This window comes from Carassius auratus, chromosome 2 (assembly GCF_003368295.1).
Source record: "Carassius auratus strain Wakin chromosome 2, ASM336829v1, whole genome shotgun sequence".
NCBI lineage: Eukaryota > Metazoa > Chordata > Actinopteri > Cypriniformes > Cyprinidae > Carassius > Carassius auratus.
The window spans coordinates 11,730,666-11,874,844 of NC_039244.1; the positions used below are offsets into that span (position 1 = coordinate 11,730,666).

The following is a 144,179-nucleotide window of genomic DNA, read 5'->3' on the forward strand; positions in this document are numbered from 1 at the left end:
AGCTTTGTTGGTTCCACCCAGTGGTTCTCAACTCTGGCACTCGAGGTCCACTTTCCTTGGTTGGAGTTTAGCTCCAACCTTAATCAAACTCCCCTGCCAGTAACTCCTGAACATAGACAGTAAAAGAAATGGACACAGCGACCCCATTGGAACTCAATTGAGACAAGTGAAGCCCATTTTTAACGTTTTTTAGCACTTACGTTTCTGACGCGCAGACTCAGGCCCCATCCGCACGGAGATGGAGCTTACCCCAATCTGATCTTTTTTTTCCTCGTCTCAAGAAATATCCGCGTCCACACGAAACCGCATAATGATGTAGTATACATGCCAGACCAGTATGTGGCGCTGTAATTCTGCCACAGAGATACACTAAAAACAGAGAAGACTTGGACTATGCTCATAAACCTTGCGCGTGTTACACAAACGAACATGGAACAATACATTTATTAATCAGTGTTAATGTTAGTTAATAAAAAGACAATCGTTCAGTGTTTGTACATGTTTTTGTTGCTGTTACGTGAAGTAGAGGTGTCTGACTAGGGGGAGATGTGGGCTGATGACGTCATTGTTTCAGAAAATATACGGATTAGCCGTCCAGACGAAAACACAAAGACGGCGTTTTCAAATTTATCCACTCTGGGACCCGGTTTTAAAAAATAGCGGTTTCACCTTACGAAAACGCCGGATCCGTGTGGACGAAATGCCTATCCAATAAAAAATTTGTGCGTATTCACAGAAACATGTCTCCGTGTGGACGGGGCCTCAAACTAGGCTTGATGACGTCAGCAACCTGTCTGACAGATGTAAATCTTCTAGTAGCTGTGCGTGCAAACTGTCATCGTTAATCTTGCAGAGACGGTGAGCTTGAGCGAGGAGTTCTTTGGCGTGAGTGAGCAGGAGTAAGTATTCTGATTAATTATTTTATATAGTATTTTAAAATGTAACGCCAGTACGCCATATTAAGTTAATTGCCTGCGAGCTTCTCCTCCTGTCTGTACGGTCATTTCTCTACTGTGCGACAGAGAGTCGAGTGGTTATGACGCAATCATTAGCCTATTTTTACAAAAACTGTTTCTACGGGGCCATAATGTAACATAGAAGGTAATGGAGCCCTTTATAGATTGTCGTGTATCTTTAGCAATAAATAATGGACAAACGGAGTCTTTAAACACCTCAGATGTAAAGTTATTCGTTGTCAAAGTGACGCCAAAATGAATGGGAGTCAATGGGATGCTAACGCAAGTGAAGTTCTGCTACAAGATGGCGGGACGCGGCTGACTTTAACTTCTGGTCGACTTCCTTGCCGCCTGCTCCTGAAGAGCTTCAGGTGTGTTTAATTAGGGTTGGAACCAAACTCTGCAGGAAAGTGGACCTCGAGTGCCAGAGTTGAGAACCGCTAGTGTAACCTAATCTATTTCGATTGGTTCAGTGGTGTTAAATAGTATTTCTGACTTTAGATGTTAGCGCATGAATCACATTTTTTTTTTTTTTTTGAAGTTTGAAAAAGTACAGCTAATTTTTTCAGCATAACGTTTGTGATTTATATTTGGCCCTGCTGATTCAGGCTGGCTTGCTGGTGCCACTCTCTTCATTACATTAAGAGGCTTGTGGAAACTATTTTTATCCATCGCTTTTCTGACGGAACATTACCTTTACGCACCATCATGATGGTATGTGTATGTCTGTTTTTTTATTTCATACGAAATTGTCACAGTATTTACTGTCTTTGGCACATTAGCTAATGTGTCTGAAGTGCTTATGACATTGGCATTAGTTCAGTGGTGTCAGTGAAGCGTTGAGGAGCTTCGGGGCGAATATTTGGCTGCTTTCCATTAAGAGTCCTCTTGCTGGTTTAAATGATGCCCCTCTACAGTATCTTTCAACACACTCAGAATACATATGGTGTGACCATATGGAAGAGTCATTCAAAATATTCCCTGCTCATGCGAATGCTAATCATGCAAATGAGCGAGGTTAAATGAAGGTAAACATAACTGAAGTATACAGTTAAGGTTTGCATTTATAATAAATTTAAGGAATGATTCTTTGAGCAGTTACTGTGTGTTATATTAGACACGATCCTTACATGAATTTAAAACGTGATTCTGTAGCTCTGTCTCTATTACTGGGGATTTGCAGCATGGCAGGCATATTACATAAACCATCCACTCTACACCCCACCAAGTAAGTGCTCGTTATGTCACACATTACATTCGATCGTGAGCCTCATATTAACTTCTGGTTGTTTCTCTAGCTTATGGGAGACTTCAGATCTACGCTGCACTGGTAATGTTTCTGGTATGTGTGTCAAAATGTTTATTAATATCCAGTATTTATTATTGTGTTTTAAATATTCAAGCTACATCCATTATATAATATTTAATATTTAAGCTACATTAAAGTTACATTGATTTAAATATATGTATATATGTATGTATATATTATTGAGAGAGCTCCATCTTCCAAACCATGCCTTTACTCAAATTTAATTAACATATGATGATTTTAAAGAGGTCATATGATGTTGCTAAAAGAAACATCATGTTGTGTATTTTGTGTAATCTAATGTGTTTTTGTGGTTTAAGGTTAAAAACACACTGTTCATCATTGTTGCTCCTCTATTCTCTACCTTTCTTTTTTACGAAGCTCAATATTTTGTAAAGCGAGGTGTACGCTGATTGGCCAGCTATCCATTGCGTTGTGATTGGCTGAATGCCTCAAGCATGTGACGGAAATGTTATGCCCCTTAATATAGTGTGTTGCCATGTCCTGGCACGATGAGAAAAAAAAAAAAAACATTACAAGGAGGCATTTGTTGCATCCAGTGTGGACATAATTTTCTTTTTACACATTGCGTTGCGTATCGCACAACGTAAGCATAAAACCATGTCTGCATCTGTGATCAGAGAAACGACAGACAAGCGCCACTCTACACTGCTCAAAACTTTTATTTAAATCATTAGTGGCAAATTCTTTAAATATAAAAAAACAGACTGTGAGTCAGAAATGCTAGACTCTCCTTGCAAAGCTGAAACTGCCCCACTTTATAGAAACCGCTTTTGTGTGTAGAAGGCATGGTAGGCTACTTTTCCAGGTTTAGGAAACAGTCCTACATAAAATGTTCTGCACACATCTGAATATTGGTGTTGAACTGTTCTGGAACAGTGTTGCAAATACAAGTTAACCACGGATTTTCTAGTTGCTTTCACAATGAAACACTCAGCGTCTCCACAAAATGGCGGCAACAGCAACAACAATAATTAAGCGAGAACAAAAGTTACACCTTCTTTCTTTGCGTGAACATTTGAGCTGTGTTATGCAAATCTCCCCACATTGTGAGGTGGACATGTGGGGGTGTCTAAAGTACAAGTCTAAACTTTTATAAAGAATAGAATTCTTTGGGATTGAGATTTTAGTCTTTGCAACTTTAGTGATCTTATCACTGCACAAACAGCTTGTAACACTCCAAAGAGAAAGGAACATTTGAAATTGCATCATACGACCCCTTTAATGACGTAGGGAGAGATTTCACAGAAATATTTATGTGGCCATTTACTCTGACAAGATGTTGTATAGCCATAAGTAATGGTACATCGAACAATAAAGTTCTTCCACATTATTTTATCTGTTAACTACTAGAGGACCACGTTACACAGTGTAGCTTTATTTTTACCTCACTGTTTTTCTTCATCATCTCTTTGTTCGTTTTATTCAGGTCTGTGAGTTTGGAAATTTCTCGGTTCATCTGATTTTGAATCGAATCAGTTGTAATGGTGAGTCCTAAGAAAGATTCATCTCTCTAGTTGTTTGAGCATAAACTTGAACAGTCAAGCCAATGAAAACCTAGTGACTGTGATTAATAACCATTTCTTCGTTCCTTTCATAAAGGACTGTGTGGGTATGCGCAGAAAAAAATGATCTGTTACATTAATACCTTCTACAGAGACTATGCATTCTCCTAGCAGAATCCTTAACTCTTCAGTTTCTTAGCTATAGATATTTCCATTACTGCCTAACCTCATGCTTTTCTCACACATCGACAGGATCCAGGCCTAAAGAGATTCCTTATCCCACAAATAATCCATTCACTTGGCTCTTTTTCTTCGTGTCCTGCCCAAACTACACATACGAGGTTTGTCAAGTTCACAGAATAACCTGCTTCATGCCAAAAAAAAAGCAGTAAATGGGACATTTGGAATGTCTGGAGCAGCATGTGAAACCTACAGCAAACATGTGAAATGTTTCTGGATGATTCCGGAGATCTAGAGGAATATTGTCTGTGGTATGTGTAGTGAAATGAAATCGAAAAATGTGCATTTATTTCCAGGTGGGATCATGGATCAGCTTCACAGTAATGACACAATGTGTTCCAGGTATTTCATCACATACCATCAACACACTACAATAAAGAGTCCAAGGCTACATCTCTCTCAAAATGGCAAACATTTCTTTAAAGAACCTTAAACGTGAACACAAGATATAATATAAAACATAATAAATTATGTTTAAATTCCTTATTAATGCCAAAGATATGTACATTTATGGGTCTTGTTCACTCGGGCAGCCATGTTGCCGCTGTATGCTGAAATAATTCTCATCAAGTGTGGTCCTGAAAAATCTTCATTTAAAAGGCTATCTGGCTCTTCCCCCTACCCCTTCCTCTCCAACCAAAAGAGAATTGCGACATCGGAAGGTTAAGGGTAAAGGGAAGGAATTGGATTGGGCCTCAAACCACATTGAAAATCTCGGATAGAAAAACTAAACCTGGAAATTAAACATAAAAATTAACATTGATTCAAAATGAATTACCTATATTTAATATTCTGCATTAAGTTAGAAGAAAAGCTAAATATTTCCCACCTGTGCTCTCTGACTATAATATTTAATTGATTATATATTTTGTTGCACCTACCTAATAGAAACCATGAATCTTTTGTATCTTTGCAGTGGGAGTTTTCGCATTTTTGGGTCTTATTCAGATGACTATATGGGCTCGGGCAAAGCATAAAACCTACACTGAGCAATTCAAAGACTATCCTGACCTGAGAACAGCCATCATTCCACTCTTCTTCTAGATCGATTGGATGGAGGATGAACCTACATGCACTTTTCTCATTGGAAGCGTCACCAAACAAAATATTATAAGCAGCAAAATAAGTCTATTTTTTTCTCTGTCAGACATCTTGATTTATTCAGACACAGATAAGTGTGCAAATGGTAATTACTATTAAGAGAGGCTTACTGAAAATAGATTGACGTTGAACTGCAAAATTGAGGAAGATGTACTAACAGAAATGTCTTGCAAAAAAGTTTTTTTTTTTTTTTTTTTTTTTTTTGGCAAACTTATAACATTTGCTTGACATCAGAGAGTGTAAGTTGAGCCCTGATTTTGGAGGTCTTCAGACCACCAAACAGAAAACATGGTGTACAATGTGATTTTGTTGATGTTGATTGCTCGTTTTTGTATTCCATTAAAACATTTTGCAGAACAAATCTGAGTGTTTGTGTCATAAAGAAAATGTTGCTGAAGATTTTATTTCCCAGAAATAAGTGATCGTCAGTTTTCCAAATGTCAGTATGTTCAAGACATGGTAAAACAACAAACTTACAGAATAGCGTTTGTCATTGAAAGCTGTATTATTGCATATTAAAACTATTGGCTTAAAATATTCACTAACGAATACATTTGAACCACTTCATTCCCCCAAAAGAATCAGTTTTCATGGTCTACATCATGAGGTCAACTTTTGCCAGGTTCGCATGGTCAAGTTAGCTTCTTGCCAAAATGACATCATTGTGTAATCACTCTATGCAAAAATAACTGTGTGTATATATATATATAACACCTGCAAGCCAAGCATTGTACTAAAAAGTGAGCGCCAGCCAGCTGACCCAATAGTAGCAATAAAAAGAAACTTTGATGGAATAAAAAATTTTTTAGTGTGGAAACTGAATATTTATTATGAGTTTTATACTTTATATAAATACTTTAACTGAGCTGCATCAATTCACCAGAATTAAAGTGATAATTCATACAAAAATCTTTTACTCACCCTCACGTCTTTCCAAACATTCATTACTTTTTTTTCTGCTAAACACAAAATATATTTTGAAGAACGTTGATAACTAAACTGTTTTGGTTCCATTTGATTTCTATTTAATTTTTTTGTTCAAATAATGGAAGTCAATGGGAACTAAAACTGTTTGATTACTAAAATTTTTCCCACTATCTTGTCATAGGTTTGGAACGACACAAGGGTGAGTAAATCTTGAAAATTTGCTTTTTTTGGTGCATCATCCCTTTGATGTGTGGAGGTTTTTCTTTCAGTGGGTGAAGATTGACCTTAGACTGAAATGCTATAGACTGAGGTCAGATGTTAATCTTATATATATATATATATATTAATGAAACATATGTATGACATTTTTAAAACCTAAAATAGATGCAGCAGGTTTTTTTTGTATAAATATAGAAAAGGCTTTAGGAACTCTATAAAACAAAAGGTTTAATGAACTGTCAGCCATGAGTCCTTTTGAAGCGTATGAGTGTTTTAATTGTTTTTCGCCACATCTCTTTGTAGTGGTGAGATCTTTTTCTCTCGTCTCAGCGCTGATGCTCTGAGCTGAGTATCATCGTCTCCTGACTGCTGCTTGGCAAAACTCACAAACACCTGTAAGACAGCAAAACAGATGAGCTGTTAGTCTCATCAGTCACATCTGCTGAGCAAATAGAATTCAATCTCGGCATGGGAATTTCAACCAATAATTCATTTCTAATGGAAGGTCCCTAAACCGCAGCATGTCAATGAGATATGTTACTTGAAGCTTTATCACATCACACCTGCTAATGACGTGATGGTGAAGTTACCTGGTCTAACGTGGTCTGAGACACCGAGTAGTCCTCAATGTTCAGTCTCTCTTTGTTGGTCAACACCAGCTGGAAGACTCGTGCCAGTGAGGAGGCGACGATTTCATATTGTAAAGTGTTGTAGTGTTTCTCTCGTTGTATACATCCTGGGAAGCTGCTTTCCATGAAGGACTCGGCCGGGACCAGATCAGGAGGTATGCCTGCTTTTTCAGCTTTGATCTTCATGGTGACAACATAGCCACCTCCAAACCTGTCCGCAAGCACAATCAATGTGTGTCATACATGTCAAATCAAGCTTGTTTTTGGCCATTTAATGGATTAAAGTTGTTTCGCCTTTGGAAGTTGAGAATTTAAGGCAGGAAGGGTGGTAATATGGAAACGGCATCCTTGAAATTAATACTTCAATATCCAAAAATAAAAAGAATACATGTGCTTTCCAAACATACTCACTTATATTTTAGATGCTGGATTGTGCCCAGACACTTAAACGTCCCATTGACCATGATGGCCAAGCGAGTACAAAGAGCTTCACACTCTTCCATACTGTAAATGCAAAAAAAAAAAAAATAATAATAATAATAATAATAATTAATACATCACTTTAATTTTCATTTAAAAATAATGAGTAATAGATTCAAATAAAAAATATATATACATTTTTGGGGAAAAAAAGTATATAAATGATAATAATAATTATAAATAATAATAATTTACAATAAATAATTACTTAAGAAAATACTTGAGACATTTAAGTCACTAAAAAAACTATAATTGTCATTGCATTCACACAAGGGACTAACCTCAGACTTAGAAGTAAAATATTTTACTTGATTTAACAACACATTTGTATGATGTTCACAGTGCTCTAGTGTAGGTTTATGGTCACATGACTTGCATTTATACAAATAAAAAAATATTTTTTATTAAGTGTTTAATTTAGAATTTTAATTTCACAACTGCGATATGATGCGATTATTCAGTGATTGTGAATTTGAACTGTGATAAGACTTTTTTTACGTCTCATATTGCTACTGATTTAATTTATTTACTTTGAACTGAGCCTCTTTAAAAACACTGTATTAGAAGCATGTGCAAATACATTGAGTCGCTACACTCTAAAACACACCCCACATGACTATATGCTTCTTTAATTTTTAAATGACAACCTGTTATTTGAAAATTGTGATTTAATAAGATATATCACTATTCAGTTTCATTTTGATTAATTGTGCAGCCCCATTTGTGGATATTAATGTTACATTTGATTTAATTCATCATTAGCTTATAACTCACAAACTCCCAGCAGTTCCCCCACAAACACCCAGTTATTCATGAACCGTCTTTGGGAACCTCTGCATTAACTTTAAATCCTTGCCTGTGAGATGTCAAAACGACTGCCCTCCCATCACGGATGATACTCAGAATGGCGGTCCACAGGAAGCGACGGGAGTGTGGGTCCATTCCTGTGGTGGGCTCATCCTGCATCCATTTACAGGGTTAAATTATACCAATGTTTTTTGTTTCGCACAATGACACTTAAAACGCTTAGGAAATACATACCAGGAGCACTAGAGGAGGACAGCCAATCATAGCAATAGCAGTAGACAGTTTCCTCTTGTTGCCCCCGCTGTAGGTCCCAGCACAGTTTCCTGCATATTCAGACAGACCCAGCTTCTGAATGCCCCACTCCGCCACCTAGAGAAAACACACAATCATACATGATTGTAACAGAATGCACATCAGTTGACAAAATATCAGCAACCGAACCGAACATGCTGTAGTTGCTTGTGTAAAAAAAAAAAAAAAAAAATGTGTGGCTGTGTACAATCGTGTGTGTCGTGTGTGTGGTGGAAGTTTTTATTGGAGAGTGAAACGTTTTCTTTAAAAAGTGGTAATAGCTTTTTTAGGATTTTATGCTCTTAAAATAATATGCTATGCTAAAGTTGTAACCTAATATGTTGATATGTCTTGAGCATGCTTATGCTTCAAGGAAGGTCAAGGATCCTTTTATGCAACATGCCTCAGAAAGAACTGGAATGAGTTTGTGCAATGATTCCAGTGGCCACGCTAAGGCCATGAACCAACTGTGTGCTTATCACAGTGATTAAACAGGGAAAACTGTCAGCTGCAAGCGAGGCCAGTATGAGTGCAATCTGTAGAATACTGTAAAACATGTGCAAGTCTTATGCAACTTGGTTATTTTAAACATGATCATCAAGGTATGAAAGTGTAAGGATGTCAAAAAAAAGTTTTAAAATGTAAACTTTTAGGCTGGTCTGCCTCAGTGGTCCAACAGCGCTTGTCAATGTCAAAATGATCGAGATGGCCAATCAAATCAAAAGGGCGGGTCTTACTGTCACTGTCACAATGCAACGAGAGTTCATGGAAAGATGCAAGTAGTACTGTATTAGAAACCTGTTTTACGCTAGAAATGTTCAGCGTTTGGCAGTAACAGACTATCTAGTGATACTGTACAAACTGCTCAACTTTTTATGAAATTTTGCCGTTTTGCATATTGAAAATATGCAATCATGATTCATGTAAATCATAAATTAGTGTGACAAGAGATGTTTGCGTTTTTGTCTATTGGACATACGTATAAGCATCACAGTTAGTGGCAATGGTTAGTGCCGATAGCCTTGTGGTTAGTGCGCCGGCATACACAGTGCAACTGCGCTCACGTGACCCAAGTTTGATTCCCGTCTCGAGGTCCTATGTTAGTCCCGCTCCCCTCTTTCTACCCAGTACATTCCTGTCATCTCTCCACTGTCCTGTCTAAATGATCAAGAAATAAAAAGCTAAATAAAGTAACTTAAAATATATATATATATATATATATATATATATATATATATATATATATATATATATATATATATATATATATATATATATATATATATATAAAGAGTACAGATGAAAAGCCTCTAAATCCTATAAGAAATGTTCTTCTAAAATGAGCTTTTTTATCAGGCTCCTATGTGTAGTAATTTCAGTATCCGTAATTTCACTTTAATGGCAATGCATCATTTATTTTCTTTCCCATTATAGTAAAATATAAACATTGAAGCCTGAGAAAATAACCATTTTGGAAGAATATTTAAAAAGTCTATTAATGAGTCTTTTGCATCTGAACTCTTCATAAATAACTACAAACCTAGACATTAATTTAGCATTCTTATTTACTTATGAAATAGCTTTATTATTATTATTTTTATTTATTATTGTTATCCGGTAAATCTAACAATTTTATGAGCGTGTGAGTGACTGCGATTCGTGACCAAGCACGTCAACTTCGCACAGGGCGTCACCCTACTTTTCATTGAGTTTAGAGATGCAAGGATTATTTGTGGACTATTGTGATGTTTTTTTTTCAGCTGTTCGGACTCTCATTCTGATGGCACCTATTCATTGCAAAGGATCCATTGGTGAGCAAGTGATGTAATGCAAAATTTCTCTGCAAAAAAAAAAGTATGTTCCAATGAATAAATAAACTCATCTGCATCTTAGACAGCCTGAGGTGAGTAAATTTTTCAGCAAAATTTCATTTTAGAGCGAACTATTTCTTTAATTCAGACTGAGCACTTCTTGGCAAGGGTGAATGAGGGCTCCAGCTGTGAGACGTACTCTGCTAATCTCAGATTCAGGGATGCCACGGAGACGGGCGTACAGGTACAGGTGCTCCCTCCCAGTCAGAAGCTCATCTATGGCATCAAACTGAGGACAGTAGCCCATATTCTGGTGCACATCCAAGATATCGGTGAGAACACTAAAGAAAAGCACAGTTCATGTTTAGAATTTGCATTAATGTGAATGCTCTGTATAGTTAGTATATTACCTGTATCCAGCTACTGCCGCCTCCCCTGATGTCACATCTGTGTCACCGGTCAGCATTTTAAAGGTTGTGGTTTTACCTGCACCGTTTACACCAAGAAGCCCAAAGCACTGCAGAAAACATTGAAGTTGATTGCCACATTACTGTACAGTCATTCATTTCAATTGAAGGAGCAACAGTATGGCTTACAAATGATACACAAAGTTTTTATTTATTTTATTTTTTATACCTCGCCTGCTGGAACTCCTACGCAGATTCTGTCAACTGCCGGTTGTTTTCTGCGCCTGTATGTCTAAGATTAGACCGCACACTTAGGCATGATAATAACAATAATTCAATGTCAACGCTACAAATCAAACTCTGCCATAGTTTACAAAATATAAAATGGGTGTTATATATCTTAGTCACTTGGTCTGGTCACTTACTTTTGACAAGTCTCGGATTAGAAGGATGTCATTCTTGTTTCCTCCTTTGTAAATGCGCTCTCTCTCCTGAGCTACATCATCATCTTCATCTTTAACTGGACTCTTCTCATAGTCTGAGGCCCTGCACAAATAATAGACAAAAAGAATAGTTACCATCATATGTTGTTTTAAGCTGTAAAGTAAAAATCCGGATATAAATGACATGAATCTGAGCTGAATCTAAGAGCATATGAATAATGTATTTTTGTCCTCACCAGTGATCAAGAAAAAAGTTGTACTGGATGAGCAGATTAAAGATGAAATAGACAAAACCCTCGACAGCCATACAGAAAAGATTCTTTCCCACAAAGTTCCATCTGAATGGATCCATGGAAAACTCCTCCCCTGTGTCCAAACACAAGCTGTTTTAGGACAGTAGCATCATGCCATTGTATTTTTGAGGAGTTGCCACTGGCAGTTCTGCCTCATTTGTTACTATAGTTCTCCATATTAGCATTGCTAGCCATTTCTTTGTTTATTATTAATATAACTACTTTTTAAAAGTTTGGGGTCAATAAGATTTCTGGTGAAACTTTAGTTAAAGCCTTTATATATGTATTATAAAAGTAGTTTTAATTCATTAAATATGCCTCGTAATGCACTTTATAATGCATTGTATGATCTCATGAATAATTGTAACCACAGTTATAATAAATTACAATACTTATCTATTTGTTGTTACACCTTAGAAAGTACAGTATATAATGCAGTAAAACACTTCAAACACAAACAACAAATATTGTAATGCACCTTAACTTCGGTTACAATTATTTATGAAAATATATAATGCATTGCAACATAGATTATGAATACCTTTATAATATATTATAAATTAAGGCTGTAAGTAAAGTGTTACCAGATATATACATATATTACAGCAAGGACAAATATAATCAATCAAAAGTGACAATGGTATCAAAAGCCTTTACTGTTTCAAATAAATGCTACTCTTTTGAACTTTCAAGTCCTCAAATGATCCTAAAAAAAAATATTTCTGAAGAAACGTGACACTGAAGACTGGAGTAATGGCTGCTAAAAAAATGACAGAAATGAATGACATTTTTTAATATATTCAAACAGTTATCTCAAATTGTAACGATCCTTCACTATATTACTGTTTTTACTTTATTACTGATGATATAATATACATAAATATATGATATATATATATATAAATGCAGCCTTAGTGAGAATGATTTGAGATGATATACATTTTTAGGTAAGTAGACGCAATTGTATGTTTTCTGCCACAGAATTTTAGACATGCTTTTTTTTTTTTGCCTACATGCTTAATTTTTAATGATGCACTGGATTATTTTTTTTAGAAATTGCATTTCAAATCCACTTTCAAAAATCGGGGGGGGGGGGGGGGGGGGGTTGTACATAATGTCAGTTTGAATGGGCATGACAACAACTGATGTATCTTTATTATGTATTGCTAATAGATAAATTTACCAAATCTGGCATAGACGTCAGTCACAGCCTGGTTCATGGCCATATCAATGAGACCTCGGCCGAGACAGAAGTGAGGGAAGACCAGTAACACCTTCTTCAACACCTCATTAAACATTAGCAGAGACTGAAGCATTTGTGAAGAAAAACATAAGCAATTATTAGAAAATAATTAACCATAAAATTTTTATTTTAAATGTAAACATGGATTTTTACTTTGTAGTATTACTGAGACTAAAAAGTGCTAAATTAGATTGAAAACTGACAGATAAATAAATACCCTGTTGTTCTCAAAGAGCTCTAAGATGAAGGTGATGGCACTGCTGTTGATACCAATGAAAAGGTTGATGCAGGAGAGGGACACATACGCCGTGCTGGGGACATTGAAGATGTAGGACATGGGGTACATCATGGGTGTCACTGACCACCTTCATAGAGAAGCATTAAAGAAAAGTCATTGTTGTGCTTAGCTGATTTCCTTCAAATGAGTCTGAACCTACATAAGCCACTGACTGACCCATAGAGACAGAGCAAAGCGACCAGCGCCGGCAGATTGGTCGGTGATGTGTAGCATTTCTTATCAAAAGCCACGAAAATTCCCACAACCATTGCAGTGCTGGCAGAGTAGTTTATCTGGCAACAAATGAAAGGGATGTGAGCAATCAAGCCATAATCCAAAAACATATTACAATGACTAAACAACTGATATTTGACAGAACGGTCCATCTAAAGGGTTAGTTCACCAAAAAATAAAAATTGTGTCATTGATAACTCACCCTCATGTCGTTCCAAACCCGTAAGACCTCTGTTCATCTTCGGGACACAGTTTAAGATATTTTAGATTTAGTCCGAGAGCTCTCAGTCCCTCCATTGAAACTTCCATGTCTGTTGTGATATGTAGTGATATCTAGTTGGCGAACAAATCATTTGATGTAACCAGATCTTCTTGAACCAGTTCACCTAATCGAACTGAATCGTTTAAAATGGTTCATGTCTCCAATAAGCATTAATCCACAAATGACTTAAGCTGTTAACTATTTTAATGTGGCTGACACTCCCTCTGAGTTCAAACAAACCAATATCCCGGAGTAATTCATTTACTCTAACAGTACACTGACTGAACTGCTGTGAAGAGAGAACTGAAGATGGACACCGAGCCGAGCCAGATAACGAACAACACACACACTCATTCTCGAGTCAAGAACCATTTCTGTCAGAGGCGTCTGATTCGTGAACCGAGGAACTGATGATACTGCGCATGTGTGATTCAGCGTGAAGCAGACTGACACACAGAGCCTCTGAACTGAACTGATTCTTTTGCTGATTGATTTTGAACTGATTCTGTGCTAGTGTTATGAGCGCGGGTAAACCGAAGGCTTGAATCAAGGGCAGTCATCGCAAATGAAGTCATTAGGTCGAGCGCAAAAGAACCGGTGAACCATTTTCTTCAGCCGGTTTATTGAATTGAACTGTCCGAAAGAACTACTGGTGATCTGAAAACCGACAGAAACGGTTCTTGACTCGAGAACAAGTCAATATTTTGTTCATTATCTGGCTCTGCTCGGTGTTCATCTTCAGTTCCCTTTTCACAGCAGTTCAGTCAATGAACCGTTTTAAACGATTCAGTTCGATTTGGTGAACTGGTTCAAGAAGATCCAGTTACATCGAATGATTAGTTCGCGAACCGGATATCACTAGACTGTTGTGTTTTGAACTGTCTCACAACAGATACGGAAGAGAACACAATTCTGAATAAAGTCGTAGTTTTTGCTATTCTTCAAAAAATTCTAACTGACCCTCTGATGTCATATGGACTACTTTGATGATGTTTTTCTTACCTTTCTGGACATCGTCAGTATACCGTACACACAGCTTCAATTGAAGGACTGAGAGCTCTCGGACTAAATCTAAAATATCTTAAACTGTGTCCCGAAGATGAACGGAGGTCTTACAGGTTTGGAACGACATGAGGGTGAGTTATTAATGACATCATTTTAATTTTTCGGTGAACTAACCCTTTAACACACAACGCTGATGAATCTCACCATGTCCCAGAAAAAGTTAGCAACCCAGTAAACCAGAGGGCTGACTCCACTAACAAACTGCAGATGTTTGGCCTTGGTGACACGCTCCTGAATGAGGTAGAGGACGAAGCTGGCAGGGATGAAGGACATGGCAAAGATGACGCAGATGGCCACCACTGCATCCACTGATGTGGTGAGACTATCCAAAAGGAAATGCAGCATTTTACTACACAACAGAAGACTGTATACCTTTTAAAAATATACAAAATATAAAAAAAACATTGTAAATAGAGTTGTTCTGTATTGATATGTATGCATGAAAACACTTGAAAAGAGGTTTCCTGACTACAAAGGTTTGTGGTCAGTAAAATTGATTATATATATATATATATATATATATATATATATATATATATATATATATATATATATATATATATATATATATATATACACTTTTTTTCAGCAAGAATGCATTAAATTAATCAAAAATGACAATCAAGATATTTATAATGTTGCAAAAAAAAAAATTTCAATTAAATGCTGTTCCTATGAACATTCTATTCAAAGTGTGCTGAAAAAAGAAAATGATCAACATCACACATACAGTGCTGCTTAATATTTTGGTTTCCATATATTTGATTTTTTTCAGCAGGAAATCAGAACATTACAATGATTTCTGAAGGATCATGGGACACTGAAGACTGGAAAAATGGCTGCTGAAAATTCAGCTATTTTTTTTTTTTTTTTTTTAGAAAAAAAAAAACATTTTAAAATAACAAAACAGTACAATTATATACAGATATATATTGCAATACTATTTCATAAAATTACTATTTTGATTGTATTTTTGATTAAGTAAATACAGCTTTGTTGATCATAAGAGTCCCCTTAAATAAAAACATTGTACATGTACATTTTGAGTGTCCATCAACATTAACTGAACATCAGATCTTTCACATAATTTAACTTTATGTACTGTGACCGACTGACAATTAAGTAGGATTTCAAAACATGTTGGACATCCAAAACGGATCATGTAAACTGGGCCTATCAGTCAAAACCATTTCTATGTGACAACTGACACTCACACAGTGACCTCTGACAGCTGCTCTTTGGTGAGGTTGAGTGGGTGGTTGACGGCAGTAATACCATATTCTGCCGGATTGGCATGAGGCGGCAGGAAAGCACGGAGAATGGCATTGTTTGCAATGTTCATGAAGGAGACCATGGCGTGCCAGCCTTTGTTGTTATACCACACCTGTAATAAGGGAGCAAAATGTAATTCGAAAAAACCTTGAGAGAATGTTAAGAATTTGATAGTTTGTTATATAATGCAATGACATTTAGACATTTTGAAGACAGCTTGGCACATTGTATTGTTAAATAGGCGGTTAACATACCTTAACATTGTACTCACTCTCCATGTAATGCAAGAAAGTTCCTAATTCATTCATAGCTGACTTTGAATAGGGGCCCTAAGGATGAGATAATAAATCATTCACCAGTATATGTTATGTGAGCAGAGTAGAAAGTACTATCATTAAAATCTCATGATCGTTTATGTGTAGTATATAAAATATCATACCCCTGTAATATTCATCATCTGTCCAAGCTGGGTAAGAATGGCCCGAATCTCCTTAGGGTCAACATCAAGAATCGGCAGTTGTCCACCAACAGAGAGTCCACCATACCTGTAAAAATTCAGATAATTCAGGCATTATTTTAACCTAGAGTACTTTTGTTACAGGCTGTAAATAATTCAGATGTATACCATGTGTAACATGACATTTTAGGATACAAGTTAATGCGTTGTTTTTTTTTTTTTCTGTAGACAGAAACCTTACCTTTGTTCATTCACCCAATATTTGCTCTTCAAGCTACACATGAGGGAAAAAAACAGCAGTCATTATACAAAGTGAAATGAACAGTAATACTACTAACACATTGTGGCTTTTAAAACAGTTCACCTGGTCTTGATGAGTTTGGGGTAAGTCTTCACTAAGTAGTCAGAGATGTTTTTGTCTGTCATGTCGAGCAAAATGTCCCCTGTTAGCTCTTTTCTCTACATCAGAGCAATGAAAATATCACTAAACCCACTTCCCCAATCTCCATAATCGCTGTTAAAAAAATTTCGGTTCCATCTTAGATCCTGACCTGGCGTGGCGGCAGTCCTCCAGCTCCGTCCGGACAGACGGGCAGCATGGTGAGCTTTGTATCAGTGCTGCACTCGCAGGAAGGGGAGGGGTTTCTTATGTTCCACTCTGGACTCGACAAGATGTTTTCCACCTCGGGAGAAACTGGAGGAACTTCCCAATCTGAAGTGGTGTTTAGGCAGGTAAAGAGGCTCCTGTGCACACATATTCACATACACAAGTGTCCAACAGTGTCTGTCTACTATTATAAATCTGTCATAAAGAGTTCTTAGCTATGAACTAAACCAGCCTGCTCCAACATCACATTACAAATACCGTATTTTCCGGACTACAAGTCGCACTTTTTTTCATAGTTTGGCTGGTCCTTCGACGTATATAGTCAGGTGCGACTTATCAAAATTAATTTGACATGAACCAATAGAAAACACTACCGTCTCCAGCCGCCAGAGGGAGCTCTATACTGCTCTGTGCTCCTGTAGTCTACACTGAAAACATAGCGCCCTCTTGTGGCTGGAGACGGTAATGTTTTCTCTTGGTTCTTGGTTCTAAATAAATGGCACTTATAGTCCAGTGCGACTTATATATATTTTTTTCCTCATCTTGACGTATTTTTGGACTGATGCGACTTATACTCAGGTGCAACTTCTAGTCCGAAAAATACGGTACTGAGTTAAAGCCAAGAAGTACAGGTTAAAAAAAAACTCACTCCAAAGATTGATTTGCCATACAGCGAGTTCCCATGCCAGGCCCCTTCAGCAACGTCTGTATGAAGTGCCTCATCTTTGGGTGTGATGGCTGCTCATTACTGAGACACAGAAGAGCAGTAAACATTTCAATCACATCTCCCATGATAACATACAGACTACTACATGAAGTTTATGAGTCGGATTCTGAGAACAGCTCTTACCTGATGAAGGTAAACTGCTGTCCATACATCCACGGAGTGAGGGTCAGACTGGGATACTCTCCAAATGGTGGGACAATCATAGTGAAGACCAAAGCAATGAGGACAAAACTGGCTGGCAACACAATCTACATAAAAAAGCCAAATGTATGTAAGAAAACATCTGCTTACTGTTTACTGATCTTAAAGGGCGAAAAAAGTGGTCAGGATATTTTTTATTTATTTTAACTATCCCTTTAACATGGATGAACAGTGTTCACATGCAAACGTCACCTTACCTGTGCAAGAAAATCTTTATGGCTGCGCGTGGCATGGTGAAATCTCTTAACAATAAGAGCGTGGAACTGTTTGAGTACCAGATTAAAGCCTTTAACCAGCATAGAGGCTCTGCCAGCACTGTTGTCAGACTCCATTGGGCTCCCAACACCATTAGCATCTACAAACCAGACCAGATTTGCATGTAATCGTATTAGACCTGTTGCGTAGCTGGACAGCAGCATTATATTTTGGCTTCTGGTTTGTCCTCACCTGGCGCAAACTTAAAACCAGCAAGACTGCATTCTTTATTTTATTTATTTTAACAAGCTAGACCCTATTCGCTTTACTATCTTAACCAGGAACTGTTTTCAGCCAATCAACCGGCATGATTGGCTGGAGCACTAGCACTAATCAGCACGACCCAGCCTGGACCTAGTCTGCAAAATATCTGCAAAAGGCTACTAAATCTCAAGAAGCTTTAGCTCTACAAAAAGCATAGCACCTCAAAAATCAAATCCTTCATAGAGCCCTGATAGCTTCTTAGCATGAGTGCTAAGCAAAGCTAAGATCTGGGTTCTCGATTCACCTTCAACATTACTTGCAGCCTCATTTTCTCTCAAGAAACCATTGCCATTTTTCCTCTGTTGTAGCATCCATTGCTCTGAGGGGGTAGGCGACCACACAGTCAAACAGTGTTATAAACTACTGGTTTATTAAAATACAGGATAACAAAAAAAAAAAACTAATTGACTTATGAGATACATTGCATCTCTATAATTATTACTGTAATTATATGTTATATGAGGATATTCACCTGGTGTAACAGAGCTGTTAGCTGCCTCTCCATCTGCTGTAACCTTCAGGAAGATCTAGATATACACAACACAGTTTCTTAAAAACATGGATGAGCACACACTTATCTATACAACCAGTGTTGTTTTAGTATTATTAATATACTGTTATAGTATTTAATATGGTTTTGAATTAGCTTTATATTTTCTATTTAAATTTGTTTAAAAGTTAGTAATTTTGTTATGTGTACTTTTGTCCATTTTTAAATGTAGTTATATATTTTTTTTCCATTTCAGTTTTAAAATGTTAGTACTTCAACCTATTCAACAATTGAATTTCAGCTAGTAGTCAAAGGAACATTGTTTTTTTTTTCATCTCTGAATATTCATTTAATATTTATAATATGAATGTAGCTAATATCTATACAGCTTTATAAAAAAAACAACAACACACACATTTATAATAGTTAACAGTGTTAGTTTACAACAACACTGGTCAAAGACTTACTGCAACATTCAAACTAACATTAAAAACACATACATACTGCTAATATCCACAGACATTACAACTGTATAAATATAAAGTCTATTGACAGGTATAGTAATTTGTTTCTAGCATCATGCATGAAATGTTGTCCAACCTCCTCTAGTGACGTGTCAGATATGCCAAAGCTACTGAGGCCCATGTCACCCAACGTTTCCTCCAGTTCGCGGAACAGGCTGGCGTATGCGCGATATTTAAAACCTTTATTTGGCAGCAGATACGTCATCTCCTGACCGATCATTTCAATCAGTTTTGCCTCAGGTACATGGTGATGAATCAAAGCAGTGATGCTCTCAACGTTCCCTGTGTACGGAGATAGAAAAGAAAAAGATTTGTTTTGGAGCAAATGAGACTAAAGAGGCTGTCAAATCACCATATGTTTTGAGTTGTTCGTATACTGACCGTCTAGTACTCTCTCAGGCTGAAACGTCTGACTCTCCTCTTTATATCTGGTGCAGGTGGAGCAGGTGCAGGAACACTGAGACGCACAGTCACACTCATTCTGAGGAGCATAGCCAAAGAACTCTTATAGGACACTATCAAATTATTCTTAAGAAAAACATTCCAAGCTTTTTAATCATACTTTGCGAATTGAATTCTATGCATTTGCTCAGCTGTTTCAAGTGGCATTGAAGACACCATAAAATCTAAATTAACATCCTAACCCTTATTTTTATGGAGTAATACAGTATTTATTATACATTCATCATAGATTTATTATAGATCTATATGTGCACGTTTTTGCTTTTGTTTAAGAAATAATTTCACTTGGATGTACACGGTAAAAGTAATTTTTTTGGTCTTGTTTTATCATTCACTTAGTGAAAATAGATGTGGTGTAAAATCAAGTTTTAAGATAACAATCATGTCTACAGTATGAGATGTGTGTATATTTAAATTCTTTAAATTCAGTGTTGCAAGCTGGACTTAAACCTGTGTTGTCCACATAATCCCAACAATTCAGTGTGTCTGAGTGCTACAATAACAATGGTATCATGGTGAGCTTTCACAGAAGTCTCTCTCACCTCTTTTTTGCGCTGGTCCTTCATGCGACGCACCAGTGTGAGGTAGAAACCCACTCCAAAGCAGTTCTTCAGGAAGAGAGGAGAGCCACTGCAGTGTAGTTTCCCTTTAGAGATGATGGCCACTCTGTCACTCAACAGGTCTGCCTCGTCCATGTGATGAGTGGACAGTATTACCGTGCGTCCTGGATGAGCGCAAGCGAATGATACAGATATTTAACAACATGTGGATAAGTTTGGTATCTTATTGCATTAACAGCTATACAGTTTAAAGTCTCTGGCAGTGATTGGTTTTTTTTTGTTTGTTTTTTTATCCTGTAGTGGTTTCTTTGGCCAGGAGGTGGCAGTACCTGTGCGGTACTTGAGGAGCAGGTCCCAGATCGAGCGTCTGGAATATGGATCCACTCCTGACGTCGGCTCATCCAGTATCACCACCTTAGAACCACCCACAAAAGCCATAGCCACAGACAACTTCCTCTGCATACCCCCTATAGAGAGAGTCAAAACACAAGTAGTTTATTAAAACACTGCCTTTAATAGACCTTAGGCCCCGATGTTCACTTTCTCACAAACAAACAGTTACATACAGCAGGATAAAGCAGCATGATAATTTCATGTGGACAGAGTTATTATGCAAAACAGGCCCACCAGAGAGGTTCTGTGCTTCCTCATCTCGTTTGTGGGGCAGTCCCAGGTCTTCCAGCATGTTCTCAACCTCCTGCTCGGCCTCCTGGCGGTCACGTCCCTTCAGCAGAGAGTAGAAGAGAATATGCTCCTCTACTGTCAGGCTGAGTGAAATAAAATAATATGTGTGTGTATATATATATATATATATATATATATATATATATATATTTGTGGCAACCAGATTACATTCACATGCAAAGCAAGAGAACTCACTGGTTGAAGAGGATGTTGTACTGAGGGCACATGCCCAATGATTGTCGTATGGCATCCATTTCTGTACGAATGTCCTTCCCATATATGTAAGCCGTTCCAGAGGTGGGCGGAAACAACCCGGTCAATATAGACCTACAACAGTGCAAGTACACATGAGAGAAATCAGTCCAAATGAAACAAGAGAGAACGGATTTATGGTTCCATATCATTGACATCACAGGATAAAGAGAAGGTAAGGACGCACAAGGTGGTGGTCTTCCCTGCCCCATTGTGACCCAGGAAAGAAGTGATCTGGCTCTCATAGAAGTTCATGTTGAAACGGTCCACCGCAGGTTTTGAGGACTTAGAATAAACTTTCACCAAGTCCTGCACTGACACTCCCATTAGCAGACCCTCCGGCTCCGGTTCAAAGAACGGATTCCCTGCAGGAAAATACCCATACGTACAATAAACCAGAGAGACAACTGACAACATAACAGGCTCTTGTTCAAAGGTGTGTATAAATATATATAGCTGACATCCTTACCATCATGCACTGGCTGTATCTCCTCCTGCTGAATCTCTTCCTGCACTTTTAGCTGTTCCTCTCGCTCTCTCTCTTTCTCCATCCTCTCTCGTTTCTCCCTGTGCTTGCATTGTTTGCTGCTGCTGGAACCATTGCATTCCCTTTGGTCCGGTGAAAGGCCACCATACTCCACATCATCCTGCTTCTCCACGTTATTTACCACCGGCTTTTCAGGGCCTTCAGAGACATGGAGGGGTGTTCATAAAATTCATTTGATGTATGCCGTTTAGACTTATAGTTCAACTTCTGGTCAAATCATGCTAGATGGATGTAAACAATCAAGCATACCTGGAGCTGGATTCTGTGAGGGTTGAGGTGTCGGCTTCAGCCAGTATGAGGGCTGCAGAGGGAAATAAAAGGGCCGACCGATGCCATACTGGCCTGAAAAGCCAATGGTAAACGTAAGCACACATTCTTACATATTCAAAAGCATATTTTCTCTTAATTTAGCAACATTCAGTGCACTGCTTTGTTCGAAACTGACCTGGAAAGACGTTGTCAAGATACCACGCCAAAAAAGCATAGATAGCTGCATCCAGTAGCATCATGTGGATAGAAGTAAAGAAGGAGTACTCATCACCCTCTAGAGGACTTGTATTAATATTGTCCCACTGCAGCCCAAGGCCTTGCTCCTCATAGCGGGACAGGTACTCGGTCCCAAAACCAAAGGCCACTGGAGACAGAAAGCTCTGGAAAAGGAGGATCATTTCACAAAACATTAATTACAAGACAAGAGCTATTTTTGACCACTGAGATTATTGTCCCAATTTAAATAGTTCCTAAATGAAATAAGACTTCATGCTAATTACATTTATAACAGTGGTTCTGACCTATTTGACTTGAAGGTCCCCCAGCTGTCCAAAACAATATTTGAAGGCTCCCTAATATGGAATTTTTCAAATATTTCTGCCGTAATTTTGGCAAAACTGCATGTTTTCAAACCGGTAGTATTGGTATATTAAATTAATAACCACAATTGAATTGATTTTGTGACTTTAGTCATTTATGTTCTCCAGTTTCTATTTCTCTTCAACTTCTCAAAAAAAAAAAAAAAAAAAAAAAAAGTATTCAAAGGAAAATAAATATTTGTATTTTATTTATATATATATTTATATATTTTATTATTGTTTTATTTTATTTTATTTTATGATTTATTATTATATTATACATTTCCGATATAGTTTATGTGTTTTTAGCATTTCAGTTTAGATTAGAGTTCATTTTAGATAGAGTTAGATATGATATTAATATATATTATATTAATAATAATTTTATTCATTTAAAATAAATAACTTTTTGGTCATCTCGAGGCCCTCTTGGATGTTTGCTGAGCCCCCCTAGTGATCCCCTTGGTTTAGAATGACTGACTTATTGGGTTTTCAGTGACTTTGAATGCTGGTGTTTGGGAGTGGATCATTCAGAAGAGAAGTGTACCAGCATAGTGGACTCACCACAGCTAACTTCATTTCTTTGGTAATGCGGTCCTGCCAGGCGAAACAGAAGACATGAGGGAGGTAGAGGGTGAAGTAGATGATGCCACTACAAGCCGCAGCCAAGTTGGCCTTATTGAAGAACACACTCATCAAGAAACACTGCATTATAGTGGCCACGGTGAATGTGAGGAGAAACAGGAACAGGATGATTGGATCACTGTAATTCAGCACTTTGCCAACCTGAGGACAAAGACGCAAACAAAACAAAAAAACTGTCTATTCACTGTTTAAATGGTTTTATCGTCACACATCTCTCTTCCTTTGTATTGCTACTGATGAGGTAATGAGGAAAGAACAGACAGAAGCCAAAAAACAGGATATGGTCCAAGCAATACTTTCCAGAGAAAAAGAAGAAAGGGGAATGAGAGTTGGAGAGACAGAGACTCTTCATTTATGCACTAACAACATACATCCAGCAGAGGTCACAATGCAACAAATCTGAGAAAGGTGCAGAAGTACAAAGCTCAAATAAGATGGTGAATCAGTGTTCCTCACCATGATTATGACCGTCAGCAGAGCAGTGCTAGCAGCCATCATAAGGAAGCTGTCAATGAACCAGGTGTACCAGATGACTCTATTCGAGACGCCCATGGCCTTCAGCATGTCCTTCAGCCTCATCTCCTTCTCCAGCACGATGCTCTTCACCATCATGGACACGGAGTAGATCCAGGCCAGCACCATGAAGATGGGGAAACAACGGTTTAGGGTCAGCATGAACCTATCGGACAAAACAAACAAGATCCATTGGACACTGCCGTAATTTCAAGGTTTAATTATGAACCATATGCCATGTGATAATGTGAATAGAGTCATACGTGAAAGTTTTTTGACTTCATTATAATGGATCTAAGGATTGTCTGCCAAAAATGAAAATTCTGTCATTTACACACTTGTAATACTTTCTTTCTTCTGTGGATAACAAAAGATATTTTAAATAATATTGTCAATCAACAGTATCAGCTCCCATCAACTTCCACTGTATGGTCAAAAAAAAAAAAAAACTATAATGGAAGGCAATGGGAACCAAAATAGTTTGGTAACTAACATCCTTTAAAATATATTTTATGTTAGCTGTAGTAAGATGTTTGTAACTACAGGAGGGTAAGTGAAGGCAGAATTGTCATTTTAGAGTTTACTATCCCTTTAGGTACGTGTCCCTTATTTTATTCCTTCTCTTTCTAACTTGTACTTATTTGAACAACACCTAAAACTTGGTATTACAGGCACGTCCTCTATCTGCTTGCGATTCTTCCAGAGGAATCACTTTATGTATCCCGCAATTGTTAATCGCTTTGGATAAAAGCATCTGCAAAATGACTAAATGTGAATGTAAATATGTGATGATATAGAATAGAGTCAGTCAGACCCTAATTTCAGCCATCACTCACATGTCATCCACGTAGCAGGGGTAGGGCATCTGCTGAAGGTAAACACCTAGAGGCCAGTCATGACCTGTGTGTAACTTGAGGATTCCGTGTTCAATCATGTCCTGCAGGTAAGCAAAACCTCCCCAAATGTAGCGATGGTCCTCCAGAGGGTCTGCCCTCGGGCCAGGGTCCCAGTACCTAAGAGAAATGAAAAGTAGGAAACTTTTCTTAGGTGTTAAGAAAAAGAAAAAAATAGTTTCTTGAGCACTTAATTTAGCATATTATAATTATTTATTGAAGGATCATGTGACACTGAAGACTGGGAATTCAGCTTAGCCCTCACAGGAATAGTTACATTTTCAAATATATTCAAATAGAAATCATTTATTTTAAATTGTAAAAAAATATTTCACAGTATTACTTTTTTTACTGTAAATTCAGCCTTGGTAAGCATTTAAAAATAACACTTTATTTTGATGGTCCCTTTTGAATATTTTATTAGCAATAAGTAATGTTGCACTTATATGTCAACTAATTCTCGTAAGAGTATCAAACGCACCTGAACAGGCTAATCAAGGTCTTCTGCATTACTAGAAAGTGAGTTTGTTCAAGTTTGGCAAGGTAAACTCTGCAGGAATGCGGATCTCGGGTGCCAGAGTTGCTTTACCCCCACAAGTCTTTTCAATAAAACATATGCTATTCCAAATGATCAAAAACTTTAAAGAGTGTCATTGGACTGCTCTGCAACTGTATTCAGGGGGCCTTTTCAGGGGGTTAGCGAAATACAGGTATATGAATATTTCAGCACCATGAAACTTTAGAGAGAGTTAGTGGGCTAGTTTGAAATGACATGTATAGAAAATTGTATTATCCTTCTTTGCTGGGAAGGCCTAACAAGAAAATCACAGCCAAGAAGATTCTTGCATAATTCATTAAAATAAAGCTGACATTTGGCAATACTAAAATCCTGAAAATGTTTTCCCACAATTAATAAAACATGCTCAAAATGAGCCCAAACTATTTCAATAGGAGTGCCAAAATCACAATTTGTAATTCAATTCACATTGTTTGTGTGTAGTGGCTTCACTTTGCATTATGCCCACAGAATGAAAACACAATGAATCTGCAGGGCCCACATGGTGATTTGATCCTTGGCTGTTTGTCTTCTTCTGTGAGAATGATGGCTACAGTGAGATTTGACCAGAATAACACCTGCAGGCATGTTTTCAGTAATGAGTGGTGTCACTTTGCAGTGCACAGCACACTGGAGCTCCGTGTTTGTGTGATTGTGCCAGCTCTTTCTCTTTCTCTTGCTCTAACAATAGTGTGTTGAGCAGTAACGCCTTACATAAACAATTAAGAGAAGATCTTCTATTCTCTCTTTACACAATCAATTTTATATGAAACTTGAATCAAAACATGTACTCTGAAAAATTAAACATGAATTTATAATCTAATGTTCCTTCGGTGATCCCTCAAAATCCTGATCAATATTGAGTTAAAATTAGATCAATTTAAGCATTTGCTTACCATCCCTTAAAATATTATTCATTATTTAGTATTAATGTATGTCCACTAAATACCAAAAATTGTTTCTTTAAAATTGGTGAATAAGATTAATATTAAATAGATTCTGGTTTACCTTGCTTCAGCAATTTAATGGTCTCTTAATTTGTGTCCCAAGAACCACCCAGTCCTATACTATATAAGGAACAACCCGTATTTGATCAGATGAACAATGAGGTGGTTTCAACCTAAACAATTATGGATGACCTCTCACCGGTCTTTGATTTTGTTGGTACGTTCCACTGCATCAATGTCCATTCGGATCTTGAACTTGACATGGCGGGGCAATTCTGTGCTCCAGGGGTACATGTCCATGAAGACCAGACCTGCCCAGAACTTATTCTCCCCCAGCAGGTGCAGAGCTTGATGGGTCATCAGATTCTCATCCATGTGACCCACAAACTTATCCAGACTTATACACTGATAAGATATAATAAAAAAAAAATCACAAAAAGAGTTTAAATTTGAGGAACTGGAAAATAATGTGTTTGAATGTTGAATCCTGTATGTCGTGGCATCCATTTAAAGTACAATGGATCATATATAGATGAACAAACGATCCACTATTACTACAATTAGTAAAAAGTATTATTAGTGCAATTAATATTATTTATTTATTGCTTGAGAACAAATATCGATCAAGCAAGTGCTGTTGTTCCCACTGTTGTTCTGAATATTAACATACACCGCACAACTGCAAATGTGAAATAGTTTTTAGAAACCAGACTATTCAAAAACAATAATTTAATAATACATTTTTTGCTCTGCCAACTTAAATAATTCCAAGCGAAGTAGCAAGAGAATCGTTGCATGTCCCTGACATGCACACATTAGTCATGTTTCGTTCTTGAATGAATCAGCATTTTTGAACAAACCTGTTCAGAGAATCATTGATTGGTTTCTAAATAATAAGTGTTTTAAAACAAATCTGTCGAATCCATGATTGTTTTGCTCTTAAATGGTTAAGTGTTTCTTTAAACAAATATGTTGAGGGAATGATTGTTTAGCTCCTGAATGAATCAGTGTTTTTGAACAAACCTGTTCAGAGACTCATTGTTTGGTTTCTAAATAATAAGTGTTTTTAAACAAATCTGTCGAATCCATGATTGTTTTGCTCTTAAATGGATCAGTGATTCTTTAAACAAATATGTTGAGGGAATGATTGTTTAGCTCCTGAATGAATCAGTGTTTTTGAACAAACCTGTTCAGAGATTCATTGTTTCGTTTCTAAATAGTGAGTGTTTTTAAACAAATCTGTCGAATACATGATTGTTTTGTTCTTAAATGGTTAAGTGTTTCTTTAAACAAATATGTTGAGGGAATGATTGTTTAGCTCCTGAATGAATCAGTGTTTTTGAATGAATCTGTTGGGTAAATGTTTTGAGTTGACTGAAAATAAATTTGTAGTGTTTCCAAAACCTTAGTGGACATTATAAAGTGCACTCATTTGATGCCCGTAATGCACCTCAATAACAATGAGTATACAACTAATTTACAGCTAGCAGCTACAGTATACCCATGCACTGTTTGTTGCATCAAATGAATGACCACACCTCATCAAAAGATGGCATCCACAGCACTTCTGGCACACTTAAGGGCACTATATTAGTGAAGCAATATAGGGAATAGTAATACAAGGAGTGATTTTGCATAAAGCCCTTATTTTGTATCTGATTGAATCTTTATTTTTTAATGAATCTGACTGAATGATTATTTAGCTCCTCAATAAATCAGTGTTTTTAAAAGAGTCACTGTAAAATCCCTACTACTAATGCACAGAATGACAATCGTCCAAGAGCACACAAACACAGCGGCCAATCAAATTCAAGGACTGGAACTAATAATGTTGTATAATAATGTCTATGTGCAGATTGGTATGTAAGTGTGTCAAGCTTTCAAGAGCCGCAGTAGTTCTCCATATAGCAGGCCTCTCATTCTCAAAGAGCTCCAATGACATGGGAAAATCACAGAGTCTGTGTTGGCTCTTCACTGAAGGACTGCTGTACAATAGCTGAGTGAACGGCTCGCTCTCACATCACATGCCATCGCACTAGAGGCGAGAGGCCTCCTACTCCATGAGCACCATATCTAATGGAGTAATTCATAATAATGTACAATGCCACCAGAGGTCCTGAACAAACAACTGAATGGAAAGATTCAATGAGACCCCCTGCAGGACTCACATGTTCTCAACACATTTCAATTGAAAAACACAACACTCGCATTCAAAGGCACTCGGCTTGAGCTCATGGTCTGAAAAACCACAAATAAACCAAGTGTGAAAGAATATAATTATGCTTTTTCAGTGACCAACAATCCCGTAGCTCCTTAAGGTAACATTTAAGCAGGGCTGAACGGTGACAGCTAATAGCTAATAGGCTAAATGGGCAAGGTGTGTTTGTATAGCATGAAGGCTCACCGCTCGGATGGAGACAAAGGGAATCTGGGTCTATCTATGATAGACCTCTCCCACCATTGCTGTCCCACTATAATCAATTTGCGGGAAGAGGCCTCCAGCTTACGGGACAGGGCCGGTCATGGCTGAGGAGGTGAGGTAACAGAGTGAAGCTGAGTGATTTGCCCCTCTTGCTTCTCAATGAAGCACCCTGTCCACAAAAACAACACGGTGCTGGCAAAGGGTGGCTCTCCCACCCACTCCCCACTTAATCAAAGGCGCACAATAGAGGGGCCTGCATGCTGTTGACAGCTTACTTGTTCTTTTCCCTTTCACCCATCTGGCCACGGTGGGCTCTATATAGCCGTGCTAAGTGGTCTTTCTTGTGGTGATGTGCTGAGAGCAATCAGCACTCCACAGAATGAGACTGTGGTGCTCAGAGCTAAAGAGCCTCATTCTGTCAAGTGAGGAACAGCTAGGCTGGTTTTTAGGGAGATGCTCTACATGGAGGCATTGCTAGACCTCACTGAAAGGGCTGGAGCCCCAAATCTGGAAGAGCTGAATGTTTAAGGGCAAGGTTATAGGATGTAAATGAATTTTGACTCTATTTATGGATCAGTAATGATATTTGGCAAAATTATTATACTACAGTGCTAAATAATATTCATTTAATTCCTAAATTAATCTGTGACTGTTTTGTTTGAGAATGAATATATATATATATATATATATATATATATATATATATATATATATATATATATATATATATATATATATATTATGAATCTGTAGAGTGAATTATTGTTTTTCTCTTGAATATATGTGTATTTTAATCTAAATTGTTGATTTGTTTCAGAATGTATCAGTGTTTTTGAACAAATCTATTGAGTGCATTAATTATTTTGTCTTTGAATGAATCTGTTGAGCAAATGATTGTTCATTCGCTGTGATTCACAAAAATCATTACAAAAGTTTCATTACATGCTGTCCCCACTTTGGCAATAAAAAGGGATTCAAACTTGGAAATTATTTCATTAAGCTCCTATAAAAATTTCAGTTTAAGTAGCTAACTTCAGCAAACAAGCTAACTCAACTATAGATCTCTGCACTTGGCCAGTATGCAAGGTTGGATGAATTAAAGGGTTAGTTCACCCAAAAATAGAAAAATTCTGTCATTAATTACTGACCCTCATGTCGTTTCACACCCATAAGACGTTCATTCCTCTTTTGAACACAAATGAAGATACTTCAGATGAAATCAGAGAGCTTTCTTTCCCTCCACAGGCAGCAATACAACTAACACATTCAAAACCCAGTAAAAAAGACATTGTTAAAGTACTCCATGAATCCAGTGTTATAACCTCAATTTAATTAATTAATAAGAGTGCTTTTATTTTTTTTATTTTATAGCTTTATTTATGAAAATATTGATCTGCATCATGCATTCATGAGAGCATAAAAATTTGTGTTGTGATCACTTGATAGAAGGCTCGCCCGTCAACAATACACATGAGTGAGTGTTCACAAGTGTACTATGTGATTGGATAATATCTTTGCAAATGAAGTCGTAAATTATGTTTTGTTTTGTTATTTGCAAAGCAAAGCACTCATGTCACTTCATAAAGTTGAGGTTAAATTATTTGAGTCACATGGATTACTTGATGTCTGTCCTACCATTCTAGACCTTAAATGTGTGTAAATGTGTTATGTTGCATGGCTGAGGGGCAGAAAGCGTTCGGATTTCATCAAAAATATCTTCATTTGTGTTTCAGAGATTAAAGAAAGTCTCACAGGAGTGGAACGACATAAGGGTGAGTAATAAACACAGAATTTTTTGTTTTGGGGTGAACTAACCCTTTAAGACTCCACCTATGGATCCATCTGGATGTCATATGATTCATTTGCATCTATCCAAAAACTCTGATAGGCTATAGTTGGCAACTTGGCAACACTATTAACGCAATCAAAGATATATTGTATTATATGAACTTGATTAAGCATTTAAAGTATTAAAAAACAAATACTCTCTCTGTATTCTCTCTGTATTTAATTTTATTTATTTATTTATTTATTTATTTATTTATTTATTTATTTATTTATTTATTTATTTATTTATTTATTGTCCAGCAAAATACAAATGACAAAATACTCAAACATATTTAAATACATATTTTAAATTAATTTAATTAAAATACTGCCCATTTCTCATTCTGACTCATTCTGATTTTAAAGTAAATGGGGTTGGGTGGTTATAAGTATAATTTTTATAAATGCCATTTTTTTTTTTAATTCTAATTAACTGTATCCTAAAACTAAACTGAATTGACTACTGCTCTTACCTCACTGTAATGGTTGAACATCCGGATAACATCATCAGCCAGTCTGAAGACGTTTCTCCAGTCAAAGTTTGTCATATTTATATATCTGTTCTGCTCTGGGCCATTGTGCAGGAAATTAAGGATGTCTTTGGTGGAGAACTGTGTTTCTTTAAGACGCCTGTCCAAAAAGTCCATCACTGTGGGGTTTCTAAGTGTGTCCTGCAGTGGAGTGGAACAGAAGACAGAGTTGTCAAATGGTTGCACTGCTTAATTTTTTTTTTGATTATTTGAAATCTTTTGTAAAATTATACATGTCTGTTGTGCTCCTTTCTGCAAAAAAAAAAATAAATAAAATAAAATAAAGATCTCTAAGAAGAACTTGCACTTGTTAAAATTACAAATGACTTACATCTTTCACCAGACCAAGGCTGCATCTCATTGCTAGTTTTACTTGATCTTAGGGCCACATTTGACACCATTGACCATGACATACTCAACATATATATAGATCGATTACAAAACTATACAGGTATTCAAGGGCAGGCTTTAAGATCCTACCTGTCCAATTGCTACCACTTTGATCTTTTAAATGGGGAGTCGTCTCATTGATCACAAGTAAAATTTGGAGTGCCACAAGGATCTGTCCTAGGTCCTCAGCTATTTTCAATATACATGTTTCCCCTTGGTAATATTATTGGAAAATAAATATCCGTATAGTTATTGTACATAGTGTAGACCTTATATTCTGTATTTACTGCTTATTGCACTTCTGGTTAGATGCTAACTGCATTTCGTTGCCTTGTACATTACATGTGCAATGACAATAAAGTTGAATCTAATATAATCTAATCTAATCTACGTAAAATATGGGATTAGTTTCCACTGTTATGCTGATGATACTCAACTCCTAAATTATTTTAGCAAACAGTGTGTTTTAAAAATGTAAAAGATTGGATGACCAATATTTTTCTCCTATTAAATTCGGATAAGACAGAGATTTTACTTATTGGACCAAAAAACCGTACACACAATCTCTTATTACAATGTACAACTAGACAGATGTACTGTAACTTCCTCTAATAAACTTGAATTGAACTGAAATCAACTGTAACTTTTAAACAAAGTCTTTTGTACAAATACAAAAGACAATATTTAAGCATGGATTCCCTTATAGCTATCGTATCATGACAGATAATACAATACGACAACAAAAGAGATTACACAGAGTATAAAGTAGGACAGTGGATTGTATATAGAGGAGATTACTGGAATAATGTGGCAGGTGAAGGGATAAAGAGAGGTGTGTGTGTGCATGTGTGGATCAGATGAAAAGAAACAGATATGTTACCCGTATCATGTTCATTTGGACACTGTTCTGAAAGAACTCCCAAAGCTGTGGTCCCACCTCTTCCCAGACCTTCCCCATTTTCTGCAACCTCTCTAGCTCCTCAAACGTAGTGTTGGCCTGGAGAAATCACACATACAGACACACATGCACATAAATTCAAATGCATTGTCAGCATCATATTGTATGTGTACAGGGCACCTTAACCAGTCTACAAGGATGCACAATAACCCAACAACTTACTTAGCAATGTTCCAGCTCATTGAAGAAAAAAAACTATCCAGATGGAAAAATTGTATCCCGGACTGTTGCACAAAATATGCTCTTTGGGTCATCTCAAATAATACTGTTAGCACATGATATTCATGTTTTAGACAAATTTGTGGAGTTCATGAAACTTTAGTGTCATTAAAGTAAAAGAGGGTTCATTCAAATTCATGTTCATCTATCAACTTTTCACATAAATTGTTAAAATGATTTAGATAGCTTATTTTAAGCAGAATACAAGCATTTTCAGTGGTGCTCTCAGACTTTTTGTCCCCACTGCATACCATTCAATTGTGTGGGAACAGTTGCTTCTGTTACTGAATCAACTATCAGTTACTTTTATTCAGCAAGGTTGCATTAAACTGATCAAAAGTTACAGAAAATAAATTTGTATGGTTGTATTCATGTGTATTTCATATAAATGTTTATCAAAGAATCCTGAAAAAAAGACAATGGGTTCAGCTAACATTAAGCAGCACAACTGTTTTCACCAGTGATATTAATGAGAAAAGTTACTTGAGCACCAAATCAGCATATCTGAATGATTTCATGTGACAATTCAGTTTTGCCATGACAGGAATTGATTCTATTTTAAAATATATTAAAATATAAAACAGCTAAAATGTTAAATTAAGTTATTTTTAAATTTTAATAATATTTCACAATATTACAGATTTTAATGTGTTTTTGATCAAATAAATGCATCGCTAGTAAGACTTCTTCACAAAAAAAAAACAAAACAAAAAAAACAATACATTTTAAAAAGTCTTACTGATCCCAAACTTTATTGTATGATTTGAATGTCAGTGGCTACAAGACAGTGTATGTGTGAGACTGGGTGGATATTTGTATCTTACACTCTTTAATATTTTTCTGACAGCCGGAGAGTCTGGGGTGTACAGGATCTTCCCCATCACCAGAGGCTTCACTGAATTCCACATTATTTTTGTAATAGGGTTCGACTCCAGGTTTTGCATCAATGCATTACAGAACGGAGCTGTGGGCCACACACAGAGTAAAAAAGAAACAGAGCAAGAAAAATAAAGTGAAAAAGAGCAATTAAAATTAAAACCGAAAGTTAAAGTGTTAGAAAAGAGTCAAATAAACAAAGACAGATCAACAGCTCTCACTTGCTGTCTTGTCATAGGTGTAGCTGTCGTGTCCTCTGGAGTTGTTGATGCCTAGGAAAGCCTTGTAGTTGTTGTCCTCATACCAATTAAAGGAGAAGACCCGGGTGATCTCACCCTCAGCGTATCCACAGAACAGATCCGACACAGTGGACATCAGCTGACTGAAGGACGAGGGACCCCCGGGCTGGAAGATGGAGTAGATGACCCGCATCAAGTCCTGGGAGCTGGGCCTCTCCGCAAGCTATGAGAGGAATGCCATTTTAGTAAATGTAAACTTATACAGTCTGAATTTAAAACAGCTTATGAAGCACAGATTCATTTATGTAAGAGCCTTGAACACATTAGGGCAGGATAGCTGGAGGAAGGCATCTCCAGCACATCTTTTTAATTTTATGATGCTTTAATGACCTTTTTGAGCGTGATTCAGCCTCATCTGAACCACTCCATCCAGGTTTATATGTTTTATCTTACAGAAACTATTTTCAGTACGCATGGCAACCTAAAGACGCATCTACTTGAAGAGGATATCCCTAAATAAACCTTTGGTTGAATTTGGCATCTAGGGGGTAAAAATAAGGTGAGAACCAGGTTTGCAAATAATTCAATTTGAATTCAAGCAAGTGCATGATCAACTGGTAAATACTATATAGGAATAAAAAATATATATATTGTTTTGTCTATACAATGTCCAGTGTTGAGTTAAACCTCATTGACTTTCATCATATGGACAAAAACAAGACAACATTCTTCAAAACATCTTCTTAAAAACATGCAGGTTTGGAACAACACCCGGGTAATGATGTAGTGAGTAAATGTTGATAACCTTTTAATTTTTGAGTTAATTAAACACATTTTTATTTACAACGATATAAAAGGACATAATGACATCTCGTATCTCTGGAAATGAATCAGGGTGAATTGCTGCGAGGGGCAAATATCCTCACAGCTGTTAGACTCATATTCATCTCCAGACTAAACCACAAAGCTTAGCAAACACAGCCATGTCAAAATACGAGGCAAGCTGAATACGAGGCAAGCCGATTACGGGGCAAATGTGAGATCCAGCACTTTTCCATGGGTCATAAACCTTCAGAAATGCACACCATGAGAGCCAAAATAAGTCAAACCAGGGCAAGATAAGTGTAGGTGAAAACATGAAGATTTCTATATTGCTTTCAGCGTGAGGAATGAATCATTGCACGACCTCCACTAATCTACCACTTTACCTCTTACTTCCCATTCATATACATTCATACTAAGCGCAGATGGATTTAGTGATGGGTAATAGCATTAACTGGCCAGGCTTTCTGTCACCCAAGCAAAAGGGAAAGATATGTACTCCACCTACAGGATGTGACCTCAGTGGAATGTGCTTTTGACATATTTGTGGAACCGGAGTGATGAAAGGCCTACACATGCATGTACACTCAAAAAAGTAATCCACTACAAATGACTAATTCCTACTCTAAAACTCTAATATTATTACATTACTGATCACTGCATTTAAAAAGTAATCAGATGATTAATTACCCTACTTTCAAGTTTACTTTAGTTTTTAAGTTATCAAACCTAAAAATACACTACAAAGTGAAACTCGTAGGCTTTTCAGTATTTTAATATTAACTGAAACATTATATAAGTATCAAAACATTTTTTCCTGATAACAGTGAAAAGAACTTTAACTCTTCCCTCATTTTTAATTGTACATTTAAGATTAGTACATCATTTGAAATTGTAAAAGGTCTACTTTTATTTGTTTGCACCCGCAATATCATTAAAACATTGTGCTTTTGTAAAATAAAGAAATCAAACACACGTGAATTGGTCCTATAAACACTTTCTGTCCTCATAAAGTACACAAAATGAGGTTATGGTGATTTAATAAAGAAACTGAAGTTATGATGTGATAGACAAAAATGATCATTAACACACATACACTCCCACCATCTCTCTTGGAGCTTTCTGAAGAGCTGAGGGGAAGTGAGGAGCTTCCTGGATGCTAAAATAAGGGTCTTTAAAGGGGGAGAGGAACTGCGCTTTCTCAAGCAGCCATACCTCCTGAAGCTTGTCAGACAATGCAGAAAGCACTCGACCCCAGAACTGCAAGTCTATCCCGGTCGTGTAGTTATCCAGCACCATGGGCAACTGATCACAGAAAGAAAAAATAAACATTTGAGTTTATATTAACCTTGTGTGAAATGAACTATCAATCACAAAAGTGTACATTTAGAGAAGAACTAGATTCTACATTATAATTTAAATACTGTCTTGAATGTAAAAATAAAATACATTATATATACACAATACTGTTTGAAAAGTGTTTTTAATGTTTTTTTTTTAAAGTCGTATGCTTAACAATGCTTTACTTATTCATAACTAATTTATTTATTTGAACAAAATGACAGAAAAATAGATAATTGTACATTTAAAACAGTTTTCTATTTGAATTCTTATTAATATCATTTATTTTATTTCTTTTCTTTTTATTTATCTATATAAGTTGTGCCTTTGGATTTTTTTTTTTTTTTTTTTTTTTTTGTTATTCATTGATGAATAAAAGTTCATAAGAAATATTTTTGTGACATTCTAAATGTCTTTACTGTTGATCAACTTAATGTATCCTTGCTAAACACCATTTTTGAACAACACAGGTCCCTGAATATTTCAATGTCATGAAAAAAGGCAATTTTATGTAAAATGGTTAATTGGAAAATGTTACTTGGTATTGATATGTTCATCAAAATATAATAACTTGCTCTTCAAATGACTTTCTACTGATACCACTAGTATGGGTAATTTGATGTTAAGCAAAAGCCACAAGGCAATGTTCTTGATTTATTGTGGTACATAAAATCCAATCAAACACCCAAAGAATAAACTTCCACCTCAAACGTTTTCTCATTGATTATCCTGATTCATGCTGAACTATTAAAAAAAGTAAGAAAAAATAATAATCACTGTCTTTAATCATTGCAAAGTGATTTGGTGTCTAAGACACAAGTAAAGAGATGCAAAATGAGCGACGACTTTTTCCCGAAACTTAAACATCATCATGAAAGAGAGAAAAACTTGCTTCCACAGCCGTTCTCATCACGGAGGGTGTGTCTACCTTAATCCCATTAGTAAATGAGGCCAAGCAGTGTGTCACCATGCTAAAGCTACCATCTGCTTCAGTCTAACCCTAGGTAAACCTCACACACAGAGAGAGAGAGAGAGAGAGAGACTTAGAAAGAGAAAGCTGATAAGTAGTGTTGTTTCAGCAGAGGTATTCATAGGCCTTCTAAAATCTAACAACAGGAAAGTAGGTCTGGCTCATGATCCACATTCTTAGTTTAGTGTTCCACTGTGAACACTTATGATGCATTTAGAACAGCTTTTCCATAATTCTGAGCATGTGACACATCATGTGACATTCATACCGCTCCTGTGTACTGCATACTACAGAGGAGAACATTGGTGATAGTGAATTAATGTCCACTATCACCTCTTTTTTTATTATTATTATTATTATTATTATTATTATTATTATTATTATTATTATTATTTTTTTTTTTTTTTTTTTTTATGATTCTTTGATTAATAGAAAATTCAAAAGGACAGCATTATTTTGAAATAGAAATATGTATGTAGCATTGCAAATATACCATTATATTTAATCAATTTAAGAGGTTATTGCCGATAGTTATACGTTTTAAATAAATAAATTACTTACAGTCCTAACCCCCAGACTTTTAAATGGTAGTGTACACTATATATAAAAATAAATTCAGTCATCACTGCAAAGTTGTCTTTATTGCATTGACTTTAGACAACATTTTCAGTCCATTTCTTATTTTGGAAATTTGCCTTTTCAAGCAATACGCTTGGTCATATTTTGGAACTGGATAACATCTCAATCCTCTAATCACCTGTGTAACTGGGCAGAGCAGCGAAAAGAAAAAGCGTCATGACTGACCAGTCGTAAGAGCTTGAAGAAGTCTATGTTGGCATACAGCACGTCCTCAATCATCTGCAGTCTTTGCTGGGAAAGGGCACACATGGCATTGTGGACCCTGTACAGCCCTCCATGGCTGGGGAAGATGAGGAATCGCTCCAGAAGAGCCTGACTGCAGGCGATCTCCTTCAGAGTCAGATCCGGGACTCCATATGCAAACTGAAAACACAAGAGGTGATTGTTGACAAAGTTCATTCAGCATGTCCTGACAAATTTGTATTGAAGAAATGTTATAGAGCAAAATTCGCCATAACGTACTTGCTCCACCCGCACTTGTGCATTTGTAAGATCATACACCACCGCCTCTGAAAGCCCAGCGTCCCGCAGCAGGAATGACGTTAGACCCTCGTCATCCTTCAGAATGTGCTCTACTTTTAGTCCTTTACCTGATGGCACAGAGGAAAGGACACAGAGAGGGAAATATATGATATATAGAGATTTTAAACAACTCAAAATATACTTAGTATGAGTACATAAAAATACTGGAAAAAAAAAAAATTGCATCATACTGTCTGTCGGTAATAACTCAATATTTACATTGAAAATATAAGAAAATGTGAGTGCCAGGTTTTTATTGGTCAGATGTAAGTCTAAGTCACAGGGTTGTCAAGTTTATGCACAGACGATAGAAAAGATTCACTTTAAATAATAAAAAATGTTTTCTTAAACTAAATCCTTCTGATGCAAGTAAACAAATAGTGTATTCCTTTTTATGCGTCCTAGATACATGGCAACTAAGAATGCATTCCACTCCTCCTTAAATGAAGCACTCTTAACACTGCAGCAGTGTGCTGACCAGCGTGTATAATGACTTTGACATATATTCATTTAGAGGACAAACTGTGCTGACAAAGTGCTTGAAAGGATCACTTGATCGCTGAATTCTTCACGGAAAGCTTTGTCGCTCAACAGTGCTCTTGTGCTGAAAGGTGTCAACATGGGAGTTGTGTGGGGAGAAAGTGCCGAAAGATTCAACTTACCAAAGTGTTCAGTGATGAACTACAGGGCTGTCACTTTAACAACATTAGAAATATTTGTAAAAATGCTATCACGTGACATTTAAAAGATGTAAATGATGATGTAGGGCATGTCCCTAAATCAAAACCTAATGGTCCTATAGAACATTTGTCTCAATACTCCTGTCAAACGTTTGTGGTCAGTAAGAATTATTATTATTTATTTTTTTGGTTAGGTTTAGCCACATTAATTAATAAAAAATTGTATTTTATGTTGTTACACAAGATTTCAAATAAATGCTGTTCTTTTAAACTTTATATTTTATTTTGTTCTTTGTTATTTATTAAAGAATCCTGAAAAATGTTTCCACAAATTAAAGCACAAATGTTTAATTTATGTTGGTTTATGGTTGTGAAAAAAAAAAAATGGCTTTGCTATCAAAGGATTACATTACATAAAAAAAATATATCACAACAGAAAACAGTTTTTTTTTATATTTCACAATATTACTATTTTTATTGTGTTTTTGATAAAATACTTGCAGCATTGTTGAGTATATGAGACTTCCAAAAATACAAAAAAAAAAAAAAAAATCGTATTGACCCCAAACTTTTGAATGGTTCTGTGATTACATATTAAAAAAGAACAGCCAGGATATTTAACTAAATTTCACCTCATAACTGTAGAAAGAAATTAATTCAGCTTCGGTTTGTTGAGAAATCATTGCCACTCGCTGTATTTGACAGGACAAACAAAATATGTTTAGGTAACACTTTCGTATAAGGTCCAATTCACACTAATAACTAGTTGCTTATTAGAATGTTTATTATTAACATATTGGCTGTTTATTAGTGCTTATAAAGTACATATAATGCATGACATCCATACCCAATACCCTAAACTTAACAACTACCTCATAAACTATTAATAAGCAGCAAATAAGGAGTTAATTGAGGCAAAAGTCTTAGTTAATGGTTTGTTAGTAGTGAGAATTGGACCCTAAAATAAAGTGCGACCTATTTTCATTATCAGAACGTGTCCTATTTGGAAAAATCTCCATCACTGGACATTTTCCTAAAAATGCACTCCACATATTAAGAGCGATTTGGGTTCGCCCTCACGCTAAGGACTAGTCATCAGCCCATTAGAGAGAGCAGGAAAAGGAAACAAGTATGAGGGTAGTGGAAGTACAACAAGAGGAAATGCCCACTCTCTCCATCCATCATTCAGATCCCTTAAAGTGATCGAATCAGTTCCTCTGAGGGCCGACGCTCCCCCTGCCCAACATACCTGCCACCAGCGCGGGACTGGTGCGTAGCGTCTCCATGAAGTTGTTCATGATGGTGGCTTCATGCCACAGACGGCTGAGCTGATGGAACTCAGTGTCGTTGAACAGCAGCTCCTGTGAGTCCTGGTAAAACCGTGCCAGTCTAAGGAGGATAGAAAGAAATAAGGTTCAAATATAAACTGGAACTTGGATTGGAGCTTACTTAATCCATTAAAAACAAACATCTCCCAAAATTTTATGCTATAAATATGAATAGAAAATCTATCTGATCTATGGTTATCGAGCTGTTGTTACTCAGAGGACTATCTCTGAACACCTACAACATGGAATGTGCAAGACAGGAACATTTTCCAGATTTGAGATGTGAGCTGCGTAGGAGCGTCTGACTCACATGGAGTTGTGGTAGTTGGAGACGACCCCAGGGAACTCTCCTCGAGTTTGATGGCGAAAACATGGGTTATTAGCATTGCAGAAAATGCCTTGAAACCAAGGCAGGATTCCCGCTGAGGGCATAGCCTTGCTGGGAAAATGACCTGCATTTACAGATATGACGAGTAAGTCCTCAGGCACACACACAGATGCTAATGAACTTTCAAGCTGTGTTGTTTTCCTGAATACCTTTATCACTATTTGGCTGAGAGTGTGAAATTGCGCAACCAAAAGTAACTACTGTATTGTGTATTCTTACATTCATGTTGGCGATACAGGGGATTGGCTCTTCGCAGCCAAACAAGTCCAATGAATAAAAACACAGGCCACAGAATCTCAACCACGAAGCGAATCTGTGACAAGAGAACGGTATGTTCAGAAACATGTCAAATCTGATTGTAGCAAATTCATCTTGAAAACAACACTTTGCAACAAAGCTCAAGTTTGCGAACATTATCATGAAAGTAAACTGTAAAGTAAGCTGTAAACTTTTTTTATCCATACTATGAATTTCTATAAATGTTAACATAGATTTAACATTCCAAGTTGTTCAATGTACTACAACAATCAAAATCTAATCCTAAATAAAAAATGCCAGAAACAAATAAAATCAAGATGTAAACTGTACTCGTAATTCTTTTGTCCCCTTCTTAATAATTATTGTATTAATTTACGGTATATGATTTATTATTTTATCAACACTTTCAGTTTCTGTTAATTAAATGAATGTATTAAAATAAACCGCTTTTTAATCATTAAGACAGAAATGTCTCCGTTTATAAGGGCCTAGATTAGTAAATGCTGTAATAAATTGTTGTTCCTTGTTATATTATAATGAATTGATCTTAAAAGATTTAATAGGGATGCACAATAGCAAAACTAACATTTTGGACAATGTGGTATTTATTTGCACGTTATATAACCAAGAACTGATAAATAGACAACATTAAAAAACTGTTTTGTCTAAATAATTTGCAAACACTGAAAATGAAAGAACATTTGAATAAAAGCATCAACATTACAATGTACGGTATGGCAATTTGATAGCTATTAATTTTAACAATAAATTAACATCTACTGTTGTCATACTGTACTGTACATAATAATGTTGATCTCTCTACACACACACACACACACACACACACACACACATTTAATAACAATGCTATTAAACGAGTATTATGGTTTAAAAGATTAACTTTAGGGATAAAATGAATGTTAGATGATGGGCAGGTAGACTAACTGAAAAAAAGAAAAAAAAAAGAAATTTGAACTTAAATATCAGCATATAAATCACCAAAAAAATAAATAAATAAAAATAATGATTTCAATACATCATATATCAATGCATCATCCCTAGAATGAAACCCTGTTGTAATATGTTGTCCTAATGTTAAACAAGTAAAAGCAGTTAAAAAAATTCACACAAATGGTTTGAAAATACACTTTTTGAACACTCTCTCTTTTCAGCTTCAGGGTTGTATTGGTTTTGTGTGGTACAGTATGTCACGCCTCATTGCCTAAATCCTGCACTCTGAACCAAATTTCGGAGGTTTGTATCACATGATATAAACAGAGTGCTTTAAATATAAGCTGTTTTGAGAGTTTTGAAACGACAGCCCGTGATGATGATTGTTTGGTTTCCCACTGAATCGGTTAATTGTACCTTTTGTCTCTTGCGGAGTGTCCAGTTCTTCCAGAGCAGCAGACGGATCTGGCTGCTGGTGTTCATGGCTCCAACTTAACCCCGCGTAGGGGTCAACAAGCAGCCACAGACCTGCCAACACATCACATACCTCACTCACAATCAAAAACCGTCAGAAAGGTCGCAAACAGACATGTGGCGATGTAATCAGATCTCAGACAGCCAGTCTTCATTAATGAAAAGAGCTGTTTTAGAGAAATGTAGCTCTGAGACTTTGTTTGTTAGTCATTTGAAATTGTGTCACAAATCTTTACAGGAAAAATAAGCACCTAGCTTTGAACCACTGAACTATTTTGAGCCACAGTAATGACTGCTACAGCAAGACCAAAACAGCACAGCAGTCACAGACAGGGCTGTTATTATGTCTGGCAGACGTCTCATTTTCCACAGTATAACACAAACACTGATTAACGATTCAGTTCAGCTTCAGATGCAAATGTCTAACCTTACAGACATATAGCGCAAACTCTTTATCTTAATATTTAAATGAAAAAAAAAAAAAAACATGATTTTAGATATAACATTCATATTCTCCACAAAGATCAACAACTTTATTCCTTCATGAATGTTCATTTTGGATAGTTCTGAAAGTCTGTTATTCTCACCAGAGATGCAAATTTGATCAAAATTACAGTACAAACAGTAACATTGTAATATGTAAAATAACTTTTCTATTTTAAAAGATTTTAAACTGTAATTTATTCCTGTATTGGCAAATCTAAATTACTCATTACTCCAGTCCTCAGTCTCGCATGATCCTTCAGAAATCGGTCTTTTATTATTTCATAAATCAGACATTTATTATTATTATCAATGTTGATAACAGTTGTGCTGCTTGATATTTTTTTCAGGAGCCATGATATTTTTCAGGATCCTTTGAAATTGAAAGTTCAAAAGAATAGCATTTATTTGAAATATACAGTAAGTCTTTTATTTTCTTATATTTATATAAGAAATATAAATCTTAGGAACTGAAATGTCTTTACTGTAACTTTTGATTAAATTGCTGGATAAAAGTATTATTTGAAATAAATACATTTATAAACAAATAAAATTATGCTGAGTTTTTGAATGATAGCGACTAAACGAACCATTACTTAAATTGGGAACACATTCACTATTACATATTCCACCGATAAACTTATAATCTGCTGCTTATTTATAGTAAGTAAGATAGTTGTTGTAGTAATAGTTATTTTTAGGTATTAAGAGTTAAGGGATCTAGAATATAGTCTTGCAGAATAAGGCATTACTATGTGCTTTATAATTACTAGTAAACAGTCAATATGTTAGTAGGATGCCTGCTAATAATTTTCATTCCGAAGATGAACGAAATATTTAAAATTAGTTTCTTGTTAGCAGGCATCCTACTAGCATATGGACTATTTATTAGTACATATAAAATACTCATTAATGCCTTATTCTGCAAGACCATTTTCTAGAGAAAACAGTGTTCCCTAATCAAGTCAGTCAAATGGTATACTTACCTCAGTGCTGAAAAAATATGAGTTCCTTAACTTTCACACTGAAATGTATATAATTACAGTCCATGATAGTCGCAGAAATGCAACAGCCAAACTTACTGCTCCTGACTGACTCGACTAATCTGATTGCCTTAATCTGCAGGGTTAACATTCCCATCAGCAAAGCCCTCCAGTCTGACACGGCACTGTTTATTTACAGGTACATGTAAAAAGCCAAGGTTTTAAGAGATACTTATGATGTTTGTTGTTATGTTATGTATTCTGGATATTTAGAGCTTGTTTGTTATATTCGATGTATTCGGTGTGTGTGTGTGTTGTGTGTTTGTTGGATGAGTCAGAGCTGAGCAGCTCAGGTGACGTGGCTGATTAGGGATGAGGAGGGACAGAGTCTGTCTCAGACAGTTTCAGCCAAACAGATCCACAGGGAGAGAGGACATTAGGCAAGAACGCCCCCTGTGAAATCAGGACACTGAATAGAAAGTGTGGCCTCCCCCTGAAATAACTTCTGACATGAAGTATTGAACATACTCACCTGATTACATTATTATTAATGGTGGTTAAATGTACGCATTTTGATCAGTAGTGCTTGCTAAGGCAGGAATATGTTACTCTAATTTTTATTATTATTATTGTTAGGTTTTAAAGGGATAGTTCACCCAAAAATGAAAATTCTGTCATTTCATCCTCATGTCGTTCCGAACCTGTAAGACTTGTGTTCATCTTCAGAACACAAATTAAAATAAAATATTTTTGATGAAGTCTGAGAGCTTTCTGAACCTGCATAGACAGCAAGTGAACTACCATGTTCAAGGCCAATAGTTCAACCTTGATTTTATGAAGCTACAAGAATACATTTTGTGCGCAAAGAAGAAAAAAGCTGATGTTGTGATGTAGAACCCAGATGAGCTGCATCTTGTTTACAAGCATGCACACACAGTACGTTGCTGTCTATGCAGGGTCAGAAAGCTCTCGGGTTTCATCTAAAAATACCTTAATTTGTGTTCCAAAGATGAACGAAGGTCTTATGGGTTTGAAACAACACGAGGGTGAGTAATTAATGGCAGAATTTTCATTTTTGGATGAACTATCCCTTTAAACATGATTCTACCACACTGTTTGGCTCAAAATGTGCTGGTTTTATTTGTACTACTTAGTAATCAAATATAAAGAAAACAATGGGAAAGGAAATCACGGTGCAGAAGTCATTTTAGTATAATTTCTTTACTATTTATTAATATTATAAATGAGCTTTTATTTTTAGATTTTCAAATATCATTACAATTTTTGTTTACATCTCAATCTTGTAGTTTTTTTTTACATTTCTATATCCTTTTAACTAATAAAATATTATACTCATGTTACTATTACTTTATTAATATTACTACTGACCTTCAGTTTTAGTTTTAGTCCAATTTATAACACTACACATTTTTTATAACAAATAAAAAGAAATTGTCCCAGAAATAAACCTCCTAGCAACCACCAAAAAAACCTAACCACTGTTTAGCAACATGCTAGCAAGCGCTTCAAACAGCTTAGCAACCACATTTTGTCTTGCGAATCCACCTGTACATGCGAAACGACAAAACATAAAAAAAGAGCAGAAAATAGTTTTAACTAAATATTTAATCTGCAAACATTTTGCATGTCTTCAAGAATTGCTGATATAGATGTATCTTTATGGCAGTAGGTTATGTGTAAAAAATGTAAACAAATGCATATATGACTCTGAAATCAGACAGAAACAGATGCACTTACGCAGCTTAAAACGCTGTTGCATAAGCAGGAGTGTTTCCAAAAGACAAGATCAAAAAAACAAATACCACAGCTAGCAATAACTGCATTACATCACGCGAGGCCAGCGATGATGCGGTGCCACAGCACTGAATGCATGTTAGGCTTAGCATGTGCATCAAAATGAGAAAGTTGGTATAAATGTACAGACAATACTTGACACATTCCTGTTGAGTTTATACAATTATCACACAGAACTTTTTTATCTTTAATAACATTAATATAGCTGATTATTTACTGATATAGAAGTGTCTCTTGAAACCTCATCTTATCACATTGATGGAGATAATAAGAATAAGACACATTTGGCATGAATGTTCAGAAACGATATCCGAAAATAATAGAAACGGGTGCTCACTTACGGATAAGCGAATGTCACAAATGTTTTGGACCTCTGCTGATATTTCTGGCTCGCACGGTAGCTTAATAAAGAGACATTAACAAACAGCTATCCAGAAAACTTCATGGAGATGTTTCACCTCTCTCCTAATATGTTTGCCCTTTCTCAAAGGGATATTAAAACAGTTTTCATATATACAGTATAGCAAAAGACTGCTTACATACAAATACATACAAATAAAGCCGTAGACGGGTCTACTAGACTATTAATATTGACCTAGTGAGGCCTGTGGAGGAATCAGTCACTTTCTGAGTGTCACATATAGGATACTGTACCAAGCGTGAGAAAATCCATCCAGGATTTGATATTGTATTTTTTTAAACAAAACGGGCCTGTCTTTGCTCTAGCTCCTGCATTCGGCGAGTGCGCCTCTGATAGAGGGGTTTGGAGTCCGTAGGGCTGAGCTCCTCTGCGCTGGAGCTTGGAGACTGAGGCGGAGAGAGAGTGACGGGGCTGATCGAGTCGCTCTCTGACAGTCCTTCCTCTGCTGCTCCTGTTAAAGTCCGCTTGGCTTTTAGAGCGACAGTCACTGATGCTGTTGGTGTGGATGGGGGAGTCGCTACTGCTGTGGAGACTGTCGTCACTGTTGATGTGGCCGCTGGTGTGTTTAATATGGTAATGGCTGTTGTGTATACAGCTCCTGTGGTAGTGGTTGTAGCAGCTGAAACGGAGTCAGATGACCTGATTTGGCTTACTGATGAAGGTCTATAGAACGTTCCAGAAGGGGGTTTTAGTATCCGTGGCGCTCGGAAGGATATCGGAGCCCCCCCGGAATTGCTAGGACCATCTTTTCTATTGCCACTACTTTGGGGTACAACATTCATTTCTGACGTTTTTGGCACACTGGAGGAAGACAGGTTGGCCACTATCATTGCAGTTCTGGGCGTCACATCATAATTCCTGTACTGTCTGTCCCAGGTCTTCCTCAGCGACTGAGTGTCGATTAGCGGGTTCCTGAAGTAGCTGCTGGGACGAGGTGTTGAAGGCTTCTCCGGTTCAGCCGTCTCCTGAATGGCAGCCGGCGAGGGTTCACGCTCCTCTGCGCTGGAGCTGTTGCACTCGCTGAGCAGTCTCTCCACAGGCATGCTGATGGGTCGAGACACTGGCTTGGAGCGCTGGGGACGTAGTTGCACCCCTCGGCTGCTGGCACTCGGCCGGCTGAACACAGATGTGGACTTCTGCATGTCCACAGGAGCTGAGCCAACCCCATTGACATCTGAGCCCTCACCTGCTGGAGAGAAAAACACTTCATTTACTTGAACTGGCATAAATTTTTACTTTCAGATGAAAAACATGATCTATTCTTCCACGTTTGACTTTAATACCAAAGATGAGCAGAAACAATCATACTGACCAGGTGTTTGCACTTTATCATCCCGTGTCTTCATCTCCTTCACTTCCTCCCTCAGCTGTGCAGAGGTAATCACGGACGAGTGTCTCTTGGAGGCTTTTGTACTCTGTAAGGAAGACAAACGGATCAGAAATCATGAATTTATATTTTTTTCTTAAAAGTCTAGCTTTCGATCTCTGGCCCATCTCACCTCTTTGATATCCATGAGCGATCTGGAGTGACGGCTGAGTGCTGGCTGAGGTTCTGTCGGACTGGTGGGAGACACCGGTGGGCTGAGGGGGGCATCAAAGATCATGTGGTGGTGCCTAATGAGCAGGTCCACCATTCGGGCCTGGTGGGGGTAGTCAACCAGAGAGGACAGCGACACTTCTGCCTCCAGCTGCCTGGGCTTGATGAGCGTCGGACCGAAGATGATACCCAGGTTACTAGTGGTCATCATGTTCTCCTCAGCCTGCTCCGACACTCTGTAGAACAGTGAACAGTAAAGTGTCTGAGTCATAAATTATATTTCAGTTTCCCTAAATCCATTTAAAGACATCAGGCAACAAGAAAAAACAGATCCCAATGATGGATTCCCGCTTCTTTGCTATTAAAACACGCTTTTGTTTACCTGTGCAGATGGGTGATGAGGAACTGCAGGGTTTTGTAGTGGGCGGCAGGAAGCTGGCGAAGGAGGTCTCTGATTTTGAAGAGGACTCTTTTGAGCTCAATACTGAGGCACGGCTGCTCTCCTGGTGATGTCTCTTTGGTCGAGTCAGTCTCGCCCATGTTCTGAGTCTCTTTCACCAGCCCGATCATATCATTATAATACCGATAGAGAATCAATGGCTCTGGCAACTGAAAGACAATTGAATACGTTTTTAGACAATGACAAATCAGCAAAATGTATTATTTATTTATTTTTCTAAATGTGAAGAGCACCAGAACCCTATACAGTGCAACAGTTGGGTTTCTTTTACTTTTTCTCCTTAAGGAACTGATTTTTAACTTATCAAACCCTAAAGACAGACCTAATATGAGCTACAAGATTGTTAACTGGTGATATAATCTCCATATATAATCTCACCAAACAGAGAATCCCTTCTAAACACTTTAATGCCTGTCCAATCCCATGAAGCACTGCGTCATTTCCCACATGCTTCAAACTACTTAAATATCAGTGTACATATACTGTATATTTTGCAATACACGTCATATATATTGTTTCTATACACAATCAACATCGGTAACACTTTTACAATGTCATTTTTAACATTAATGTATTAACTAACATGTACTGTGTGTAACACATCTGTTACAGTATTTATTAATCTTTGATAATGTCATAAAATACAGTTATACATTGTTCATGTTAGTTCACCATGCAATAACTAATGTTAACAAATACAACTTTTGATTTCAATAATGTATTAGGAAATGCTGAAATTTACTAATATCAGAAAATGTTGTAGAAGTATTGTTCATGCTTAGATCATGTTAACTAATGAACCTTATTTGAAAGTGTTACCTCAACATCTTTAAAATCAATAGTTTTATGTTTATCCATTGTTTTATGTCATTGGCAATGCTACATAGGATTGTAGCTGTTTCCAATATTAAAGCTGTTAAGTACACACCTTTGTCTAACATAGAAGTTTTTTTTACTTCAAATCAAAGTATTCAATGCTGTGATTCACCTCATAGCTGATTGCTTTGGTTCATGACATATAACTAACTTTATAATAACTGCATGCTATTAATCATTAGTTAAGCATTAGGAAACTTCATCATTTATCTAGCATTAATAGACATTCATAAGCAGTTTATAAATACAGATATAAATGCTTTATACCTTATTTAAAAGCATATCTATAATGTATTTAATAATTGTTTTTTCATACTTTATTAATGATCAATTTATCCTTTCTAAATTAAGTATAGCATTATTTACACACCAGTTATTAAGGAGTTGTCAGTGGTTCATAAGATCACTTAGAAATTGTAAGTAAATGATTAATAAACTATTTAAATGTGCATTCATACATCTTTTTATTCAGACATATAGTAATAGTTACTTATAGTGTTAATAAATGGTTTATTAACATGTATTTCTACTGTAATTCAGGGTTAATTCAGGTAGTTATAAAACATATGTAGTTGTTAGTTAACTATTTTTGTGAGCTCATCTAAAGTGAGGACTAGTTATGCCTTGTAAAGCTTTTACAAATGAGATTTAAAGGCTGTTAATATTTCTATGTTCTGTATCACTGTGTTGTGTTTGTTTCTGTTTTTTTGTTTAGAAGATAACTGAGCCTTTATAAATGCTTTACAAGGCATAACTAGTCCTCACTTTAGATTAGCTCACATAAATAGTAAACTGATCACTACTAAATGCTTTATAACTACCTGAATTTACTACATTTCTTGTGATCTTATGAATCACTGGCAACTCCTAAATAACTGGTTTGCAAATAATGATATACTTGATTGAGAAATGATAAATTGATCATGAATAAAGTATGAATCAAGAATAAAGCATTATATCTTATCTTATAAACTGATTATTACTGTCTATTAATGCTTTATAAATTATGAATTATCTGTTTACTAATGCTTAATTATTAATAGTGTGCAGTTATTATAAAGTGTTACCAAAAATTTTACTTGAAAAATACTGAAACCAGAAAGCGGGCGGTTTCTGTTGCACTCTATTATGTCAAGTTTCATACAGACATGATGAAACTGGGATTACTTGTCCCGCCACACCTGTCTCAGGTAAAGCTTGAGCACGTTGCTTATGTCATGTGGGTGGAGGTCAGAAAGCTCCACTAACTCCTTTCCGTTCTCAAAGGCCTGGCACAGCTTTTCCACACGAGACTTCGCCCCATTCACCCGATAAATGCCCTTGAAATGAACCGAAAAGGAGGTGTCACTCAGAAAAATCGACTCACAAACACTGAATTAAACAAATTCCTTTCAGTCACATCTTTATTCTTCACCTTAATGTTCAGGGCACGACTCTCGATTTCTGAGGTGCATTTCCTGATGATAAAGGGGATGCCGTCAGGACTGTTCTTAGCTACCTGGGCGAATTCAATCCCGAACAGGTGCAGTCTGCCCTGGAGCTTCTTATGTCCACACTGAATGGCAAGAGTCTCCAGGCATTTCTTATGACAGGCCAAAGAGCACTATATATATAACAAAAAAAAAAAAATACATGACAACCGGCTCTAATGAACAATGTGAACAGAATCAATGTGGGTGTAGATGATGATGACGGTACCTCCTCACATTCAGCCCCGTGAAACACCACCAGACTGTCACACTCTCTGCATTTGGAAGGCGCTCGCAGTTTCCGCAACTTGTGAGTTTGTGCTGCTTTTGACATCTGAGCATTACGGAAAGGGCCGGGAGAACTGGCCACTTCAATCACCATCTCAGCAAGGCCTGAGACAAGACAAGACAAAGACATGTGTTTCAATAGCGAAAAACACTGTGCTCGCCCACTAACAAAGTTCTGGTGTGGCCAAAGGATCATGAAGGGTCTTAAATGTGAGTTGGGATAGGAGCTGAAAGAACTTTCATGACTCTGGCCCGCATTCCTACGTAATTAATGATTCTTTTAGTACTATTGAGGAAGCATGACCTTCTCTCCAGTTCCTCAAGTGTGTTTCCTTATATTTAACGTTTGTTTACATTCAGCAATTATTACTGAAATGTAACACTCGGTGGAAACAGGAACTGTTAGCTGTGACATTTTGCCAATGTCAACAGCAAGCCAAACTGCGCAGCTGCACTGAAAGCAAAAATATGTGAGCAAGCAATTCAGAACTTGCGTAATAAACACAAACCTGTGGTGTCACCGCACATCTATGAGCACAGACTCACACAATCACTCGGTTCAGTTTGTACTACCAACCATTATCTATTGGGGAAGGTGGTTCCCTCTCATCCAGGTCATCTGCAGAAGACATGGTACCAGTTGAGGGCGTTCTGGGAAGCCTGCGTTTGAAATCCCCTGTAACACGAAACACACACGTAAACACACACGAGATACTTCCATCATGCAGAGCACTTCTCCATCCTGTCCACGGAGAACTAGGTCAAACACTTTATAAGCAAATCTTACAAAAGTGCCTAAACTAGCAATATTTGTAGAGGAACTTCTTTTTTGGATGAAATACGTTGCAGTTGACAATAACAATGGCTGACGCAACTGGCCAGAGTAAAACATCTATGGACATCTGACAAAACTGTCACTCTCCCGATTAGGCCAGAGCTGACATTCTCACGTCCTAAAAGTTGTTGATCACATACATGTTTCGTTCCTGCCTTGTCTTTGCTGTTGTGAACATTGTTGCTTTGCACATTCTGTTAAATTCTGCTGATGTAAGCATATTACAACATCTAGCTTTTTTGTGTTAATATATGATTTATATTATTATTATTATTAAAATGTTGAATGAAAAATATAGTTTTATATTTTTGATAATGTTGGCAAGGAAAATAAAATAAATGAAATGCAGCAGTACAGAAGGCTATGTTTGTCAAGAACAAGGTACAATTAATGAATAATATAAAAATACATAGGAAATAATCTACAATTTAAAAAAATAATAAACACTGATAAAATAACCAGTTTTCAGATCTACTTGTGATTTATAAGAAATACTTTATTTAAAATATAACACATGTCCCATATTGTGAAACGCATTGTAAGCCACAATGTGCTGACATCAGAAAAAGTACCTGGACTAGCTGTGGGGGAGTCCACTGAGCGAGACTCACTGCTTCCTCCAGCACTTTCTGAGTCACTGCACATGCCCCCTCCACTGGCACTGCCCAAGCTCCAGGCCCGCTGGGAGCCCTGCGTACTCAACACTGCAACACACAGAATTAACCACAGAATTACCTTTTAGTCCTAAAACTGAGGAAGCAAATCCCGTGGGGTTGGGAGAATCAGTCTGTCTGCATGTTTCATTCAGTTCGGAGTTCTCATCTCTAAAAACACGAGAATTCTGCTCATGTGCTTGATTCGTAGTTTAGTCATCTAGCCTAGATGCGGCATTAAATATGAGCTCAGACTGCAATCCAACAGGCTGATGGTGTCACAGCACAGGGGCATTTTGGAAAGCTGAGGGCGATCTGGGTTTGGGCCTAAATCCTGACTTTTGTCCAAGCTGTGGACGGCCAACGCTGGGTAAAAGCTGGGGAAAGCTATAAAACTAATAAGCTGTTCAGGATGCTGAAGCTTGCCAGACATATGTGCGTAATAGTGCCAAGCATCTCAGGATCTTGTTTAAGTGCTAAGAAAACAAAATGAGTTTTAGAGTCTAACAAATGCAGGTTGAGTAGACTGACGTCACCCAAAGGCTTGTTCTATCAGCATGAGCAGCCTGACATAGCAACTTTGGCTCAATGTGAGTTACAGCGAGTTAAAAGCAGGACTGTCTGTTTGTCCAAACAATGGAAGTAAAAGGAAATCTGCTTAACAAACAGATATTATTGTTTATATTTCTACTCATTCCTGCAGTTTTCAAGCTTGTAAGGTGGGAAATTCCCGCAAATATTTCAGTGTGAATGAGGCATGGCACAGATGACAGAATGCATCATTTGCATATGCTTTTGAGTTTTACAATTTTAAACATCCAAGTGCTCATTTATTTTTTCAGTTGTATTTTGTTATTGTATTGTATTGTATATTTATCTATTCTTATTTTATTACTGACTGTTTACTTGTCTTTTTTAGTTAAAATAAATGTAATTCAGAGTTTAAAATCAAAGTTCTTTTGGAGTATCTTCCTCACAAAATAAATACAAATCAACGATATTATAAACTGTAAAACACAAATATTATTATTATTATTATTATTTCAGACCCTTAGGTCCATATAATAAAAAAGAAAACATACTACACACTTGAATGCCAGTGCTTCCAGAATAGGAAGGAATACCTTTTGTCATTATTTGTAGGATCATTTAAGGCCGTTATAACTGTATTTCTTGAATCACTTAGACACATGAAACTATACATATAATTCCTTAACACAGCATGCAAAGTAGGAACATCATTATGCACAAACAACTGGCTTGCACTTATCATATATTATAAATATACTTTGTAAGGAAACATTTAAACTCCCCCATCAAATTAACAAAATCCCCACCATAAGAGCCACCTAAATGGGGAATTCCCCCAATTTTTCAAAATGAAATTCAGGCCCTGTGCAACGTTTTTGTCGTCGGGTTAGTTCCTTGCTGACTAAGGGCCCTATCATACACCCGGCGCAATGTGATGCAAGGCGCAGCGCAAGTGTGTTTGCTAGTTTCAGTCTGGCGCTGTTTTTCATTTTCCGTCATTTAATTATCAAATGCATTTGCGCTCATTTTTGCGCCCATGGGCGTGCTGGTCTAAAAAAATAGGTTTGTTCAGGCGCATTGATAAAATATGCAATGTTTTTACTTTGTCATTTAAAGAGCGTACATGTTGCTTATTAAAATCTGTCATGGCATGAGTGCAAATGGCTCTTAAAGGGAATGGAAGATGAGACTCTGATTGGTTTATTGCACGTTACACCCAAAAAACACCCACTACTCATTAAGAGAATAGGGAAAAAACGTTTAGACCGTGCGCCTGGGCACGCCAACCGTTTTTAAACTCCAGTGCGATTGTCCTTTAAAGGGGGGGGTGAAATGATATTTCTTGCATACTGAGTTTTTTACACTGTTAAAGAGTTGGATTCCCATGCTAAACATGGACAAAGTTTCAAAAATTAAGTTGTACGTTTGAAGGAGTATTTTTGTTCCAAAAAAACCTCTTCTGGTTTGTCACAAGTTTCGGAAAGTTTTTTACGAGTATGGGTCTGTGTGATGTTAGATGGAGCGGAATTTCCTTATATGGGTCCTAAGGCACATCTGCCGGAAGAGCGCGCGCTCCCGTATAACAAAAGCCTACTGGCGCTCATGATTCTTTAGCTCCGCCCACAGGTCACGACTCTAGGCGCTCGTGTTTTTCCAGGAAAAATCGGTACAGACTATCTTTCTCTTATAAATATAATAAAAATAAAGACTTTTTGGAGTTATGAAGGATGCAGTACTACTCTATAGGTACTCAAGATTAACAGGAGATTGAGTGAAAATGAGCATTTCACCCCCCCCTTTAAGTGTGGTTCATTTGAGTAAGCATGAACACTTCCATCTGAACCCTGGTGCGCACCAAACAAGCGGAAAGAGACAGCTAAAAAGATGGGTATTGGTAACAAACTCTGGTGCGGTTTGAATGAAATATGAATGCAACATGGACAAAATACTTCTAAATGAATCAAAAACAGGTAGTAATGACAGGATGCGCAGCGATGCCATGCAACATGATTTGACGACGTGGAACGAGCGTTGTATCCAAAACAAAATTAGCTCGTAGGTGGTACACGCAGCATGCAGACGGCATTAGGTTTGTTCGACTTAAAGCGGCGCTGATCAGACCGGTCGGTGAATGGGTACTTTGATGTCATACACTGATCGGTCTGCGCAACGCCACTTAAAGTTAAACATAACTTTTGTTTGGGGTGTTCGATGATTCAACTCGACCAATTAGGTTGTGAATGCATCACTATGCCTTAAGTTTCACCGTCAAAAAGGCCAGTGTGAACGCTAAGCAGACCAGGACCAAATGTATTGTTTTCTTTCTTGATCCAGAACCAAACAAACCAAGAGAACCGAGCTACAAGTGTGAACGCACCCTAAGACACAACATCTCTTACCTTGCATGTCTAAACTGCTATTGGATCGTCTCTCAGCGATCTTGGCCTTGGGTTGTATGGCACCCTCAACCTCATCTGCACTGTGATTATCTGCCGAAGTAACAGAGCTCTGTGACAGGTTCCCATGGGATGAGCGGGTGCTGCTCTGAGACCTCTTATGAAGGGACATTCTGGAAAGGAATGACACTTGTTAAAACATGCTTTATTAAAATACCGCAGGCAAAACAGGCTGCGCAAAATCTCAGGTGATTGTGAAATGGGTTACTCAACATGAACGTGTGAGATTTGAATGCACTGTAAACTAAGGTGATGGCACTGGCCAGTATGTTTGCACGTGGGTGTGATCCAGAGGTCAGAGGAGTTTATACGGGGCAGCGATTATGTAGAGCAGAACTCCTGAATAAACAACATGCTATGACCGACTGTTGTTTCGTTCATCATTCTTCCTGAGGAAGATGCAAACAATGCAGCCTCTTTCTGACCCACGCGGAAACTTGAGTGTGGACTTACCCCGTTTTTGAGGAAGTGGTAAAGTCCTGAGACAGAGACTCCAGCCACACACGCTCTTTAGGCAGGCTGCACACAAACTCAGAGTAGTGCTGGCCCGGCTCATACTTTTTGGCCTGTTCACTTAGAGCTTGGTAGTTGACTGACAGAGGTTGGGTCTGAGTCTGCTGCATCTGGAACCAGTTCACCGTCACCTATAAGAGTTTGTGAGGATAGTCAGTACACAATATTGGTATTTATTTTCATGGAGAATGTCAAAAGTTCAGTAGGGTCAGTAAGAAATGAATACTTTAGCAATTAAGATCAAAAGTGACGGTAAAGATATTTAAAATGTTACCAAATTTTTCTAATTTAAAAAAGGGCTGTTCTGTTGAGTTTCCTATATATTTCATGGTTTCCGAAAAATATTTAGCAGCACAAGCATTTTCAACATTGACGTAATGAATTCAGCTTTGTCACTGCAGTAATAAATTACATTTGAATTAATACTTATTGATTCAATTCAAAAACATTAAATAATCGTACATATCCCAAACATTTAGACTGTATTGTAGTGTTGTTGTGACATGGATACAGACCGATTTGAGGGTCAGGTCACATTGGAAGACCAGCTCCCGAATCTGAGTGAGGATCTCACTCTTTGCGTTTGACAGGCTGACCTTCTTCGCCTCTAGATCGGCCACACACGCTTTATACAGCTCCTGCGCTTCCTCTGCCTAGAATCACCACAAAAACAGACCATCAGCCAAACAGAACAAAAGCATAGTGATTTGCCTTGCCTGCTTTAAGCCAAAGTGTGTGCCTCGTCACCACTTTGAAGCCCAATAAACAAGGTCAATAAACATAAGGGTGTGTGTGTGTTTGTGCAGTCTGTAATCATCTTGGAGTTGAATTTGAAGTTTTAGAATTCTTTATAGTGCAGTTTCTGCAGTACCTTCTGTAGGGCCTCTTCCTCCACCCTTCGTTTCTTCTCCAGTGTCCTGCCTCCTGCTGTTGGCTGCTCCTCCTCAGTGCGGCTGGTGGAGCTGCGTGCCTTCTCGTACTCCTCCTTCTTCTGCACCTTCAGCAGCCGAGCCTTCTTCAAAGCGCTCTCGGCCTCGCTCTGAAAACATACGGGTTATTAAGCGCTTGCGGTTCTAAAGGAATGCTAGTGATGAAATAATCAAATAATCATATTCACCATTTTCTTAAGCTCTCTTTGCCATTGTTCCTTTAGCTCTTTCCTCTGCTTGTCCAGATCGTTCTTGCGGGCCAGCAGTGGCTGTTGGAATTATTGGAATTTTGTAAATGATTCAGTAGTTGGAGAAGGAAAAAAAGTATAGCAGGTTTAACTGATCATACCTGTATAAATTTGTTGGTTTGTAGAGCTCCAGCTGTTTGGAGCAGAACCTGATTGTACTCAATCTCATTTTTAAAGGCAGAGACGTAAATATCCCGGAAAGGCATGAAGTCCTTTAGAAACACAGTTACGAAATAATGTCACTTAAAGGCCAAAAATCAAATAACCTAACATTCAGTAAGATTCTTGAAAGAAATCGTAGTATTTATTTGAAATAGAAATACATTATAAATGTCTTTGCTATCAAATTTTATGATCTTGTCAAATGAAATTATTAATTTCTTTCAAAATTCTTCCCAAAAATTAAACAATCACATCTAATTAAAACAAAAGACCATCACCTGCTGGCTTGCCACTGCCTTTGCCGATTCTGCCATCTTAGCAAAGCTTCTGGCACATTCCATGTCTGTCAAATACAGAGATACCATATGAAACACTAAAGTTCAACAATGAAGACGCAAAACAAAAGACCAGGCTTTAAGAATGGACTGACCCAGGCTGAGGCGTTTCTCTACCCAGGCCAACATGTCTTTGGTGTATTTGGACCAGGCCTTGGCGTAGAGCAAAGCCGACTCTACTCCACTCTCATTCTTCAGCAGAAGGAGGTCCACCTGCCCCACGGTGGACAGCTCTGGGGACAGAGCGGGATCTATAAACCCAGAACACTGCATATGAACACACACACACTTCCCAAAAAAATGATACACAAACACAAAAAAAAAAACCATCTGAAAATGCACAGCAGTACCATTTGAAGACATTTATATTTCCTTAACCTCAGTCTCTCCACTCTCTACAACTGTCATTTAAAATCTACTTTTAAATATTACCGCCCTACAGGGTTTATAGGCCAAAAGTTACGAGGCAAATTTTACAAGTCAGCTTTATTAAAGGCAGCGACAGCACTTAAACTGGTGGCGAACTTGCTTTCAAGAGGAATAAACATATACCCATCCCACTGACTTAAAAGAAAAAGGTTCTATTCTAAAGTATTTCTAAAACATCAGATGTATGTACATCTCGTAAAATCAGATCTTCTCATAAAACCTTAACCTTTGCCAAATGCACTGATACACAACTCAAGTGCGCTGAATCCAAGCACCCCGCCCAAAAAGCCACATGTGGTTCCCATTCCTCATACAAACGATCAAAAAAAAACCCAAAGAATGTCAACCATTTGGCAAACAAGCTCGACTATATGAAAAACAACACAAGTGTGTGGAGTTCTCTGGCTGATTATGACCTATGTCAGAGCAGCTCATCCTCTCTCTGCTAGAACAACACCTTTCATGTGTGGTTTGTTTAACTAGAAAACTTTGTTGAAGTTTGCATTACTGTTGCTCTAAGGCACATAAACCATGTTACGAGATTCTCTTCAACACCTCAGTGACAAGAGCGTGCTGGCTTTGCGAGGAAAACGTGCTAGAAGGATGAAAGACAAAAAGGAGAAGGAAAGGAAATCCATTTACCTGCCAGATCATTTAGATTGCAGCCTCCTGAATCTTCAGAGAGGTTTTCAAAAGACTAGAGGAGAAAAAGAGAAAGTCGTTTCACACAGGATGAGAAGTTTGATCACAGAGGCGAGGGATGAAAAGGTGCTTCTCTTTTATCTCGTCTCTCAATGTCTCAGTCAATCAAAGTTTGAAAGACCTTGCTCTTTAAATCACAGGGGCCAGCCTGGTGTCTTTATTTTCTAAGCAGAACTCTAATCTTAAAGGCATGGTTGACCAAAAAAATGAAATGTCATTATTTACTCAAACTTGTTTTAAAAATATGTTAGTCATTTTTCTGTGGAACACAAAAGAATTCTGTAGAAGCTTCAAGCCTCTTTTTTTCCATACGACAGTTCATAGGAACCACACCTGTCAATCAGCAAAAAGGAAATCGAAAGCATGCAAATGCCATAAAACTAAGCCAAACTACTACTTTTATTCAGCAAGGATGCATTAAATTGATCATAAGTGACAGTAAATACATATAGAATTCTACAAAAGTATTCTATTTCAAATAGATGCTGTTTGAACATTCTATTCATCAAAGAATCCTGAAAAAAAGTACCACAGTTTCCTCACAAGTGGCACAACCATGTTTTCAACATTGATAAGAAAATCAAATCAAATCCCGCACCAAATCACGGGAATAAATGACATTTTAAAATAAATGCAGCCTTGGTGAGCAGAAGACTCTAGTCAAAAATATTCAAAACATTTCTTACAGACCCCAAACTTTTAAATGGAAGTGTATTTCAAGCTTTCTGAAGTCATATGATACTGTTGTTTATGAGCAGAGAATACTGGCTTAAATTTCAGTCTGTTTTTCACATAAAGCTATTGTATGGCTCCAGAATTCATGGAAGACATTTAACGGTGCTTTGTATTGGCAGACGTAAGCACTATGAACTGTTGTTGTATGAAAAGAGCTGCGTGAAGAGCAAAATGATCCATTTGTGTTCCACTGAAAAATAGGTGAGTATATAAAGACTTTTTTTAGCTCATTTTTTTCAAGGACCTTTGAAGGCAATCTAGGTGATTACTTACACGACTTCTTCTGGCTTGGGTGTACCCCAACCTGGAGCCACTGTCCACATCTTCCATAAGGAAGTCAGACACTCTGAAGTGGAAAACAAATACAAGTCACTGCACATAACATAACTTGAACATACCTATTGAAGGTTATAATATTATGGTGTTATTTTTCTTTACAGATAGCTCATTTTAAAATCAGGAATGTGAGCAGTATTAAGGGTTAGTTCATCCAAAAATGAAAATTCCGTCATCATTTACTCACCCTCACATCATTCCTAACCTGCTTGACTTTAGCTTCTCTTCGAATCACAAATGAAGCGATCATCAAGTCTCTTTGCTGGACTCTTTAAACCACTTGGATTTATTTGGATTATGATGTCTTTATGAACTTTTGAACTGTCAAAGTTGTGGTTGCGTGGACTGAAATTTATGTTTTGAGAATGTCTTATGGGTTTGGAACAGCATGAGGATGAGTAACTCAATTTTCATTTTTGGGAGAACGATCCATTTAGGTGACACAAGTACATCTTAAATGAAACTGAAAGTAACTCTAGACAGACAGAGCATTCAGAATATACATATGACTACAGAATAGAGACAATTGGTACTCACACATTGCCAAAGGTGAACGCCAAAGTATCGATTGATGTGTGTATCTCGCCAAATATTGTGTCTTTGTTTTGTTTATTGACTTCCTTGACGTTCACGCCTGTGGGAAGTGATGAAACACATGAGAAGTGTAGCCAAATGGCAGTCTGCACCAAAATTACAATTCTCAACAAATGACGACGAACAGCAGGGGTGTAGACCTAGAGTTTACTGTGGAATTATGAATCCCACCACAGTGGACCACCACAGCAGTTGGGCACTGATTAATAGCTACAACACTGATAATATAGAATACATTCATTCCATATGAGAGTCATTTTAGTATGCTGTAAATTAAGACTTATTCTGAACAATACGGTGCACAAAGAAAAGGAACCTTCACAAATTCTTCCTGTATTAGCATCTAATGCTGCTTTGGTCGTGCTTCCCTAGATCACAAATCAAATGCTGTATTGTTAGCATGTAAATAAATCAACAGACGGCTTTCTTCATAAACTGTTTCCGTTGTTTCAAAAAGAGGCCAGATGACAGAAAGCACGTTTTGATGCACAGTTTGCCATGTTTCGAGCTGACAAAAGATAAATTAACATAAAATTGACATGAAATCTTAATTTGAAAAATCTGATATGTGATAGACAAGAAGTAACGTCTCAGAGGCGCTACGAAACTTGCATTTACCAAGAGCTTCCTGTCTGGTAGCTGAGCCTCCCCTTCACAGGAAACACTGACAAAGCTTGAACTCGCAAAACAATCAGCAGTCGTTCAAACAACTTTCACCGAACTCACCAACTCCTTTAACTTCCACTTGCAGTCATATCCAGGTTTGATATGGTAAGGCATAGATTAACGAACTAGCCCAGAACTTCAGGAACTAAGGGCACAGCCTAGTTCACAATGATTCAGTGGAGCTCGACTTCCACTTTTTTCCCTCACATACAATAAAAACTGTCAAAGCCGTAAAAAAAAAAAAGCAATATCATCTGTAGTTTGCCGTTCCGCATGGGCGCTTTTTTTGCTTGGATGTCATGCAAAATGCAGTGACTGTCAGCAGAGGTGGGAATCGCCCCCCCTCAACCGCCATTCATACTCACAGCTAGCAAGTGAGCAGAGGGGATGGCACTGGAGACGAGAGCGTGAGAGGTGCGTGGCTCCTGGTGCATGCCTGTCTGCTTCTGAATGCAGGCGGGCGGCTCAGTGGCCCCTGCAAAGGAACGCTGACTTCTTCCTCAGGACATCCTGCAGTTCCACAACAATGATTCTGCCCCCTTCGCAGCTCAAATACGGACATGGCTGCATTCAGAAAGCAGTCCTCTCAAAGAAAAACCCTCAAAAGCATTTTTTGCATCATTGGAAAGATTTTTTTACAAATTTGTCAATATGGGTTTTTTGCTAAAAATATCTAAGATTCTTACCATATACTTGTGGCAAAGTAAAGCATACAGGAATCACTTTATCAGGTGGAATGCGTCATAAGATAGGATGAAATACCTGAGATAACAGAGTCTCCTTAGATTAGAAGCAAAGATAAAAATACAGCGAGTCATTGACTCACTCTAGACAAGCGCGGGGGAAGAAAGAATTTCAATAACTTGAGACACTTGACGCTTTTATTGCTGCGCCCCCGGAGTGAATCTTCAGCAAAACTATGCAACAGTTTTTCTTATTTATTTATTTTATTTTTCTAAAGATAGAAGAACACACAGATTGAGCGTATTTGGGGGTAGGGGAGGATATGGGCATTTTGATTGCCTCAAGTTCATAGCTATCCATCAGGAGAAAGACAGACGGATGACATTGATGTTGGGTTTTTAAAATGCAAGCGTGAATGGGAAGCACACTCTGGAATGTCAGTCAAACAGGTAATTTGAGGCGGTTATCTGAGATTTATCTATTCTTAACTTCCTCATTCAAAAGGTAAAAAAAAATAGAAAAGATGAAGGCCTCGGGCATTTAAAAAAAAAAAAAAACACATTATTTCCCTCTGTTAAACTCTTCAGACTTACCTTTGACAGAAACAATAAAGGGACTTTAAAGGACGCATGGGAGCTCAGTGGGGTCTCTGGCCATCTAGTGGCAAATGATGATACTCTAGTGGCCAAATCAATGATGCCAAAACATACAGTTGAAAACAGCTAGAAATGATGAGGATAACCAATAAAAAAACACCACAAAAAACATCCATTTCCTCTTCTGAAGCTGCTATCCATTGCAAACTGAACTGATGTACACATTTATATATTACATAACCATGCAGTAATGTCTTTATATTGATAATCTAATTTTTTTTTCTTAGCACGTGAATAAGAAGTCTGCCATCCATACAAAAACTTGGCTTCACTTTGACTTCACATCTAAGATAATCTAAGATAAAAACAAGAGCTAAAATAATGATGCATTATTTTCATCACTGTCTTAATCCATTAAGCCACATCAAGCATGGTCTCATTTTTTAAATATTAATGCAACAATCAAAGTTTTTCTTTTTTTAAATATTCATTGTCAAATTGACAAGTCTGTGCTGCAGTTCTATGAATGTTTTGTGTGAATACTTACGCAGACAAGATTAATTCTAAGCTGTTGGTTCTGAACAGGGGTGGAGTTGAAGGAGGATGCTTACCTTTGACTTTGGCGATGACGGTGCCTGCAGCACCTAGAATTTCTGATGAGTTTAGTGCCTGGTGCTTGCCAATGACGGTCTTCAACACACGTGCCAGCTCCTCAAGTCGCTCGTTGACCACGTGCTGCGAGCACTCTTGGTTTTCTGTGGGTGACAGACATATAGACAGAGACCACAATGTCATGAGCTCAGCTTTCTCCAGGTGTTTTTGAAGATGCACTCATTTAAAACTACATTGGTGCAGCAGCGACATCGAAAGGTTTAGAATTTTGAGTCCGTTTAAAGATCCCCTTGTGACACCTCTTCAAAGTGCACATGAAATAAGTGACACTGATACATCCGACAGCACTCTTGTTCTGTGACTGTGCATGCCCATGTGGTTAGAGATAATGAGCAGTGTACGAGGTTGCGCTTTGGCTGAGATGCAGACGCTGCTTTTGTGCGCTCGAGAGAAGGCAGACAGCAAGATAAGAAAAGAACTCAGCTACTGTATGCACACCTATCTAGACGTGTGATAACAGATTTTATTTTTATTTTTTGTATGAAAGTGACATACAGAGTGAGGCACTTCATTACTGTTGACTGCACGTTAGTACTGCCATCATGAAGATTAGAGAGTTTTGACTGGCTTATTTCCTGTTTTTGCATTGAATTGATCAGAAGTGTGAGTAGAGATAATGTATAATGTTATAAAAGACTTACATTTCAATTAAATAATGTTCTTTTGAGCTTTCTATAATGGTCAATATTAACAAAAATATTAGGAAGCACAACTGATTTAACATTGAAAATATTATTTTAAATTACTAAAGGGATTGTGTGATACTGAAAACTGGAGGAAACTGCTCCTAAAACTTCAGCTTTACGGTCACAGGAATAAATAACATTTAATCAAATACATTTTTCCAGTTTCCAAATAGTTAATGTGCAGTCACGTTCACACAACAGAAGATAACAGAGGAGACAACCACATTCTATAACCGAACTTACATTTTCAGGACCACATTCTCAAAAAACATGCGCCGTATGAACTGGACAACTAGTACAGTGTGAGAGCCTCTCGTGTGGTTTCACTTTACAGCTACGGAGAAATGAGCTGTGCGTCATCTGAAGTTTTTAGATCCAGACACTGTTCTCCACTGTAGCGCTTTCCATCAGTTTTGTGTTCTGTGTGTGACTGTGTTGTTTGAAACAGACATTTCAAGTCTCACACCTGTAAGAAAACACTGACAGTGTAAACATTGTCGTAGATAATGTAGTGATTATTCATTTTTGGCGCTATGGCATTTTTAAACTGTCGGAGAAGTTAGCATGACTCTAACAATAACGCTCTGGATCAATAATCACATGATCACGGTCAAACATGATCACTGTGCGATCTAATGTGAAGAGTCTTATTAACTCACTGTCATGCATTGTGTGCAATGAATTTATTCTCCCTCTCCACATTTTGTTGATTTTCTCCACTTCTAAACAAACTCTTAAGCCTCTTGAAAGTACTTGTCGTACTCCTAACAATTTTGGACCTTAAGAGCTCTTTTAAGGGTTAAGATGTTTTCTGAATTACTTGGATCTTTTCTTTAATTTTATGATTTTTGAAAAAATGAATTTTATATCGGTAAAATCCACTTTCGGTCAACCTCTAGTTTAAAATATTTTTTTGCACTGTACCACAGCAGTACAAGGCCGATCTTTTTTTGTGTTCCCATCATTTTACTGAAGAATGCTTCTCTAATCTTGAGCCTCTTTCAAATACGCAGATAATGTGGCCTGTGATTTGTCCCGCGATTGTTTAATTTTGGTTCATTCACACTGCCAGTGATTTTCCGGAATCTGTGTGTGCATTCACACACATCCCATAAAGATCCTGATGTGTATTGTTCCACTAAACTGGCGAACCATCTCAGCTTTAGCGCTGGCAGTGAGGAGCTCATATTTTTTCATATTTCAGCCCCATATCTTTTCATCGTGAACATTGATGTAAAAGAGTTGGACATCACTTCGACACACAACCTTTTATGGCATTGGTCCTGGCTTTTGATCGTACAGGGCTTGTTCCCATTTCCAAATCCAGGACTAGGTTGTTGTTAGGTCCCAATTGTGGGTTAGTTCCCAGGATCAATCCCGGGATGTGTTTGCATTCACACAGAAGGCACTCTGGCAATTTTCCGGGATCAACGCTAAGTGCGAAAGGGGCTTTGGGAAGTTCAACGCGGGATACCATTTCCGAAACACGCTGTTCATGGTAGACCAATTACAACAGACTGGGCCATCTGACCAATCAGAGCAGATTAGGCTCATGGAAAGGAGCAGTTTATAGAGACTGATTGTTAGAACTGCTTTGAACAAATCATTTGAGAATCGTTGGAAAATGAGGTGATATTAACTGCATATTTTGAGAAAACAAAAGCTTTTTGTGACCTTCGATGCATGTAAACCTACTGTAGGAGAGTCCCAAAATAATATTAGGAACCTTAAAAATGTCATTATGGGGCACTTCAAATTTAATAACATTACTGTTTTACTGTCGTTTTTTTTGACACTGAATGAAGCTACCTGAAAGTTTTGGAGAAATAATAAGTGTGCCTGTGTCACTACTTCCATATTTCTAAAATAAGCAGAAGTATGCAAACAACTTTAAAATCAATGTGAAACCACTTTTAATGTTAATCTACTTCTGTAATGCAAATTCAGTTGAAACAGGATATTAAACAAGAAGAAAAACGCAGGGTGAGACTTTTATCCAATGGAAATTGACTATGACTGAATGAAAAGTGGACTTTCCATATCTGAATGGAGCCAGGTCAAATGTTTGCTAAAGTGCTACATTTATCTTTTAACCTCATACCTTCATAATTATCAAATATCAAAAGTCCATGTAGCCTAAATAAGGCCCCGTCCACACGGAGACGCGTTTCTGTGAATACGCACAAATATTTTATCAGATAGGCGTTTCGTCCACACGGATCCGGCGTTTTCGCAAGGTGAAACCGCTATTTTTTGAAACCAGGTCCCAGAGTGAATAAATTTGAAAACGCCGTCTTTGCGTTTTCGTCTGGATGGCTAATCCTTATATTTTCTGAAACGATGACGTCATCAGCCCACGTCTCCCCCCTAGTCAGAAACCTCTACGTCTCGTATCAGTAACAAAAACATGAACAAACACTGAACGATTGTCTTTTTATTAACTAACATTAACACTGATTAATAAATGTATTGTTCCATGTTCGTTTGTGTAACACGCGCAAGGTTTACGAGCATAGTCCAAGTCTTCTCTGTTTTTAGTGTATCTCTGTGGCAGAATTACAGCGCCACATATTGGTCTGGCATGTATACTACATCATTTTGCGGTTTCGTGTGGACGCGGATATTTCTTGAGACGAGGAAAATAAAGATCGGATTGGGGTAAGCTTCGTCTCCGTGTGGACGAGGCCTAAAGGTCATCTGTAGAGAAATTAATGTGGTTACCTTTTTCATACATTTCATGCTTACTTGAAAAGCTACCAGGTTTGCTATAACTAAATGAAAAAACCTTCACAATTATTTAAACCAAAACTATTCACACCTAATTTACTCAGTCTGAAAAAGGTTATATGTGAATTGCTATATGTGAATCCAAACAAACACCTAGCCTTCAAATAACCAAATAGGTTTCAAACATTATCAAATTTTGACAAGTTTCAAAATATTGTGCATGTTTTTCAAACTATAAATAATTAGACTCAATGTAAACAAATATTAAGATTAAAAATGTTTGTTTACACCACGTGAACCCATAAACGAACACCACAATCTCACTTGTTTGCATTAGGATAAAGTGGACGGTTTGGCTGTTTGCAGGGGATGACTTCATATCTAACTGAACATTGCAAAGGGTTCAAAGAGTTTTGATAGCAGGAGCATCTGTTTTTTATCCTCTCCGTGCAGATGTACATCATGCCTTAAGAATGAGACAGAAGCTTTATGAGAGCACAGTTACAGCATGGAAGGTATGTGTTTTAGTGTTGGATGATATGCTCCACAGTCATTTCATCTTATCGTCAGCCCGTGAGATCCCCGATACACAAAATTATCATGCTAATTTATTGAATTATTTACTTAGTTTCATAACCGGAAAGTGGACCAACTCCAGGGCTAAAACCTCCCTAATGTTTTTAATAAGACTGAATTTTGTATTTAACATGATTTAACATTGTAAGTTACTAATTATAATGCTTACATTTTCTCAGTTATTGAAACAGCAGCAACAGAAAACGAGAGGAGAAATAAAAAAAAAAAACACTTGTGTTATGGTCAGTGAATCTGTATCCACTGTATGGTGAATCTCTTATACTCACAATGCACGCACATCTAAGCTTGATGTTTTTGATGAGAGAATTTGCTAGAGAGCAGACAGAGCAGAGAAAGCAGCGAGCGCGTGCACTGAACAAAACAACTTCTTCATTGTGAGTAAATCACTCACAACTAAATCTTCACTCTGGGTGACTAAAGCCCCTTTCACACTGCCATTCCGGCAAATACACGGGTAAAGAGTTCCGGCAATTGTTCCTGGGTCGCTAGATCGATGACACGTGACATCAGGGCGTGACGTGTAATGTACGAGTCGAAAACGTTAGGCACGTTATACTTTCACTGAAGCAAGCGAACGATCTCGGCGTCAGCGCGGAAGGTGAGGAACTAACTGGTCTCTGCTTCATTACAGTTTGCACATATTTTTTTGTCGCGAACGTTGATCTTCCTTCAAAACAGCCGGTAAAAGAGTTGCGTGATATATTTCAGAGTCACTTAAATGGAGAGTCACTGTAGTGACGCAAGTAGCTTTGCAACAGAGCATTCATTTGAAGTAGAGGAGTTTTCTCCCCACCTTCACCTGAAATGGAGGATGTCGAGGTGTCTGTGGACACAGGGCCAGGACCTGAGCCATATCAATTCAAACTGCGCCCTTAACTCCCGCATCGCGATCGGCATCCAACGATGCTAGTGTAGCAGCAGAGATAATGGGGCCAGTCTCCAAGATACTGTGTCGCTTTTCAGCGCGAGCTGTGTGGAGAAGCCCAATTCTACCTCCATTGCGTTGGTGAAGCAATCCCGTGTAAAATGCAGTTTGCACACTCCAGCTCTAAGCGGGAACACGCGGTCTTCCAGGCCAAGTGCATGCAACCACTGGTGCCTAATTTTCAAATCTGCAAGAAAACTATGCAGTCCAGCAGTGCTGTTGCAACCAGCAACACTACACCTACGTACCATCCTGACCACTGTCCTAAATACAGATAAATCTACGCCAACTTGAAGCTATCCTAACTGATGCAATACTATGCTACTAACTAACTATGTTTAACAATACTAATGTTACACTTAACAACTATGCTAATTAACTACATAGGCTATATGAAATAATCTAAATAATATGATATGCTAAATAGATGCTAAAATACTCTATCCTGATCATTTCCAATACTCGCAATTCCAACTCCTGACTAACTACAGTGATTTTGACAGAAGATGGTTTTATACTGCCAAGGGCATGGTAGCTCGTACCAAGGGCCTGGTGAGCTAGAAACTTCTCACGTCACCTGCCACCGCTTACGTCACGTACCACCGTAAGCATCCAATAGGAAAAATCAACTGCAGTAGCCACCGTTCAACCTGAAGAGGGCATCACTCAGACGTTTTTACACCATTTCACGAGTTCACACTTACATATAATTAGCTGAGGTATGGTATGCGTATTTGCCGTTATGTCCGGGGAAGGGCTCCGAGCTCGGGAATGGCCCGAACCTAGAGTACCCCCCCTTCCCCGTCTCATTATAAAGTGAACCTCGAAGTGAGGAGATGGGGTGGAGGAGGGATGCTGATTAACCATCGATGGATAGAGGTAAGTCAGCGATATTTATACTGTGGGATTGATTCCTAGATTGTGGTCCACCTGAGTTGATTAGGCTAAGTATCTGATGCGCTCCTTCCGAACCTTGTTAACGAGAACATCATATATTGTAGACTTAAAACACTTTATACTCAAATGTCAAAAAAGTTACTTGAATCAAAGAACAGCACTAATAAAGCAGCATTCTTTCAGATCATTAACTAAAAAAAGATGGTTTAGGGTTTAGTTACTCTTTAACGTGCATGATGAAAGGTACTTCTGGCCAATGAGTCTTCTTTGTGGGCTGGGCGGGATCACAAGTTATCTATTTTTTATATATAATTTGATAATTTGATATAATTGTCTAATTAACTTTATGATTAAGAATTGTTATTTTAAGATATTAATTTTCATTCTTTGTAAGATATTTTTTGCAAGATTTTGTTTTCCCCACAATGAACACATCCAAATAAAAGAGATATTTTGTTATACTGAACAAATCCAAGTAAGCATATGGTCTGCGTCTGCTTATTCTTGAGATCACCAGAGTGTGGCATAGGACAAAATTTGAATTGCTGAATGCATGCTGAATGCATGTGAAGATACTGATTTGTGTAGGAAGTGGATCAACGATACAAGGTAATGGGCTCCCTAAAAATATAATACCAAAAACCAGTGATCCTCAAATCTGGCTCGCGAGAGCCACTTTCCTGCGAAGTTTAGTTCTAACCCTAATCAAACACGCATGAGTTTGCTAATCAGTGTCTTAAGGATCATTAGAAAATCACAGGCAGGTGTGTTTAATTGGAGTCGGAGCTAAACTCTGCAGGAAAGTGGATCTCGCAATCCAGATTTGAGGATCACTGCCAAAAACTAAAATAAAGGTTACTCAAATGTATCTCAAGCTTTAAAGTACCGATTGTTATTTGTCTATTCAGCAACAAAAAAAAAAAGTACAGGTGCAAGGTTGGTATTTTCAGTGTTTTTTGATTGTGTCGTGTGTTGGGGGAAATGGAAACAAATGCCTATGGCACCAGAGCAAGACAGAATATATGTAGAGCCATGTAGATTTAATGGGCAAGAGCTTGACAAAAAATGAAAAATATGGGGAGGAACGGGAGAAGACGAGAGCAAAACTAATAAAAATCCATTCCATTCAGGCCTCTAACTTACTGGGCAAGATACCAGTATTTAAAAAAAGCCAAATAAGGTCATGCATTAAGGTCACAAAAAGATCCTCCATTATAGGGCTAGGCAATTTTCCAGATTTTATCGATTAATTAGAAATCACTGTTTTGCCACGATTTTATTTTTTTTTTTTAGAAACTGGGGAATCAATTCTTTAAATAGAAATATCACCAAATATTTGAATTAGACTCTTTGGCAATATGCTGGTGATAACAGTAAAGAGAAAAGAACGATCCAACCGCATGTCAGCGCACAATTAACTGCTCACATGTGACACGCTCTGTGAAGGACCATAATTTTAGTAAGAGGAGAGGAGGCTCTAGCCCCAGGCTACTCAAGAGTGCCCTCTCTCCTCTCTGACTTTGAAGTGTCCCTCAGACAAAAGGCCTCCATCAGAAGCCCCCACCCTAGCTTAGGTCTTCCCCTCACTGCCCTCCTAATTACTGGTGAGGGGTCAAGCAGCATGTCACAGACAGAAATGTCTGCTCTGATTAAGCAGTTTTTTTGTTTGTTTGTTTTTATATGATGATGCTTGTGCAGCCCCATCTGAGAAGCACAACCAAAGCAATTTGGGTATAAATATGTTTGATTTATCAAAGTGTGGCTTGACATGCAGGACAGGCCCGTTTGAAGGACAGGGACTGATCAACTCCCAAAAGGACCAATGGAATGTTGCGTCCGCCCAAATGGGGCCCAGCACACAGGGGACTATGTCATGTGTCAGAGCTGATTGGGGTCCCGGGACGTCTTCATGCCAGCATAGCAACCGGAGTTCTCCAAACCCGTTCTCACTCTGTTATGAATAATGCATCTTCTGGGCCCCCAAACACTTAAGTGCTGTCAAAACAATGGGATTTTAAAAAGTATGCATGAAAACTGCTCAGGGGGAACTGAGGGGTATTGTTTCGGTGGGGATACCGCCAGAGAGGCACACACACATTGTTCGGGATGAGTCCCCTGCTGATGGCCCTCCATCCAGGGTCTATTTCACTCCGAGAGCTCCAGCAGCGAGTCGCCGTCCCTCCCACGCTCTGCCTGCGTGTTGGCCCAGCCACGCTTCACGCTCAGTCTCTTCATGTTTCACGTGTGCTCTTCGCCCACCCCTTTGTCTCTGATCAGAGCCATTTAACATAATCTCACCTAACTGCCAACAAGCCTCACACTGCAGTGTAAGAACGAAGGTTGGTCCCAGCCCCTAACCTACCACTTCTCAGTCCCATCGACAAGAAAGTCAACACAGTTTCTCATGAACACACACACACACACACACACTGCTGATCTTTTTTAGATCTCAGCAAGTTATACTGACCAGTGCTTCCCACACATTGACTTTATTTAGGCGGGCCTCCCAGGTAAATATATATATATATATATATATATATATATATATATATATATATATATATATATATATATATATATATATATATATATATATATATATATATATGGCCACCACCCAAGTATATATGGAGAAACATTTTTGCTTTTATTATTTTTATCCTCATACTTTTTTTTTTAATTTACCCAAAATAATGAAACCATTCACAATCAATTAACTAGTGTAATATCAACACTTGCCCTACATGTTTCGTAATCTGCTTGATCTGTATGTATAAGTGCTGCTTACTCCTGCTGACGTTCCCACTTGCGCTGCAGAGACATGGGGGATATTTCACAGACAAAGACAGCCCATCACAAATAATGTTAAAATCCAAATTAAAAATCCAAATTAAAATCCACAGTTTTCTGTACCAATTTTAGTACCAAAGCAAAACACAAAAACATACTAATTATTTTTTTTTACTACTTTAATCCAAACTGTGTACACATTTAATTTTAAAGGGCTTTAGAAAACCTTCTAGAGTTATTCAGCCAAGAATAACAACTAAGCTAGCTAAAAAAAAAAAAAAAAAAAAAAAAAAAAAAAAACCCAGAACTGCTTATATGACAGATATGTCACAAACAATGTTAACCATTTGTACATTCTCTAGCATGCATATTTTAGATTCACCAATCATTTAAAAGCCTCTGGTGCGTAAAAAAATACTAAATATCATATACTCCTGTTTTAGTTATTGGAGTTATAAGAGCATTGAATAGTTAAAAAAACTTCATTATAAGGCTCATCATATTAGCGTTAGCCGTGCTTATGCTAACGATTAACTACTCCAATAACAGGATTCATTTCAATCCGAAATACAAATAAACATATTGAATAATATTCATAATAGAAGCAGTGTTTCCCACAGACTTCCACTCTATTTGTGGCAGTATATACATGCAAATTCATTCTCTGCCTGCAGGATGCGCTTGTAGAGCGGGAGAGAGAGGTTTCCCTTCTAACGGCTGCACTCACAAACACTGTTCAGGCATTACAAGCAAGATGAAATGAAAAGTTTATCCATAATTTTCTGAAGACAGTTGGTTTCTTTCAGAAATACAGAGATACAAAATCACCAGCGCCGGGTTTCGACTTTGACACGTAAGGTGCTCATGCTTGTTCAATGAAGTCAAAGCCTTTTGGAAAATCTATTTGTGTCGGTCAGTTTAGATATTGTGGTGGCCACAAATAAATAAATGTTTGGGAAAAAAAATTAAATGAAATTTACCTGCTTGAACTGTTTAATTTGATCCGGGTATCTGTCCTTAAAGTGTTTTGTTAGTTTGGTGTGTTTCCTCCTTTTGATGTCACCATGTCTCAGTGCTTTTATGAAGAAAGCACAAAAATGGTAAAAAGTTTGCTACCAAATCATGTGCTTGTGCGACCAACTGAGTAAGTCAGTCGCAAAAGAGTGATCATTGGGATGAATGAGTCTGGAGCCCTGTGATTCAACAAGTATTAAATCAGGTCTTCAGGTCTCTCTGAACCTCAATGAAATGTAAAAAATGTTGTTTCTTCAAATCATTATAAATCACTGAACTGATACAAGTTAGCTAATTAATCATAAATTTGTATGCGATAATATATTTTAGTGGTGGGCATAGATAATTTTTTTTTTTTTTTTTTTGATTAAAATGGCTCATTTGAATTCTGCCAAAGGCATTCAGAATATGTGTGCTACCCACATAAAATAATGACTAAACGTTAAGTCTTTGAGAATGGGTTTCTTAAAGACAGGTGGTGCATTAGACCAGGGGCTCATCTCCTGTTTCCAAAATGCATCACAAAGTGCTTGAGAAAGCTGTAAACTAATTCCACATTGCACAAGGTGCAAACAACCTTACGCCTGTTTCAAACATAATCCGTCTGCAGTGCGTATGCGCTTCAAATCTTTTTACACACCCATGTTAAGCGGTACGTCTGGAGCAGTGCAGCGATCATTCACGTACTGAGTAGCAGACTGCAAACACGTCCTGTGTGAAAGCACAATCAGTATGAGTCCACATAAGTAACGCACACGGACTGCATACGCACTTCAGACGCACTGCAGACGGATTATGTGTGATACAGGCGTGCGTCATCGCCCGATAAGAGTCTCACGTTAATGCAGCATGTTAACACCGATAATGGACCACCACTTATATATTTACATACTTTATCCCTAAATTTTAATAGATTAATAACTGTAATAATAGTTACAGAAATTTATTATTAAAATATATATATATATATATATATATATATATATATATATATATATATATATATATATATATTTAAGTAAATGTATATTAATATTTAATTAATGGCATTTTTAACAACAGAAGCACCATGGAAATCAAATTACCAAATATTGTGACATCAAATCATTACAATCTGTAACTGATACAAGTAGTAATTTTTTTGCAGTTAATTACATTTAATATTGAAACCTGTGATTATAAATATATTTACACATTTATTCCCCAAATAGAATCAACAAAATCGGAAGAAACAGAAAATAGGGGTACATTAATGTTTAGGTGTTAAGCAGACAACAAAAGTCTGAAATATCCCAATCCTATCATGTGCTAGTCGATTAAAAATTAGCTAAAGTTAAAGGCTCCTGCTTCCGGGAATGAAACGCTCACTCATTTCCCGAGAAAACAGGTTGTACATTTTTGTCCCAGCATACTATATGTTCCAAATGCTTCCTAGAAAATTAGCCACTTGACAATGTCATCACACACTTCAAAGCTTTTACGCACAGCTGCTGGCATTTCCTCTGTTGCTAACAACAGGTAATCAATAGGCACGTCTCGACCTGCCTCAGCTGTGCTTTGCCCAAAGCGACAGACAAGCTTAGCGACACTCTGTTGTGATTCACCGGTGAGTAAGCAGCACTGGGTTTGTCGTTGTGCCTGTCAGTGTTCCTCACACCATACCACATCTCTTTTACAGGAACAGAAAGACTATTCTTTAAAGTGCTGGAAATTAGCAAAGACTGTCCCATTCACCTTTTGGGTAAATAAATACGCCAAAATCAGCACTCTAAACCTTTATGTACATTTTTTGTACATTCAGATTCAGCCAAACCAATAACCTCTATCGAGAGGCCTTCAGCTGACATGCACCCCGAAAAACATGCTCTCCATCCACCGCTAATGATGGCCCTGTTCTTTGCTAGGATTTCATGGGCCAACTGGCATATCCCCATGACCAATCTGCTGAACTACGGCTGTAAATCCACACCCCAGGAAATGCTACCCAACCACAGGCCCACACAAAACATCCCTCACCTTCAGTGGGAAAGTTACTGCCCAACAAATCTCTCTTTTCCACTTCACAAGCGCAGCGAGCCATTATATCGCCTACCACGGGGGCTTCGGCAATGGTGCCACCCGCAAAACTCTGTGAAGCAATCCCATTACACGAGGATGGGTGTCTTTTTTCACTTTTTCATTTTAGAAGGTTTTGTCCACATCCTCAGATTAACACCACTACAATATGCCAAAGGGGCCTCCATACCAAGACCTCCAGTGGACTGGTGCATTCACGAACACAATTTATTCACCAGGTCCAGCTATGAGAGAAAAAAAAAGAAAGTATTTTTTATGCCTGAACCCCCATTTGTTTTCCATCTATGAGAGCAGGTGAATGAAAGTTGGGAATGAAGAAAAATAATAAATAATTTACATAATGTCATAATTTACTCATGGTGTAGCATTCAGTTGAGTGTGTACATAACTGAACTGAACGATTAGTTGTTAATGCATTTACACCACTCTCTATGTGAGACTCACAAGGTACAGAAACACGTCAAGACTCCATCATAAATTTTGTTAATGTCTCTTTACACCATAGTGTCACCCACAAGGCCTGTGGTCCGGGGAAACCCATATATTACTGTCGAGAGAGACCCATTGCGTGTAGCAGTGATAGCACTCCCGCGTTTAAATGTGGGCCACTCGTCACTCCCAAAACTTTGCAGTGTTTACGTGGCTCATGTGTACAATCTTTGAGAACCATAATAACAGCTTTACGACTGGAGGAAAATAACTCTGCTGGAAGACTATTTTTTAACCAAGTCTAAGAAAAGAGAAAGGCCTGAGCTAATTTAAACTCCAGATCGTTTTGCTTGGTTCTGTGTGGACTCAGTTCCCACGCTTAAGGGTTGAGAAAGTCTTAAAACAAAACAATCCTTTTCTTTATGATTTCAGATTTTTAAGCCACTTCTTATTGTCAGAAAGTGAATTGGACGGATTCCCAAATAAATACAATAAAAATAAAACGGGGGGAAAAAAACGAGAATTTATCTTGGGAAATATCATGGAAATTATATCATGGGAAAATCTTAGATTAGCTAAGCTTAGCTAGAAATATAAGATATTTGTTTAAAAAAAATTTGGGCACTATATAATATGTCAAACTTCAATTTGTGTTATTTGTTATGTTATTTCATCTTATGCTTTACTATTATTTTAAACTGTTGGAAACAGTAATAATAAAAAATGACTAGCGGTGTCCGAACTCGCGACTGGTGGTGCACTACACTTTAAAAAAGTAGCCTCAACCAAACAAAAAGTCACCTTGAATCAATTCTGTACGTTTATATAAAAGACAAACACTGAATTTTGTTATCTGAATTACGCCAAATCAGTCTTGGAAGAACATAAAACTTCCCGGTTGTTATCACAGCACTTTTCAAACTCAGGGCACTTAAAAGAACCTCTTCCTCACAACAGAACAGCGCATTCTTTCATCTGCCCACACGATGAGCGTCAACAGGCCACAATACACTTCCACTCACTCTGGACGAGTTTCTCTAAAATCACAGAGGGAATTATTTGATATTTAGCCTAGCCCTTCCAGTAAAAACACCCCACCCTTCTGAATGTCCAACTGTCACGGGAGTTCAGCATTACACTAAAAACATCTCAATGTTGGATTCAAAGCAAAAAATCAAACTAGGCTTGGCTCTCGGATGTTTTTTGACAGAAGAAACAACAAAAAGGATGTGCACAGCAGCAGGAGAGTTTTACCGGGAAAGATGTTGATCTGAAAGGAGGAACCTACAAAACCATTTAACCATTTCATTTGACTATGACAACTTTCCACTTCTTATTAATTCCCCGGCAAGCCAGAACGTCAAACAACCGAGGTGAAAAGTGCCTTTGAAAACATTCTGAAATTTCGGCAAGGAAGAGTCATTTTTCATGTGTCGCACACCTAACAACAGTCAATCGAAGGCACCATAGCAACAAGTGAACATTTGTTCTGAAGGAATTTGGGGTATGCAGGAGGAGGGGGCTTCATGGCGGAGGAGGAATCACGGAACGAGAAGAGTTTGGTCACACCGATCAAAGTGATGATCATAGTCATCAATATAAACACTAGACCAAAACGTACTGTGACTGCAGTTTTCTGATAAACACTTTACAAGCCACTAGCTTTTGTAGCTTAAATGAACCACATTGTGGCTACAAAGATCTCGCGTGTGACGTGCATTCAGACTGCAGAGCAGATAAGCACGCAGATGAGTTCCTGTAGCGTTCCTCCTAGCTGCCTTGTAGATCCTAGCTAGCAGAAAACGACAGCCAGGGAGGTGAGGAGAGCTGTGATGGTCAATCTCTGTGCAGGGTCGGTGGGAGAGTGGGGAGGTCAAAAGCATGTGCTTGTGGGAAGTGTCACCGGGCCACTTTGACAGACGCTGGTGTGGAGAATCTCATTCATTAATACTTAACCAAACAGTTTAACATTTGTTATAAAAGCAGCTGGAATCCCTTGTGCACTGACAGAACTACTGAGAAACCAAATTAGTTGTTCATATTCACTAAATATGCACCAAATCTTGATCTGGATTATTGTGATTATTCATTTCATTTGTATTGCTGGTATTTGTGTTAAGTTTCTGTTGTGGTCACCTGCAATGCTACACAATATATATATTGTAGATTAAATAAAATATTATATTAATAATATGAAATAGTATTAAGATTTAAAATAACAATTTTCTATTTTAATACATTTAAAAATGTACTTTACTTCTGTAATGGCATAGCTGAATCCCAGTCTTCAGATCCTTCAGAAATCAGTCTAATACGTTTATTTTTGCCGCAAGAAACATTTCCTATTATTATAAATGTTGCAAACAATGCCGTTCTCGGGATTCTTAGATGAATAGAAAGTTCAAAAGACAAGTATTTATTAGAAACTGAAATCCGTTACATTACATATTATATATTTATTATTATATATGTATTATTTACTGTCACATTCGATCAATTTAAAGCATCCCTGCTCAATAAAAGAAAATATATATATATTACTGACCCTCAACTGTTTGACCAGTAGTGATGGTCTGTTAGCTGAACTTTGCAAAAAATAAACTGGAACAATTATAACAGTGGGACTAAAGTGTTTAAAAGACATTTGAAAAAGATGAATTATTACTTAAATTTGACCAAGAAAAAAAAAACACATTCACAGTGCACATAAACATATTTAGGACGGAAATAGCGAATCTATCGCTATCAAACTTGTTTAGCTGCTGACCACCATTTTAGGTGGTGAAAAGCTTTTTGTGAAGAAAAACATCATCATTCTCTGCTGGGGGTGGGACAGTTTGGCTATTCTTACATGGGAAAGTATTTAAATGTGTATATGCCACAGACCATAATTGGCCAGTAACTATCTATACTCCACAGATCTGTCAGTCATAAATGATTTATTTACTGTGGAAGATAACATAATAGCGGCTTTTCATTCTTTCATCATTTCTCTAAAATGAAAACTCTCACATGAACACAATCTTCTAGCTGTTTCCAATAATGCAGAACAGGAAGACATAGTTCTCCATTAAGTGCCTTAAAATGCAAACAGAAATAACCAACAACCGGCTCAGTGTATCAAGTGCAGTCATATCTCTTTTTTGGTGGGGGGGTTCTACCACAAGGAGGCAAATATCAGAGATGCCTTGTGCAGCAGAAAAGAAACCCTCTCAGCAGGATAGCCAGGAGTTTACCCGTGGCATCCTGACAGATGTGGCACTCCTCCAGTGATGGGAATGAGAAACACTAACACATCGTGCAAGCCTTCTACATCAGCATAGACTGACCCATATTCAACTTTTAAAAAGAAACGGGCGATACCACAACATCAACCACAGCTGCACAGCAACAAGGCGCTTTTGCAAGCATCTGAAGTAGCGAGCGTTAAGTAGAAGCTCACCTTTGGAGTGAAAAGCCTCCTTTAGGCTAAGCAGCACGTCAGAGAACTTGCGCACATCAGTGACCAGTTGCATGATGTAGTCGGGGTCCCCTCCAGGGGTGGTGGTGGTGGTGGTGTGGTCAAGGCCCATAGCGTTGAGAGGGTTCGTCTTAGAGCTACGGCCCATTTCTAGAGTCTTGTTGGACCCAGGGATGCCGGGCTGGGAGAAACCACTTGTCAAGCGCTTATTCCCACTGTTGCTGCCCTGACGGAACATTCCAGCAGCCGCTTCTGCCGTCACGAAGCCGCCTCAGCCGCTGATCCAAACGCCCTCCTGCCAGTGGAGAGCTGAAAGCAAAGCGAGACAAAAAGCTGAGGATCAATTAATACAGCTAAGCCTAGGATCAGGGGCTGGCTTTATAAACTCATGTAGAATGTGAACTTTTCATGTAGAGTTTGTGAAATGTTCCTGTGAACTATTTGTTAAATCTAAGTGTAATATGTACACAGGCATCAAATCCATCTGCAGAATGCCCTGAAATATCTCTTTATTAAGGGAATAATTCATCCATTTATGAAAATTATGTCTTTATTTACTCACAGTTACTGTACACTGTATTACATAGTATGGAAAAAATACTACGGATGTCAATGGGGACCAAAGGTATTGCTTTAAGAAACATTACTTTTTCTTAAAATGGTGAAAACAGTTTTTGCTGTTTAATATTTTTGTGGAAACTGTGAAACGTTACCATTCAGCAAGGACGCATTAAACTGATCAAAAGTGGCAGAGAGGGAAAAAAAAACATTATATGTGACCCTGAACCACAAAATAGGGATGCACGATAATATCGGCACAACATCGGTATCGGCCGATAAAAGCTTAAAATGACCATTATCGGTATCGGCCGATATGACTATTTCTGCCGATGAGCCAAACCTGATATTCTCCAAGTGAAATAATTGACCTGTTTTTCAGATGTGAATGTCTGTCTACATTTGTAAAATAATAAATTTATGGTAGAATCAGTACAGAAGAGATACATGGATTTCTCTTCAGTAAAATTAAAGTTTAAATATATCAGTATATATTTGTAAATATATCAGTATATATTTGTATATATATATCGGTATCGGCATCGGCATCGGCCAAAATTATTTAGAAAATATCGGCATATCGAATATCGGCCAAAATCCAATATCGTGCATCCCTACCACAAAACCAGTCAAAAGGGTACTGTTTTTTTTTTGTTTTTTTTAGATTTATACATCATCTGAAAGATGAATAAATAAGGAAAGGACAATATTTGGTCGACATACAACTGTTTGAATATTTGGAATCTGATGGTGCAAAAGAAGTTGTCCAAATGAAGTCCTTAGCAATGCATATTAATAATCCAAAATTAAGTTTTAATATATTTGCAATTGGAAATTTACAAAACATCTTAATGGAACATGATCTTTACTTAATATCCTAATGATTTTTGGCATAAAATAAAAATCACTAATGTTTACCCATACAAAATCTTTTTGGCTACAGCTACAAATAAACCCCAGCGCCTTAAGAACGGTTTTGTGGTCCAGGGTTACATATTACAAAACGTTTTTTTCTTTTGAACTTTTTATTGAACAAAGAATCCAGAAAACAATGTTTAATGGTTTCCACAAAGATATTAAGGAGCCCAACTATTAACATTATTAATAAGAAGAAATGTTTATTGAGCACCAAATTAGCATATTAAAAATGATATCTGAAGGATCATGTGACACTGACGACTGAAGTTATGGCTGATGAAAATTCAACAATAATATGCATTTAATATGTACTCACATACATTTCTGCATTTATAAATTCCAATTTGTTCCTCACTTTTGACAGAATGAAATCCATGGCATTTAGAATTTAATCTGATTGTATGTGCCTTATATAAATGAGCACCCTGTTTATAAATGAGCACCCTGAAGTGGTAACTGAAGGTTTTAAGTTCAAATCCCACAAGCCTGATCTATAACTTCCCACTGATGTGGGCCTTAGTAAGTTACTGTACCTCAGCCTTGGTCGCTCCAGATGGATTAGCCCTGTGTTAAGTCAATTTTGATTTAGTTTGGATGTATAAAACATCACCTACAGGAACCACTTATTCTTATTAACATACTGAAAATGTTATTCATCCTGCCATGTTATAAATTAATCAAAATATCAGAGTTGCCTTTCAAAGCAAACACACACTTGAATTTTTTTAACCAGTTTCCACAGCCCCAAAAGGGCTCTCATTCAAGCTCTTCGCTATCATTATGATGATCTAGGAACAACTAGAACTCAAAACCTCAGATTACCCTGACCCAATTATCTACGAATGCATCATCCATTCATATGTAATTCTTGCAGTCCAGGCTGTTTTTTTGGGCACTATGATTACGTGACAGCCTTTGTGTACAGGTGACGCACCTCTACTGCAGAATGCGAGCAATGCACCGATCTTATCATTTAACATGGGCTTGACACCTGTCACTCAAAACTAACCATATTCACTAATACGAGAGGAAATTGACAAAAATACAAAAAAAAATAATAATAAAATAAACAGACACGAGGTGTAACAGAACCAATGATGGATTTAAGTCAAAATGAAATGTACAGATTTGGCTTGACCGGCTTGGCTTTTTAAAAGAGCATAACATGAGCATTAAAACACACTTAAGTTTTGTGTTTTGATTAAGTGTATAATTTGACTGTTAGGGAGTAATATGTTGTGACAAACCGACCTTAATAACTAATACCTCTCAATAATAAATGTTATCCACTTAATCGCTGCTTCACACTTTAGCGCTGCTAGCTAACGCCTTCACAGTTCACACATACTCTTTAACAATGACTTGTGTTTAGAGTGTCTCAAACGAGTGGTACTTACTTGAATAGGTTATGGGGAACATCATACTGCAGAATTAATCGGGTTAATCCTTTGTAAATCCGTAAAACAATCTCAAAAGAGTCGCTCGCAGACGGACGGCTCTTCGCATCACAACTGTCGGGAGAAAAACTTACCGAGGCACTGAACTGACCCAAAACTCACTCACGTGCCTTCAAAGCTAACTTCCTATTGGCTGGCGAAGTGCGGCAGAACAAGCCCCTTGTTTTTTTTTCCTTGTCAAAATTACATGTGCTGCTCTGAGACTGGAATTGTGTACAGTAATAATGAATGGGGTTTTATTTCGTAGAGATGACATTAGGGTGATACGTTAGCTATGACGGTCAGCATTCTATCTAGCATTTAACTGCTCAGTGATAAAATACATCCTTTAAACATTTTGGATGAAAAAGAAAGACTTTTTTTTAATGGTTATCTTAGGTTCCAGTATACAACAGAATAATAAAGCAAGATAGATAGATATGTAAATAGAAATAAATACAAAGTAAAGTGCTAAACGTAGCAAAATAACTTGAAGAATGACGTGACTCTGCCGACACCTCGCGGCTGAATGTTTCAAGTCGTGTGTATAAACTGTACATCCGTTTGTGTGATGTTTCTGAGGTGTGCTCATGTGTGTATGTGTGAGCTTAGACATGAGCAGATCTATAGAAGCTCCTCGCTGACAGTCGTGCTTTGAGAAAACAGGAGGAAATCCACCGCGTGGGACCTTACTTGCGTGCCGTCGCTTCCTGATTGGTTTCATTTTGAACATGGCGGCTGTTAGTAAGTATCTGACAGCCGGCAATTCCTCCATCGCAGGTGCCTTGCTGTTCGCCGTGTACGTATTAAAACAAAGACTGTCTTCGGAAACCAGTGGGTAAGATCATTACTTCTTATGCCTGTTGCCATTTATTTACCCGGTGTACGATGTAACCTCTTCGACATTGAAATATCATTGACGCATTAATTTATTTAGATGTTAACGTGCTTCTGAAAATGAGTTACATTGAAACTCGGCGTCATTGATTTCAAAGCTTGTTGTTTTCTTATGCCTTATCTCTGTGTTTATTTGTAGAGAGAAAGGAGCATCAAAACCACTGCTGGACAATGATGTAAGTACAGTATATGTAATAATAATAATAATAATAATAATTTTATGCAAGTAATATATATATATATATATATATATATATATATATATATATATATATATATATATATATATATATTATTATTATTATTATTTTTTTTTTCTTGCATATCATTATTATTATTATTTTGTACACAGTATAAGTATGAATGTGTGTGTGTGTGTGTGTGTGTGTGTGTCTATATATAGTATTATATATATATTTATATATATATATATATATATAATATGTCTGTGTGTGATTATAATTGCTATTATTTTTAACATTATCAGAATGATAGAAAGACTGACAAAACTTCAGTGGACAAGGTGTTCTTCAGGCGCATTTGGCATATCATGAAAATCCTGTTGCCACAAGCCTTTTGCAAAGAGGTCAGTGTATGTTTCAATCTTTGTACAAGATTTTGTGCCCAAATATAAATAAACAGCTGTATTATTGGTTGTTTTCTGTCTCCAGTCAGGATATTTGCTTCTAATCGCCGTCATGCTCATGGCCAGAACTTACTGTGACGTCTGGATTATACATAATGGGACCATGATTGAGAGGTATTCAGGATTTTAGATCCTTGTGTCACATTGAGCACGTGCTGTGAGACTACGGTCTCATGTGCTGTGTGTGCTTCTCAAATAATTCCTTAACATTCAGGGATGTTTTTTAATATGCACGTGCATCATATCTGATATTCTATCATGATTATGAAGGTTTATGTATATTACTAAAAGGTCTATTTTCCTTTATCTGTTATATTTGTAGTGCATTTCTCAGAGGTATGGTTTCCTCTGGATGTCGTTGCCAGCAGAACGTGCCAGATCACTTAAATGCTGTCTGTCCTGTTTTTCCTGTACTGTGTGTAGACTACGAGCACAAAATGACTGTTCTTTAATGTGTGTGTGTGTGTGTGTGTGTGTGTGCTTTGCAGTGCGATTATTGGACGTTCGACAACCACTTTCAAAAGATACTTGGTCAACTTTATCACAGTCATGCCTTTTGTGAGTTGTCTAAACTTTACACAGGGTTACTGTGTCCTATTTTTGTAAGCCGGTTGAAAAGGCTTTACCCAAGTTGTTTATATGATAATGTAATGTTTATTTCTCAGTATTAAGTAATAAAGGGATCATATCATCTCACAATGTAGAAAGTATATCATAAACAGTAATTATGTGTTATTTAAAGATAATGCGCAGACATATTTTAGTAAACATTGTTTTTCTGCAGCTGTAGGAATGTAATATCTTTAACTGTACATATGTCATATATATTAACATATATATAAATACATTAAATACAATGTATTTAAAGCATATCTGTTTTTATGTTTTATGTCAGATATCTCTAGTGAATAACTTGTTAAAGCTGGGACTGAACGAACTGAAGCTGTGTTTCAGAGTGAGACTTACCAATCATCTTTACAATGACTATATGATGTAAGTTATATTCATTAGCCGATTGTTTCTGTTCTATTTTTGTCTATTTTTAGTCAACTCTGTTTATGTCTTTCTCCTCTTATCCACTGTATTTTTACAGCAGAAGTAAACTATTTTCTGTGACTGCGGCAGACTTCCGATTCATTAGCTGCTAGTAAAAAACTTTGAGAATAACAAAGTGCATTAAATGATTTGTGCAGCAATCTAGTGTTTGATAACAACAATAAAAGAAATAGAATTAAATAAATATGATTATGATACCATTTTGCAACATGAAGGAGCATAAAATACTGTTGTTTTTTTTGCAGCTAAAATAACTGGAAACTAATGACACCAGAAGCCTACTAATACTTTAATGAGAGTTAGTTGACATGCAGTTGCAAATCAATGAGTTAGATGACATATAGTTGCAAAGTTACTTATATTTAGTAAAATGTCTAACGCGCCTGAAGTCTATAAGTAACTATTGTTATATTTTCCAGAATGCTGTCTTTTTTATTTATTATTATAATTTAGTGTATTCCAATTAAGTTTCCAGTGTAACATCCTGTGAGATTTGGTCAATCCAATTCGACGTCACACTGAAATGACAGGAAATTCAATTCTTAAGTTCTGGTTGAAGATTTGCTTGCTACTGTTTTAATGATATCTGCTACAACACTAAATCTTACAACAGGGGGTTCACATACTATCAGATTGGCAACCTGGACAACCGTATCGCCAACCCCGACCAGCTGATAACTCAAGACGTGGAGAAGTTCTGTAACAGTGTGGTGGACCTCTATTCCAACATCAGCAAGGTAATACAGAGGGACCCTTAATGTGGAACAACCAAAAAGTGAAAAAGCAAAGCATTTCCTGTCATTCTGAACCATATTTAAGGATGTCTTCAGTTTGAGCCTCCTTGATTACTTTCCCTTTTCCTGCAGCCTCTACTAGACATATTGATCTACATCTTCAAACTGAACACAGCCATCGGGTCTCTTGTAAGTGTTGTTTCAAAGCAATCACTGGCTAATTCAGCGCCTCAGTCTCTACGGTGTTAAGTTTGAAAACTCTGCCGGCTCCTCTGCAGGGTCCCGCTAGTTTGCTGAGCTATCTGTTGTTCTCTGGTCTGCTTCTGACAAGACTGCGCAGACCGATTGGCAAGATGACCGTAATGGAGCAGAGGTACGAGGGGGAGTACAGATATGTCAACTCTCGCCTCATCACTAACAGGTATGTATGGGACTCCATCTCTTTGCATGGCTGTCTGTCTCCTGAGGTGTTTTAAGAAGGATGCATGGTTTCTGTATGTTGTTTCAGTGAGGAGATTGCATTCTACAATGGAAACAGGAGAGAAAAACAAACTATTATTGGAACCTTCCAGAAACTGGTAAGGGGGGAGAAATGGTAACTAGTCTAAACACAATGTTTGGTGAAGCGTTTAATCGGGCTTCTTTGTTTTTAAGGTGGACCACTTGAGTCGCTTCATACACTTTCGTTTCTCAATGGGTGTCGTGGACAGCATCATAGCCAAATGTAAGCAGATATGGACAACTACTGTAGATGGCAGCAGAATTCAAAATAAACTTTTCAAGTTAACATGGATCACATTAAATCTTATTAACGTAATGCATGTTTCGGTTCTTGCTGTGAGCAATTTATTTGTTTATATTTATATTTATTTATTTGTATATATACACAGTGTTTGCATGTGTGTATAAATACACACACACAGATATATATATATATATATATATATATATAGTACAGACCAAAAGTTTGGAAACATTACTGTTTTTTATGTTTTTGAAAGAAATTTCTTCTGCTCATCAAGCCTGCATTTATTTGATCAGAAATACAGATAAAAATGTAATATTGTGATATATTATTACAATTTAAAATAATTGTTTTAAATGTATTATACTTTGAATTATCATTTATTTCTGTGATGCAAAGCTGAATTTTTAGGATCATTATCACATGATCCTTTAGAAATCATTCTAATATGATGATTCATTATCAAAGTTGGAAACAGTTCTGCTGCTTAATATTTTTTCTGAACATGTGATACTTTTTTAGGATACTTTGATTAATAAAAAGTAAAAAAAAAAAAGAAGAAGCTATGTTTTTAAAATATAAATATTTTGTAATAACAATATACACTACTGGTCAGTAATTTGGGGTCAGTAATTTTTTTTTTTTTTTTTTTTTAAATAAATAAAATCAATACTTTTATTCAGCAAGGATGTGTTAAATTGATAAAAAGTGATAGTAAAGAAAATATATTATTAGAATATATATTATTAGAAATATTTTTTTTTAATTTTAAATAAATGCAGTTCTTTTTAACCTTTTATTGATCAAATATATTAGACAGCAGAACTGTTTCCAACACTCATAATGAATCAGAATATTAGAATGATTTCTAAATGATCATGTGATAGACTGGATGTTACATGTGACACTGAAGACTGGAGTAATGACGCTGAAAATTCAGCTTTGCATCATAGGAATATATATATATATTTTTTTAAGTAAATTGAAATAAAAAACTATTATTTTAAGTTGTAATAATATTTCACAATATTAAATTTTTTCTGTATTTTTGATCAAATAAATGCAAGCTTGATGAGCAGAAGAAACTTTTCAAAAACATTAAAAATAGTAATGTTTCCAAACCTTTGGTCTGTACTGTGTATATATATTACTATATATATATATATATATATATATATATATATATATATATATATATATATATATATATATATATTACTTTATATTATGTAGACTCTTCCTCTGGAAATTACTTTTTTCTGATTCTCCAGACATTGCCATGGCGGTTGGCTACCTGGTGATTAGCCGGCCGTTCCTGGACCTCACAAACCAGCGACATGTGAACAGCACATACTCTGAGCGCCTGGAAGTATGAATGAACACAGTTTAATAAGGCTGAAATATTTTATTTAGTATTTTTATTGTAGCCATTTAAATTGTGTAAATCACATTTACTGTACAGTGGTGATATGCTACTGTATATAAATCAGGATAGTAATTTCCCTTTTAATTACTGACCTTTGAACTCTTCAGATTTATTTATTATCGATGTCTTTGTCAAATGGCTTTATTGGATCAATAAGGATATCCTTAGATAAATGTTTGCACAGAAGATAGAAGTTCTTCTATGTTTGTTCTACGCTGCAGGACTACTACCAGAGTGGGCGGATGTTGATTAGTTTGGCACAGGCCCTGGGAAGGATCGTCCTGGCAGGCAGAGAGATGAACAGACTGTCGGGGTGAGTGCTTTGCCTTGGGTACATACATTCTTTGCTTGTTCCTCTTGCCATCCATTATCTCTACCCTTATCAGTGCTCACCTGCTGTCTGTCTGTCTTTCATTTGCTTAAGTATGTATGTGTGTTTATCTAACGTCTGAATCCATTTATTAGGTTCACTGCACGGATCACAGAAATTCAGCAAGTCCTCAGGGAGCTGAATTCAGGCAGATATGAACGGACCATGGTTACACAGAGAGTCAAAGGTCTGGACTATTGTGTGATATGTGTTCGTTTTGTTTTAAGCATACATTTTTGACATAAGAGATGTTTCTAGGAATTGATCCATTTAGAAGTTTTTGAACGTTTTTAAAAGATTCTCACCAAGGCTGCAACAATTTAATCAGAAATACAGACAAACAGTAATAATGTGAAATGTCATTGCAATTTGAAATAACTTTTTTGTTTGAATATATTTTTTATGTAATTTATTTCTGTGATGGTAAGACTGAATTTTCAGCATCATTACTTCAGTCTTCAGTATCACTTGATTCTTCAGAAATCATTCCAATATGCTGCTTTTCAAAAACATTTCTTAAAATTATCAATGTTGAAAACAGTTGTTCTGCCTAATAATTTTGTAGAAGCGGTTTATACATTTTTTCACTTTTCTCTAATGAATAGAAAGTTCAAAAGAGCAGCGTTTATTTAATGTTATGAATATCTTTACTATCACTTTTGATCAATCAAATGTGTCTTTGCTAAATTAAAGTATGAATTTTTTAAAGAAAAATCTGAATAAACCCAAAAATTTGAATGGTATTGTATCTCTTTCTGTCTTTCTTTCTGTCTTTCGTTCTTTCTTTCTTACAGATGATTCAGTAGAGAAAATCCCTCTTATCCCTGGGAAAGGTAAAATCATCATCGCAGACAACATTATCAAGTAAGTTACAGTACATACTACACACTAAAGAAACATTAACCAAGCCATCATAGTTAGCTACTTAACATGTATGCATTCTTGTAATCCTCAGTTCCCAAGGCCTGCTTGTTCTTTTTCTAAACTTAGACATCACGTCTATCACCCGTTGTATCCTCAGTGTTTCAAACTGAGCTGTGTCTTTTCATCCACAGGTTTGAACACATACCTTTAGTGACGCCCAACGGAGACATCCTCATCCGTGACTTGTCTTTTGAGGTTAGTGCTCCATAGATAAACGTCTCCTGGTCTAAACTTGTTATTTAGCTTGTAAAACAGGGTTTAGTGATCTGGTTTTAGTAATTGCCACCTTTCCCTCCTTATATTAAGGTATCATCTGGGACAAACGTGTTGGTCTGTGGGCCCAACGGCTGTGGAAAGAGTTCACTCTTCAGAGTGCTGGGAGAGGTTAGAGCTTATTTTCAACATCTTTTATTTATTTATGTGTGATTGTTTGCTTATATCATCTCTTTGCGTCCCCAGCTGTGGCCTCTTTGTGGAGGACAACTCACAAAACCACAGAGAGGGAAACTCTTCTATGTTCCTCAGGTGGGGCTGTTCACATCGATGTCTTCCATCGCAGCAGGTTAAATGTGAAAATGTACAAATATTTTAAAGGTTTATTTGTTTGTATTTTCTACAGAGGCCCTATATGACACTGGGTTCCCTTAGAGACCAGGTGATTTATCCTGACACGCATGAAGAGCAAAAGAAGAAAGGGACATCGGACCAGGTGAGTTTCAGAATCAAGTGGACAGCAAAATGTGTTATGTTATAAAGGGACGGTTCATGTGGAAGGCCTATCATTAAAGGGAAATTAATTTTGTCATTAATCACGTACCCCCACGTCATTCCAAACCCGTAAAAGCTTCGTTCATATTCGGAACACAATTTAAGATATTTTGGATGAAAACCGGGAGGCTTGTGACTGTCCCATTAACTGCCAAGTAAATTACACTGTCAAAGTCCAGAAAAGTATTACCGTATTTTCCGGACTATTAGTCGCACTTTTTTCATAGTTTGGCTGGTCCTGCGACTTATAATCAGGTGCGACTTATTTATCAAAATTAATTTGACATGAACCAATAGAAAACATTACCGTCTACAGCGGCCAGAGGGCGCTCTATGCTGCTCAGTGCTCCTTTAGTCTACACTGAGCAGCATAGAGTGCCCTCTCGCGGCTGTAGACGGTAATGTTTTCTCTTGGTTCATGGGTCTAAATAAATGCAACTTATATATATTTTTTTCCTCATCATGACGTATTTTTGGACTGATGCAACTTATAGTCCGAAAAATACTGTAAGCATCGTCAGAATAGTCCATCTGCCATCAGTGGTTCAACTGTAATGTTATGAAGCGACGAGAATACTTTTTTGCATGCGAATAAAACAAAAATAACAACTTTATTCAACAATTTGTCTCTCCACATCACAGTAGCACCATTTTGGAGAATATGAGCTGAACGCAGGCAGCGTACGGTCTTCCGCGCCAGCCGTGCATGTTGCTTGAAGCTCCAAAAGGGGAAAAAAGCAACATAAAATTTGTCCATATGATATGTGTGATATATTCCAAGTATGGAATCCTATCATATGGCGATCATACGCAGAAATCATATTTACTATTTTTTTATCATGCTCCCTTTGTCCTTTTTGGAGCATGATGGTCTACTTTCTTTATCTGGAACAGAACAACTTGGACATTCTGCTAAACACTGTCTTTTGTGTTTCATAGAATTTTTTTATTGAAAATGATTCAATATTGAGAATTTTGGGGTGAACCGTTCCTTTCGGGAATGTGCTTCTAGTGTTACGGTCATTATATATTGTGTACTTCTGGTCAGGTGCTGAAGGAATATCTGGACAACGTCCAGCTGGGACATATCCTTGAGAGAGAGGGCAGCTGGGACATTGTGCAGGACTGGATGGATGTCCTCAGTGGAGGAGAGAAGCAGAGGATGGCTGTAAGCTATAATCCTTGCATTTTTCAATCATTCTCTCTTTAGGCTGAGACTGATATCAATGTGGCCTTTATAAGATCAGAAGTTCCAATTCTTTCATATCTCTTTATTGAACTGCCCAGATGGCTCGTCTGTTTTACCACAAGCCCCAGTTTGCTATTCTGGATGAGTGCACCAGTGCTGTGAGCGTGGATGTGGAGGACTTCATCTACAGCCACTGTCGAAAGGTAGTCAGATCTTCTTATGCACAATGAGCGCAAAAATGTTTGTGTGAGAAAAGAACGAATGGAGGCAAGTGCTCAGTACATTAAGAAGAACTTAGAACAGGTGCTCAGCCCCCCATGCTTGTTTTCTGTCAAAAGTGAGGAGTCAGGAATGCTTTTGTTGCTCCTGTGGGAGTTTGCTTTAGAAACATCTGTCTCCCTGAGCTCAGCTGGAATCATCCGTTTCCTCTTTTCAGGTTGGCATCACACTGTTCACAGTCTCCCACAGGAAATCACTATGGAAGCACCACAAGGTACAACTCTGCCCTTGGCTTTCATCATACAGATGGCAGAATTCAATAGAAGTTAAGTGCTATGAAATTAAACTCTCGTTTCTCTATGCTACAGTATTACTTGCACATGGACGGAAGAGGAAACTACGAGTTTAAACCCATCACGAATGAAACGGTGGAGTTTGGATCGTAATAGTGACACTGGACCTCAATGTGGATCTGAAGCAATATCATTCTGAAACTAATGAAATCGTAACTCTATAAGACGCTGTTGAAATAACTGCTTTTCTTCTTCTGAGGGAAAGGATTGTAACTGTGGATAAATATCTCTCAGGGAGAGGTTACTGTGCAAAAAGATCATCTAAAAAGATTTTTGTAAGGAATAAAAATTGGGTTCGAGACCCCTTTTAAGAATCAAGCGTTTGTAATATAGAAGTCGTGATTTTTTTGTGAAACTGGATTGGTGTTTTGAAACTGGAACGGTGTTTGGCATGTGCCATTACGGAGTTGTCAATAACATACGGTTGCATGCCACTGGTACAGTATTGATAATATGAAAACTACATCAGTCAAGTGTAATGTGCTGTCTGTATGGATTTTATTTTATGGGAAATTTATTTAAATAACAGAGCCGAATAATATATGTTTGAGAATCTATTGGATACATTGTGCCTGCCTTACAGATCGGTTTGATTAGTTTTACTGAATTATATCACATATATTGAACATATCTTGTGTGGTATTATTTTATAAGTGAAGAAATGTTTAAATTGTACTTTTTCCGTTAGGATAGGTTACAGCTTTGGAAGTTTCTGTTTTGACGTTCACAACTTTTTCCATTTTAGTTTAGATCACTTCCCCATCTTTACTGTAGCTTACCACAAGAGTGAGCTACAGGGAAGAGAATGCAACATTCTTCACCATTTGGTGTCTCTCGGTTCCTTTTAATTCCGAATACGTTACATCTGAATATGCCTTCTCTGCCAGTTTTTTTTTTTTTTTAAATGGGGGAAGAACCTGATTTACTGCATCAGTGTACATACTCGTTTTTGATAATGCAAGTCCTTTAACACAAGTCATTACGACGCTTAAGTCAATGATAGCAATAAATACTGAAGTTTAATTTTGATACAAATAGAAAGTAACAAGTATAATTTATTTGCTCAAGCGAATGAACTTTCTAGAAGAACAACTTTATAAAAAAAAATAATAATTGTGCATTAAATATTTTCTACAAGATAAAACTTTATACAAAAAGCAGCTAACACATTTATGAAGAAACTAATGCCATTAATGAACAAACAGTTCCATTTATCCATAAAAATAGAATTCTGATATGTACAACATATCATGTAGTGCTTGTGTTTCACAGAAACCAGTCCAGTGCTGTACTGCAGGAGATGTGCTACACACACACAGTCCTGCTCAGTGCAAAAACAGTTACAGTCTAGCTGTACGTCCTGTTCAGTGCTCAAGCTACAGAAATGTAGTATTCCTTTATGCCGGAATCTAGACAATGGTTACTTTGGCCGTCAGTGTTTGTCTTCGTACTCTTTTACAGCACACCACGATCAGAACAATTACAGTAATTACAAATGCCAGTATAATGAGCGCAGCTCCTCCAATCACAGCCAGTCCATACTCTGTGGAGAAGAAAGAGGAATTTAACTTTTTTACAAAAGTCATTTCATAAAGTAATGCATTCTATTTAAGTGTTAAGCTTAGTTTAGAAATATGTTGGTGTGCGATTTCAAAATGCCATCTAGCTTGAAACGTGCCAAGTTAATAAACTTTTGGCAAAAAGGTCTATAGAATTTAAAAAAGTTAATTCATTCTTTATGAATTCATAAAGCGCCATTGAGCCAGACGAATATTGGGAGTTTGTAAGCTTTTGAAAAACCTGAATAACCGTTCCACAGAAGTTTCAATTTATGGAATCTTTAAACAATGTGAATCTTTAAGTGTTTTTTTGAAATGGCATCTAGATTTTAAATAAACAGATTATATAATAGGAATTAGTATTCAATATTGAATGGCTGAAAACTCCAGGTGCAGAAAGAGAGGTTCCCACACAACTGAACAGTCGTTCCAGCACAGCTGTCGGCCCCTGGTCAGTGTGTGTCATCCTCCCTCCTCTACTCTGCTAACAGACCCCGATCCTGCCTCTTCATGCTTAACCTCACAGTTTTCTAGAACACCAATTCTAGACGGCTAAATCTCAGAGCAAAAGTGGAATCATTTTGAATACTTAGAAACTCCTTTGAAGCATTCCTCTATCTCTAAAATGGGTGGAACACCCTAGTAAATGTGAAAGTAAACCATCAACTATTAGATGAGAAACCTACCCTCAAATGGAGTCTTATTCTCCTGTGGTGAGCATTTGGGGAGGCTCCACTCTCCAACCCTCTTGTCTCCTTTTCGGGAGGCGATGTATGCTGCCACGCTGAAGCAGTAACTCTGACCCTCATCTAGATTGAACTCTGCTTTGCTCTCATCCACAAGTCTCATTTTCTGAAAACGGACCGATAAACATGTAATGAGTAGGATTCAGAGGGCTTTTACTAAAAAAAAAATAAACAAAATGCATGGCATGTAATGTTGATGAGTATCTATAGCTTGTAAACGTGCGGATACCCACTTTTCCCGTGCTTCCAGCCTTGTTGTATGCAATCGTATACTTGAGATTTTTCTTAAAGATATCCCGGATGTTCAGAGAGCTGCCATTTTTGCGCAGAGCAGTGATGGGGTCGTGTATGATCAGCACAATCGTCTTGTTCTCATTCACGGTCAACTTAAACTCAGGTCTTCCAATTAAAGCTACAGGAAAAATATTTTTACAAATAAATATTAAAGCAACGGCTTTAAATCAAAACTGGTGGAATTTCTAATGTAAACAAGTGGAGAACGCAGGGTTGGACACTCACTGTCGTTATAAGGACAGAACTTCTTTGATCTGGAGAATGGAGGCTCCACATAGTCAGAAGACCCATGCAGAGTCTCAGAGAGGACATCAGCAGAATAAACCCCCTTTATGTCCAGTTCATTAGTCAGGTCACACTCGGTCTCAGTGCTTTGAATGCAGTGAGGGTTTCTCTGTCGGTCCTTACCAATTCTGCATAAAAAAAAATAAAAAAAAACTCATGTTGGTTAGAATGGTCCTTAAGGTTTCAATCAATACATATTTACTTCAATCATATTAACCAGTTGAATTTTAAAATAAATGCCAATATGAACCATACAGAGCAAGACCAAATCGAAGCCCTGCGGTTTAAATTAGAGGGTGTACTTGCCTTGAGAATTCGACTGTATATGTGTAGTTAACAGGTTTAGGTCCCCATGATAGGATTGTTTTAAAATTGTAAGATGACCACGAGACATTTGTTGCTTTGGTAAGCTTGCCCACTTCCAATGATGCTAAATGGGACAGAGGTCATCAGTCAAATCAAAAAGACATCATACAGCTATGGTTTCTACTGCAACTCAACCTTGAGATACAACAAAACTAATGTTACACCTAAAGTTCACGTTGCTATACTACACTGTGCCATGCCATAATGTACACTGCAATACTAGGAGTAAACAGTTCTTTGGATTGGTTTAAGGTTTAAAAAATAAAAACAATATTAAAATCTTACCAGGGAATGCGTTTACGAACGTAAGCCAAACAAGAAAAAGTGCCGAAAACATTACAGTCTTGCTGTCCATCGTTTGTGATAACGGCGTAAAAGATTTAATCCAACTTTTCTTTCGGAATAGTTTTGTTAATTAAATCCTCCAGCCTCGTCCAGTATTTATAGTGTGTGCAAAAGGTCTCTCAGAAACGACTCGTCATGAGACAGGAATGGCGCTCCGCCCCCTTATTAGTCACTGGCTAGGCATCCATCGCAAGCGCGCACCTTATGACCATATATGGTTTATCCGGGTACAGGTTGAATGCAGATATTCTGCATACAAGCACGTACTTAAAAACTTCGAAAAGACGCTTGCCCATAGTTGCTCTGTCATCATGTTAGTTTGTCATTAAACATTTTATATGTTACTGCTTTAGACTGTGCTGTACAAGCGAATTAAGATTAGACATTCATTAATTCAAGTTAGTTGTGTTTAACTTGGCTGTCAATCACCCAAACTCTGACATGGGAGATTAATCTGCAATTTAATGTTTTATCAGTTGTAATAGCCTAAGTGAAGTTTCTTTTTCTGTATTTATATTACCTACACTTTGCAAAGAATCATCATTTACCATTCTAAATTTCCATAGTTTTTTTCTTAAAACAGCTTTTCGTTTGGTCAGATGTTCCACTCGTGTGCCATTTTGTGGGGAAGAAGTAATCTGTGGCAAAGATACCTGCTGATGATGATTTGTGTAAGCCATAGACTGAAAAAAAAGAAAACACACGCACAATTCATGTCACTCTTTGACTCGAGTTCATTATGAGCAAACAAATTCATAAAGTTGGTTCATATGAAAAAGGGCAATTACTTTAGCTAACCCCTACATATTTGTTTTTGTGTCAATCTCGTCACTTAGATTTTCAAGACTTGGACAAAGAGGTCTTGTCGGACCACCCAACTGCAAGGAAAACAATCTTGTCTGTACGATCAAAATCCAATACAGGTATTAGGTGAAAAATGTTTTTTCCAAAACATTTCCTTTTTAAGATCAGGTGAGGAGATAAAAATGGCTGCCATTTGATGGAAATACTTGTGGATAATTAGTCAGATTTAAAATGTTTTGCAATTCTGTTAATTTAGGGCATGTGTTCTGTTGAAGGAAAGATTGACGAAGAGATCATCATGATCCTTCAATGGAAATAGATGGTGGATGAGATCAATTTTGGCTACAGCAAAGAGCTTTATGAACATGTGCTTCTTAATAGCACAGGATTTATACCTAAAAGAAGAAAAGGCTGCTATTGTCTAATGGTCTCTGCTGCCATACATTCTCAAATGTGGCAAATAAAAATGTTTTCCGTTCGAGGCACACCGTCGTCATTTAGAGCTAGCAGTGAGTTTATCTTTGTAGCCTCCTAATCAAAGTCTTCTGAAAAATCTTGGAGTATAATAACCAGTCAAATGTTCTGTTGCTGCCAATATGGCATTTTTACTGGTTATTTTACTCTGTGATTATTCATTTTGTTGATTTTTTTTTTTTGTTGTTGTTGTTCTGATTATAAGGGGGCTACAAACATAATCTCACTGCTACAGTAGCTCTAAATGACGAAGGACTAATTGGTTTGTATTAAAGGTTTACATCCAGTGACCTAAATTTAAATGTTTAAATGTTCTTTATTTAGAAGTGGTAAACATCTGAAATATTTCAGCCTTTGAGTAATATTGGAATTAGCTTCCTTTGACTGTTTAATTCAAGTTAAAGTGGAAGTCCAGTCATTCCTAAAGTGTGACATGTGGTATGAGATTGTAGCAACTTAAAGATGACTGTCACGCACTAGCAATACATTGGACAGACAGGGCATAGCATAAAAGCATGACATAATGCCATACTTTGAGATCATAAAGTGACTATACAGTACATTTGACTTGAGGCCGAACATGACAGGACATCTGTGGACTTGGAACAATTTTTGAAAATAGAACAATGGAACAATTTTTGAAAATGATTCAAACATTAGATAATAATTTTGCATTTACATATATATATATATATATATATATATATATATATATATATATATATATATATATATATATATATATATATATATATATACACACACACATAGATTTTATGAAAAACATAAGATAAGAATGAAGATTAAAGCATCATGATCATCTTATTCACATGAGTTGACAGTTGAAATCATCAAGTTTAATATGCTTTCAGTTTCATAATTACATTTCTCCCAGCATTGACACTGCAGAAAATAACTTGTGTGATCAATGTCTTTCAGTGGTTCTGTGTTTTCCCTTAGTTACTTAATTGTTGCACCAGAAAAAAAATAAAAACCTTGGAATAGGAACCTTGCATGTGTGATTAATTCATCATTTTAATTTGGATTATTAAATACTCAGTTTTCAATGCAATCGATAAAAGGAACAATGTTGCCAGAATGAGGCAACTGTGGCAGATGTCTGTAACTGTTCACATGAAGGAAATGACAGTTCCTTTTAATAGGGTGGTTTACAGCTTGTCTGATACCACATTAAAAAGAAGAAACTAGATTAAGTAATACAATTAGTCTGATAAAGCAACGGAAAAAAAAAAAGAAAAGAAAGAAAATGTTAGGAAATTCACCAGTGATGACTGTGGCCGTTGTGTGGAATAGTGAAACCTTGCTTCTGACTGGTCGAACGAATGACACTAACACAGCAAACATTCTAGTACCACACCAAAAATATGTAGCATAAAATAGATTCGGACAAAATGGCATAAAATATAAAATTGTTATAAATTCCAAAGCCATAACAATGTGGCTTTCAGTTTGTCAGTTTCAGCTGTTTACATGTAAACTATGAAATTATGTTTGCCAAAAAAAAAAAGAAAAAAGAAAGAATAATTCTGTAATTCCCTCATGATTGTATTGGATTCTTTGTTTTTACAGCTGCTTCTAACAGCAGCCTTAGTTTGGACTTTAATTTTTATATCCAAATAATTAATTTTTGTTCTCCAAGTGAGAGATTTTGCCAGTAGATTTTGGATGTCCCTATAATCTGTATTAATCTCTATGATAATTAAACACTAATTAGATCACTTGTGTGACCGTAGGATGGTTTGATTCTACTCTATTTTTGAGGAACAGAATACGAGTTTACTGAAATACAGTAAGTGTTTAATCACTTTTAGGCTGAGCAAGACTTCTTCAACCTCCCACCCCCTTCTGGAGATCCAATAACATACATAAGAGCAACAGACGTGTGGTGTATAATTTCCATGACTATTCTGTCCTCAACCTCTGGTTTCAGTTGTTTGGAAGGAGTAAGAATACCAGGCTTCATGGGCCGTCTGACTTCCGTTTCTGGTCATGCACCTTAAATGGAATTCTTGAGAGTGTGACGTGCTTCTGTACGACAGACTGAAATTACATCAGCATATCTACAGTACATACGAGAATATTTACATTATACTAAACTGCTTTACTAAAATCATGGGAGAAGAAAGCAGGTAAATAAAGAGAGAGAAATGAATACATTCTAGATGAATTACAGTCATTAGCCAAAGCTTTCAAAACAAGGTCTTTTAAAATAAGTAAACAAAACTGCGGCGTTTCGAAGAAAGGTATGGAATTACTTTCCAGCTGGACACAATTTTTGCCTGGCTGATAATAACATGGGTAAAAATGTCCCGTAGATTTATACTGAGGGAAGGATTTAAGCCCCATCAAGCTGTTTTTGATAACTTCCCATAACACTCTAGCAATAATTGAGAAAAAATATATATATAGTTCAACTTTCTATGCAACAGACTAGACGAGAACTACTTCTCAGAAAGCAGAAAGACCAGTGTTACGTCACGGCCAGAATTTACTCGAACCCATGTGACTGAAGCCTTTTGGAGGAAAATAGTGTGCTGTGATGAGATCAAAGGTGAAGCCTTTGGCCAGCTATGACCCAGTTCAGGTTAAACAAATGAGCCTTTCATTCTGCAGAAAGAGAATGCTTCTGAATAACAATAGTTTTTGATAACGTATGTTGCTGAATAAAGATTTTTTTTTTTTTTTTAAATTACGAATCACTGAATGTGAAACATTTATGTGGGCCAATTCATTCTGCGACTGCTACATATTTCTGAAAACTGTTAATGTACTTTCTACTTTTAAGCCTCGTTGAATTCGCATATCAGTATTATACTAAAGTGCAATATCCCAGAAATAGCACAGATGTTAATGGAGTAACACCCAGGTCAATATGGCTGTTTGTCAAGTTCAGACAGATGCTGTGTATTTTAAGGCTTATTAATAAGGAAATATATGTGTCAAAACTCAAATTGCTATTTGAAAAGTGTCATCACCATTCATTTCCTTTAATGAGTCTCTTGACTAATACCTTACTTGTCAGAGAAGTCTGCATATCTTCAGGATGTCTTTAATCAAGTCCGTGGTGATGACAGGTGAAATGAAGGCCTGACTAAACAATATGTTACTCAACCATCCACTGCTTGTCTTTTTGCTGCGTCCCTTTGTGCACTGCCTCGGGAGGTTGAGCCAAAAAGTCTAATCCTAAACAGACTGAAAAATAAAAAATAGGTCAATACCTATTGTGTCATTTCATGCTGCGAGTTTGTCTCAGCAGACTGCTCTTGACAGCTCATTCTCAGGCACCCCCTCACTTTCCCCCTCCCAGGTCCACCCCAGGAGACAGGCCTGCTAAAAGCCCTCGATGCAGAGGAACTGAACTGTGGGAGGAAATGACTGCACCCCCAGCTCTAGAAATCCCCCATGTCTCACAGACTCCAACAAGTCGGCTTCTTATCCAGTATAAACACACTACAGCGCAAACACGAATATACTGATCCGATCATACTAATACAAAGGATCCCCATCCCTGCTTCAGGCTATTGTCACAGGCTGAGGAGTCATCGTAATGACCACAGGTCTGAGTTTGAGATAACAGGAAATGGTGAACATGTGGCAGAGCATCAGTTCAAACTCAGGATATTACAGATCATAACTGTCAAAAGAGTCGCTCTGTTCTCCTCACAGTGTTCTTTCCTCTGGATAGGGTTACAGCCGTCTGGTGACTGACTGCATAATCTTTACGTCATTTAGTGGTCCAGGATGGTGAATGATAAAAAAAATGGTTAGTAAGAGTCTCTGGTTGTGTGACATTCAGAATTTGATAGAGGATGCCTATAAGTTCCAGTTTAGATTCTCAAAATGTATTTTCGATGCTTCAAATTCTTTTAACTATATTTATAGGCTTGACCGCCATCTTTCTCAAATGATGACCTTATTCAAACAAAAGGCATCAAAAACTGGGAAGAAATCAAATTCTCTGGCTGAAATTTTAAAAATCCACAATGAACAGGTAAATATTATATATATGTGTAATATAGATTATTACACATTTCATAGGTTCAACCAGTGGAACATTGAACAGCTTCAATGATTAAAACAAGCTTTTTGAATTTTGCAATTAGTCCAGTTTGTGTTTGCCATTTGTCTATTTGCATTAAATATGTGAACAGGTTATTTGTGAACTTATGTCCTGACTGGACTGTAAAAAAAAAAAAAGAAAAAAAAAAAGCTTTGTTCAGTAAGCTCTTCAGTATATACAATTCATTTTTTATCTAAACTGTAAAACCGAACAGTGAAATGAATTAAATGAAATGAGTTGCTGTCACTCAAATAATAATGAGAGTTCATTGGACTTAATTGGCATGTAATTAAGATTTTGTAGTGTTACAGAGTCTTTTTGGCAACTACATTACATGCCAGTTTACTAACTGGACACAATGTACTAGTTTGACTAACGTGTACTTAAAACAATAACAACACAAACCAATCAAAATTGAGTTTTGTTAACATAAAATGGTGTGGTTGTGTACTTATTTTAAAAGTTCTGTGAAAACTAAAAACTTTGTTATAATAACTGAAAATAATTGAGTTGCCTTAACAGAAAACTGTCATATTATCAAAAGTTAAATCAAAGTCATATTAACTGCAAATATTTGAGTTGAGCTAAATGAGCACTTTAATTGAACTGTTATCAAAAGGTACAGGTAGCAGGTAATCCAAACTTATTCAGGCTTACTGTGTGTTGACTAGAAGTACTTTTGCATCATATCTGCTAACTCTCAGAGTGTTAGTTGAGTAGCCTATAGTAGATTGGTAAGGTTAGGGTTTGAATAAGTTGTACTTGCAAAGTTATTTAAAGTAGGTTGAATGTCTGCTGGGAGACTTTCACAATAACAGAGTTAGCAGATATTTAGCAAACAGTTAACCAATATGCTGTTGAGAGTTATGACATGTAGGTGCAACATTACTTAAGTGTCAACAGACTGTTCAAAAGGGACCATCAAAATAAACTGTTACATTACAAAGTTTTTATTGCCTCAACACAGTAGACTATTTAACAAACAGGATTTTCCTTGAACCATACATCAACGGGAGAAAAAAAAGTTTGGATGGATGGATGGATGGATGAAAGAATGAAAGATGATGGAACACAGATTGAAATATGGGTGAATTGATGGATAAATGGATGGATGAAAAGTTTGTGAATAAACTAAACACAGCATGAACTTTCTGATAAAACTCTTTGAAGTGGCATAATGAATAGTTTCCATCACTCTTTACAAACATCTACTAGACTCTGCTCTGCACACTTCATCTCATATTTCTAGCAGATTTTATTCATTCCTGTAATGTGTGACTCCAGTAAGCCTCCAAAATAATTGAAGATGGGATTGCAAATACACTTATTTGTGAGCATAATATGGGAAACTCCATTAATTTATATTTAACATACATATAATGTCAACTATTTGGAACGGGCTAGTAGGACTATCTGTCCTGGTCAGATTAATGACAATAAATATACAAAATATAGACAACTAAGAAAGTCCCTTTCTGAGTTCACCATGCTCTAATGTGAATCGATCACACCCCTGCAGACTGGGAACCATTCCCATTTTACTAACGCTATGATGTGTTCACCCGAGGGACTGAAATTCCTTAATAGAAAAGAAACATGCCGGAAGAAAACTTTTATTTGATTTTATTTTTTTCTGTTTCATCTATGAACTGGCTAAACTGTTCTCAGCATGATTATGACACAGCTCATATGATGGGGGAGTCACAGATGAACTCCGAGAAAAACACTGTGCGGTTCAACCTCCACATTCCTCGGCATTCCTGCTGACTTGGAAAGATTCTGAGAAAATAAAACCACTTGTTGATTAATAATCTTAACATTTTTAGCATAAAGAGTATGTTGTGTGGTTTCCATATATATGTGTGTGTCTTATCACTTGATTTATCACACTCCCTTCCTGTGACCCTAGTTCCCTAGTTGTGACTTCTCACACTAGCGTCATGCAGAGAGTGGTTAGCAGGTCTATAGCCATGATGAATAAAGTTAACGTTAGAACGCTGATGCTTACGTACAGTGTAAAAACTTCCTCTTTCTTTTGAAGTAGTAAATATGAAATATGAAAAAGAAAAGACAAATATATGGTTTGACATATCATGATGGCATTGGGTTTTTCAGAATGTGCAGCACTATGTCCCATGACCAATTGAGATTATAAATCATGTTTCAATAGAAATAAAAAAGGAAACGTCAATCTGTTTTGTGTTCTTCTGTGGGAGAACCTTTGGCTGCTTGCATACAATGAAAGTGGATCAACTTGAACTAAAACCATGAAAAAAAATAAATAAATATATATATATATATATATATATATATATATATATATATATATATATATATGAAGAGTTTTATGGAGCTTGACAAGTTTTTTTTTGTGCCATGTTCTCTAATGTCAAAAACATCATGCAGCTCAGATAGTCATGTGTTATTTGTCATTTACAAGGTCTCACAGAGCAGAATAAAATAAGCATAATTGTTTGGAGCTTTGGCTATACTTGAGCGAGGGTGTACTTCGGTGTATCTCACTCATAAAACAAAGATTTCAAAACTGTTAAGGGGTCAGACAAATACTACTTTGGTTTCAAATGCTGTAACTTTTGATTACTTCATGATATCACCACAAAATGGAATTCACATACAGCTCACGTGTTGGGGAACATCACTAAAAACACCACTTTCCTGAGATATTGAATGTCAAATAAGAATGAAAAATGGCTCTAGAGCACACACATTTTTCTTAAATTTTATCACCTATTTCTCAGCATGAGAATGTCAAAATGCAAAGAATAGTTTTCCCCTAAATATATATATATATATATATATATATATATATATATATATATATATATATATATATTGCCCTTTTGACTCTCCTACAGTTTTGGAATCATGATCATGATTATTTTTGGTTATGTCACTCTGGCAAAAATACACCTTCTGGGCTTAAAGGGTTCATGTAGTAAAAAACAAAACAGAAAACAGTTTGGACATTCTGCTGTAAATAAGTTATTTTGTTTTGGGTGAGGTGAAAAAGAAAGCTGCAATATAACTTTCACAGCTTGTGAAATAATCATCTGCTGCACTTGAATTACATTTACCGAAGATTTTATTCAAAGGAAACTTTCAAGATCATTAAACACGTGATCCGCCTGCTCTGAACAGAGCTGGTATTGTGCAGAGCAGATATATTTGCAGGGTTTTCTCATGCTGAAGTGCTGAAATCCCATTTGGTTGGAATGTTCATGACCGATCATTCTCACAGTTATCAGCAGTTTCGTGTTGCCTTTACTGATAAGTTCAGTGGCTTCTACCTTTCCTGACCAGCTGGAACTCATCTTGATAGCAAAACACGCTTAACTTTTTTCCATAGGCTCTCTTTGTACCTTGATGTGTGAGCGCCACCTTCTGGTTGTTACGACAATTAAATGAATAAATCTGTGACATTCAGCAGGTCTCTCTGCAGGTTTCCATCACCTAAAGAAAGCAAGCCAGTCTTTATTGGCCGATTTTTTGGCAACCCTTTTAAAACATTGCTTTGTTTATTTGAGCGTAATTGTTGAGTTTAGAACTGGGCTATGGTTTTGTTTGACCAATGGATGACAAGAGAAATGTTTAGGAAACCTGTTTAAAACAACAATTTCGGCACTTCTATCTAGTGACACTAGTAGTAGAGACTGGAATTCAGAAAAAGCAGGTCACACGAAGTTGTCATGTTGTAAGTAAGGGTAAAAGACAAGGACAAGCTCTTGGCATCTTGTCCAATGTACTTTTCCCACAGTGAACATCTGACCGGAATAGCCAAAGGCCATAAACGATAATATTACGGTTTTAAGCAAACGTATTTTAAAGAAACAGTGGACGCTATCCTGCACTCACAGAAATCATATCCAATGATTCGTGAGGCGAAATCTTCAACTTTCAGTCATATCTGCCCAGCTACAAACCAGTACAGTAAGCAGTGAGAGGACACAGAGAAAGAGGAGTGACAAATAACTTCCGGCTTCTGTCCCTCGATCAGCAGCTGTGGGGTCCATCTGAATGCTGAGAGGAACTCCCTTTGGCCCACGAGTCCAACCTCATGTACTTGAAGCCAAGCCTTCTGTGATGTTAAGTATTCACATACTGTGTTGTAAAGCCTGAATGAGTGACTCATCGTCAGAACAGAACGTTGGCAGAAGTCCAGCTTTTGTAACTGAAGAGGAGCAGCTCATGCCACAGACATTACAAGATTTCAAGTTACTTCAGTGTTTTCAGAGACAAATGGTTTGTGGAGCAAAATGATAATGCTTTTTTTTTTTTTAAAGTTACATTTTCAAGCATACATGAGCTCATACATCTAAGTTTTTTTTTTTCTTTAGATCATTTATCTGCTTCATGTTTCACAGCGGAAGAACAGCATTAATGCAAAAATCACTGATGAAAGCTGAAGAAATTATTATCTTCTGCTAAATGCTTTTCCATACAATACCAAACAAGAAGAAGAAATGCATCAGGTTCTGTTGAAGTCTTCAGCATATGCCTGCAGGGTCGTTTTACATTTATGTCTGGATATTGTTCTTAATGTACTTTTGAAATCTCAGCACAGCTTGTTCGTTGAAAGTTCACTTCAAGTCAGTTTATTAGAACTTAAGTAATTAAAATGAAACTCGATAACATGCAGTGCACTCTCATGATAACTTAAAATTCAAATGAGATGGTGAAAAAAAAGTTACAGGGTAGGATTTTTCCAATTACCATCAAAACTTTTGTCTTCTGATAAAATTTGCATTCACTCATATTTTGTACATATTTTTTTTATGTTGTCGTAGGTGGTAGAAAAACAAACTTTCTTGGGAAAATGCAACAGTTCTGCGAGAGTACACAAAGTATCTCAGAGGGAAGCAATACTTTGGCTTTGGGTTCTGCATTCTATATATTCAGTGCATTAAAAGAGTTGACGCATCTACTTTTTAGCCAATTCATTAAATGAGAAAAACAGAAAGTGGCCTTTGCTCAGTCCACTTAATGATTTAACGTTACTAATAAGTTAGGAATTAAATGTTATATACTAAAACCAGCCAGATACAGTCTTGTGATTAGTCATCAACAAACCCTATGGCACTTCCTTTAATGTCCCCAAAAGGGATGGTTCACTAATAATGAAAATTCTGTCAACAGTCACTGTATGTTGGGAACCAGTTTCAAAAAAGAGAGCCAGTCAAAGAATTATACATTTCGATAAAACTATCCCTTTAAGGCCAGGGAACACAACAGCAGTACATTTTGGTAGAAATTCCCAAACAGCGCACAATTGGAAAACCACTAACTTCTTCAGTAATACTAAAGCTCTTCCCAAAGCAGGTAGCAGCTTTCCAACTGCTTAAGTGAAGTCACATTTGATACAAAGAGAACGTTGCTAAGGGAAACCTGTGCTGTTCTGGCAGGCGGTCTAATTGAGGGCTGTATTATCAGAGCCAAATTCCACAGGCGCACAAAGCAGGGATTATTCCCCCGTCAGGGTGTTTGCGGGAAGAGGTGGGGGTTTGCGCTCAGTCCTTGTTCTCCAAACCTCACGACTGCTCTGAGATCAGCCAGATGGTGCTAGATGATCTCTCACTCTTCAGCTCAGTTTTGCTCTCCATGCCGACACAAGGCAGCATTCAGACTCGCTCATGCCCCCTTGTCCAAACGCAAGGGCTCATTTCCAGGATGGTTTAGCAAAGATGTAAATCTGATGGAGTTAATGAATTCCAAATTTATCAGATTAAAAATAAAGTGAAAATGCAGAGAGAGAGAGAGAGAGAGAAAATGCACTTACTTTTTTATCAGATGAATTTGGCGTGTGTGTGTGTGTGCTTATTTACACACAAAAATCATAAAAATTCACAAATAAATGCAACAACACCTACTGATAAACCTGACAGACTATTTGATTTAACCGGAATGACAACAGACTTGACTGGAAAATTTAAAACTTTATTCATAAAAAAAAAAAAAAAAGCCATTCAACAGGACTGAGGTCTCTATTGATTATTACTGGCAATAAATACAACAGACAATTGGGAAGAGGGGGAGTAATTAAAAATATGGTCTTAACATAAGGTCCTATGGCACAATTTAGCAAGATGTTGTTTGGTCAAATGATTTATAAGCCTGGAAGTAAAACACACACAAACACACACACACACACACACACCTCAAACAAAAAAAAGAAAAACCTCAAACAATCAGAGATTTTACATAATATGCCATGAATGACTTTTGACGAAAACTTACACTGCTTCTCTAACTCATCTTGACTTTTAAAAAGGACCAAACTTTTAAAACATCAGACTATGGTCTAATTTCTATCCAGCTAATAAAACACTGTATTATCAGAGGAACAGTTATACAGGAAAAGCTCCTCTTAACATCCGTTTCTTGTTGTATAAAAAAAGGCTAGCGAGAGAAAAAAACAACTCGCTCTGTTTATGTGAGGATCCAAAAATATTAATCTGTGCTGAAAGCTTGCAGTTTAATAGTCAATGCCATGGTCATAGCGGGCTCTGTATTCGTCGTGGTAGTCTGCCTGGTACTCATCCTGATATTCAGCCTGGTAGTCGCTGTCGCTGATCTCAGAGCAGTTGGTGCAGGTGCCCTGGCTGCCATTGCTGTGGATGGTGGGCTCGGTGGGGGAGGTGCAGTATTTGGGGTCGTATATCTGTCTGCCCAGCCCGTACACGCTCATGCCCTTCTGAGAGGCCACCTTGTTGGTGCCCATCTGCAGCGAGATGGTGGAGCTGTCTAGCGGCTGGACAGCCACTTTCTGGTCAAAAATATCCCTCCTGGTGCCAGGGGCCAACATGCCAGCCTGAGGGAGAAGAAAGGGTGAATAAAGTGAAAACTAAAGCTTGACTTGGGCATCCAACTAATGAAATGTCCTGCAGAGTTTAGTTCAAGCCCCAGTTAAACACACCAGAACCAGATAAAGATAAAAGATAAAAGAGATCACTTCCAAACCAAGCAGCTTTCTAGTGGTAAATGTGGCAAATCTGCATGTTAAAAGTTCAACAAACCTGAATCCGATTTGAAATATGAATGGGAAAGTGTTTCACCTCGTGTTCCACATGTGAAAATACAGATTGTGTCGATTCCTATTGAGACTACTGCATTTTCTCTGTGGAATTTTGACAAACAAAAGGTATTTGTGACTGCACTGTTACTCTTAAAGGGTTAGTTCACCTAATAATGAAAAAAATGTGTCATTTACCCTCATGTATGTTTGTTTATATGCAAATAAAAGCCTACGATAAATCTGTTTATTATATAAAGTGATCTCCAAAGGGTTTATATCTTCCTTACATTTAGCTCAGAGATAGGTATTCGAATTAGGGATATTTTGTCTATACTATTTGGAGTTTCTGCAAGAGGGCACCCTGTGGTAGACATTACATGTGTTTATAGCACTCCATACTACTACACGCCACACTGGGTAAACATAGAAATATTACTTTTCCTCTCTAAAGTAAACATACAATAATTCATATGCTGTTCTCCAGTGTACAGGAGTTTTTCCCCCCTCCACTTTAATGACATCACTGTCAGCTGTCTTAAGTTACTTCAGAGTTTATTTTGGCTGTGAAGATGCAACCAGGAAAATGGGCCAATGGAACCACCTTGGAGCATAGTTCCTTTAACCACCATGTATAAAAGTCCCTAATGATGACAGAATGTACATTTTTGGGTGAACTATTCCTTTAAATTCCCACTCACCTGGCTTGCCCCTTTATTAGTGCCCATCTGCAGGCTGATTGTGGTTTGGTCAAAGGGCTTGTCTGCTTGAGACTTTGGGTCAAACAGATGTCTCCTGGTGCCATACGCGGTCATCCCAGCCTGACTAGCGCATTTATTTGTCCCCATCTAGCATTGAGAAAATAAATTGAATATGCAATATGAATATGCAAAGCATGACTGAGGGAATCTTACCGATGATATCCCAAGATAAAAAATGGTTTTAAAAGGTTTCCTAAAGAGACAACAGATAAGAACCAAATGAAGTCAAAAGACAGCGGTCCTCACCTGCAGTCCAATCACACACTGACCAGCCTTCATTTTCTCACCATCGAAGTTGCGGGTGTGCTTGTCCGCATACTTTACACCAATGTCAACTTTTGTGTCCATACCTTTGGTTTTTGCCTTTGAATTAAAGATGGAAAGTAGCATTGTAACAGCAACTCCAAATCCAAGCTTCCTTCTTTCATCATCTCCATTCAAGATGTTTTGCACAACTCACCATGCTGGCCAGAGCAAGAAGTGTGGTCTGGACTTGAGTCATATTCCCATTCTCAAACAGATCATTGGCCTCAAAGATGTCGTTAGGCTTCAGGCCATAAGCAAGAATGGCTTTAATGAAGTTGCCCAGGTTCTCAAGCTTCAGTGAAAAGAAAAAGCTTTTCTATTATATTTTTACATTAGGAATAAAACTAAAAACTAAATAAATAAATAAAAACATTGAAACAATACAATAGATAAATGGGTCTTCCCTACCTTGTGCCAGTTAAGTTTGGTGTGGTTGATTCTCTTAATGGATCCAGGCTGAAGTTTATTAATAAGCCTATGAGAAAGACCAAATATTAATTTTCTACAGAGGGGAGCCTAAAAACTTACAGTATAGGGACTGATTTTGCACTCACAGTACTGTTCAAAAGTTTAGGGCCAGTACTTCCACTACCCTCCAAAGATGTTCTTACCTTTCCATATATATTGAAAAGTAAGAACATCATGTGATAACATTTCTTCCATTAAAACGCAATAAAGGAACATTGTGGAATGATTTCTTAAGGGCAACAGCAAACAAAAGAAGGTGTGAACGGTTATGAGTAACACATGGTTCTAATGAGTAACACCTTGGCCAAACTTTTTTGCTTTTGTATTCTGGGTTTCATGTCTGCAATGTAAAATCACTCCACACTTAGGCGCATTGTCGGGTTAAAATAAACAAGGTTACAAGTGGACGGAAAGTCTTTATTTATTTTATAGAACCAAACAAACACTCCAATGTTTTGAGTTCCTAATCAAACTGAAATGCACATCATGGTTTCTATCATGCTCACAGACTCACTCGCACAGTATGACCCCATCTTTCAATCCCATCTGGAAGTTTTCTCCGATTGGCATGCCCGTCACATCCTCAATCCAGTACCTCAGCTCGTCCTCTTTCTGCAGGTCATACTTCTGAGCAATCTACAGGGCCCAGAAAGAAAGAAAGTGAAAACTCCTGCTTCCCTAAACAGTTTCACCATGTGTTATCCAAGGCCTGCCATACAAAGAAACATGCATTCCAACAGGTCTCTGCACTTTCCTTAAAATACATTTTAGGGTTTTAGAATCAGCATTAGACAAATGTCATATTTCAATTTCAGCTGCACGCCTTTTTACATTTACATGACATATTGAAACATAAGCTACCTATGCATACGTTCCCTGGTGTTAAACCTACATAACTGTCTGAAACGGAGAACACGTGCATGAAACTCGCATGGAATCTTTTGCACAGTTTCAATTCATGAATTCTGAAAATCCCAAAACAAAGGGTTTTTGAGTGTGCAGGTCCTGTCATGTTTTAAGGTTAGCTTTGGAAACCAATCTCCTCTTTATCTCTGGGTAGTTTGCACAGGACTGGAGTCGAACGCAGTAAGATGGACTGAAATTAGAGCGTTGCCCTATCTGTGAACTCTGGATTTAGAAGCAGCTCCAGACACCACTACTGCAATCTATACAGATTCAATTATGCAGTTTTGCATCATAATTAAATCAAGTCACATCAGGTTTGAAATAAAATAAGGCTAGTCCTACAATGTCACATTAAAGTTTTCCATTTCTTTCAACAGGTCTGGTCTTGAATCAATTGTAAATGAGTTGTAAAACATATTGCATTATCAACCGAACAAATGAGGGTTGGCTCCTAACTTCAACTGAATGACATGCTGAATGTCTAAAAGGATCCATAGAGGTGACTGGTTGGAGCATGTCTGTTTTTCCTTAAAATTCTGTTGTGCCTTTTAAGAAATATATGGCAAGTGGGAAGTTTCTTTTGTATAACAAATTTTTAAAGGCCTTAACATTCATATATATATATTAAAAATACACATTTAAAAAAGGCACAAATCTTTGTCTGGCACTTTTAGAAATTCTCCATTACAAGTGGAGAAATAGAGCATAACCGTGACCGCCCTCTCAGTTTAAGAGGTTTTTTCTCCATTTATTTTCTCCACAGGCATTTCACACAATTCTTCAATAAACAGTTCAATGCCACGAACCAAACCAATTGACTATAAACGCTAAAAACTTTGATTTAAGGTAAAAAGAACTCTTAAAAAATATGCAAAAAGAAACTGATGTTACTGCACCAATATCTTCATTGATTTTAATAAATAATAAATTCATTATTTGGTTACAGCTCAGCTGTTCTGCCTTTATTTCCATGGCAAGAGTGACTTCTCTAACTGATGGAATTCTAGTAGTTCTTTACTAGGATTTCGGCAATTAAACTTTTTTTTTACATTTTAAAAAGGTAAAATGTGATAATCACACTACCATATATATACACACATCACAGAAAGATTTATACTCTTCAGAATCATTCTTGCGGAATAAAAATGAAAGGGATTTTGACTTTGGGAACAACTGTTGTGCTCAATATCCTGTTGTGATTTTTTTTTTTTTTTTTTACTTTAGCTGTCTGTCAACATTACGACAGCAGGAAATGGGTCGGTGACAAAAACAAAGGCAAATCACAGAGGGCCTTTCAAGTATCACTGTACTTAAAGCCATAGTTCTTTAAGGGTCTCCTGGTAGATATCAATGAATAACAGACGGATGACAAGCAAAACTTGAATTGAGACCATATTTTACCGCATTATTAAAATGTTATTGTAAAGTCTCAAACACAGAAAAAAAAAAAAAAAAAAAGAGAGAGATAGTCATCACGTATCACACAATGCCTCCGGTGTCACAGTTCTCAATGAGGATATCAATCAACACTACAACATAACACTACGCACATCATACGCTGAAAACAAACCTCTCCAGAGCAGTACAACGCTGAAAACAGTCAACCTGTAGGTTTCTTCCCATCTCACTTTAAAACAAACCTACTCTTGAGAGATGACATACATCCTGTGCTTTTATATGTCACTTTACACAGCAACCTCATATTCTAATGAAACTGAAATTACATTTTCCAAATGTGTATAAATTATTTGATAACAGTTAAAACTTCTGATTCTTGCATCAAAAGCTATTTATGACAGTATACAAATGGCAAATCAAATTACTTGTGCATATAAACATGAGATACCCAATATTGGTTTATCAGACTTTATTAATTTTGCGTTTAGTATATTAGTCAATATTGGATATTTATTCATGATCATTTTCCCTTATGTCACATTTTGATTACTTTTGTATCATCTAACACACACTTAACACTGTTAAAGGAGTCATGAACTGCCTTTTTTATTATTTTGTACTGTTTTCTGAGGTCCACTTATGTAAAAATTTTTTTTTTTTATCATAAACATTATAATGTAGAAGTTACATGCTATTTTCAGTCCTGTTTTGACCCCTGCATTGGAAACGTATGTTTGAATAGGAATGGAGGATTGTAGACTCTAAAAGGAAAAGCCCACTGCTATGATTGGCTAACAGTTCATGTTTGAAAGCCTACATCCTTCATAGATGCACACTGCTAATATTTAGGTCAAAAGTGCATAAATACTCTGTACACATCAAACTATCTGTAATGACAGACAAAGCAATAGTGACGGACCATGTAATAAAAACAGTTACTCACACTTGTGTAGTGGGACATTACTGTCAGATCCAATATAGTCGGCACAGAATTGTCTTACTTTCTATCTTTCTGAAAATCCGGTGTCGTATAGTGCCTTGTTTGTAAACAAATCCACAGTAAAATTAAGTGAAGGACCAAGTTCCTACTGATGTATTCTGGCACTTCATTAAAAATAAACTTCTTCCAACTGATCACGCTTTTCTAATGTTGGGATCAGAAGGAAGGCAATGCAAGAGAGCATCTTCTTGTCTTTCTCAGCATCTTCATTGTTTGGTTTCTTCCTAGACCTACGTTTGCTTCTGTCATTGTTTACACTATGTGCCCAAATGGGTGGGTGGGGCTAAACAGGCAGTGATGTAGAAGCAGGCATTGATGGTCATTGGCGGAGTTGGGGTGTGCAACACGATTACGTCATGAAGTGGCACATTTCACAAGCTGTTGTTTGGCAGATTGGCTTCAATATAAGCTGATTTTAGACTAACAAGAAAGTTTTGAGTTCTGAAACCTACAGGATATTTTTATTAGGGCTGCACAATAAATCACATTCAATATTTAATGATGCAGCTTGTCAGTGAACAATGAGTCTATGTAGTAAATGCTGCTCCATGTGAAAGCATGCATGTGATGGAGATTTACCCCTGATTACAGAACTGGCTTTACTGACAAGATGCGTATTAAATATTGCATGCAATTTATCATGCAGCCCTAGTTTTTAAACAGTACAATGATCTTTTATAGGTCAAAATATCAAGAGAATTTTGGTTTCTCAGTTCATGACCACTTCAAATGTAATCTACCGAAAACCTCAAAACATTAATCTTTCATACTACTCTTTATAATGTTGTGATGCCTAAATTCACTTGGTGCATTTAAAACCAGATCGACTCTAGCATTTAGAAATTTTATTTTAATTAGACAAAATGTGGTGGGATTGTTATAATGGGTATTGTCCAGATGTTTAATACTGGTGCACTCCAGGTTAAAGTATCTTTAACTTCTTATAATACTCAAAAAGAAGTCAGTAGATTCGAGCACAAAAAGCATTACAACGGAAGAGAGAAATGACTTTCAAGCAACAGAAAGCAGAATTCAGCAGAGAATATTTGCTGGGAGGAAAAAAATAAAAAAAATTGGAGGCCAAAAAAAACATGCTGCAGGTTGATGAGAGCAACAAGATTTCTCCTGAATCCCTCTCTGCTCTGCAACTAGGACATCAGAGAGGTCTTTACATACAGCTGCAATTATTCTACACAATAGAGCTTGTGTTCCTGAGTGTATACTAGAGAACTTAAGGAAAAGGAAGACGAAAAACATGTAGGAGTGCAATGATACATTCTCTGACTTCCAGACATTTGGTCCAAAGTGGAGAGTGAACGTCCTGAAGATAGAGAAAACAGGGAGTGAACAACATGTTGGGAGTTCTGCTGGCCTTCTGGACAAAATCATGTGGAGAGCAAAAACAGCGCACAATAAAAAAGAAACACTTGCAAGAAGTACTTAAGGAATTCAGTCAGAGCAACAAGGAGGGAAAGGGTCCAACCCAAAATGCAGTTATGCATTTGTTGAGAAGAAAAATAAAGATCTAATGCTGCAAGAGACCTTGATGAACAGCACAAGTGTTTCTGTTGATCAATTATTCACATTGTTGCTCTGGAAATGTCAAGCAGACCAAATAAAGTGGAAGTGAGGTCTGAGATGTATATACAGACTACAAGATGTGTTTGCATAACATCTGGGTTATAACCACTAGTCCACTACATATAAAACTCTGGAAAGCCAAGCAGTAGTCTACTGTGCATGCATATGAATTTACTATAGAGTTAACCAAAGTATAATTTTTAAATAAGCAAGGAAACATAAAACTGATCAAAAGTGACAAAGACATTTGTATAAAAATATTTCAATTTCAAATTAATGCTGTTCCTTTGAACCATTTAGAGAATCCTGAAAAATATGCATCATGATTTGCACAAAAAAGTAGTTATTATATATAATGTTAGTTCTCCCGATGATTAAAATTAGTCCATAAATTACTCATCCTCAAGATATCCTAGGTGTGTATGACTTTCTTCTTTCAGATAATCCAGTCAGAGTTACATTAAAGGGGTCATATGATGCGATTTCAAATTTTCATTTCTCTTTGGAGTGTTATAAACTCTTGGTGAATAAAAAAACATCTGTGAAGTTGCAACGTTTTTGCATTCGAATGTGGAATTTTATATTAAATTCGACGAATATTCGAAATTCCTTTTTTTTTTGACAGCCCTAGAATCGCCTATACAAATTTTTGTTGTTTTTGTTGAAATTTCTATTCGTAAACATAGCCATGTTGCAGCCTGCTGTAAATATTTTGCATTGTTATGGCAGTCCTCTCTGCTTATTGTTTTTCGAAAATGTTGCACTCCTCTTTGTCATTGTGCACGTAACTTCACGCCAATAAATCATCAGAAATATTGGTCTTCACCAATATATTGAATCTTTACATTCTTCCTACCTGTTGTCCGTGGATTTACCTATATTTGGTGTTATTTGCTTTATAAAACTTATTTAGACATGCAAAATTGATTTTACAATCGATTCAATGAACACTTGTCACTCAAATCAAACAGGTTTTTTTTTCACAAAAGTGACAACCCAAGAAAGCAAAGTAAACAGTCTCTCATTTGTTGGTTGCATTGACACCTAGCAGTGGAAGCAAGTAAAACAGTACCTCATTTTGTTTCTTCTCACCTGAAATTCATGCAATAAACGTTTTTGACAAATATTTAAATTTGTTTGTGGTCTATATAGCCTGCATCAAAATGAGGTTTGCAATTATGCACTCAAAGACACGGGTTGAAGACCAGTCAGTGACGTCACAATATGCTAATTTGTTTAAATTCATACCTACATAATCACCATCACCAAAATTTACTTTTACTTTTTTTACATTGAAACTTAAAAAAAAAAAAAAAAAAATTACTGTTACTGCAAACCAAAATATTTTTTAGGATGGCCCCAGTTCTGCTTCTCGCGGGAGGCAAACTTTGTCTACAGTAAAGTAAACAGTTGAGAGAAAAACAATTTCGTGCCTGAATATTATATGCATGCAGATCTTAAAGGGACAGTACGCCTATTAAACAAGCAGCATACTGTCATTACTGCCAAGGGATAGATCACCCTAAAATTTATGTCATCATTTACTCATTGTCACGTTGTCCCAAACCTGTATTAATTTATTTATTGTGCTGAACATAAAAGAAGATTTTTTTTTTTTTTTTTTTATGTGGGTAACCAAACAGATGCAGGTCCACATTGAATTTGATAAAAAAAAATACTCTGGAAGTCACTGTGTTCCAGCAACTGTTTGGTTTTTCACATTCCTCAAAATAGCATTTATGTGCAGAAGAAGAAAGAAACTCATTCAGGTTTAAAATTATTCCTTTAATATTAATAAAACAACAAAACAGAGAAAAATCAATCACTGCTCTTGACTGAAGAAATTTCATACAGTTGCTTTAGGAATCAGTTCATATAGTATTTTATTTTCATATTTGTTATTTTATTTATTCATTTATTTTATATTCAATTTCTTGAATGCTCCTGCTAAATACACCTATTGTACCTTAAAATAAAGCACTGTTTGTTTTATTTGTATGTGTAGTTGTAATGTGCATCTTTGTCATTCTTTTATCCTCGTTATAAAAAAATCAGAACAAAGACTCAGACAACTTGCAAAATAGTAAAATCGACATGACAAAGAACTGTGAAAAAATCGTGAATCCTGATATTCCTAAAAAAAAGAAAAAAAAAATCATGATTTGATATGTTTTTCATTAAACAGCTTGAATGATTAAAGACCCTTTTTTTTTATAACTCCGACTCTATTCATCTGAGAAGAAAGTCTTATACACCTAAGATGTCTTGAGGGGGGTGTAATGTATGGGCTAATTTTCATTTTTGGGTGAACTAACCCTTTAAGCAGCTCGACTGTTTTAACATTGATTATAAGAAGAGAAATTTCTTCAGCACCAAATCAGCTTATTAAGAATGGCATCCTTCAAAAATCATCACAGGAATAGATTACATTTTTATATATATATATATATATTATATATATATATATATTTTATAAACATAGAACAGATTAGAACAGTTAAAATCCAATAATATTTTACATATTGTTTACATTTGATCAAATAAATGCAGGCTTGGTGGGCTTAAGAGACTATATGAATTTTTTTTTTTTATAAATAAGTAAAAATCTTAAAACCCCAAACTTTTGAACAGTATGTATATGCGTCTTTAATTTTGTGTCTCTTATCACTACGCAGACTTTCTTCTCACAAAATAAAATAATTTCTCAAATCAATGTGTCACTAAGATACAATATTTAACATACTGTACAATATAAAAATTCTACATAACCTATTTAAATTAAAAAGAGACCGCAAATCAGTGAACCGAAAAATGGATTTAAAGAAAAAAAATAACACTGAAACAAAAAGTGAGCCAAAGAAGAGATACGTGCCAAAGCTGGCAAATAATACATTCAAGTTATTGTCAAGTATTAATTAAGAGTTAAAGTAAATTACCTTAACACACACACACACACACACACACACACATATATATACACATACACACACACGCATATATACATATATACCTATCACACACACAATTTGAGTGGAATACATGGCTTTCAAAAGAATGTCAGTAATTGAGTGCCCTAAATTCACTTTTGCATGACCCAGATGAAGTGCTAATGAAAGTCAGCTGGGGTTGAGTGTCTTCACACCTCTGCAGATGGCACAGGATTCAAGAAAGCATCACCCCACTGTGGTTTACCCACCCTCCCACTCAATCAGACTAAACACACACACTCTCTCTTTTTCTCTCTCTCTCACACACACACACATGCTTCACAAAATACATGGTGTGATGGAATACTGCTGAAAAGTCCTAAAATGAACAACTGCTGACACTAAAGGGACGTGTTTTCTGTGTGCTCTTCACTGAGAAAAGCAAGTAAGACCATGAAGAAGTGTGTATCCTAACAGTTAAAGGTCTTGGCTAACATAAAGGTGGCATGTTCAAGCCCAGGTGTGTGAATGTAGAATGGATGTCCCTGAGCGAGACTGTTTATCCCAGGTTCACAAGACTGTCCTTAGCACAGGTCACTAAATAAACTATACACTTAAAAAAAAAAAAAAAAAAAAAAAAAAAAAAAAAAAATATATGACTATGACACTGTTTGCACAAAAAAAAAAAAAAATAATAATAATAATCTGATGTGTTTATTTGACCTTCAATCCAGAAAACAGAATCCATGAACAAAGAAATAACAATAAAAGGAAGTCACTGCAGATGGGAAACTTTCCTTTGCATTCAGAATAATAGCCTCAGTGTGATTTAGTGTGACAGACTTACAGTGTAACACTCTTTCATTGAGAAAACCCCATTTGAGTGTGTGTAGCTACAGTCTATTTTAGACAACGAACCATTTGTTTTTTTTTCTACAGAGATTCTACCTACAAAATAGAGTAAAATGCAGTTATATATACTAACATCGTCCTTTAAAAATGAAAGAACATAACGCGCACCTCACTCAAGTTTCCATCTCCACTCAAAGCAGAACAGATTACATTGCTAACTCACGAAATATTTATTATACACACGCTGTCGCTTATTTAGGATGATAATTATATTATTGAATAGGTTTCGCGTTGTGTTTAGTTTTTTAGAAGTTTCTGTACAGATCCCAGGCAGCAGCCTCGTTGCTTTCTCTCAGAACTGGAGCTCCACTCAGAGCTCAGCAGAAGACCTCATGACCCACCAACAACACGCCAGGCTGCAGGCAAGCTTCTCCGATCACAATAACGCACAGTAAACTTCATTTGCGACGATAAGAAGTCCGTGCCTTCAAAATGACAAACAGCATCTAAACAAGGCGTGAAAACCCGTTGCGTGCACAAAAGAGAAAGTTTCATTCATTGGAAAGTCGATTGGTGCAAAATGAAACACGGATTATTTTCTACTTTCTACTTGCAATAGAAAAATATATTTCATAAAAAATAAAATAAATAAATGGCAGTAAACCAAAGGATGCATCGACACCAAAACCAAAATCTCAAATCCAATCACAGGAACCAGGTGAAAAGGAAACACAATGGCTTTCTCTCAAAAACTAACAACATTTGGCCACCATAAGTACTTTTAGTACTAAATTGTACACATTTTTGATTCAGAACATGTCTGTGATGTTTGAAATAATAGGCAATCATTTATATGTGAAACACACTTTCATGCCACGCATTTCAGTGCAATGCAAAGACAAAACGCCATTTCGTCGCTTAACTGGCGTTAAGGTACACAAACTGTAAAATCTTTCAACCCTTACCTTACTTCTCACTTCGGCAGATAAACCATATGCAGGGCCCTTGTTGAACTGAGCCATTGTTGTTTTTATTTTACGTCGATTTGCGCAAAATAAATGTTCAGAAATCTCCCGGTCTCCTAGTTTGTTTCTCTTATTCGGGGAAAATATGCCTTGCAAAACTTAAAAAGAGAACCGATAGAGTTTAGGCTAGTCAAATATGACTGCCGATTGTCCCAGTTGAGCGGATGCACTGCTCGGTAAAGTAATTAAAGAGAAGCAGAAGGTCTGCTGTGTGCGAGCGAATTTACGAATTCTACTACGTCGAAACCGTATGTTGTGAATATGAATTAGATAGGTACCATGACGCAACCTAATGTACCTTCCTGATTGGCTGAAATTAAAACGATAATTTGTGGCGCCGGTGAAAAGGCTAAGGTGGAAGTTTAGTTCATGAATATTAATTAGTCTGAGTGCTGGACGCTACCGGAAAGTTACTGAGCGACGTCAGCTGACTTTGTTAATATTCATAACTAGCCCTCGTCGTAGTACGAATTCTTGTAATTATTTATTCCTTCAAAATGGTAAAAATCCTATTAAATCAACTGCAAACTATATTTAATATAGTATATGCAACAGAAAGAGTAATTTAAATTAAAAAGAGATTTTTTTTTTTTCTAAAATGGTAAAAATCCTATTAAATCAACTGCAAAATATTTAATATAGAATATGCAACAGAAAGAGTAATTTAAATTAAAAAGAGAATTTTTTTTCTAAAATAATAATACATATGCTCATATAATCATCAGGTAACTATGGCACTTTTGTTCAGCATTCAGTGTCACGTCGTGTTATAGTCTACTTAAGTTTTCCCATCACCTAAAATGTCTTTCATTTCTGAAGAAGACAGATGTGGTTGTATAGACATACACAACTGTTTAAGCCCCCCTTTATAATCAAAATGGAAAGAACCATCATGCCTCTAGACATACAATTAATTAAGGACAGGCCAAAACACGGATACTAATGATATAGTGGACTCCTGTTTAACCCAACACTATAGGGATCAAACAAAGAAACTGTCGAAAACAAGGTTTGTTTGTCATTGTACGTGATTGTTCCCAGACTTATGGTTGAAGACAAGAAAAGCACAAGAACTATTTCCACATAACTTAAACCTGTGTAATACTTTAACATTAATATCTGCATATGGGTTAGTATTGCATTTGTATGGAAGTAATGGACGCCCATTTCTGCCACATAAGAAAAAAAAAAAACATGCATTGGTAAATCATATTTATGTGATAAATAGCTACAACTGTGATATAAAAAGTCATAAATATGAGATAAAAATTCAAAATCAACATAAAAAGTATAAATAATGACATAAGTAACTTTGTCACAATGACTTATCTAAGTCTCAGACTTTGTATATCATAATTATGATTAGTATGATTAGTTTTTACCTCATAGTTTAGACTTTTTGTCATAACTCCTTTTATATCATAAATATTTTTTTTTCTCATAATTTGGACTTTGTCTTAATTATGACTCGTAAGTTTGACTTTTTTCATCAATATTTTAATCTTAATTAAACTCTTCCATTTTATAAGTATGACTTTTATCTCATAATCTTTTTATGTCATAGTTATTATTTGCCAAAGCATGATTTTTTTCTTCTTTTTCTTATGTGGCTGAAATGGGCTTTCATGGAAACAGTAGAGCAACTGACATGAACTCAACACTCTTTAAGTAAATCATGTTTGCAGTCTTTCAGGAAATCATCAAGTTACGTGAAAGCATTCGTATTTCACTCAACAGGAAATGAAAAGGGATGTTTTGTCAGCGACAGAATTACCAACAACAGAACAGAAATGTTCTCTCTGGAGCTTTAATTTCACACAGTGTCTTTGCTTCTAGTTTCCATAGTCTTGCTGTGTAATCCACAATACACATTTAGGTACTACATCCCTTTTATTTTCCATGAGCAGAACTCTTCTGGGGCAAACGGTTCATCAAACAGGAATGCCTTGTTGCTCCGTTCCTGAGGCACAACATCCAGATGGACTCAACAGCAGCAACAACAACAACAACTGAGCTTTAGAGGGGGATGGGCTTTTATTACCTGAAGCTGCAGGGCAAGACTAATTGCTCTGCCCTAAACTTGCTCCATTATGGCTCTAATTACAAGAAACCCCTTGAGTGTTACTGTTGGGGTGATTTTAAATAATGCTAGGGTTTATTTTGTTTGGTAAATAGTAATAGATCTGGTTTATGCTGAAGTTCAGGATGAGGATTCAGGAAATTGAGGATGACAGAGCTGACCTCGCTGAATAAACATTTGTTTACCAAGTGTCCTTGTTCAGATAGTATTAACCACCCTCTCCCGGTCCAACACATATGCCTGAAGCTCTTTTGCTAGGAGAGAGAGAGGGTTGGAGAGAGAGACAGAGAGAGAGCAAGAGAGAGAGAGAGGGATGTAGAGAGAGAGAGAGAGAGAGAGAGAGAGAGGAAGAAGAAGAAGTGGATGTCTCACTCCATCTAGTGGTTTCCTCTATGCAGTGAAGCTCAGTATTCAAACATAAAATTACAATGGAGAGCTGCATACAAGAGAAGGCACTTACTGAATTAATATGGAGATTGGAGAGGGAGAAGGCTGTATGATTTGCATTTGCAATCTCTCCGCCATCCTCTCCTAGTGAACACCTGAGATTCGCAGATCTCTTACCCTGCGCTTGTCCTTGTATCCAGCTGTGTTCACGCACACTCTCCATGGCCAGTTCAACATGGGTCTTTCATAACGGAAAGGTTAAGTCTGATCATGCATTATGTTGACTCCATTATTTTTTTAAGGAAGCATGCAGTCATTTCATAGTCACCTAGAAGCAGGACAGATTGAGCGGCTGCAAGAGAAAATGAATGGCTCAACCAATGAATCTGACAAAGGAAATGATAAAGATAACATGTCCTACTGATTATTTTGCCCTTTTTGTTGTTTTGCTCCTATTGCAGATATATAGTCCACTTACTTACATTTCTAAAATAAATTCCATTCTTCTCTCCATTTCTCTTCTTTTCTAGCTTTCTTAGTTGTCAAATATATGTGTTGGTTCCTTGACAAATCTTTGTGAGTCACTTCAGATAAAAGCATGTTCTAAATGTAACAGAATGTAACAGAAAAAAAATCAAAACAAAAAAAAAAAACAGTAGAATTCAAATCGGACAAGGTCACGCTGGTTTGACTTCTTCCTACTATCAGTTACCAAAAACATTGAAGCTTGATGCCTTTTTCAAGGGTAAGAGGACATAGAAGGGGATTGGTCTTGTCCCAGTGGAACATAACAATGTCACATTGATCAAAAGCATTGATTTCCTGCCGTTTCATTTCGATCTGTGTCCATACTGCAGAAATGTATAGCCGGAGTAACGTGCACGCTCCCTCAGCCAGGATAGAAGTTTGTGTATGCAGCGCAAGCCCACACAATCAGCTGTTTCTTACGGGACGCCGAGATCTCTGGGATTCGGATGCATTTCAGACTGCACAAAAGCCATGCGTGGCTCTTATAAATCACAGATGGAGCAATCTGAGACGTGTTTGAGTGGGCTGACCTCTGGACGGCTGTGGGGCTGTCAGCGCATATGCAAAAAAGCCTCCGTATACTAAGGGATTTGGCAGTAGAGAGGTACTGCGGCAGCTCAGGTGACGACTGGGGCTTTTATGCTCGCAACTGGTCTGGGTCTGGACTGGAGTAAGGAACATTTGATTTTGTTAAAGAGTGCTGGGGGGTAGAGGGGGTGATCATTATGTGTTGGGCTGGGATGGGGGGGGGGGTGTTAATAGGTGATTTATTGCTGAACGTTCACCGCCATCTTGCTCTCGTCTCTTTCTTTCTCTAGGGCTCAGCAGGCATGGAGCCTCTCAGCCTGCAGGTGCTGGTGGTTGTGACCGGGAGCTTCCTGGGCTTCCAGTGGCTGTTCCACAGAGGCAGCCCTTGGTTGTCCGAGAAGCTCTGCAAAGGCTTCCTCAGGCTCAAACCTTCACAAAGGACAGAGTGGAACTCCAGGTGTCAGATCTATCTTAAAGCATGTTTTATTGTTAACTCTTAACTGAAATTATAGCTTAATAACTTAAATTAAATTACTTATAACGTAAATACACTCGCACTGTATTTATTTTCCGTATTTTCCGGACTATAAGTCGCACTTTTTTCATAGTTTGACTGGTCCTGCGACTTATAGTCAGGTGCGACTTATTTATCAAAATTAATTTGACATGAACCAAGAGAAATGAACTAAGACAAATGAACCAAGAGAAAACATTACCGTCTACAGCCGCGAGAGGGCGCTCTATGCTGCTCAGTGCTCCTGTAGCCTACACTGAAAACAGTGTAGATGATAATGTTTACTCTTACGACTTAGTCCAGTGCGACTTATATATGTTTTTTTCCTCATCATGACGTATTTTTGGACTAATGCGACTTACACTCAGGTGCGACTTATAGTCTGAAAAATATGGTATTTATTTTTTCTCTCAAAGGGCCGTCTCAACAGTACACGCCTTCGTTGTGGGACTTTTCTGTCTCTACATACATATCTTTGATGAACCTATCCAGAAAGACCCAGTCTGGTGAGGATTTGAAGACACAGGTCATTACAAATGTGGTGGCACAACTTATGGCACAATGTGTGGTTTCTGTCCTGAAAGTATAATCTTAATCAGATGTTTTTGGTTGTCTCACAAACACTATTTATCTTATCTTACCTCTAATTTGTGATTACAGGGGAGATGCCACACTGGTGAAGCTAAATGTGGCCATAACCTCAGGCTATCTTATATCAGGTGGGTGGAGGGTTAATGAAGTGATGCTATATCTATTAATTTGTGCATAAATAAATTAAAAATTAAGTTTATACACTTAATGATGAATACTTAAGTGATACAGTTCTTTTAAGATTTACTTTTTTTCCATTTCTGAATTAAAATTCATAAAAAATAAATATTTTTTTCAGCATAATCATTTATTATTATAGTATTTCTTTGTAGAAAAATATTTTTAACGAAACTGCTTAATTGTCGTTTAAAAATCGATTGATTTATTTGCTTGTTTGTTGGAAATAATGACTAAGATGTGTACATTAATGTGTTTTTGCTTTTAACTTAATGGTTAACCTTATGTGTTTCTTTTTTCTTTTTTTTTTAGATCTTTTGCTTATGTTTACTTCATGGGAGTCAATTGGAGAGAAATATTTTGTCATACATCATTTTGCCGCTCTCTATGCATACTACTATGTGCTGGTAAGTTGTCTTCAGCAGGTCTGGTGTATTATAACTTCCTCAAGATCTACAAGGTCAAATTCTGCTGTTTTTCTTCTGCAGAGTCAAGGAATATTGCCTTACTTTGCTAATGTCCGCCTACTTTCAGAATTCTCCACTCCCTTTGTAAACCAGCGGTAAGTATGACCTAAAAATCTAGCTAAAAGCATACAATGAGACCGTTACAGGAGCTCATTTTCTCATTTCGTTATTTTTAATATCTTTCAGTTCATTTTTTCACATGTTGGGCTACCACAAACTTTCCAAACCGAGTCTGGCTAATGGTGTCGCTATGACTTTTACATTCTTCTTGGTGAGGATCGCAGTCATTCCAGGCTACTACAGCCATATGTACTTGGTCTTTGGTACGGATGACTTCTACCGGTTACCTTTGGGGGGCCGCAGTGCCTGGGTTATTTCCAGTGTGTCTTTGGATGTCATGAACATTATGTGGATGCGCAGAATCATCCGCGGATGTCTCAAAGTCCTTCGCTCGGCCTGGTCGAGGAGAGCAGGAACTGAGATGGAAACTAGAAAGACAGACTGACATGGAGATACAGACAGAAAATTAACACATCCTTCCATCTTGTTTCATGTCCAACCTGATGCTGAAGTGTAAATGCCATTTGTGCTTTGTTCTTCCTAGTGCTGTAATGCTGTGGCATCATAATTGTGAGTTTCAAACTGAAATCAAGCGCTTGGAAAATCATTTATAGTATTAATAATGACTTACATGATGTCTTCTTAAAGGATGGGCTCAACAGGAGGAATTCAATCACAGGTGCACCTTTAAGTTTTAAGAAATCAGGTGATGATGAAACCGATCACATGTACAATCGGGACAACCGTTGTGGTTGCACTATTTATTATGAAGCTGCTATTAAGATCTACCAACTTGCCTTTATGAATGTAATTAACAGAGCAACAGCACATCTGAACTTCCACAACGATACACTGTGTGTGCCTGTAGACCATGATAAACTAATTTTTGACAGAGGAAATATAATGGCCATTATTAATGTAGTGGAAATTTAGGTAAAATGAATGGGTTAAAGATCCTGCCTTTTGCAGCTCAGCACTGCAGTATATTATACTCAAGAAACAATGCATGTCTACATGTAATTATTGCATATATGGAGAATAGGAAATCTAGAATGGGAAAATGTATCAGGTGACAATGTTATGTGTGTTTCTGAAAATCTAGAACTTGATGCAGCCTTGTATAAGCTTTTTTCTTGTATTAAGTGGTTTGTTGGTTGGATTTGGAATGATGACAATAATTATACAAACTTCAAAAAGCTAAAGCGTTTCAGGTTATTTATCATTAATAATGTAATAGATATAAATATGCGGTTAAAAATCAACAATGATGTGATTCTGGAAGAAGGTGTGAGCTATTCCGATTAGAATACATTTTTACAAATTTTGTGATGTTTTTGTGGTGTGACAATGTTTTAATCCGAGTAAACAACTTAGTTTTAACACGTTGTGAATCGTTTTTCAGTGCGAAATCATACTTGTCACTGGAAAAACTTCCCTAGGAAGCAATTGATGAAAAATATTAGAATATTCATTGAATAATATAATTAAAATAAGTTATTGATTCATGATGTACTTTTAATTAAGTAAGGTTATGTCATATTTAAATAAATTATACAAAAAATCTGAACTCTCCAATACTCTAGGGGGCAGTGTCCATGTGGCTGCCCGACTGTCTCTCTCTCTCTCACTCACACACACACACACACACACACACACACGTATTTAACATAATCAGTTATGTGGAAAAATCTAGACCAAAAAAATGGTCTTAAATTTAGCTAATAGGGCTGCAACAAATGATTATTTTAGATTATTTCTTTGATTTATCATATTAAATAAAAATGATATATTATTAAATATAAACTTTTTGCATTAAAATTGTAACTCGTTATTTACAAAATATCATTAAGTATCCTGACCAGTGTTGTCCTCCAAACGATGTGCAGTTTGAAGGCAATGAAAACAAATAGAGTGAATGTAGTCATGTAAGATATGCTATAAATTATGTGCACAAAGGATTAAAATTTATACTTTACCTTCTAAAACACAAATAAATAATTACTTGCCTTTAAGTAAAAGTTAATAATAAAATAAAACTTTTGCACATTGTCCATATAAATATGTTATTCATCGCAGTAAAGTGGCATGATTGCCAGATGTTTGTTCCCATCATGCATATGCAGTTTATTAATAATTTAATTCATTGTCAATTATTTTCATTATTAATTTGCTCTTTAATCCTGCTCATAGAGATCCACAACCAACATGCTTCAATGCACTTGGTTATGATTTTCAACCTTGATTAGTTGGTTCAGGTGTGTGTTGGATCAGGGCTGGAGCAAAACTCTGCAGGACAGTGGCCCTCCAGGAGCAGGGCCCTTTTTATTGATTAGTCGTTGAAGCCCTCATATACGGAAACATCAAAATGTGGATCATTTCCTTTTCTTCACTATTCTTACCATCTCCAACAGGTAGCCCTCCACCAGAATGTCCAATGCATCAGGCATCTGCACCTGCTAGTGGTAAGCTGTAGAAAGCACCTCATGTTCAGTACCAGCACATCAGGACAAGGTTTATGAACTTGTAGAGTGTCCTATGAGAGCTGCCAATGAGGCTAAACCCACAGTGTCTGACATCAATCCAGCAAACATGGTAATTTGCACTGTTGAAATTGGTTACTACAACAGCGGTCTCCAAACTCACTCCTGAAGGGTCGGTGTGCGATAGATTTGAGCTCCAACCCAAATTAAACACAACTGAACCAGCTAATCAAGGTCTTACTAGGCATAGTAGAAACTTCCAGCAGGTGTGTTGAGGCAAGTTGGAGCTAAACTCTGCAGGCCACTGGCCCTCCAGGACTGAGTTTACTGACTCCTGAACTAAGAGCTTAGATGCACTGAGTTTCCGTTTTCTACCATTATTTCACATTTATTTACTGTTCTCTGTAGAAGCCAGCACCTAACTAGCAGCCTTCACCTGGTCAGCCATTTTAACTTTCTGTTGCAAGAGAGGATATATGTATAATAATGAGTCAGAAACACATTGTATAATCAACTTCATTGCCTCATGACTCAAACTTTCAACAGGTGGCGCTGGAACAATGGTGACATCAACCAGAAAGATATGACAGACATCATTAGGATTCACAACAACAATAATGAGTAAGCCTGGCAGGAAATCCTGAGATCAGAGAGGCTCCATTCCAAAATAAGTGACATGTTAAAGGAATAGTTCACCCAAAAATATATATTTTTTCTGAAGATTTACTCACTCTCAGGCCGTCCAAGATGTACAAGAGTTTGTTTTTTCAACTGAATAGATTTGGAAAAATTTAGACTGGTTCTAATGTAAAGTGTTGGTAGTGGTAATTTGGCCAAAAGCGTCAGTTTAAGGTCAAAACGCCTTAACGATGGTTTTGTTTCTTACAAACAGGCAGTTTTTCACTTCACAATACATGAATGTGGATTATTCGTGGATTATTCTGATGGTTTTCTCAGCTGTTTGAGTTCTCATTTTGATGGCACATTACAAAACTATTACAAATCTATCTACTCATCCACATCTTGAATGGCCTGAGAGTGAATACATTTTCAGCCAATTTTCATTTGAGTCAACTATTTCTTTAAAGGCAAGTGGCATGTATCCTCGCGTCACCAAGTAGGTGTTGTTCTGCTGTTGTCCTCCACACACAGAGGATGCTACTTTAAAACATATTTTATCTGTGTATATTTTGTCTACATTTGAAGGAAAAGACCTTTTATCTCTTTACGACCTCAAAATGAAATTTGATCTGGTGTACTGACTGAGCTTTATGAGCAGTTTGTATCCTCACTCATCTGACAGGAAGCATGCAATACACACACTCTCCACTGGGTGGAGCCGAACTCAATCTATTGTCTGTAGCTCTTTGATGGAATCCCCTCATAAAACGCATCATGTGGCCTTTTTAAGGAGCATACATTGTAAATCATATGTCTTGTTATATTCTCACTTGAACTGTTAATATGTGATCACATGTTTCCTTATGAAGTTGGACTAGTTAAAATGTTCTCAAATGGCATAAATTTCAAAACAACATCAAAATAAAATGTATGGTAAATATCAACAACCCATTTTAAACCTCTCACTTGCATGGTGTAAAGTTTTTATTTTTTATTTTTTTTATTATTAAATAAAATTTGTTGTCTATTGGTGTGAGTTTTTCTTTAAATATATTTAAGGAATAGTTCACCCGAAAAGGAAAATTGGCTTTAAATATACTCTACGTCAAGCCAGCCAAAGATGTAGATGTTTGATCCTTCATCAGAATAGAATTAAAGAAATGGGTGAATGGGTGCCATCAGGATAAATGTTCAAAGAGCTAATAAAAAAACATCAGAATAATCCACAAGTAATCCACACCACTGCAGTCCATCAGCTAACCTCTTGTGAAGTGAAAAACTGTGCGTTTATAAGAAACAAATTAATCATTAAGACGTTTTGAATTTTATTAAACCGTTGCTTTTGGTTAAAATACAGGTCAATTTTTACTGGAGAAAACATTGTTTTGGATTATGGGCCAGTATTTTGGCCAGAAGCAGCAGTTTGAAGTAAAAAAAAAACAACTTAATAATGGATTTGTGCTCTGTTTAAACTCTCATATTGATGGCATCCATTCCCTACTGATGCCATTCGTATAAATATTCACATTATCAGCCTCTCAGATCCATTTATTTGATTAGTGGCATACAAATATCTAATTTCAATATTTGTTGTACTAGTTGTACTTTTACTAATCTCATACTTCAATGTAATTTCAGATTTTTGGACCGCAAAGTGGGAGGGGTAGCAGATATGTACCCAGTTATAGGGGGCATTGTTGAGATTTTAATTGCAATGTCAGAGTTAAAGCTCTAACAAAACAAAAACAAGCCATAGTTACTGCATCAGTTTATTTAAGGCAAAATCAATTCTCTTACCTGCTCTTCACTATAAGAACAAACATTAAGTAGAAAGTTTTCTTCTTAATGTTAAGAATAGAACCCAGTGTGTTTCTTTAATACAATTAAGACAAAGTATATATTTGGTGTGAGTAAATTAAACTTGTAAATTGAATTTGGCACACTCGCTGACCTTAAAGTTTTTGTACTTCAAACAAATTAAAACTCATCTTTTAATTTATGGTTACTTTCCTGCAGGTTAATTAGTGATCCATTTTATAAGATGTTTTTCAACATCAACTTTAATTAGGCAAAAGGTATTAAGCAATTCTGTTTTTAGCTCTGTTTTTCATACACCCACATACACACGTCGAATGCTGCATCTTATGTTTATCTTATACACATCGTGCAGATAGCTGTTACCTAGGAGGGTCCAGTAGCAATTGACATTAAATTACTTTTTTTTAAGCATAATTATTAATGCTTAATGAAAATCACCTCCTCGCCCTTTACAATGATCCACTCTGAACTATAAATTCACCTTGCCTGACCTTTTCCCTGACATGTTCTTACAAAACAACACTGCTTGTTAAATGTCATCCTCTCAGTGGCATTTACTTATATAAAACAGGGCTTTGATCCGGAGGAGAAGCACACTTTCCTACCTTTCGTAGGCCACAAGGCCATGCTCGGTGACCCCACGCACCTGATACTTGTTGAATATTTTAATTACGGCCCATTAAAATGTACAAAGGTTAGGTTGAAATTAAAATATATTGGCTAAATGACATTTTAATTTGGCAAATTAATGCTATACATCTATGACTTTTGTTCCTTGCTTTTTTTGATCTTGCTAAAAGCGCCAATTTTGGAATTATACTCGACTGCTGAAGATTTGTTATATCAATGCAGAGGCATGACTGAGACAAACAGCTTTGGCCCTCTATATCCGACCAAGGTCAATGCAGTGAAGGTCCTCGACAGCCACATCTAATGTCGACCAAATCTTATAATTAGCAAATGATACAATGATCGCAGAACTTTAATTTCAAAAGAAACTTAATCTCAGAAATGTATAAAGGTCATTCCAGTACTACATATTATATAAAAGACAAATAAATGGATAAGGCTCGAGGATAATAATTTTTGACTCATGCTAATGCTCTGTCCCATCTGGTTGCAGAGGTGCACATCTGTCTTTACCTGGCATTGGCTTTGGATTCTCCATTATTAAGCTCATATTCCCAATTATCATAATGGCTGAGATGCACTCGCTTGTTTGCATGCAAAGACACACTCCTGAATAATGTGGCGTGTGAATGCAAGCCCCCTTTTTAATTAAAGTACTGAGTACTGAGGATGTTGTTTAGGTGAGAGATAAACCTGCTGTTAATTAAGTAAAAAAAAACGAAGACAGAAATGAGAGTCTTGGATGTGGAGTGAACAGACAGGGAGGATAAATGCAGGGTAATCTGAGGAATAGCTGGTGTCTGGGCGATTGTAATTAGTTTGGGCTTGGTAAAAAGATTTGGGTAAATATTTAAATGTTGAATGCATTTTTTTTTTTTCATTACATTATTTTCTTTTTGTGTTTTTACTCTAGACGGTTTGCTTGTATTATTCTAACAGTTGTGGTAATACAGCTAGAAAATTGTCAATTAATATGTTATAATTGTAATGTGAGGATCCTGTTTGTGGACTTTAGTTCGGCTTTCAACACCATCATCCCAACAACCCTCCAGACCAAACTGACCCAGCTCTCTGTTCCTAGCTCTATCTGTCAGTGGATCACCAGCTTTCTGACAGATAGGCAACAGCTAGTGAGACTGGGGAAATTCACATCAAACAGCTGCTCCACCAACACTGGTGCCCCTCAGGGATGTGTTCTCTCCCCTCTGCTCTTCTCCCTGTACACCAACGACTGCACCTCTAAAGACCCCTCTGTCAAGCTCCTAAAGTTTGCAGACGACACTACAGTCATCGGCCTCATCCAGGACGGTGATGAGTCTGCTTACAGACAAGAGGTTGAGCAGCTGGCTGTCTGGTGCAGTCTTAACAACCTGGAGCTGAACACGCTCAAAACAGTGGAGATGATCGTGGACTTCAGGAGAAACCCCCCTGCACTTTCCCCACTCACTATCATGAACAGCCCTGTGACTGCAGTGGAGTCATTCAGATTCCTGGGAACCACCATCTCTCAGGACCTGAAGTGGGACAATCACATTGACTCCATTGTAAAAAAGGCCCAACAAAGGTTGTATTTCCTTCGCCAGCTGAGGAAGTTTAACTTGCCACAGGAGCTGCTGAAACAGTTCTACTCAGCCGTCATTGAGTCTGTACTGTGTACTTCTATAACTGTCTGGTTTGGCTCAGCAACAAAATCAGACATCAGAAGACTACAGAGAACTGTTCGGACTGCTGAAAGGATTATTGGTGCTCCCCTGCCCACCCTTCAAGAACTGTATACATCCAGAGTGAGGAAAAGGGCTCAGAAAATCACTCTGGATCCCTCACATCCAAGTCACCCCATTTTTGAACTTTTGCCATCTGGCCGGCGTCTCAGAGCCGCAAATACCAGAACAGCAAGGCACAAGAACAGTTTCTTCCCCCAGGCAATCTACCTCATGAACAGTTAAATGTTCCCCACTTATGCCTATGCAAACAAAGTGCAACATCCTTATATTTATTTGTTACCCCTCCATCCTAGTACATCCCTGCATCTTTTTCAATCCTATTCCATTATCATTTATAGCACAATTGTTTATACACTTATTTATTTGACTACCTTTTTTTTTTTTTTTTTTTTTTTTTTGTCTGTGTGTTGGTGTCTCTGTGTACTGGAAGTTTATGTCACTAAAACAAATTCCTTGTATGCGCAAACATACTTGGCAATAAAGCTCTTTCTGATTCTGATTCTGATTTCTGATTCTGATAACTTGTGAGAAAACAGCAGAGGGAGCAGTTCTTGAGGTCTTGAAGTACACGTGTCAGGTTATCTGATTTTTGTGCATCAGTTTTCTCTCTCCATGTCTCCCTGCTCTCTTGTGATTCACTGTTAACCTGCTAAAATCAAATGCCGTGTGTGGAAATCACAGAGTCCTGACAAGCCATGCAGTGCAGAGCTCCAGATGGGCCACGAGCAAACGTCCCCTTTGGGCTCTGGTGGTGCACCTATGTCTGTGTGCAGGGAATTCAATTAATTCTTTAAATCTCTATCTCTGCCTGGAAGGTAGGCTTGAGGACAAGTGACCTGACGGAGCTAATATCAGTGGAGAACTTGGATGGTCAAATCACATTTGACTGAAAACTGCTTGGTAGGTTTTTGTTACACAAGTTAATTGTGAATCTGACATGACTTGCTGAAGCAGTGTAATGTGTTTGACTGAAAGGTTTGTCCTCCTTACCTGTCATTTAGCAGGTTTTTGGCTGTTCATACCAACTTCCTGTGCTCTAATTGCACGGAAGCCGTGTGGTTGAAGGTGCTGTATGTAGGATAGGATTGAGACCGAGTGGTTGAACTAGGTATTGAAGTCCAAATTAAAATTATTGGAGAGGGTTATTTTTTACCCGACCCCTCCTCCTCAGACTTGACTCACATGAGGTTGATGATACCAACAGGAACGTGCACACTTGATGATGAATGAAATTAGATATACGGTGTTTTCCGCCAACTTGCAATTAGGGCTGTGTATTGCCAAGAATCTGGCGATACGATACTTATCATGACACAGGTGTTGCGATACGATATATTGCGATACACTGTGATACTGTAAGCAAGGCAATATATAGGGATATTTTTTTTATTTTAGGAATAGTATATATTGTAAGGAAAGCTGTCATTAAGAACACAGCACCATATGCAAACCTGAACATATATATATATATATATATATATATATATATATATATATATATATATATATATATATATATATATATATATATATATATATATATATATATATTTTTTTTTTTTTTTTACCAGAACAGAGTGGGATCTGCATTTGTTATTATCAGTCCCTATAACATTTAATGCTACTGAACCACTGTTTGCGCAGTATGAGTAAAGGGGATAAATTAAAGTGATTGCAGCATCCTTTAATAAGATAAAAAATATAAAAACAATAAAAGCATAATCTAAAAAACCAAGCCTTGTGCATTATAAAGAATATAATACAGTTGGTTCGATACCTTTATCTCAAACGGTGTCAGTTTAATTAATTTAAGTGGGTACAGTATATAAAACAGTTGGAAAATATGGATTCAATAATGTATATAAAAACAATAAAGGCATAATCTGAAAAACTACTCTTTTTGCATTATACTGGATGATATTCTGTATATTTTACAGTTGGTTTGATACCTTTAGATCAAATGGTGTTGTCGTTTAATGCATATTAAAAGTTGTAACATTATTATAAAAAAAGAAAACAGAACTTTGTGCAATAACAGGGCTGTTTTTTCAAAACATTTTAGTATTGGTGTTATATTATTATGTCACATAGTTAAATTGTTTAATTAATTTAAATGGTTCATTGATAATTTCCCCCCTAGAAATTAAGCCTTGTGCAATATAAAGAACATAGATTTATGACTATCTGAGGCTCAAAACATAAAGCCTTAAAGAGTTTAATGGGCAAAAAAACAAACAAAAAAACAATGTCTAATGAATGTCAAACTAACTTTGCCATCATTGAAAATCATGACAGCGGCAAACAAATCACTCAGGAAAAATCCTGAACAAATCCTGAACAAATGAAGAATTGAAGGGAAATAAATTTGAAACGAAACAACTGCAATGAATTTTGTATGTGTTTATATTATATATATATATATATATATATATATATATATATATATATATATATATATATTACGTTTTTGAGAATCGATACAGCATCGGCAAACAAAATATTGCGATACTCACGTGTATAGATATCTTCTTACACCCCTGCTGGCAACCTGGGGTGCCGAAAATACAATAAGGTAAACTGGCAGTGGGTGGCAGATACTGACATTCCAGCCCAGAATGCACATTTTCAAAGACGAATAACTAACTGTAGCATTGTTTTTCAGATAAACAAGTATGTTAACTTAGCATGTTTCTTAAATATCTACAAAACATATTATTGTAATTTAAGCTTTGGTAGAGTTAAAAACTTTCATACAGCACCTTTAACTACAGCTGTGTATTTGAGAGCATCCTGACCGGCTGCATCACTGAATGGTATGGCAGCACTACTGCAAGGGGCCGCAAACGTCTGCAGAGAGTTGTGAAGACTGCTGAGAAAGATCATCAGGACTCCACTGCCCTCTCTGCAGGCCATTTACCATCACAGAGTCCACAGAAGAGCTGCATCAATCATTAAAGACCCCACCCACTCCCAACACAGACTGTTCACACTCGTACCCTCAGGACGGAGGTATAGGAGTGTAAATTGCAGGACTTCCAGATTAAGGAACTCCTTCTTCCCCTCAGCTATTATAGCCTACTCTTAAACAGTTAGTTGGCTAGTGGACTTATCTATCTCCGAGAATAATCGGTTCACATCGTTTCATCTCACTGAACATTTGTAATGTTATTGATGTTATTACTACCACTGTTACTGCTGCTATTGTTATCATGTAGCTGGACTCGATATCCACGTTACTGTACATTTTTTTAATTTTTAAATTTTTTTTGCACACAAGTTAATACTGTACATTTTTAATATCATATACAGTCATGCCCACAAATATTGGCACCCTTGGCAAATATGATCAAATACACTCTAAAAACTGCTGGGTTGAAAACAACCCAATTTGGGTCATTTTGACAACCCAGCGCTGGGTCAAAAAGGGACGAACCCAGCGCTGGGTTATTTTAACCCAACCAGTTGGGTTATCATATTTAACCCAGCCTGCTGGGTTGCCTTTTTTATGGTTTAAAATGACTATATTGCAGGGTTTAAAAAAACAGAGCGGGTGTTTTTTTATCACTGTATTTCAGAAGGAAAACTACTGTATTTAGAAAATGTTCGATATCATTTCGCATGTGCTTGATAAGGCAGCGTTTGTGAGCTCACTACCGCTCTGCAGCCGTTACCGGAGAAACCTACCTCCCGCTCTTAGCGCCTCCTGCTGGCAGAAAATAAACTCGCAGAGTGCAGCCATGTGGGGAAACAATGCATTTCTACGTTAAAATTAACCCAAATTGAGCTAGGCATTAAACCTACAAATGTTGTTCATTTTAAATATCACTTTTACACACAAATAATAATTACCAAAAGGAAAATATTTATTAAAAACAAGAAAAAAGTCAAAAAGTAACATGTTAGAAGAAATGCAGAAAAGGATGGCATTAACAGCTACAGAGTTCATAAAGCATTGAACATTTGATGAATATAACTTTATATACAATTGAACAAAGTCCAATTTGATCTTTTGTATAAAAATATACGAAAACACATACAATAAATTTACAATTAGTTAGGTTTTTTTCCAACTATTCTGGCATGACAGTACACAAATAAATCACAACATTAACTTTGATATTATCACATTTAACAGACGCGTGTGTGTGTGTGTGTGTGAAAGAAAGTGACAGGTGTATGAATGACAGAGTGTAAACTCTTCTACTAAACAACACAGAAAAAGCATTTAACTTTTTTTTTTTTTTTTTTTAACAAATTATACACTTACAGTTTGTTTCATAGTCCATGAATACAGATCATGCATCACGGTCAATTTTCATGATCTCTTTAGCATAACTGATGTAATCATGAAGAAACCCCATCAGCACAGCATGTGACATCTTCTACATCATCCAGGGCAGCGTCCTCCTTTAAAACCACCGCTGCATCAGTTTAGGGGAAAGAAGATTCTCCTCTCTGACCAGGATTCATCCCAATCACTGCCTGCTCTTCATCAGTGGCCTAAGAGAAACACATTTGAAAAAATTAAATATTTAATTAAACTATCCATTTTCAGGTAGAGGTGTATTCACATCTGTAAGGATAGGTAAATAATCGGTTTTAAAGTTTCAACACTTTGTGTGGTTGTTTAATGTCTCAGTCCACCACAGCGCTCCAGAATGCTATAATGGCAGCACTAGTGTGAGGACATGCGATATTGTTTGAATAAATATTGCTTTCAGAAAGCTTCTTTACTGAAACATTAAAACAGACATGACCTTCACATACCTCACAATATTCATGCACGTGGAGAGCTGCTCTTCAAACCGTTAGTTCACCAAATAATTAAAATGTTCATAATTTACTCTCCCCATGTTTTTCCAGACTCATACAAACTCTGCTCATTTTTTGGAAAACGTATGAATATATTTAATATTCTCTTTTTGTGTCCTCCATTTATTTTGAACATACATGTTTGCTATCATATAATTTAAGATGTATTCATATATAAATATCAGAATTTACTTCTACAATAACTCTATATTTATGAAGCTTGAAAATACTGATTATCTAAACTATAAATGGATTAACAAATATTATGAGAAAACTAAAAATATATTAATTTATGTTGTAAAGACAGACAAAAGTCTTATAGGTTTGGAATGACTTGAGGGCAAGTAAATGATTTTTTGTGTGAACTTTACCTTTAAGAGCGAAGACCAAGAATAATGACTCTCCAAATCAGACAAGACAACTCCAAAGTTGGTTTGAGTTCTGCAATAAAACACACAGACATCAATGGTCTTAATGAAAGGAGCACATAATCACACTGTTGTTGCATCAAAATGTGAAGTAAACTGGCAGGAGACAACAGAAAAATTTATTTTCTAAAAATAACTTACATAAAATCTCAAAGGAATGATGCTCTCCCATGTCTCTTGCTTTTAACATCTACAAAAACAAAAAACAAACATTATTTTACTCTTAGTAAAACACAACAACAACAACTGATAACATGAAATTATGAAGTTTACTTGCCTTAAACGATCTTTCCCTCTCTTCAGAAGAAGCTGAGAAAGCCACCTCCTCACACAAGCAGACTTGTGTGTCCTTAACTCCAGTTAGTTTGAGTTCTGCAATGAGGGACATCAATGGTTTTAATAAAATATTAACATATACATACATACATACATACATACATATATAAAATCACACTGTTTTTGCATCAAAATGTGAAGTTAACAGGCAGGACACAACAGAAACATTAATTTTCTAAAAAAAAAAAAGTAATAATAATTTAACTTACATCAGTCTCAGAAGAATGAAGTTATCTTGTCTCTGGATTTCAACATCTAAAAAAAAAAAAGCACATTATTTTAGTCTTAGTAAAAATAAAGATAAGACAAGTCTGAAATATTACATGTAAAACATACTTTTAACAGTTACCACTTCAACAGCCTCAAAATAATTATGCTAGTCTTTACTACACAATGCCGTTTTCTTTAGGAGACAAACATACATTCAGTTTAACCGCGAAAAAAAAAGACAAATTCACATGAGCGTAACCGTGACCATAACCGTCTGTTAACGCCTCAAAAAGTACAGATAATGTAAAATCTTATGTAAATATGACAAAATACATTCACAGACGTTATATTAAAAGTACATCCTCCGTTCAGTAACGTTATATGAGGCAGTTAAGACCTCCGTGTCTGAGGCGAAAACCGCGTCCGTTTTTTTTTTAATATATATAACGTTAAGCTCCTTTGTTTCCGCCTTTCATAAAACCTTCCGCCTTTCATACAACCGGGTAAACAATAAAAGATAACTTTACATTTTGAATATTTACTTACCATAGTCTTTCACTCGCTTCTCGCTTCTATCACGCTGAGAAAATGGCGGCTGCTCGCACTGGAGACGTACGATTTTGACGTGACGTGCGTGCTCTCCTTCACGTCCGCGTCCTCAACCCACCCCGCTGGGTTAAAAAAGATAGTTATTTTCAACCCAAACTTGGGTTAAAACCAGTGATGGGAATAACGGCGTTATAAATAACGGCGTTACTAACGGCATTACTTTTTCCAGTAACGAGTAATCTAATTGATTACTCTTCTCATCTTAATAACGCCGTTACCGTTACTGCCAAAAAATGCGGCGCGTTACTATAACTGATGATGAAGCTGTTTTTTTTTTTTCATCAGACCAACTAGATCTCTGAGCGAGAGGCAAATACTTTTTTTACTGTTCTTCCTTGGTTAGTGGGCAGAGCACGAGACAAGCGCATAAATGCTGACGATTGGCTGAGGTAGAGTAAAATTTCATTGTAAGCCAATCAGAGGTAGAGTTGGGCGGGTTTTCGAAAGCACGCATAGTAGTGATGGGAATTCGGCTCTTTTGACTCAGCTCACTGAAAAGAGCCGGCTCTTTGGCTCACAAACGGCTCTTTAAATGACTTTGACTATAATATTTCAATTTTTATTACATAATTATTTAATTTCTATAGGCTAAATTTGAAAAAATAGAGTTGGCTCTTCAGATATGCGAGCCAGCTCCCGAAGTTCAACTAAAAAAGCCGGCTCTTAGAGTCGGCTCATTCGCGAATCGCGAACGACTCATCAAAAGCTCATTCGCGAACGAGTCGATCCATCATCACTAACGCTCATTCGCGAACGACCCATCATCGGACAGGACAGGACACACAACGAACAACACAAGCCAGTCAGTCAACGAGAGACAGGTATGGCGACGAGCCCAAATAATCCAAAAGTAGCCTTCTCTAAATAGAAGTATATACATTACTTTTTCCTTCAAGAAATTAAAGAAACAATAAAAGGAAATATCAAAAGTTCCCAAAAATCTATCGTGTTATTTGCATTGATCCACTATATAAACATAATATCTACATACATGCCATTTGATTGGAGGCTAGTCTCACTTTGTCCCACAGCAACTTTTTTTTTTTTAGATGTGTGTACAATGTTTCATGTTTCTGTTAATAATGTATTGTATTAAGTGTCCATTTCATTATAATATTCAGATTTATCATAAATAATTGAACATGCACATGTATTTTAAGTTCCTTTAAAGAGGGGTAGAGGTGGGGTCACGTTTGAGCATTTAAAATTTAATTTTACTTGAAAGTAACGCAATAGTTACTTTCTTAAGTAACTAGTTACTTTAAAAATTTGTAACTGAGTTACTAATTTAGTTACTTTTTGGAAGAAGTAACTAGTAACTGTAACTAATTACTTTTTAATTACTAATTACTTTTTAAAAGTAACTTGCCCACTGGTTAAAACATCCCAAAGTCCTATCCAACGGCCTCAACCCAGCGTTTTTTAGAGTGTAAGGCTGTGAAAATGAATCTGCATTGTTAATCCGTTTGATGTTTTATTTGAAAAATTCACAAAAATATATCCTTTCATTGGATAATAAGAATTTAAAATGGGGGGAAATATCATTATGAAATAAATGTTTTTCTCTAATACACATTGGCCACAATTAAGTACACCCTTTTATTGAATTATTTTTTTAAACCTCCTGTGGCGGTGGGGCGCAGGTGTAGCTCATCTCCAATCACTACACCTGGCCTCACTCCTCGTTCCCACACCTCTCGGCCCCGCCCCACTCGCCACACCTCCATTTGCCAGTTTAACAGCTCAAAAAATCTCCTATAATTCCTGATGAGGTTAGAGAACACCTGACAAGAGATCAGAGACCATTCCTTCATCCAGAATCACTCCAGACCCTTCAGATTCCCAGCTTCTCCTCCTCAGTTCACTCCTCTCATTTTCTGTAGGGTTCAGGTCAGAGGACTGGAATGGCTATAGCAGAAGCTTGGTTTTGAGCTCAGTGACCCATTTCGGTGTTGTTTTTGAGGTTTGTGTTTGGATTATTGTATGGTTGAATGATCCAAACATGGCCCATTATAAGATTTCTAACAGAGTCACTTTTAGATTTTTTATCTGTGGGTTTTTAATAGAATCCATTATGCCATGTGTCTAAACAAGATGTCCAGGACCTCCAGCAGAAATGTAGGCCCACAACATCAAAAATACAGCAGTATATTTAATTGTACACATGGGGTACTTTTTATCCCTGTTTTCACCAAACCCATCTTAAGTGTTTACTGCTAAAAAGCTCATTTTTAGTTTCATCTGATCATAGAAGCCAGTCCCATTTGAAGTTCCAGTCGTGTCTGATAACTGAATATGCTTTAGTTTGTTTTTGGATGAGCTAGGATAATTTTTCTTGAAACCATCCCAAACAACATGTATTGATGTAGGTTCTGTTTGACAATTTTTTAAAAGGTTTTCTGAACCAGAAACTTAACTATTTTCTGCAATTCTCCAGCTGTGATCCTTGGAGAGTCTTTAGCCACTCCAACTGACCTCCTCACCATGCATTAGGACGAAATAGACACACGACCTCTTCCAGGTAGTTTTCTAACATTTTCTGTTGATTGGAAATTCTTAATTATTGTCCTGATGGTGGAAATGGGAATTGTCACTGCTCTAGCTCTTTTCTTAAAGCCACTTCACCAATTTGTGAAGCTCAATCATCTTTTGGTGCACATCAGAAATATATTCTTTGGTTTTTCTGATTGTGATGGATGATTAAGGGCATTTGGGCTTTGTTTTCCCTCCACTTTATATTTCTGTGAAACAGGAAGCAATGGCTGGATAATTTCATGTTTATAATCGTGCTGGAGTGCTCAAAATTGTGAATATGAATGGGAATATACTTCAGAGATGTTTTACTCATAAGAATTTCTAGGGGTTCCAATAATTGTGTCCAACGAGTATTTGAGAAAAACATTAATTTCATAATGATATTTCCCCTCCGTTTTAAATTCTTATTATCCAATGAAAGGATACATTCTTGTGAATTTTTTAAATAAAAAATCAAAACGATTAACAATGCAGATTAATTTTCACAGCCTTTTTTGATCATATTTGCCAAGGGTGCCAATATTTGTGGGCATGACTGTACATAGTCTACATTTCTTTTTTTCACATTCTATATTCCTACTCTATCCTCATATATATAGATATAAATAGTCTATATTTTTATTTTCATAGTCTATATTCCTACTACTGCAGCATAGTTTTTATGGTTGCACTTAATTTTACAGTACGTGTACTTACATGTACTTATAGTGTACTTACAGTGCATTTATCTAAGAAAGTTCTGGTAATACAAGGTAACTACATGGGATAGGGTTAGGTTCAGGGTTAATACCTAGTTATTACATAGTTATTGCAATTACTATAATAAGAGCATAGTATGTACATGGGGAACAGGACTGTAAAATAAGTTGCTACCGTTTGTATTATTATGTTTCTTACTTTGTATGTATGTGTGTATAGTTTTTATATTGTATAGTTTGTGTATGTGTGTGTCAAGGTTGTAATCATTAACGAAAACGAATGAAAAAACGAAAACTAGGTGGGAAAAAACACTGTTGTTAACTGAAATCAAAATAACTGTAATGTGTGTTTGGCAAAACTAACTAAAATAAAATTAAATTATAGATTAATTGTCCTTAGTTTTCGTCTTTGTCAGTGTTTTTCATAGAGCAGATAACGTTCAGCTGCATTTCCTTTCCCTGCGTCTCTCACTCACGCGTCTCTCCCACATACACATTAGAGGCAGACATTTTTTCGGGATTCCCACGGGATTGGGAACAAAATTACTATTAATCACGGGATTAGGACAGGACAGGAAAAAGTATAGTATGGTATAGGGTGTGAAAATTGTACAGCTGTGGAATTTGTATAGAAAATTATTGCTTGACTGAAGTAAAGCCATCTCTCTCTCTCACCCATGCACACTCACTAATGCACACACATGTTTTGTTTTTGTTATTTGTCATGTTTTTTTTTTTCTCAGATTGAGCTCCCTGATAATCTAACAGAAATGTCTTGTGGCTCAAAAATGGGTTGAATACATGTGCTTCATGTGTGTTTTCTTCAGTCTGTTGGCTCTTTAGGTATTTTTCTGGCACACGTCACTTACACATTTTGCACTTAATGTGGAGTGTTGACACTGTTTACATATTTGTGCCCATACTGTATGTACATTTTATGTACTGGTTTTATTTTTAAATGAATATTTTCTAAAATTGTATGATGTTTTTGTTGACTTGTTATTACACAATACTTTTTCTGATCTTTTTGCCCCTGACAAATAACCCAAATTACTAAAACTAATAAAAAATAAACTAAAATTAATCATTTTCAAAAAATAAAAAATAAACTAAACTAGCAAGCCCACTTTAAAATCTAATTAAAACTCAACTGAATTTGAAAACAAAAAGTCAAAACGAAATAAAAGTAAAAACTAATAAAAAATGCATGCAACTATAATAACTTTGGTGCTAGTATAGTTTTCCACTGTATTGGCATTCATTGTGGACAACAAAGTAAGAATTTCATTGTGTGATATGGTACACATGGGTCAAATGAAAATTGCCTGTTTGGCAAGATCTTTATTTTGTTTGTTTTACTTAGAAGCAGTAACATGGAAGGTGCACATTCCATGGTGACTGCTGGTAATGGGAAACATTCAATATAGTGAGAATCTTAAATGTGTGATTAGTAACATTAGTAATCATACTTTGATGAAATGTTAGGGAGAGAAGCCTTTGGTTAAAGCAGAACATCATCTTGGGTGTGACTTGTGAGGTTGAAAGTCTATTTGAAGTGTCAAATGTACTGTTTAACCAATGGGGTGTTATGGTTGGTCCATTTGAAAACTAAGGGAGGGGACAAGAGTAAAAAAAAAAAAGAGAGAGAGATTTACAAATTGGCAAATAAATAAGTGTATAAACAATTGTGCTAGAAATGATAATGGAATAGGATTGAGTGAGATGCAGGAATGTTCTAGGATGGAGGGTTAACAAATAAATATAAGGATATTGCACGTTTATAAGCATACATTTAACTGTTCATGAGGTAGATTGCCTGGGGGAAGACACTGTTCTTGTGCCTTAATGTTCTGGTGTTTGCGGCTCTGATGCGCCGGCCATATGGCAAAAGTTCAAAGATGGGGTGACTTGGATGTGAGGGATCCAGAGTGATTTTCTGAGCCCTTTTCCTCACTCTGGATGTATACAGTTCTTGAAGGGTGGGCAGGGGAGCACCAATAATCCTTTCAGCAATCCGAACAGTTCTCTGTAGTCTTCTGATGTCTGATTTTGTTGCTGAACCAAACCAGACAGTTATTGAAGTACAGAGGACAGACTCAATGACAGCTGAGTAGAACTGTTTCAGCAGCTCCTGTGGCAGGTTAAACTTCCTCAGCTGGCAAAGGAAATAAAACCTTTGTTGGGGCTTTTTAACAATGGAGTCAATGTGATTGTCCCACTCCAGGTCCTGAGAGATGGTGGTTCCCAGGAATCTGAATGACTCCACTGCAGTCACAGTGCTGTTCAAGTCCAAAATCATCTCCACTGTTTTGAGCGTGTTTCAGCTCCAGGTTGTTAAGACTGCACCAGACAGCCAGCTGCTCAACCTCTTGTCTGTAAGCAGACTCATCACCGTCCTGGATGAGGCCGATGACTGTAGTGTCGTCCGCAAACTTTAGGAGCTTGACAGAGGGGTCTTTAGAGGTGCAGTCGTTGGTGTATAGGGAGAAAAGCAGAGGGGAGAGAACACATCCCTGAGGGGCACCAGTGTTGGTGGAGCAGCTTATGATGTGAATTTCCCCAGTCTCACTAACTGTTGCCTATCTGTCAGGAAGCTGGTGATCCACTGACAGATAGAGCTAGGGACAGAGAGCTGGGTCAGTTTGGTCTGAAGGGCTGCTGGGATGATGGTGTTGAAAGCTGAACTAAAGTCTAGGATCCTCACATAAGTCCCTGTTTTGTCCAGATGATGCAGGATGAAGTGCAATCCCATGTTAATTGCATCATCCACGGACCTGTTTGCTCAGTAAGCAAACTGCAGGGGGTCCAGTAAGGATCCAGTGATGTCCTTTAGATAAGCCAGAACCAGTTTTTCAAACAACTTCATGACGACAGACGTTAGAGCCACAGGTCTGTAGTCATTAAGTTCTGCTATCTTGGTTTTTTTTGGGATGGGGATGATGGTGGAACGTTTGAAGCAGGAAGGCACTTCACACAACTCCAGGGATCCGTAGAAGATCTGTGAAAAGATGGGGTCCAGCTGGTCAGCACAGATTTTCAGACAGGCTGGTGTAACACCATCTGGGCCTGGTGCTTTTCTTCTTTTGTTCTTCTTGAAGACCTGGCACACTTCATCTTCACAGATTTGAAGAGCAGGAGGTGTGGAGGGTGGGATTGCAGGATGTGTTAATGGTTGTGTAGGGAGATGGTCAGAATGGGTGTTGGGGGTTTCAAATCTGCAATAAAACTCATTCAGGTCGTTAGCAAGTCGTTGATTAGCCTCAGTGCAAGGGGATGGTGTCTTGTAGTTCGTGATGGCTCTTAGACCTCTCCACACTGAAGTTGAGTCGTTGGAAGTAAACTGGTCTTCGAACTTTTTAGCGTAGGTCTTTTTAGCCGCTCTAATCTCTTTGTTCATAGAACTGCTTGCAGTTAATGAAGAGTGTTTCGAGATTTGAGCAGCACGTCTTCTTTAACACAGTTACATCTGTACACCACCGTTCATTGATGTAAAAGCATGTCTCGCCGCCGCGCGATTTCCCCGTTGATTCTGATTCGCGATCTGATCTGAACAGCTGAAAGTCCGGCAGATGGAGCGCGTTGTCCGGTATGGCGTCATTCAGCCAGGTTTCCGTGAAACACAGAGCAGCAGAGTGAGAGAAATCCTTATTTGTCCGAGAGAGCAGAAGGAGTTCATCTGTTTTGTTGGGTAGAGAGCGGAGATTTGCGAGATGGATGCTAGGCAACGACGTTCGAAATCCGCGCTTCCTGAGTCTGACGAGCGCTCCTGCTCGCTTCCCCCGTCTGCGCGTCCTGAAGCGCTTTATCAGCGCCGCCGCTCCTCCGATAACAACGTTCAGTAAAACGTCTGAATTTAAATCCGGTAAAAGATCTTGTGGTGTGTTCTGCCGAATGTTCAGCAGTTCATCCCTGGTGAAACTGATCATGTTTGTTAAACAAAAAACAGGAAAAATTAACAAAAACAGCACAAACACTGGAGAGCCAAGCACTGAAGCAGCCATGTGCGGCGCCATCGAGTACAATCTACCGTAAAAGAATGGCGTTAGGTAACAACGTTATTTTTTCAGTAACGGGGTTATCTAACTAATTACTTTTCGCGTCGTTATAACGCCGTTAACATTCCTGGAGTCAAATGCGGTGCGTTACTTTGCATTGATTTAATAAACTATGTAATCCGAACGCACCCCTGCCTCACACAGCGAGTGAGCAGATGAGTTAATAATGATATAAGCGATTATGATTGGCTAAGGCAGAGTCATGTGTTTCATGGTAGCCATTCAGAGCCAGTGTTTTTACGCCAGCGGCATCAAACAAACACACACACAACCGCACGCGAGATTCGCAGCAGCAGCAGAGATGGCGAGTCAGGAGCAATCCGATGGAAAGTTGGCATTTTCAAGGTGGAGATATAAGCACTAATTCAAATTCATTGTGG

At 37.1% G+C, this 144,179-nt stretch overlaps 7 protein-coding genes across 13 annotated transcripts in view; 3 read left to right on the forward strand and 4 right to left on the reverse strand.

Annotated features, from left to right (window-relative positions):
* tecrl2b (trans-2,3-enoyl-CoA reductase-like 2b) overlaps window positions 1-5,336 on the forward strand; it is a 7,114-nt gene extending 1,778 nt beyond the window's left edge. The window contains exons 6-12 of the mRNA XM_026283296.1: window positions 1,565-1,670; window positions 2,112-2,184; window positions 2,255-2,298; window positions 3,716-3,773; window positions 4,044-4,132; window positions 4,328-4,373; window positions 4,948-5,336. Coding sequence (XP_026139081.1) covers window positions 1,565-1,670; window positions 2,112-2,184; window positions 2,255-2,298; window positions 3,716-3,773; window positions 4,044-4,132; window positions 4,328-4,373; window positions 4,948-5,075 — 544 coding nt within the window. The 3' untranslated portion in view covers window positions 5,076-5,336. The remainder of the gene's footprint in view (window positions 1-1,564; window positions 1,671-2,111; window positions 2,185-2,254; window positions 2,299-3,715; window positions 3,774-4,043; window positions 4,133-4,327; window positions 4,374-4,947) is intronic.
* Window positions 5,337-6,532: 1,196 nt separating this feature from the next.
* abca4b (ATP-binding cassette, sub-family A (ABC1), member 4b) lies at window positions 6,533-43,830 on the reverse strand. Of its 2 annotated transcripts, XM_026283279.1 has the most exons (51): window positions 43,528-43,830; window positions 42,002-42,112; window positions 40,595-40,688; window positions 40,298-40,439; window positions 39,909-40,048; window positions 37,920-38,047; window positions 37,623-37,820; window positions 35,723-35,812; window positions 33,668-33,908; window positions 33,395-33,534; window positions 32,274-32,390; window positions 30,947-31,144; window positions 26,424-26,629; window positions 24,665-24,841; window positions 23,772-23,994; window positions 23,235-23,456; window positions 22,268-22,472; window positions 22,072-22,164; window positions 21,745-21,960; window positions 21,463-21,640; window positions 21,219-21,350; window positions 20,967-21,106; window positions 20,669-20,806; window positions 20,322-20,503; window positions 19,699-19,798; window positions 19,394-19,599; window positions 18,776-18,830; window positions 18,548-18,622; window positions 17,982-18,139; window positions 17,707-17,831; window positions 17,506-17,604; window positions 16,801-16,993; window positions 16,614-16,708; window positions 16,491-16,523; window positions 16,232-16,337; window positions 16,047-16,121; window positions 15,735-15,904; window positions 14,665-14,842; window positions 13,137-13,252; window positions 12,900-13,047; window positions 12,623-12,746; window positions 11,383-11,512; window positions 11,129-11,249; window positions 10,933-10,995; window positions 10,707-10,813; window positions 10,496-10,637; window positions 8,429-8,563; window positions 8,244-8,347; window positions 7,319-7,411; window positions 6,869-7,118; window positions 6,533-6,671 (listed from the first exon to the last, which is right to left on the reverse strand). In XM_026283279.1, exons 2-51 carry the CDS (start codon window positions 42,065-42,067, stop codon window positions 6,552-6,554), a joined length of 6,987 nt encoding a protein of 2,328 aa, XP_026139064.1. In that variant the 5' UTR covers window positions 42,068-42,112; window positions 43,528-43,830; the 3' UTR covers window positions 6,533-6,551. The 2 variants fall into 2 exon arrangements, with proteins under 2 accessions (XP_026139064.1, XP_026139069.1); XM_026283284.1 differs by lacking the exon at window positions 18,548-18,622.
* A 1,302-nt stretch (window positions 43,831-45,132) lies between these two features.
* Window positions 45,133-81,096, reverse strand: LOC113115737 (rho GTPase-activating protein 29-like). Of its 5 annotated transcripts, none has more exons than XM_026283325.1 (23): window positions 80,941-81,096; window positions 78,050-78,376; window positions 62,406-62,549; window positions 59,792-59,888; window positions 59,192-59,264; window positions 58,124-58,178; window positions 57,148-57,285; window positions 56,996-57,060; window positions 56,657-56,767; window positions 56,496-56,576; window positions 56,250-56,417; window positions 55,894-56,031; window positions 55,319-55,509; window positions 54,809-54,978; window positions 51,798-51,929; window positions 50,968-51,066; window positions 50,332-50,495; window positions 50,048-50,236; window positions 49,815-49,952; window positions 47,680-47,906; window positions 47,260-47,533; window positions 47,073-47,175; window positions 45,133-46,949 (listed from the first exon to the last, which is right to left on the reverse strand). In XM_026283325.1, exons 2-23 carry the CDS (start codon window positions 78,303-78,305, stop codon window positions 46,036-46,038), a joined length of 3,927 nt encoding a protein of 1,308 aa, XP_026139110.1. In that variant the 5' UTR covers window positions 78,306-78,376; window positions 80,941-81,096; the 3' UTR covers window positions 45,133-46,035. The 5 variants fall into 5 exon arrangements, with proteins under 5 accessions (XP_026139110.1, XP_026139105.1, XP_026139096.1 ...); XM_026283320.1 differs by having other exon boundaries at window positions 45,133-46,946; window positions 57,148-57,303; XM_026283311.1 differs by having other exon boundaries at window positions 57,148-57,303.
* Window positions 81,097-81,526: 430 nt separating this feature from the next.
* On the forward strand, window positions 81,527-90,932 carry abcd3b (ATP-binding cassette, sub-family D (ALD), member 3b). Its single transcript, XM_026283357.1, has 23 exons — window positions 81,527-81,817; window positions 82,016-82,052; window positions 82,364-82,462; window positions 82,548-82,636; window positions 83,011-83,080; window positions 83,418-83,515; window positions 84,192-84,315; window positions 84,445-84,501; window positions 84,591-84,733; window positions 84,821-84,890; window positions 84,967-85,036; window positions 86,329-86,426; window positions 86,705-86,796; window positions 86,949-87,040; window positions 87,648-87,717; window positions 87,909-87,972; window positions 88,084-88,161; window positions 88,237-88,302; window positions 88,397-88,486; window positions 89,594-89,713; window positions 89,833-89,937; window positions 90,171-90,227; window positions 90,322-90,932. The coding sequence occupies exons 1-23, from the start codon at window positions 81,711-81,713 to the stop codon at window positions 90,397-90,399; spliced, it is 1,974 nt and encodes a 657-aa protein (XP_026139142.1). The 5' UTR covers window positions 81,527-81,710; the 3' UTR covers window positions 90,400-90,932.
* A 411-nt stretch (window positions 90,933-91,343) lies between these two features.
* Window positions 91,344-94,003, reverse strand: f3b (coagulation factor IIIb). The gene is made up of 6 exons (XM_026283370.1): window positions 93,842-94,003; window positions 93,497-93,620; window positions 93,131-93,318; window positions 92,845-93,023; window positions 92,552-92,717; window positions 91,344-91,849 (listed from the first exon to the last, which is right to left on the reverse strand). The coding sequence occupies exons 1-6, from the start codon at window positions 93,909-93,911 to the stop codon at window positions 91,716-91,718; spliced, it is 861 nt and encodes a 286-aa protein (XP_026139155.1). The 5' UTR covers window positions 93,912-94,003; the 3' UTR covers window positions 91,344-91,715.
* Window positions 94,004-103,907: 9,904 nt separating this feature from the next.
* Window positions 103,908-117,774, reverse strand: LOC113115772 (calponin-3-like). The gene is made up of 7 exons (XM_026283382.1): window positions 117,452-117,774; window positions 108,337-108,458; window positions 107,763-107,829; window positions 107,509-107,646; window positions 107,295-107,411; window positions 106,989-107,135; window positions 103,908-106,086 (listed from the first exon to the last, which is right to left on the reverse strand). Exons 1-7 carry the CDS (start codon window positions 117,506-117,508, stop codon window positions 105,751-105,753), a joined length of 984 nt encoding a protein of 327 aa, XP_026139167.1. The 5' UTR covers window positions 117,509-117,774; the 3' UTR covers window positions 103,908-105,750.
* Window positions 117,775-120,678: 2,904 nt separating this feature from the next.
* Window positions 120,679-124,194, forward strand: LOC113110702 (transmembrane protein 56-B-like). Of its 2 annotated transcripts, XM_026274847.1 has the most exons (7): window positions 120,679-121,176; window positions 121,325-121,491; window positions 121,965-122,054; window positions 122,209-122,267; window positions 122,629-122,723; window positions 122,805-122,878; window positions 122,970-124,194. In XM_026274847.1, exons 2-7 carry the CDS (start codon window positions 121,337-121,339, stop codon window positions 123,286-123,288), a joined length of 792 nt encoding a protein of 263 aa, XP_026130632.1. In that variant the 5' UTR covers window positions 120,679-121,176; window positions 121,325-121,336; the 3' UTR covers window positions 123,289-124,194. The 2 variants fall into 2 exon arrangements, with proteins under 2 accessions (XP_026130632.1, XP_026130641.1); XM_026274856.1 differs by lacking the exon at window positions 120,679-121,176 and having other exon boundaries at window positions 121,250-121,491.
* Window positions 124,195-144,179: the final 19,985 nt, after the last annotated feature.

Bases quoted from the DNA above. Each gene is read 5' to 3' on its own strand.
- LOC113115772 (XM_026283382.1), bottom strand. From the start codon at position 117,508: ATGGCTCAGTTCAACAAGGGCCCTGCATATGGTTTATCTGCCGAAGTG. The intron at 107,647-107,762 runs GTAGGGAAGACC...TTTTCACTGAAG, and splicing joins CCAAACTTAACTGGCACAAG to CTTGAGAACCTGGGCAACTT. The intron at 107,136-107,294 runs GTGAGGACCGCT...TCTCAATGCTAG, and splicing joins AGTGTGTGATTGGACTGCAG to ATGGGGACAAATAAATGCGC.
- f3b (XM_026283370.1), bottom strand. From the start codon at position 93,911: ATGGACAGCAAGACTGTAATGTTTTCGGCACTTTTTCTTGTTTGGCTT. The intron at 93,024-93,130 runs GTGAGTGTCCAA...TTTTTCCTGTAG, and splicing joins GTTCTGTCCTTATAACGACA to CTTTAATTGGAAGACCTGAG. The intron at 91,850-92,551 runs GTAGGTTTCTCA...TCTTCTCCACAG, and splicing joins GAATAAGACTCCATTTGAGG to AGTATGGACTGGCTGTGATT.
- abcd3b (XM_026283357.1), top strand. From the start codon at position 81,711: ATGGCGGCTGTTAGTAAGTATCTGACAGCCGGCAATTCCTCCATCGCA. The intron at 84,316-84,444 runs GTAATACAGAGG...CTTTTCCTGCAG, and splicing joins TCTATTCCAACATCAGCAAG to CCTCTACTAGACATATTGAT. The intron at 87,973-88,083 runs GTTAGTGCTCCA...CCTTATATTAAG, and splicing joins TCCGTGACTTGTCTTTTGAG to GTATCATCTGGGACAAACGT.
- LOC113115737 (XM_026283311.1), bottom strand. From the start codon at position 78,305: ATGTTCCGTCAGGGCAGCAACAGTGGGAATAAGCGCTTGACAAGTGGT. The intron at 62,550-78,049 runs GTGAGCTTCTAC...TGTCACCCACAG, and splicing joins GGAGGCTTTTCACTCCAAAG to AAAACCAAGAGTGCTCGCAG. The intron at 49,953-50,047 runs GTGAAGAATAAA...GTTCATTTCAAG, and splicing joins GTCGTGCCCTGAACATTAAG to GGCATTTATCGGGTGAATGG.
- LOC113110702 (XM_026274847.1), top strand. From the start codon at position 121,337: ATGGAGCCTCTCAGCCTGCAGGTGCTGGTGGTTGTGACCGGGAGCTTC. The intron at 122,055-122,208 runs GTGAGGATTTGA...TTGTGATTACAG, and splicing joins ATCCAGAAAGACCCAGTCTG to GGGAGATGCCACACTGGTGA. The intron at 122,268-122,628 runs GTGGGTGGAGGG...TTTTTTTTTTAG, and splicing joins CTCAGGCTATCTTATATCAG to ATCTTTTGCTTATGTTTACT.
- abca4b (XM_026283279.1), bottom strand. From the start codon at position 42,067: ATGAACACCAGCAGCCAGATCCGTCTGCTGCTCTGGAAGAACTGGACA. The intron at 17,832-17,981 runs GTAAGGTGACGT...TTTTTTATGTAG, and splicing joins ATAAAGATTTTCTTGCACAG to ATTGTGTTGCCAGCCAGTTT. The intron at 16,122-16,231 runs GTATGATATTTT...TCTCATCCTTAG, and splicing joins AGATGATGAATATTACAGGG to GGCCCCTATTCAAAGTCAGC.